Here is a 121,896-nt window from a genome sequence, read left to right on the forward strand (position 1 = left end):
AGTATATTGGAGACCGTGTATACTGGTATTGGAAGTAGGAAATTGAAAGGGAATACCACAATTGAGAGACACAGGGTAAAAAAAGACAAACAACTACAAAAGCAATACTTGCAAAACTGTTTGGTGTAAGTGAACTGAACACCTCCGTGGGGGGGGGGGGAAGGGAAAGGGGGAGGTGGGAGGGGGGTATGAGGGACAAGGTAACAAACTGTACAAGAAATGTATCCAGTACCTAATGTGTGAAACTGTAACCTTTCTGTACATCCGTTTGATAATAAAAATTTGAAAAAGAAAAAAAGAAACTGGAGGCTTTAATTATTATCCCTGATCTAGAGTTGTTATGCATCTGAATATTTTTGTGGGTAGAACACCAGGCCTTGACTTATTAGAAAACTTTCATTTCTATAGAATCTTATAAGATCCCCAAATGAGTTTATTTTGACCAACTAAAATATAATCAACGACCCATTTTTCTTTACTTTCAGCTCAACACATTCTTATGTAGATTTACTATTGTTAAAATGGAGTCTATATGAAAATATCAATGATATCTTTTACAAGCATAAAAACACAATCTTATTACTCATATGGAATTATGAAAGACACTGAAGAGCTTTGTTTCTGTCAGTCATGGGACTTGAACTCAAAGTGTAGGTGCTGTTCCTGAGGCTCTTTGTGCTGAAGACTAGTGCTCTCCCACTTGGGCCACAATACCACTTCCAGTTTTTGAGTAGTTAATTGGAGATAAAGAGTTTCATGGGGACTTTTTCTGTAATCCTCAGATCTCAGCCTCCTGAGTAGCTAGGATTACAGGTGTGAGCCACTGGCACCTAGTGAGTGTTTTTTTTTTTTTTTTAATCCAGAGCAGAAGGAACAAAACTAGAGGCATTCCAATGCCTGACTTCAAAACATACTACGCCATCAGTGGTCAGTATAATAATTACGGAAATAGTATGGAAATTCCACAGTTTACAAAAAAAAAAATAGAACTATCACCTGATGTAGCAATACCACTGGCAGGAGTATACTATAAAGAAAAGGAAGAATTAAGTGAAAAAGAGAGCTGCAGTCTCACGTTTATGGCAGAACTATTCACAACAGACAAAATATAAAATCATCCTAGGTATCTATTCATGCATGAATGAGTAAAAAGAATGTGAAGTATACAGGAGATATTATTCAGTCATAACAAAGATCGAAATTCTGTCATTGGCAGCAACATGGATGAACTGCAAACTGTCAATGTTAAGTGAAATAAGCCAGGCACACAAATGCAAACACCACATGCCCTCACTCAAATATGGAAGCCCAAGAGAACTTGACTTCATAAAAGCAAGGGATATAATGTGGGAAGGGTGGAGAGAGGATGAGTTTAGAGAGGATAGACAATGCTTACCTAAATATGGCCAGATGGCTCAATTCTTCTGTGGCACAGGAGAATTGCTCTAGTAAACAATAATTTTCTATATTTTAAAAGACAACTAGAAGACAGGTTTCTGAACGTCCCTAATGCAGAGACAGGGCATGTTAAGCATTAATTGACAAACAAGTAAATGAAAAGAAATCCTATAAAGGAGAAATATAAAAGAGAAGTGACAGTAGACTGGATATCTAAGGGTCTACAGTCCCAAGGAGGCTGCAGTAGAGGAAAACTGTGCTTGGTCAGGATGCATAAAATTGAAACCCAAGTAGGTCTGATTGAGCTGAGCCTTTCCTAGCATCAATTTAGCTGTGTGTGAGACTTTGGTGTTTTTTGTTGTTGTTGTTTTTTTACTATGCTTTGGTCAAAACCATGCATAAAAACAACCATGAGTACATGAGCTTGCTGACACATTGTTAAATGTCCATCCTACTCAAAATAACCTACAGATTCAACACAAATTCATATCTACCAAAATTCCAGTGCATTTTTCACAAAACCAGAAAACACAATCTTAAAATATGTATAGACCATGAAATGCTCTAAGATAGCCAAAATAGTCTTGAACATAAGGAGCAAAGCAACACAATGCCTGTCTCAAAGTAAATAAAGACATACTAAAGCAGCATGTGAAAAACTATGCATAAAAGCAAAACAACAGAACAGAACAGGGAGCTGGGGAATCAGTCCACATGGTTACAGCCAACTGATATTTGACAGAGGTGACAAGAATACAGGTGACAAGAATGGACAAGGTCTTCTGTAGAAGGTAATAGGAAAGCTGGAGATCCATAGACATGAGAGTGAAATTGGAGACTTATAGACCCCATGATCAAAAGTCTTATCCATATACATGGAAGACTGCAGTGTGGTACCTTTACTCCAGTGGTAGAGCACCTGCTACCAAGGCACTGAGTTTGAACCCTAAAAACACCAATACACACACACACACACACACACACACACACTAGCACACACGACTTGAAAGTGTAAAATAATCTTGAATGAGAACAAGGGGGGAAATCTTTAACCTGTGGAATAGGGGAAAACATTTCGTTTTTAAAAATACTATATACATATATATGTATGTATATATATATATATATATATATATACATATATATATATATTTTTTTTGCCAGTCCTGGGCCTTGGACTCAGGGCCTGAGCATTGTCCCTGGCTTCCTTTTGCTCAAGGCTACCATTCTGCCACTTGAGCCACAGCGTTACTTCTGGACATTTTCCATATATGTGGTACTGGGGAATTGAACCCAGTGCTTCATGTATACGAGGCAAGCTCTCTTGCCACTAGGCCATATTCCCAGCCCAGGGGAAAACATTTCTAAGTTATACTCCTTATTGATGGTGTACATGGCTCAACCACTGTCCATTCTCTTTATTTCCTGTCCTCTTACATTTAGTCCCCCTGTGTTCTCACAGCCAGTCCATTCTATCAATTAATATATTGGCCAAGAAAAAAGCTTGAATAATCAACAGATAATCTGCAGAATACTAGGCTGAAAGTTCTGACACTTGAAAAAATGAAACAACCTTATTCTGGCAATCTGAGCATCCTTATTCTAACAGTAAATGTGAAACACAGAAGCTTCTATTATTGATGATCTTCTTGTATCTCCTTCCTGTGGTTGTACCTACACTACCTCTGTGTCTTATCTGAGTATATTGGAAACTGTGTGTACTGGTATTAGAACTAAGATATTGAAAGGGAATAACAAAATCAAGAGAAACAGGGTAAAAAAGATAGACAACTACAAAAGCAATACTTGCAAAACTGTTTGGTGTAAATGAACTGAACAATTCATGGGGGCAAAGGGAAAGGGGGAGGGGGAGGGGTGAGGGGGGACTGAGAGACGAGGTAACAGTACAAGAAATGTCTCCAATGCCTAACGTATGAAACTGTAACCTCTCTGTACATCAGTTTGATAATAAAAACTTAAAAAAACAGAATATGAAATTAATAGTAAAACAACAACAGCAAAAAAGATACAAATGCTAAATAACATGAACATAAGAGTGCATATTGGTCCTGATATCAGCACCAGAGATCTCAGTACAAAGAATCTTTCTTAAAGAGAAATGGGGGACAAAAGTATTCTCAGATTCACCCCAGAAGGTTAAGAACATCTTTGTGAAAAGAATTAGTGCTCAGAACTGAGTGAGAAGTAAGCATGGAAAGTAGTGTATAGTCAATGTTTGGAAACACATAGGTCAAACTTTAGAAAATTTAGAAGAAAGAAAATATCCCAAGAGCCAGAAATGGCCTATAAAGATCAAAGCATCTCATGACAAGTTAAAGAGTGAATTTGATGGATTTCTCCATACTTTATGTATGATGGTCCTCACATTTACTCAATACCTTATTTATTTAGGTTTTTATTCTTCAAATTGAGGTTTTATGAAGTAGACTCAGTGTCATGATCAGTGAGATGCTGTGTCTAGGACACAGGTAAATAGAATTTTGTTTCAAACTTGGATTTTCACAAATTAGCATGCAGTACTTAGCCTAACTATTGAAACTGAGCTTTTTGTCTACTTCATGAAGTTGCTGTGATAATAAATGAGAAAACACAAAATTCTTAGCCTACTCTCCAATGTTATAAAAAGAAAGGTTGATCTTATGAATATTGAAAGGCCCTGATGCTAGAAATGTTCTTGTGATTGCCTAACCCATCTGTTCCTAAATCTTACCCAGAGTTAGAATTTTCTTGGAAGATTTACAGAAGTACAATCACCTGGACTTCACATTTCGATTTTCTGTATAAATTCTGAAGATGAGTCCATTTGGGGAATCACTGATGTAACCCAACCATATAATTATAGAATTGGAGAATGAAGGTTGTATGAAGGTTGTAAAATTAAATAGACAGTACTTAAAATAGCACAATGTAACATCAGAGAAAGGCTTAAATTCTGGCCGGTGAATCTCTCGGTTCAGTACCATTTCCACATCCCACAATAACCCAAGGACTGGGAAAAACCACAGAGGAAAGACCCTGTCAATTCCAGGATTTATTAGAAACTGTTAAGGTTTCACAATGGAACATTGACAGCTGGGGGAAAAATCATTTTAAGGAAAGAAGTATGTTCAATTTATTTTGTTTGACTTCTGATGGATTAAATAAAATGATGTATTTACTGGAGGCTCAGAACGCGGTAGAGGATCTGTGTCTGTCAGATGACTTTAGGTAAATCACTGAACGTCATTGAGCTTCAGTTTCAAAATCCACTTGATTTCAACACTTAAAACAAGAGTGCTATCTGATAGATTAACTTCAGGATGTTGTAAATTCCATGATGAGTCACAAATTACATAAATTAAACTATCTTAAATAGTAATATTTGATACAAAGGAAAGCAGACTCCTTGTGCAATTAATTCTATGAAGCACCTTTGGGTCTGAAAATCCTGTAAAACACGATGTATATAGGTTAATCTCCAATTGACTGTGACTACTGAACTGAATTTGTGGATTAAGTAAACTGAAAGCAGAGAAAAGTTCTCCTTCACAGCAAGAAGGTATTTACTTGCATGAGCTATTGAATGACAAGAGAAGTTCATTGCCTGACAGGCAACAGGGACAAAGTAGACAGTAGTGAGCTTCAGAACTACGTTGTTTGTTGTCTCTTTCAGCCTGCTTTGATTCTGCTCTTTGGCCTCACCAGCACATGGAATTTTAGAAGGACAGATGCCCAGCTAGAAGATTGTGAAGAGGGGGGTAACCTGTGTAGAACATACACCCCCTCTGCTCTCACCAGCTTGGTTGGGAGAAAAACAAACTTTCCAGTTCTTACCAATGACCTGAAGCCAGCAGTTGAACATTCATATAAGTAACAATAGAACAAGCCAGGCACCTGTGGCTCACGCTTATAATCCTAACTACTGAGGAGGCTGACAGCTGAGGATAACAGCTTCATAGCCAGCCCAAGCAGACAAATCCCTAGAGACTCTTTATCTCCAATTAACCAACAAAATGCTGGAAATAGGGGTGTGGCTCAAACAGTAGCACCAGCTTTGCACACAAAAAAGCCAAGTGAGAGCACAAAGCCCTGAGCTCAAGCACCAGTACCAGCACCAGAAAATAAAACTAAACACGAACAAGTTGCAATGACAGTCTAAGAAGAACATGGACAGCAAAGCTCTGAAATTTCAAGGCTGTTCTGCCTCCAGGATGGGGATTTATCTCCTAGCACCTCCAGACCTCTTTTGCTGCTGGAGAAGTCTCCCAATGGCATCTTTCATGTCCTTGTTTCTCAGGCTGTAGATGATGGGATTAAGAAAAGGAGCCAGGACAACAAAAGTGACAGCAATGGTTGTGTCCCAGAACACTGAATACGTCGCTGAGAATCGCAAATACATGATAGCCACACTGCCAAAAAACAGCAAGAATACAGCCAGGTGGGCCGCGCAGGTGGAGAAGGCCTTGCGCCGACCCGCGGAGGGCATCCTCAGAATCACCGTAATGATCCGCAGGTAGGACAGGGCGATGACCAGGAAGGAGGCCAGGATCTCCACGGCATGGATGGCATCCACTATGACCACCAGGGATGTGTCCGTGCAGGCCAAGCTCAGCACAGGGGTGAAGTCACAGAAGATCTGGTGGATCTGGTTGGAGCTGCAGAAAGGCAGAGTGGCAATCCATGCGATCTCAGGGAGCACAAGGAGGAAGCCACAGAGGCAGGATCCAGTTGTCAGCTGGATACAAAGTTTGGGAGTCATGATGGTGGGGTAACGGAGAGGATAGCAGATAGCAATGTACCTGTCGATGGCCATTGCTGTCAGGACACAGCCTTCTGTTATCCCCAGTGAGTGGAAGAAGTACATCTGCAGGAGGCAGCCAGCCAGAGAGATGGTCTTCTTCTCACTGATAAGGCTGGAGAGCATCTTGGGGATGGTGGTTGTGGTATACCAGATCTCCAGGAAGGAGAGGACACTAATGAAGAAATACATGGGCGTATGCAGGGCTACATCCAACTGGACCACAATGAATATCATTAGGTTCCCAGTTAGGATAAATGCATAGATGAGAAGCAAGGGAATGAAGAAGAGGAGACCACCTTCCTGAAGCTGTGGAAACATAGAGAAGAGGAACTCGGTCACCATTGTTTGATTCTCACTGGTCATCACCTGGATCATCTGCAGAGGGAAGAAAAGATGTAAGGAGTCTCCCAGAACTGGAATGGTCATTACACATTGAAAACTGCTCTGCTCCCTTCTAAAAGTGTGATCCAAATGAAGCCACTTAGAAATATTTCTCAATGACAGAAATACCTATCATTTGTGACCTTTGATTAAACATCTTCATTGGATGTGAACAAAAGATGGAGCAATCCAGAATTTGAAATGTTTGCTAGAAATTCTCTGGAAATGTTTGCTAGAATTTCAGTGACTTGGTTGATTGCAGAGTTCCTCTGTTTGTCCCTCAGCCCTTACCCTTCTGTGTTTTAGCTTTCAGTTTTTTGCCTTTATTTTCAAATATGCTCTATTGCTCCCCTTCAGAAAATGTAAGGACACTATCGGGCGTCTTTCCTCCAGTGATTCTCCATGCTGCTTTGCTCATCTTTCCAGCGCTGATCCACCTGAGGCTGTCAGGAGCACTGGGCTTCATCACCATGCCTGCCTTTTGTCTTGCTGTTTTTATATCAGCAGGTCTGTTTCTCATCAGATGATGAATATCCAGGGATAGAGACACATTCCTCCCCAGATGTTGTGCTTTCTCTGTAGCTTTCCCTCTTACCTATCCTGTTCTGTTAGGTTGCATGGAGGTTGCTCAAATCCAGTCTCTCTACTATCATCTCATACCTGATTAGTGGCTATTTCTAGACAAGCTCCCAACATCACAGCAACCTCTCCCACATGGAAGAGCCATAGAAAGTAAAACATTCTGAATAAACAGTGGTTTGCATTGTAACAATGCATATTTGGGCTAAAGGTATCTAAAAGCCAGCTTTAATGGCAATCAGGCCAGTATGTCTTTGTTTGGGAAAGATGGCAACAAAACTGTTGCAAGGCTAACTCTTGTGACTGACAGTGGTGGACCTTACCTCTCTCCTCCACTGTTTTAGCATTGTTTTCACTGTCATTCTTACCACAAAGATAAGGATATTACACAGATGAACAATCTAAACATGACCTTGCTCCCCTTTCATTTTTCAAAGCACTCAAACAATAAACTGAGAACTTTTCAAAATATAATCATCCCTACTTCAAATCAAAATTTTGAGACAAAATATTCTGCATACTCAGTGGCTCAGCCAAATAGTACCATTTCTATTTTTGCTTCTTTTATGACTTCCTTCTATTTTCTTGATCTCCTTCTATTGACATCCTGGGTACCAATGTCCTCTAAATGCCCCTATTGTAATAGAAATCTGTTGTTCCCCACTTTAATTTTAATTTTTTTATTTTTGCTTAAAAAATCAGGTGAATGTTGGGGTGGCAGGAAGGGGGAGGGGAGGGAGTCTGAAACAGCACAAGGAAGGATTCATCACTTCACCCCATTACATCATCAGCTCCCTGCCCTTCTCTGAGCATCCTCCTCTCCCTGCAAGGTCACTACGCACTGGCAGTCCTTCACCTACCCCAGTTCTATTATATGCCCTGATACCTCCCATTACCATCCACCCCTCCATTTTTCCTCCCCTTTTCCTATCCCCCTCCAGCCCAGCAGGGAAAGGAGGAAACTAGAAATCTTACTATCAAAATAATCAGTACCCATGGACCTCTAAGATGCTTTATATTTCTTTTTTTTTTTTTTTGGTAACATTTAGTACACCATTCCCTGCAAATAGTCACCTATCAGTATTGTCTCCCCCTAGTAGACGGAAAACTCCTTAAGAAGAATCACAGTTGAGGGAATGTAAGTTTATTCGATCACTCTGGAAAGAAGTATGGGGGTTCCTCAAAACACTAAACATAGAACTATCCTGTGACCCAGAAATTCTACTTCTGGGCCTTTATCCAAAAGATCACAAACAAACAAGTTATAGTAAAACCACCAGCACAACCATGTTCATTGTAGCACTATTCACTGTAGCCAAGATATGAATCAATGAGCGAAATGCTCCTCAACAAATGAATGGATCAAGAAAATGTGGCATACATACACAATGAAATTCTACTTATCCATAAGAAAGAATGATGTTATTCCATTTATAAGGAAATGTAAAGGCTTGGAAAAATATATTAAGTAAAGTAAGTCAGACCCAGAGAAACAAAGGCTGCATGTCTTCTCTCGTTTGTGATAGCTAGAATTATCCTGTAAGTCTACAAGAAAACACATTGGATGGCATTCAAGTGGTTACAAATGTATTAACTGTAATGTGGTAGACTCTAGCGAGAACTCAAATAGCATAATATCTGAGAAAGACAAAGTGAAAGCCCTGCAAGATCAGCACTAGGAGATGAGTACTAGAAGGAGGGGGTGAGTCCAAGAGGAGAAGGGTAGATGAATGAAGAGAAGGGAGAGAGAATGAAGTCAAGAATTCATTATATATACTACAAAATTAAGAAGTGAAGGGATAGTTGGGGGGTGAGAACATGGAAATAAGTGACACTGATCAAGACACATTGTATTCATATGCTGCTTTATAAAATGGCAATCCCTTTGTACAACTACTATTGTATAAAAATAATGTTTGATAAACATATTTTACTCTGTTTATTTCTGCCTGTTATAGAGATTGTTATGTGTGTTACAGTTAGAGAAACTGAGAACTAAGAGGAGAAATAACATTTCCAACTTCAATATTGCCAGGGCAAAGCAATAAACATGGTGGCCAGGTCTGTTGCCTTAGAAATCCACTGCCATTTAGTTTACTCATAGTGGTAAATTCAGGAAAATATTCACCCATCATCCTGTTTCCTATTCTGAGTAACTTAGGCCAATCCCTAGTGTAAGGTGAAATGCTGATATGGTTCTGTCAGATTCAATAATTAGCACAGGTTTAGGCAAGTCACAGCAGAGGATCACAGGAGCCCAATAGCTATACCCTTATGAACACATAAGATAATGCTAAGTGAAATGAACTCCATGTTATGGAAACGATTGTTATATCACAGTTGTAACTACTTTTAACGTGCCATATATAACTGTAGCCTCTATTATTGATGATCTTCTTTTATCACCTTCCTGTGGTTGTACCTAGACTTTCTCTGTATCTTATCTGAATATATTGGAAACCAGGTATACTGGTATTAGAACTAGGAAATTGGAAGCGAATACCAAAAACGAGAGACACAGGGTAAAAAAAGACAAACAACTACAAAAGCAATACTTGCAAAACTGTTTGGTGTAAATGAACTGAACAACTCATGGGGGGGGAAGGGGAAAGGGGAGGGGGGGAATGAGGGACAAGGTAACAAACAGTACAAGAAATGTATCCAATGCCTAATGTATGAAACTGTAACCTCTCTGTAATTCAGTTTGATAATAAAAAATACAAAAATAAAAAAGGGTTTTTTTATTGTTGTTGTTTTTTGCAGATTAGGACAAAGGACTGTAGAAGATGCCTCTTGTCCTGTGCATGGAGAGAGACACTTTGAAACGGAATTAAGAACAGAGCCTGCAATGGGATTGGCATATAAGAGTAGAGGTCTCTGACTAGAGCATTCATTTCTCTAGCCTGTTTGTATTATCTCTCCTCAGCCTAAAATGCCAGAGAATGGTCACACTGGGCATTCATTATAGAAAGCATGTTTGTATAGAATTAGAGAGATAGAGGGCTATGAGAAAACACTAAGCCTTGTGCCAAATAGCTAATAAAAGCCAAGCAGAGCAGTAGCTTTGTTTTTCTAAGCCTGGAGCTATTCTCCTGAGTAAGGCTTTCTGATGTGTTCTTGTTCACAGATTTATTCGTTGAACACACACGTTTATTAATCCTCTCCTATGTGCTCATCAGTGCCCAAGTTTCAAGGGAAATACAAAGGTCAACAAACATTATTTTTGCTGATGGAACACATAAAGGACATAAGCTTTCAGAATCACAGATAACTAGCAGTACCTAAGGAGCTCAGCTTACAAATAAGACACTTGCCTTAGAAGCTGGCCATGGACAAAGCAGTAGCTTGTTTGGTGATGCCCCTGGAAGCTGCAATTGTTTGAGCTTCAAATGGAATTTTAGTGCTTCTAAAAACCTTAGCCACAAATATCTTCATCTGTAAGCTGAATTCTATTATTGCTAACATAGTTTCCAGGTTTCGTGCCTCATTATTCCAATTCTTTACGCTGTAGAGCAAGAGCTGGGTTCTGAAGAATTATGAACATAAGGAAAGTCCTAGGCAGGAGTCAGAGGAGCAGAGCCGGGTTAAACTCACCCTGGATGGTGTTCTTTCAGTACAAACTAAAGCACTCACCCTTTCCACAACCAAGAAAACACTCCTCTGAACTTCAAAAGGCACAGGTCCCTTGTTGATGGCTATATAAATATCTCTGGAACATCTTCAGGGAATATCTAGGATGGAACAATTGTCTTTCTTGGGAGTTTATCTTCAGAAGATGCAGGATCTAAAAGAAAACAGTTCATCTCATCGGCTCTAAGGGGTAAATTAGGAGGAAAGTATCATACAGTAGTTGAGACATTTCCCCAGGGCCAAGTATCAAAAGCTTTCCTGTGCTTACAAAGCCATGTCTCTCATACAGGAGCATAAAGTGAAGCCCCATTTCCAGAAGAGCCAGAGTTAAGACTGGACATTGGACAGAATCACTATCCTCTGGCAAACACAGCTCTGAAAACCACTTCCTCTTCCCTTTGCCCCGCATCTCCTTATGATTCCCAAATACACCTTGTGAATACGCCTTGTGATACAAAATAAGCATAGTCTTAGAAAAACTTAAAGACGCATCTCACTCAATCCTGTAAAAGGCAGTTATTATGCTTAAAAATTAGCATGGTAAACTTAGTCATTTGCTTTCTGTGCACCACAACAAAGAAAGATTTAGTGTGAGGTATGCAATAGAGGAGTTCTTCCCATTGTAGTCATGAGGGTTTCTGCAAAAACTGTGGAGAACAGAAAAAATTCCAAATAATTTTATTAATGCATTAACGTGATATACTAATTAGTGATATATCAATCCATTTTATTCCTTTTCTTTTTTAGGTTGGAGACCAAGATTCACATTCTGCTATTGTTCCTGCTATTGTTGCTCATTGGCTAGTGCTCTACCAACTGAGCCACACCTCCAAGCCCTTAAATCATTTACAATAAAAAGGTAAATTGATTCCAAAAATTGGTTAGCTAAAGCTTAATTAATGTTTTCAACATATAGCAATAAAGCTATGCTCCAGCTCTATTTGGTTATTTTTTTTAACATAGTCTCATGCATTTTTTTTCCCAGTTCCAGTCTCAGATTGTGATCCCCCTGCCTCCTTTCTGCCTGGGATTACAGTGTACAACATCATGCATATTTTTAATAATGTGTAAGGTATTCTTTCTTCTTCTGTGTAGTTTTTTAGAGGGGGTTGTTTGTTTGTTTGCCAGTCCTGGGACTTGGGCCTGAGCACTGTCCTTGGCTACTTTTTGCTCAAGGCTAGCAGTCTGCCTCTTGACCCACATCACCACTTCCTGCTTTTTCTGTCTGTTTTTGTGGTGCTGAGGAATTGAACCTAGGGTTTTGTGTACTAAGCAAGCACTCTACCGCTAAGCCACATTCCCAGCCCTCTTTCTTTCTTATTATTTTTATTGTCATTTTAGGGGTGATCTAAATTAGGGGTTATCTAAAGTTAAATGAGTCAGTAATGAGTACAATTCTTTTCAAACCATGTCTCTTCTTCCCCCACTCTCTCGCAATTTTTCCCTCATGTCCTTACTCACAAGATGTATAGTTTATTTTCCACAAAGTGTCTAGTGAATAACACTGTTGTATTCGTTCACCCTTTGTCCACTTTCTCTATGCCCCCTTTACCCTTCCAAATAGAAACAAACAAAACAAAAGGAAAAGAAAACAAAACTAACAAAAAGAGACAAACAAGTAGGAACAAATTTGAGATTAAAAATAAGTTACTCTTTAGGAAGAAGAGAGAAAAGGCAGAGTAGTAGGGGTAAAGCAACAATGAGTGGGGAAGAGTATATGCTTTCTGATATACCTGAGCATACTCCCAAGCTGAGTGGACAAAAAAGTTGATGGGGGACAAAAGGATCCACAGATAGCAGGGTTACTGAAGAAGTGAGATCTCTGCATGCGACGAGTCATGGTAAACCAGAACACAAGGGGTGCATTTATGTCAAACAGATGGTAAGACTCTGAGTAAAACCAGAATTAAGGAGGTAAATGTACATGGCAACAAGACTACCTTTGAGTCCCTATCAAGTCTTAAACTTAGTTCATCTATCCATGAATTAATTATTGAAGGTCTTTCTTCTAAAAATCCCCTTAGTAAACTCGAGTCATTTAGAGTCATCATCCCCACCATGACTCTTACTTTTGCCATGACTATCTAGATCCTCTAACTTTTCTTATCACAATTTTGCTTTCAAAGATGATTTCTTCCTGTATCTCCTAACAGTCATTTGAAAGTTAACATTTCATATTTTTTAGTGTGTTTTCATTCTGTAAGAAAAGGAAAACCATCTTATATGTTATGTATTTGCTTTTCCTCTGTCCTTTCCAACTTGGAGGTAAACATTAGGTCAACTTTCAGCTTTAAAACAGATAGAGGAGGGCTGGGGATGTGGCTTAATGGTAGAATGCTTGCCTAGCATGCATGAAGCCCTGGGCTCCATTTCTCAGCACCACATAAACAGAAAACGCTGGAAGTGGTGCTGTGGCTCAAGTAGTAGAGTGCTAGCCTTGAGCAAAAAGAAGCCAGGGACAGTGCCCAGGCCCTGAGTCCAAGCCCCAGGAAGGGCACAAAGAAAAACAAAAAACATATAGAGGGAAAGAAAAGGTAGGACTCGACTTATACTTAAGACCCATTACATACAGAAAAATTCCTACCCAAGCTTTCCTCAAAAGCTGGCTTACATGTTCTCATCAATAGATCAATAATTCTTTCCTATAGAAGGAAAGGTTGTCTTTAAGTCCTTTCCTGAGCACAGCCCTATGGTGATAGCTATCTTGGTTCCCTGAAGCCCGTGAAATCTCATGAGAGTCCCTTACTCCATCCATTGTTCCTGTGGTCTCCTAGATCCTTCTGAAGAACTTCTATTGTCCTTTGTGGCCAACTTTTCCATGATATACTTCAGAGTTGTGCTGTACTCTGAAGTTGCTTCAATGACAAACAGGAAAGTGCTTTGCCCTTGAATCACATTTTTTTTTTTTGCCAGGTTCCTTCTATCCCTTATCCTTCCTCTGGCTCATTTGATATGACACTTTTTAATAGAAACACTTTTCTTTTCACCACTAGGAAAGAAAAGAAAAGTAAGAGTCTCCATTTAATTTCTAGCTTGACTTAAAAACCTAGTTTTCCTTACATGTAGAGAAGTGGAGAAAGGTGAGGAGAGGATAATGGCAACAAATGCCCTTAATTAGTCACTTGGGATGTGAGTTGCTTTCCCCTAGGAACTGGAGGAGAATGCATCAGAAAACAAATCTTTTTCCATTTGGGTATTCTCAGAGAAACTGAAGATTGCAGTTGTGATTATAACCTTTCCACTTAGGCTGCACAGTATCTAAGATGAAGACACCAGGGAACCAGGTCTCTGAAAGAGATAGGTATGGGATGAAAAGACCCTGCGAGACTGCTGAAGTTGTGAAAACACAAGAGGCAGTGGAAAGACCACAGCTCAGGGAATGAGACCTTTGGTGAGTCTTAAGGCTGTGTCTTAAGGCTAGAGAGAGTCATAAGAAATACTAGGAGAAATTATTACATGTCATCTTGGACACTAGCTCTATAATTTTTCTCACCTTTACTAATATCTGGGATAAATTTAAATCTAAGATGCTTGTGTTTTGTATAGTGGAGTCAAGAAGGGCTGCTAAGAATAAAGGAGTCCCTAAACCAGGGGCACTTACTGATTGAGACTCTGGGCTCTTCACTTCCTCAGAAAATGTTGAAATCTTGTTAGGTATTAGGTATAATTTTGTTGCTAAGTATCTCAAGGATACCATCCTATATGCATCTTCTTTCTCTCTGAGATAATAATAATAATCTGTCCAAGTTTTCCTTTTTCCAGGTTGCACCATTTATTCAATTCTGATGCATACAAATAATAGATTATAATGCTAATTGCTGGTTTTCCTATTTCCTAACAGTCTTTGAAAAAGGAAGACCAAACAGTGATGAATATTATATTCTGTCATACATAAAAGCAAATTCATTGGGAAAGATGGTGATGAAAGAGGTGACAGTGATCCAATTGCATTATATTCACAATCTGACTTGTGGAATTGAAACCTTTTTGTATACCTACATAGAGATATTTTTAAAGTATATTAGGAATAATGAACTCAAAAAATGCAAGGATGTCAAGATCATTTTTAAATTATCCCATGAATTCAAACTATGTTTAGAAGTTCAGATATGAATTGCAAGCTTTTAAACCTAATCCCGCATATAAACACTTTTTAGACAGAAAATCGACTTTTGTTGAAGAAATATTACTCCAGACCTGTATGAAAATGAACTTGAGTGAGACAAGTTTGAAAACAGTGAGTTCAACAAGAAATAATCACAGTATAAATCATTTTGTCTTGTGAATCTCTATTTTTAAAGTAAATGTTTTCTTTAAAAAATACAAATGAAGACTTTGTCTAATTCTTTTCCTATTTAAAAACAATTAACATTTTTCCATATACATAAAAACTAGAGAAGCCTTTGATTCCTTTGTTCCATATTGAATTCTCTTTTAATATGGCAGTTTGTATTCTAATAGTTTCAAATAATGACATCTGTTTGTTGTATCTACTATTAACTTACTCTTCTTGGTAAATATCAATAGATTTCTTCCCTTAGAGTCTCCATCTCCAGTAACTTCTCTGATAAGAAGTTTAATGAAAAACTCAGAATTCTGTTATGAAAACATTTATTAGCAAACAGACACAAAAATACAATTTAACCCGTTTTTGGAAGCTCATGGAAAGCCCAACTGCCTACTTTTTAGGCTTTTTGATTACTAGAATGAATAAAAGTTTCTATCAAAGAAAAAATGCATCAGAATCCCGGTAGATAGAAAAGCCAAGTTCCTAGTGAGATCAGATGATGTACCCTTCCATCAAGGAGGAATACAGGAATGAACAAGTTATCTATGGTTCTCGCCCATGCTTTCTTGTTTGTTTCATTATACCACTCTTCAAACAAGGGGTTAGCTATATTTCTAGATATATCTTAATCATGTGGTTTTTCATCAAAAATCATTTTGTATATTCCGATGCTTCTCAGCTACTATGATTTTCTACTTCATCTCTATGGTACATTTGATGATTTCCAAAGTACTTTGGGTTGCCCTCGACTGGGGGGGTGTTGAGCTGTTGCCATCTAGCAAGCTGAGATGAAGTGTACCCGTCGTCATTCTATATCACCCGTACAGTCTTCTCACCAGCAAAGAATTATCTTGTCTGAAATGTCAATACTATAGACTTGAGACAACCTGCTTTACACTAACTAATGAACTTTAAAGTATAGAGACAGATGAGGATGTTTGAAATTCTTGCCAAACCTACGCCTGGCTGTGGACTGCTGATTAAAGTCTTTCTAGAGGTCACCAAAATACTTCTAGAATGTGATTTTGAGATGGGGATAGTTGAACTATTCAGTAACCTCATTTACAGTTCAGATTAGATTAATGTGTGCTCACAAATGTTTCTCAAGGTTCCATGTGGCTGTGTTTTAAGTAAATTCTACTCAGTGTAATATCTCACTCATTCTGTTTACTGAATTGCCAATCAGGAGGGGACCTACGGGAAATTGGTCTTTGTGCTAAATTTTCTGAATTACAAAATTGGCCTCTGTGCTAAATTTTCTAAATTACATACTTGACAATGCCCTGGTGCTTAACCATAGAGGAGGTTCATTTTGTCATCATTTCATGTCTCCAATATCACATTTAAAAAATAAATATGTCTACTTATGTTGTTGCTAATTTACTATTACAATGAATATCTTTGTGCATTATTTTTATATATACAGTTTTTTTTCTTCGACTGCACAGTGAAAGACAGGTTCTACACAGTTTTAAAGCTCTCACTAAAAACTACCAAATTGCTCTTCTGGAGTATGTATAATAAGGTATCACAATCTGTTGCCTCATCTAACTGAACAGTCCTTAATAATATAACATATACTTTAACAAAAATCTTTTGCAAATTTGACAAGATAACACAATTCGCAAAGCAAGACCTTTCATTTTTTATAGAAATCAATCTAATTTTTGAGCTGTTCAGTTACTGAAAAAACATTTCTATTTGTTCATTGAATAGACTTAGAATTCTGATTGTATTTTATTCCATCAGCCAACAAGCAAGATTACTGAAAATATGGATCAGGAAAACCAGACAACAGTGACTGAATTTTATTTCTCTGATTTCCCTCAGTTTGAGAACAGCAGCCTCTTGCTCTTCATTCCTCTGCTCTTTGTTTACATGTTCATTGTCGTGGGAAATTCCCTGATCTTCTTTGCTGTCCAGCTGGACTCCCATCTTCATAACCCCATGTACAATTTCATCAGCATGTTCTCCTTTCTGGAGATTTGGTACACCACGGTGACCATTCCCAAAATGCTCTCCAACCTGGTCAGTGAACAGAAGACGATCTCTTTCATGGGCTGCCTACTGCAGATGTATTTTTTCCACTCACTTGGGGTCACAGAAGCCTTAGTCCTCACAGTGATGGCCATTGACCGATACATTGCCATCTGTAACCCCCTTCGCTATGCAGTCATCATGACCCCTTGGCGATGCATCCAGCTGTCCACCAGCTCTTGCATCTTCAGCTTCCTAGTGTTATTGCCAGAGATCGTGTGGATTTCTACTCTTCCCTTCTGTGGCCCCAACCAAATCCATCAACTCTTCTGTGACTTCAAACCTGTACTGCTCTTGGCCTGTACAGACACATCCATGATTCTAGCTGAAGATGTGATCCATGCTATCTCCATTCTGACCTCTATCTCTATTATCACCCGTTCCTATCTAAGAATCATCTCTGTGATCCTGAGGATTCCCTCCAGTTAAAGCCGTCAAAAGGCCTTCTCCACTTGTGCAGCACACATCACTATTTTCTTGCTATTTTTTGGCAATGTGGCCCTCATGTACCTACACTTCTCTGTCACTTTTCAGCCACTTCTGGACAAAGCCATTGCATTGATGTTTGCTGTCCTTGCTCCCTTTTTCAACCCAATAATCTATAGTTTGAGGAACAAAGACATGAAAGATGCCATTAAGAAGATGTTCTATTCTCCAAAGACATTCAATGTCTCTGGGAGCTAATGAGAGTTTGTTTGTATCCATTCCAAGACCTCTACAAGCTTCGAATCCTGACAAATCAGTTTCTAACAGTACTATGCATGCTTGTATTCAGGTTGTTGATGGGATATTCTTTCTTCCGAGATCAGACGAGATCAGGCATGTTCAGGGTGGTATGGCCGTAGACGGGATATTCTTTCTAACTATAAGAACTAATGTTTCTTCTAATAGAGGAAGTTTATATTACATTATTCACAAGATCACAAAGAAATATTTACTCTTCTTTGCAGTCCTAATTAATGTGGTACCACCTTTTCCTCACCAATCAAGCATCCTGGTCTAACCAATAATCACAGTACAATCTGTCCTTTAAATGTTTTCTTTATGTAACATTTCATATTATATTCACAATATCCTTTCATTGGCTATTTTTTCTCTAAAACAGATTAACCACACATGTATAGCTATTAAGTGATTTTTTTACATCAGACAGAAGCCCGATTTTCTAATGTTCAGTCCAGAGGCATTTACAATCCCTTTCCCAAAGTTTGTCTTCTAATATATTACAATGATCATGTCATCCGTACAGACACTGACTTTGTGATGCTCAAATCATGCTGTTGTTTTCAATTCTGTTTTGAGTTTACTTCTCCATTGTCTTGAAGATTTCAGAGCAAACATTTTTAGGATCCTGAAGATCAAATAGATGTAATACATAGTCTTGGATCCAAATATACACATATAACTTACACAAAGATATGCGGTTATATTTTAGTCTTTTAAAAGTAATGCTGGTGCTATTAAAATGTTCTGTTTCATCATGTAATGTCATTTTATATAATTTAAAAATGCCATGGCAATTTCACACCTCACTGTCTTTATTCTCATTATTTTTCTTCTTTGGAATGTTCCTCATTTCTTCTTCTCTGATTTGGAACTTATCCTTACTCATTAAAATTCTCACATGTATTTGTCATCTGGAATGAATGTGACTACCTCCCACCTACAAAATTAGACTAGTAGTTTTTTTTTTCAGAGGCTGAGTAAATTTCCTCCAAAAAGTGATTCTGCCAAGCTGTTTGGGAGAGAAAAACCAGAATAAAGGGTAATCTAGGCCCCCATTATATTTCATCAGGCAAGCATATAAGTCCTGGGATCCTCTTGGGATTGAAACCCATCTTTTAAACCCCATTTGAAACTGCAGGAGTTCCACATGCTCAGTCCAGCCATCTATTCCAATACACCAAATAAGGAGACATGGTAAAAGGCAGAGAAAGGAAATGTATTAAAACTATACTCTTAAATAGATAGGGGACTAAGAGCAGGGGCTAAAAGGTATGTATAATTAAAAGAATTTTTAGTCACAGATTGGACCTACTGAGTTGATCATTATTTCAGTCTTTCTTTTGGGAGGGGTCTCAGAGAAGTTGTTATTATTGTCATCACTAATAGGGATAGAGAAGTCATCATTGCCTGATGGATATTATATTCTAGGCATGAAAAATTCCCAACCTTTATGTAGCTGACACTTTAGAAAAGAGGAAAAGGTATTTTAAACACGTATTAAAAATAAGCACAAAAAAAGATTAATCGTATCAATCATTACATGAAACTAGGTGTTCTGTGAAAAGTAGAAAAGAAAATACAATATAATGTTATGAAACTATAATTTAAAATATATTTGTCAACTTCAACCTCATGTAAAATTCATATTTGAACCTGGCACTGATGCCTCATGCCTGTATTCCTAGCTACTTGGGAGACTGAGAGCTGAGGTTTGAGATTTGAAGCCAACCTGAGCAGGAATGTTGGTGGAATTCTTATCTCTAAATAATCACCAAAAATGCCAGAAGTGGAACTGTTGCCAAAGTAGTAGAGTTCAAACATTGAGCAAAAAAGCTCAGAAACAATGCCCAGGCCTGAGTTAAAAGCCTCAGATCCGACACCAAAAACATGCAAATAAACAAAGCGAGAATGAGAGAGAGAGAGAACCAAAGTCAAAGTCAGATTTGTGCAAAAAATGGATAGACATATGAAAGTATGGAGGAAAAATGATTCAAGCAGCTAGCAAAGGCCATTATTGTGGCCTGCTTAAGGAATCAAGTAGTTCTTGTGCCTCAAACAGAAGAGGAGAAAATGAGAACATGAGCTCAAGGGAATCAAAGGGAGATGTAGCATAGAACCATGAGGGCCTTGGTAAGATTTAGACTTGTCTGATGTATTCTGAGAATGGAGCCTTGGGAGAGTTTGGATCATTGGAGAGATATAATCTGGTTTAAAACTCATCAGAATCATACTGGCTTCTGTGTTGAGAAGTCGACAAAGGAAGTTCAAGGCAGGGATGGAGTCCTGATGGAGCTATTGCAAAAGTCTGGTAAGAGTTGTAGTCGATTTGGATCTAGTTGGGGACAACAGAGGTAACGAAATGTGATCCAGTTCTAGGCATAGTTTGACAACAGAATCCAACAAAATCACCTGATAGACTGAAAACAGTATAAAGGAAAAAGAGGGATCAAGGATGACCAACTGAAATGATAGACCTGGCATTAATGGAGACAGAGAACACTGTTAGGAGGAAGGATAGTAAAATTCAGTGTTTCACACTTCAGTTTAAGAAGATTGTTAAACATTATGTAAAATACTGAGCTGCTTCTTATATACATGAGTTAAATACTGAGGAGTCAAGGCTGGAACAAAGTATATGTATAAGCCAGAAGCATATAATCTATTAAAGCCGTGAGACTACCAGGGTCTGAGTTTGGGGACATGACACTATGGGGGATTCAGGGAAAATAAGAGGAATAAGAAAACATGACTCAGAGGAGTAAACAAGATACAAAAAAAAGCAAATGTCAAAAAAAATCTTTAAAAAGTATATCGATAAAGATCAACTTCATGTTAGATTTTTTTTATTTGTCCAGAAAGAATTGGAAATTGACCACTGGTCATTATAACTCTGAGAAGGAGAAGTTTGGCAGGAAGTGATGGTGGCAAAAGCCTCACTCAAGAAGTTAAGTAGGAGATTAAGAGAAACTGAAAATTTCAAGAATAAACATCTCTCTAATGGAATTTAAAAAATCAATTGGAGAAGATAAGTAAAGTAGTATGGATTAAGTAGAATCCCCCAAGTATTTTGTTGATTATGACTCAAAGGTTAAAAATCCTAAATTATAATTAAGAATACAGACACCTATGTTTATACATTCACGTTTCTATTTATCACAGGAAAACATTTTACAAGACAATTCTTTCTTCTTTTCTTTATATCTTCTTTAGGGAAACTCGGTAGGCTTTAAAACATTTAAACTACCCAATTTAGGTCCCCAATTCTGTTGAAAACAATTCTTTCTAGGAATGTCTATTTAGATAACCTCTGGATTCTGAGCTAAAATATCAAAGCCCACACTTCACTAAGAAAAAAAAAATCTCTTGGGGTTTAAAAAAAATGAGAAAAGTTAAAAAAAAAGTTTCCATTAATTAACCCATGGGGAAATAGAGTTGCTATTTTCCCTAGTTACCAAGGGAGAAAGACATTAGTAGAGCTCATTTCCCCAAGAAACCTGTCACAACTGATGTTAAGTCTTTCCAGCGGAACCCAGAGACTTAAATTGCATAAACCCAGGAAAGTGAAGGGACCTCATTGTCCTTGCTAAAGGTAAGAGAATTCATGCAGATCCAAGTGCAGTTTTACCATGAGTCAAGAAGGTGTATTGGCAACTTGTAAAGGAGCATTAGCTAGTATTCCCTTAACTGGAACTAGTCCCTGGGAGCATAGTTGAGCTTGCATGAATGGCCAAATGGAATTTGGTCTCAGGGGGAGGGGAAGTATTTGTAGGTTTAAAACTCAGTGATAATATTACACTTGTAATGGTATAGCAAATGGGATGGTGAATTCTTGTTTATTAATGTAATATTGCTTGTCTGTTCTTAACACCCTTGGAGTTGCTCAAATTAAATCCAGGAAGAGACACCACTTCACATACTGGTTTTTAAGTCCCAGCCAAATCAGTAAGCTCATTCATATAATATCCAGGTGATGAATCCATTAGTGACAATCACATCCTAAGATATGGGCCCAAACAAAAACAATCTTCGCACTAAAACTGATTTTACAGATGTCTCCCTTTTAATCTCTGGTAGTAGAACACTGGTTTTGCTAAAACACAGCTATCCTGATTTTTTAATGTTAGCTTCACCCAACCACTTTGGGGAAATAACAAAACTAACACCCAAAACATGCCAAGAACACATTATGACAATAACTGACTCTAGAGTTCTGAAATGTCTCAGTTCTAAGGAATGACTAGCGGCTGTCTCACAGTGGTCTGCAAATGGAGATGATGTAAGTCTTTTTAGCTTCCTAAGCTCTTCTTATATGCAGTTCAGGGACTCTACAGGGTTGACAGGGAGAGAGAGAGTGCAGTTTGAGTGGTGAGGGACAGAATAGCCTACTAGTGACACAGAGTCAAAAAGGAAGGGCACATCTTGACAGAACTTAGTAGGTGGGACTTTGTGATGCCATGACAAAAAATGGGTAATAGGCTTAAAGCAAAAGGGTACCAAGGCCATTATCAATGTCATTCTAAGCAAGTTATTACATATTCCTAAGGACTGAATACAGCTATGAATCCTAAAGGAAATGGTGTCCTATAAAATATTTGGGCCAACTTTTTAAAAAATGAGCAACTCCTTCCTTTAGGCTCCATGTGAAACTTTTTTTTTTACCTGCCTGGCTTCTTAGGGCTTCCTATGAATCTGCCCTGTCTGTCATGAGATGACCTCAATTCTGAAAGATCTCCAGGTCAGTTCCTTGACCAGAGCTGTACTACTCTTACAAGCCATGTAAAGTCCCCTGAAAGAAGTTAACAAACAGACATGCATGGATAACATAGTCAGGTTTCCAAAGCCGAAAGTAGCCTCCTTTCAAGGTGGTCAACAGTCTTGGGGTTTCCAGTTCAGTCCTAATGATTTAGTCCAGTCCTTTGTTATGATATAAATTTCATAAAAGTAGAGCATTTTCTTCACTGCTGAAATTAACAAATTCACATATGAGAGCTAAGTATGAAATAGGCATTAAACAAATACCTGTTTATTAACCCATGACATTTTTTCCTAGACTTTTTCATACAACTATCTATCTATCTATCTATCTATCTATCTATCTATCTATCTGTCTGTCTGTCTGTCTGTCATCTGTCTGTCTATCTATCTATCTATCTATAATTGCTATTGTAAAGGTGATACACAGAGGAGTTACAGTTACAATCAGATAATGAGTACATTTCTTTTGGAACAATGTCATCCCTTCCCTCATTCTCTCCTAGTTTTTCCCTCCCATCCCCGCCCACAAGTCATATAGTTCATTTTCAAGATAGTGTCAAGTAAGTACCACTGTTGCAATTGTTTAACCTTTCTCTCTTCATTTCTGTGTCCACCCCCATGCCCTCTTCTTGGAAATAATATACTCTTCTAAGTGTATCTTTCTTTGGTTTCACTATGTGAATGCTTAGACTGCTGTTTAATTAATCATGTCCAGGCATAATTATTGGTATTTTACTATCCATTGGGTTTACTTGTAGATTTATAGTAACATTCTAGTTATGACAAATGAGGGAAACCATGCAACCTATGTTTCTTTGGGTCTGGCTTACTTCACATAATATAATTTTTCCAAGTAATATAATTTTTTCCAAGTCTTTTTTTTGCCAGTCCCTGGTCTTGAACTCAGGGCCTGAGTACTGTCCCTGGCTTCTTTTTGTTCAAGGCTAGCACTCTACCATTTGAACCACAACACCACTTCTGGCTTTTTTTCTATATATGTGGTGCTGAGGAATCGAACCCAGGGCTTCATGTATGAGGCAAGCACTTTATCACTAGGTCATAGTCCAAGGCCCTCCAAGTCTTTCTAAGATACAATATCATTCTTTCTCATGGAAGAATAGAATTACATTTGGCATATATACTATGTTTTCTTGATCCATTCATTTGCTGAGGGGCATTTGGGTTGATTCCATATCTTGGCTATGGTTAATAATGCTGCAATGAACATGGGTTATGCTGATGGCTTTAGTGTAGCCTTGTTTGTGACCTATTGGATAAATGCCCAGGAGTGGAATTGCTGGGTCATATGGAAGCTCTATGTTTAGTCTTTTGAGGAACTTCTGTACTGCTTTCCAGAGTGGTTGAGGAAGTTTACAGTCTCACCAACAGTGTAGTAGCATTCCATTTTGGCTACATCCCTACCAGCATTGTTATTGCTAGTTTTATTGATAATGGCTATTCTAACGGGTGAGGTGGGATCTCAGTGTTGTTTTGATTTGCATTTCTTTTATGGCCAGAGATGGTGAACATTTCTTCGTGTGTCTATTAGCCGTTATTACTTCTTTGGAGAAGTCTCTCTTTAAATCTTTAGCCCATTTATTAATTGGGTCATTGTTTCTTTGAGAGCTGGCGGGGGGGTTAAATTTGAGCTGTAAGTATATTTTAAATATGAGGCCCTTTTCCATGCATAGCTGGTAAAAATTTCCCATTCTGTAGGCTCTATTTATCTTTCCAGCTATACCCTTTGCCATGCAGAAACTCTTCGGTTTGATGCAATCCCATTTATCCAGTCTTTCTTTGAGTTGTTGGGATTCTGGATCTTAGGATCACTTGTGTTTCTACTACCACTTTCCTGTAACACTGTCATGGTATCTGGCCTTACATTGAAGTCGTTGATCCACTTAGAATTGATTCTGGTGCAGGGTGATATATAGAGATCTAGCTTCATTCTTCTGTACATATATAGCCAATTCTGCCAACACTGTTTGTTGAGGAGACTGTCTTTCTTCCAACCTGTGTTTTTAGCAACTTTATCAAATATTAGGTTGCTATAGTTCTGTGGGTTCATTTCTAGGTCTTCTACTGTATTCCACTCATCCTCAGGCCTATTCTTGTGCAGTATCTAGATCTGTTTATTACTATGGCTTTGTGATACAGTTTGAAGTCTGATATTGATTTTCCTCTAATACTGCCTCTTACTAAGGATTATTTTTTGCTATTTGGAGTCATTTATTGTTCCATATGACTTTTTGGATTGTTTTCTCTATCTCTTTGAAAAATGTTGTTGGGATTTTGATGGATAGTGCATTGAATTTGTAGTTAGCTTTGGGCAGTATTGTCATTTTCATGTTAATTTTTCCAATCCAAAAGCATGGATGTTTTTCTATTTCTTTAAATCTGCTTCAATTTCTTTCCTCAGATTTTTAGGTTTCACAATAGAGGTTCTTCACTTCTTTGTTTAATTCCTATGTGTTTTTTGAGGCTATTACAAATGGACTTGCTTTCCTGATTTTAGTCATAATCTTTTCTTTGTTGGCATTTGTATGCCAACTGCTGCTACTGATTTTTATGGGTTGATTTTATACCCTGCTACTTTGCCAAAGTTTCAGATCAGCTCAAGAAACTTAGTTGAGGAATCTATAGGGTTCTTTAAACACATGGTCATGTCATCTATAAAGAGGTATAGTTTCTTCTTTGCCTATTTGAATCCCTTGTATGTGTTTCTCTTGCCTTATTGCTCTTGCTAAGAATTCCAATACTATTTGAAAGAGGAGTAGAGAAAGTGAACAACCTTGTCTCATTCCTGATTTTAGAGGAAATAGTTTTAGATTTTCACCATTAATTATAATGCTGGCTGTAGGTTTGTCATATACAGCCTTTATTCCTCAATATATTGAGGAATGTTATTGAGAAAACTTATTGATGCAACTTACTGAGAATTTTAGCATCAATGTTAATCAAAGAGATAAGTCTCTAGTTCTCTTTCATTGATGGGTCTCTACTGGTTTTAGGATGAGTATTATGTAAAGACTGTTTTTTATCTGATTCTCATACAAACCAATACATCTGATGCTTTTACCTTTTAGCTAAGAAGCGCATTATCTCTCCACCCATAATGGTCAACACTGCTGAGACAATGATGAGAAGTAATCACACTAGAGCAGTGACAGAGTTTCTCTTCTCCGGATTCCCCAGACTTGAAAATGGCAGCGTATTCTTCATTCCTTTGTTCTTCATTTACATTTTCGTTGTTGTTGGGAATCTCATTGTGTTTTTTGCAATCAGGATGGATACTCGTCTCCACAATCCCATGTATAATTTCATCAGCATTTTCTCATTTCTGGAGATCTGGTACACCACGGCCACAATTCCCAAGATGCTCTCCAACCTCATCAGTAAGCAAAGGACCATCTCTGTGATTGGCTGCCTCTTGCAGATGTACTTCTTCCACTCCCTAGGAAATTCAGAGGGGATTTTGCTGACCACCATGGCTATTGATAGGTATGTAGCTATCTGTAACCCTCTCAGGTACCCAACCATCATGACACCACATTTGTGTGCTCAGCTCTCTGCAGGTTCTTGCATCTTTGGCTTTCTTGTGTTGCTCCCAGAGATTGCATGGATTTCTACATTGCCCTTCTGTGGCCCCAATCAAATCCAGCAGATCTTCTGTGACTTGGAACCTGTACTGCGCTTGGCCTGTACAGACACATCCATGATTCTGGTTGAAGACGTGATCCATGCTGTAGCCATCATCTTCTCTGTCTTGATTATTTCCATCTCTTATATCAGAATCATCACTGTGATCTTGAGGATTCCTTCTGTTGAAGGCCGTCAGAAGGCTTTTTCAACTTGTGCAGCCCATCTTGGTGTCTTTCTGATGTTCTATGGCAGTGTGAGTCTCATGTACCTGCGTTTCTCGGCCTCTTTTCCACCAATTTTGGACACAGCCATTGCACTAATGTTTGCCGTTCTTGCTCCCTTTTTCAACCCCATCATCTATAGTTTGAGAAATAAGGACATGAAAACTGCAATTAAGAAACTTTTCTCCCCTCAAAATACATAACACATCATCAAGCTAATGCCATCTCATGAATACCTCTCATTGTGGATGCTTCTCTAGCATTCTATAACATATTTTCAGATAACCCATTCATTTTACAGTGATATTTTGACTCTTTATCCCAGTTCTTGTTTTCATGAGTGTATTTATTCTGCTTATGCATGTTTTAAAGGAAATATGTACTACCTGTCTAGTCTTATACATATGTACAAAATGTAGGAAGAATAGGATGGTTCCATCTGTAAAATATATTTCTGTGAAATTGTATTTTATTAGCTTTTCAGAAAAGTTATTATGTATTGGGTGTTACATAAACATTATACAGATTATAAAATATAGTAGTTCCCCAAACTAAAATGTATTTAGAAAAGATTAGATATAGATCACAGTGTTCCCATATGATAGCTTTGTGATCTTGTATGAGTTATCAATCAAATTTTCTGTATCTTTCTATAGTCTAAAAAGTTGGATAATTTAAAATAAGTTTAGCATGAAATGTATATGTAAATATAAATATTACATAGGCTACTCTTTTCTGGGCCTAGAAAATAACACAGAATAGGTCATTCTAATAATTTCTGTGGATAAGTTATTTAAATCATAAGTTCTGTGAATAATATAAAACAAGTTACATATAAATCTTAGCTGCTATTGTTTAACAAGAATCATCACCATTGTTATTGATTATTTAAATATTGTTTTAATAGTAATATATTGAAAACAAAATCACACAACTAATAATATGTGCACGTGATTATAATTTATAATGGGGTTTCTACTATTCTTTCTCTGAGGCCAAATAGAATTCATTTTATTTTGACTATTTGCCTAAATTCATGAAACCTAAATGAATTAAACTATTTGAGTAAAAGTAGTCATAAATACATTCAGGAGAGATAGATAGATGGATAGATTAGATAGATAGATCCCTTGTTTGAGCCACATTACGCTTTCTTTCATTGTTATAACCTTTGAGAAGTATTCTGTGCAGTGTTACAAAAAATAACCTCTAAACTTCAAATGTATACACCTGTATGTAACAGTGGTATAGATACTTACCTATCTAAATTTCCTCCATAAATTCAAGACCATATAAATTGCAAGATACCTTAAATAGTGAAAATTGTTAAGAGTATAACAATAAAGAGTAAGATATGTATTAGATTGCCTAAAGACATCCAGGATGGCATTTTTTAATGCCTCAGTATCATGCATCACACCCTTTTTAAGAACAGGAAATAATGTAATAAGGGTTCTGTTTGGCCATAGTGTCTAAGTATCATTTACATCTGATTACTGTGGAGTCCACCAGATACCAATGACATATGTTTAAAAATTAGCTGCAATAGGAAATCAGACAAACAAAATAGAAACAAGGCAATACAGAAGGCAAAACATTATTTGTCTTGGGCAGAAAAAGGTGTGCCTCAGTTGATCCCCAAAGCTGAAACTTCTTTAGTAGGAATGCTAATGAGACTAATGAAGGAAGTACTTATCTACCAGATGTTGCCAGAGGAAAAAAGAGAGAAGAACCTAGAAACTAACTGGATGGAGTTTTGCATGAGATGTGGGAGAAGTAGGCAAAGTTTGGCAAAGCTATCATCTACTTAGGAACTCAGGATATAGAAAATGTTGCCAAAACACATAGTAGTCCCAGCTAATGCCTTATTCTGAGAACACAGCACATGAGTAGAATTCATCTCACTATATACAGAAAAGCCTTGAAAAAGCACCATCCTGTCATGATAGAAATCCAGAATAAACTTAAAAATCAAAGGGAGAGGGAAAGAGGGAGGCGGGAGGGGGGATGAGGGAGGAGGTAACAAACAGTACAAGAAATGTACCCAAGGCCTAATGTATGAAACTGTGACCTCTCTGTACATCACTTTGACAATAAATAAGAAAAATAAAAATAAAAAATAAGGATCCTTTCTCAACATAATAATAGGTATGTGTGATAACCTATAGCACACATGGGGAAAAATGAAAACATTAATTTTATAATCAGAAATGTGACAAACATGTACAATCTCTGTATTATTTTTTATTATTATAATTTTAACATCTTTAAGTAAAGCATAGGTAAATAACTTGTAAATATAGGCAGTTTCTGAATAGGACCCAAGAGTTCAAGAAACAAATGAGATTACACTAAATTAAAGAGTCCCTGCACAGGAAAATGTACAGAAATAATTAACAGTACTGAAATACAACCCATAGACTAGGAGAATGTCTTTGCCAACTAGTCACTGGATATCAACATATTAAGTGAAATAGGTCAGACTCAGAAAGGCAAACACTGCTTTTATGTCATATATGGAATCTCAACCTAAAGGTTAAAAAGGACATAAATCTAAAGAGTTTATATAAAAATAAACAAGGAATGGCCCACAAAAGGTGAAGCAATGAAAGTGAGGGTGATGTAGGGGAAAATGAAAAACAATAAAATTACATTACTTGTGCATAGATGAAAATAGTATAATACAACCAACTATAATTGTCAAAAAGAGGGTGAAGAACAGAGATATATAGTAGTATTTGAGGAAAGAATGTGGTCAAAGTCTATTCCATATACATCTACAGTAATACCACAATGAAACTCCTTTGCATAATCAATATACACTAATAAAGTCTTTCTGTATCTGTATGTTCATGTTAGATGAGCAGGACTTCTTTAAATAAGCTTGTCAGATCAGGAACCACAGGGACAATACTGAAAATAAAGAAAGAAATTTACAGTATTTAGGAGGATGAACACAATGAGAAAAATTGGATATATTAAACTTTGGCCAGAAAATCTTTTTTTGTGATGTTATTTTATGTTTGTTTAGTTTTGTTGAGATTGGGCCTCATTATGCCGCCCGGACAGTCCTAAAATCATGACCTTTCTGCTTTTACTCCTGTGTGCTGGGTTACTGGGTGTTGATCTAGAATTCCAATGAGAGGAGAATGAATTAATTAGCCTCAGGAGAGATGAACATCCCTATCAGAGTGTAGGAGAAGAATCCCCCGTAGAGCCTACTTCCCCTTCCTGCTGTTGCGCAGGTTGCCTGTGGGGTGACTATAAATCCTCTTTTGGAGGGGCTGAAGGGAAATCAAGAATACAGAGTCCCACACACTGAGGAGTCTCTTTAGCAGAGGTGAGTGTAGATAACTAATGCTTCTATTATTATTCTTATCATTTGCAAAGATAATTTGTGAACATATATGAAACAAGATAGTACATTTATGAGCCCATCTTCTGACAGGTCATTTAGTGTATACTTGGTTAAGAAAATGAAGTGCTGTGAAATCTGTTTCTAACAGTCATGGATATGTGCGAGCCTTCTACATTTATTTATACCTCTACCCAGTTCTAAGCATTTCTTCCATGAGACTGTGAGAAATAAAAGACATCTATTCCCTTAAAAGAGGAGGTCTGAATCCACAAAAGGTAAAACAAGTAAGCTGAGAATAGAGTGTGATAAATAGTAGCCATATAGCAACTCAAGCATGATAGTACCAAATTTTTTAGTGTTATTATGTTCCTAACATTATTTTAAGCACTTAATCCATATCCATACATATGGTTAGAGCCAGTTGAGTGTCTGAAGGCAGACATGTTCCTCTAGAAGGATAGTGCAGATTTAAATTCTAACTTGGTACTTTTTTGGCTAAGGATTACCAAACAAATTCCTTAACCAGTCTCTCTAAATGTGCTCAACTATAAAATGATGATGGTAATTTTATCTCATTAGAGCATCATGTGCATTTCATGAGAAATATATGCTAGTACTTAGGATAGTGTCCAAAGCAGTGAAATAAAAATTCTAGGCTATATAATATTAAGTCTCAGCACTACTATTATTATGTAGTGTTCACTCATTCTCACAAACTTCATGAGCTCATATTAATGATTTCTCCACTTATAGACGATTTAAGGCTGAGTAATTTGATAAGCCACAGAGCATGGAGGTAGCAGAGAGGAAGCGAAAGCTGGCAGTTTTTCTTGACATCCAGACTTCTATCCAGTACTTTACCTTGCTTTTGTGTAAGGAGAGAAGGCAGAGGAGGAGAGCTATGCTAAACTAAAGTCAGCCGAAGTAGCACACCAAAAGCTCTGTAAACAGTGAGATTGCAGGAGAATATACAGTCAGGAATGCTGGGAGAGTCAAGTACATGGTTTTTGAACCTCTAGGGGAAAAACAAATTATAGAAAAACCATTCAGATGAAGTAGAGCTGTGATTCAAAGTAGTAGAGCACTAGCCTTGAGACAAAAAGCTCAGGGACAGCCCTGAGATCCTGACTTCAAGCTCCATGACCAACAACAACAAAAAAAGTTTAAATCAGTTACTAGTTGAAAATTTTGTAAGTGAATGACATCACTAATATATAGAATGTAGAAATATGAGAGGTAGCAATGTATGATAGGCTTTTTAGGTAGAGTTTAAGAGAAGGACATAAGTCAATATGAGGAAGAGTAGGCATTGGTGTATAAATAAAAATAAGTAAAACAAAAGTCAAAGCCAAAGGCATATCTCCTTCAGAAAGCCATCAGGATACCACACCATTTGAGAACAGAGATGTGGCAACATAGGAAAAGCCTTCAGGAGGAGTAATGAACCGTGTCCAGTATCAGGACTGAGAAGAACAGCTTCAAAGAACTATCAGTGGAATGTTAGGGGAGAGCAGACAGAACAAAGTATGAGGGGAGAATGAGAGAGATAGGGTGCCTTGATTTTACAGTTCCTCTGAGGAGTTTCCTCTAAGACCTATTCAATCTGCTGGGTGTGGTGGTACATACCTCTAATGTCATCACTAGAGAGGCCTACGCAAGAGGCTCTTCTGAACTCCAACAAGAGCTTGGCCTACCTCAAGTCCCAAGTCAGCCATGGCTGCACACACAGAACTAAAAAAAAAACAAACAAACAAAAAAACAACCACCAGCGCTGGGGCTGGGAATGTGGCTTAGCAGTAGAGTGCCTGTCTGGCATGCATGAAGCCCTGGGTTCGATTGCTCAGCACCACATAAACAGAAAAGGCTAGAAGTGGTGCTGTGGCTCAAGTGGTAGAGTGCTAGCCTTGAGCAAAAGAAGCTCAGGTACAGTGCCCAGGCCCTGACTTCAAGCCCCAGGACTGGCAAAAAAAAAAAAAAGCAGAAACAAACACAGTTCCACTCCCTTAATGCTTTGTTAAATCCTCTCCCGCGAGAAACTGAGACTGAGAAATTAAGTAATTCTCCAAAAGACATCTAGATAGTTGATAGGCTGATCCAGGATTTTAATGCCAACTCTGTTTATTTGCTGATTCCCTTGAACCCATGTATGCAAAGAGAATATGCAAGAAAGTCCAATTGGGCAGTGGACAAACAGAACATTTATTCTTCCATTTCTGTATTTATGCTTTTAGTTATAAATTCTATTATCATACTATAATTCTTACATAGTACAATTGTTTATAACTATTATTGTTTATTATTATACTTCTCATTATAGATAAAACAGCGTGTACAGCAGCAGGTAACTGGCGATTAAGCTAAAATAATGTAATTTTTGTACCCCGAAAACATCCGGAAATCTCTAATTGTACAGTTAGACTTCTGAGGAGTAAGGCAGGAAGAAAACTACCAAAGGATAATAAATATGTACAACATTTGGGGGGTGGGGGAACCTCCAAGCTTTCCCCTGTTATTTCAAGTTGTTTAAGTGTGCATATGATTTATTTTCTCCTCCACCTGCCATGAGCTGGAGGGAGGGAGTCCTCCTCTTCATCCACAGCTAGTTGTCCTGGGGACATGGAAAATGGCAGCCTGACAGCAGTGACTGAGTTTATCTTCACTGGGTTCCCGCAGCAGCAAGACGTGAGTCTCCTCTACTTCTTCCCTCTGCTCTTCATCTATATTTTCATCGTCATTGGGAATCTATTGATCTTCTTTGCCGTCAGGCTGGATACACATCTCCACACCCCCATGTATCATTTTATCAGTCTCTTTTCCTTTCTGGAGATCTGGTACACGACAGCCACCATTCCCAAGATGCTGTCCAACCTTGTCAATGAGAAGAAGTCCATCTCCATCACCGGCTGTCTCTTGCAGATGTATTTCTTCCATTCACTGGGGAACACAGAGGGGCTTTTGCTGACCATCATGGCTATTGACAGATACCTTGCCATCTGCAACCCCCTTCGCTATCAAATGATCATGACCCCCAAGCTATGTGCTCAGCTCTCTGCCGGCTCTTGCCTGGTGGGCTTCCTCGTCCTGCTTCCTGAGATCGTGATTATTTCCACGCTGCCCTTCTGTGGGTCCAACCAGATCCATCAGATATTCTGTGACTTGGTTCCTGTGCTCAACTTAGCCTGCACGGACACTTCCATGATTCTGATTGAGGACGTGACCCACGCTGTGGTTATTATCATTACATTTCTCATCATTGCTCTGTCCTACATGAAGATTGTCTCTGTGATCCTGAGAATTCCCTCTGCTGAGGGGAGGCAGAAGGCTTTTTCTACATGTGCTGGTCATCTCACAGTCTTCCTGATATTCTTTGGCAGTGTGTGCCTCATGTATCTGCGCTTCAATGCCACCTATCCCCCAGTTTTAGATACAGCCATTGCAGTGATGTTTAGCGTATGTGCCCCATTTTTCAACCCCATCATTTACAGTCTGAGAAACAAGGACATGAAAAATGCGATTAAAAGACTCTTCAGTGTCAGAACAGTGTTGAGCACAGCCAGAGGTTAATTCTGAGCCAGAGGTTCCCTCTCATTGTTAACATATTTCTCTCACAGGTTATAGCAGGATATTTCTCTATAACTAACCCTTTATCATCACATTGAGATTTCTGTCATCATGATTTTTTTACATTGAGAAAAATCTGTTATCTGCATATAAGTCTCATGATTGGCAAAAAGGAGGGAAAATGAAAAATCTAATAATACCCTCCATGTTATCATTAGGAAACCTGCTATGTGTATCATTAGAAACCATACTTTGTGCTTAAGTGACTATATTTTCCTTCCTCTGAAAGACAGTAAAGAAACATCACTCACCATTTTGGGGGTTATAACAGCAGAGCTTGTTCTTTAGGAGTAGCCTTGTGCTCTGAGGTCTTATATATATCATTCAGGCAACAGGTCATGGAAAGTATTTTTATTTAATTATGGATCAAAGATTATCTGATTAAGTATGCCCAGAAGTAGCTATCAAAGGAAAATCCAAAATAAAATTTAATTGCATTATGCCTACAGTTAACCCTTCATTATGATAATAAGCAAGCATACTTAGTAAGATTCTTAATATTGCCAGTTACAGTAAAAAATAACAACATAAAATAGTCTTTATGATATAGAATAGGCAATACCATTTAGTACACACTGATATAAACTTTAGTTATTGTTTGCCTTCCAGGGCTATACAGCTTCATTTATCGATTTGTAGTTACAAGTCTTCTGTATGTTAATTACTTTCAAAATTTATGATTCATTTAATTTTCTAAGTACATAAGTCTAAACTTTTTCCTGACCTTTCCATTTCTACTATCATGTCCATTGCCTTAATTTAATTTTCTACTGTAATTTATGTAAAACCATTACAGCTGTTTCTTTTTTCTTTTTTATTTTTTTTGGCCAGTCCTGGGCCTTGGACTCAGGGCCTGAGCACTGTCCCTGGCCTCTTCCTGCTCAAGGCCAGCACTCTGCCACCTGAGCCACAGCGCCCTTTCTGGCTGTTTTCCATATATGTGGTGCTGGGGAATCCAACCGAGAGCTTCATGTGTAGGAGGCAAGCACTCTTGCCACTAGGCTATATTCCCAGCCCCAATTACAGCTGTTTCTATAAAATACAAGTAAGTCAGGCATGGTGGCGCCTGTCTGTAATTCTAGCTACTTAGGAGACAAAAATGAGGAGGATCAAGAATCAAGGCCAAACCAGGCAAAAAGTTGTCAAGATCCCACCTCAACCAAGAAAAGACTGGGTACAGTGTCACACATATGTTATCCCAGCAATGTGGGAGTTATATAAGGAGGATCACAGTTCTATCCAGCCTGGGGGAAAACAAGTAAGATTATATTAAAAAAAAAACTAACATAAAAAGGACTGGATGTATATAGTTCAAGTAGTAGTAGACCAGCCTAGAAAAATGAAAGGCTCTGTTTTCAAATCCTTATATTTCTAAGGAAAAATCAAACCAACAACAAAAATAACCCCAAAGCCAATAGCCATTTCTAAGAAAATGAGCAGTATAAGAAAAGCAGGAAAAAAATACTGTTGAATAAAATTTCCTATTTGGGAAACACATTTTGAAGGGAAGAGAGCAATAATCAATAGAGCTCTAGAATAGTGCTGGCCTAGAAATCAGCTGGCCTAGATGTTTCCTTTCTAGTTTTCATTTAGTGGAGAACATGCTAAGTAAAGTTAGGATATCCTAGCTTCAGAAGTTCTACATTAGGATCCCACAACCAACAGATCAAAAGACACATTCCTGATTGCTTATAGACTATAGACTTTGACTCCATTCATCTTCAACATAAGTATTAGACCTCTAATCTTATGAGAAAAGCATGAGGATGAAATGAATAATAATAAACAAAGGTGGGAATAGGAGATCTTTGATATGACTATAAATTTAATTCCTGCCTAGCATTTTAAACTGTTTCTAACCTAAACTGAATCTGATAATTGCAAAAATCAACAAGAAACAAAACCATACCAAGCTTTGTCCTCATATTATAGTTGATCAAGAGTTGAGCTCCATAGCCTCATGGTGACCTCTTCAGGAAATCAGTATTTTTTTCCTATGGGCAATCATAAATCAAAACCAATATGCCAGCATTCCTAAGTTTTCAGCAAGCTGAGTTGGAATAGAGCGTGGACCTTTCCACAGAGAGATCATGTAATTCAACATTTGCTGCAATGCACAACTGTAGGACCTGTACAATAAACTAGTTGCAAATATTGTATCCAAACAGTTGAGAGAGACAGGCAGACAGAACAGCAGAAGAGAAAGGAGACCAAAGGAGACAGGAGAAAAGGGACAGGAGGAGACAAAGGTACAAAGAAAAAAAGGACAGGAAGGGGGGAATGGGGAAGAGAGGAGAAGAGCAAAATCCTGTTCTTTTGTTACTGGAAGATGTTAAGGTAGACATTCACAATTCTGTATAATTCAAACAGGATACTCCTTCTTCTGTAAGAATTACCAGCTTGAAGATCTATCTAATTAAAAGATATGGAGGTGGTATTATTACATATAAGAATAAATAATTAATACACGATGATCCTCAATATGTTTATTAATTCTCAAAAAAATACTCCAAAGGTGGGGAGAATGGGGCAATGTGTGCCTTTGGTTCTCTGAGACAGATGGACAAAATATTCATGTTCTTTCTTGGTGCTTCAATTTCGCAGTATTTATTAGAATACCAATCATAGGTAATTTGTCTTTGAGAATGCTAGACAATTCATTATACAAGCATTTTAGAAAGACCATAAGATAATATAAACTGGACATAAACCACAAATTCAAGCAGCCTTAAAATATTCAGAAAGGATGGAAGAAGCATTTTATGTGTAAAAGTTAATAAAAATCATCAAAGATACAATTGTGAAATCACTGAGTGATTACAATGTGAAATCTATCTTAAATTTTTATGGCAATACTGTGGTTTGAACTTAAGACTTCTTGCTTCATAGTCAAGTACTCGACCAGTTAAGTTTCACAACCACCCCCCCAACCCTTTTTTCATTATTTGTGTTTCAAATAATATACCTTTTGCAAAACCGGCCTTGGACCTCTATCTTCCAATGCATGCTTCCTGTATAACTGAGACCACAAATGTGAATCACCACTCCCAGATTCTTCTTTGAGATAAGTCTCACTAATGTTGCGTAGGTTGGCCTTAAATTGTGATCCTCCTAGTTCTGCCTCCCAAATAGCTGAGGCTATAGGCAGAAACCACCACATCAGGTAGCATATATAATTTTAAAAGGAGCACCGAGTTGAATTTCAAGTAGAAATAATAAAATCCAGAAGACACTGGAAAAGCTGTTTAAAGTGCTAAAAGAAATAACTCATAACACAAAGTTGTATATGCCATCAACTAATTTCATGTGTGTGCGTGCGCGTGTGTGCATGAACACACGTGTGTGTGTGTGTGTGTGTGTGTGTATGTGTGCATGCCTTTACTGGGGCTTGAACTTAAGGTCTAGGCATTATCCCTTAGCTTTTCCCCTCAAGGCTGGTGCTCTACCACTTAAGCCACAGCTCCACTTCCATCTTTGTTTCTTTTGTTGTTGAGTTTTTCTCTGTGTGTGACTCTGCCTCACTCTCTGTCTGTCTGTCTGTCTGTCTGCCTGCCTGCCTGCCTGCCTGCTTCTCTCTCTCTTTTTTTCTCTCTCTCTCCCTTCTTCCCTCCCCTTCCCCCTCTGTCCTTAATGAGAAATAGAATCTCACAGACTTTCCTGCCTTAGTTGACTCTGAATCACAATCCTTAAATCTCAGTAACCTCTTCTGTGGCTAGGATTACAGGTGTGAGCCACTTGTACCTGCCTCAACATATTTCTATTTTTAAAAAAGTATTTTGAGGCAAGTTAAAAAAGTTAAAAGTATAGGAACTGTTTTAGTCTCGTTTTCCAACACTATGACAAATATCTGACAGAAGTACTTCAGAAGGAACAATTTAAGGAGGAGGGATTTATTTTGGTGTGCAGTTCCCAGTTTTTAATCCCTGATCACTTGGCCTCATTCTGTGCACCTGTGGTGAAGGAGAGCTTCATATCGGAGAAGGTATAGAAGGTTATAGCTGTTTACCTTAGGAAAGCCTGGCCTGGCACAGAGAGCAAGTGTGGCTTTGTTACCCAGCTTCTTCCTTTTGTTTTTAGGTTTCAGTCATCTGGACCCTAAGCCTGTAAGAGCAACAAACTGTTGCCTACATTCAGGATAAGTCTCTCCCTCTTGTCTCTAAAAATTCTCTCACAGGTATTCCCAGAGATATGTTACTAATGTTCTCGATATCATTCAATCTAATCAAGTTAGTAATAAAAATCAACCACCACAAGTTCACCCTTTTTTCAGTCTGACAATCAAATACATTTCCTGGTTAGTCCCCAGATAAATGACAAAGTCATGATTCTACATAACGTGGTAAATAGCTATGCTGCATACAACTGAAACCTCTTAATTCCTTCCCCAGCATCCCAACAGTTCCAGTGTTACTCTCCAAAATCCAAGCTCAAAGTCTCTTCTGAGACTGAAGGAAAACTCTTAGCAACAAATCCTTGTAAAATGAGAAAAAAAATCTGAGTATTCCCAAAACACAATGGTGGGATAAAGTTCATCTTCCCACCCCACTAGAGAAGAACGAGGGTATAGAAAGGAGGGATGAGACCCAAGCAAGCCTGAAACCTGCCATGACAGACAATAAATCTGATAGATCCATTGTCTACCATCTGGGGCACATGATGGCAGGATGGAGTTACAAAAGGCTTGGGAAATCCCTCTCTAGCAGCCTTTCTTTCTTTTCTTTTTTTTTTTTTTTGGCCAGTCCTGGGCCTTGGACTCAGGGCCTGAGCACTGTCCCTGGCTTCTTTTTGTTCAAGGCTAGCACTCTGCCACTTGAGCCACAGCACCACTTCTGGCAGTTTTCCATATATGTAGTGCTGGGGAATCGAACCCAGGGCCTCATGTATATGAAGCAGGCACTCTTGCCACTAGGCCATATCCCCAGCCCTCTAGCAGCCTTTCTAATTGTAGCCCTCATGATCTTCTCTCTGTTGGGCTGGCTCTGCTCATTGCTTACGGCTTTCCTCTGCAGACATGGAACTTTGGTTCCACATTCCTGGCTTCTTCCCCCCTTCCTGGGGTATCCATTGTAGTTTTGGATTCACATTCACAGCTTCACACCTTACCCACTCAAGGGCTGCTCCCAGGGATTTGAGTCCTCATACACATTGCTTGAGATTCTAGGCTTTGCTTTGAAATCTGGGCAGTAGCTTCCATGCATTCAGCTTGCTTTTAAAACCACCATCAATCACATGGGCCATGTTAATACATGCTACATGTATTACAGTGCTGCCAACTCAAGTAGTAGCTGCACCTCCTTAGACAGACATTCCCATAGTCTTTGACTGTCTAGAGGTGCAACCATGAATGAATATTCCTCAGTGGAACTAGACCTATGGTAGTGGGCTGACTCAGTGGCACACTCTTCTTAAGAGAACATCTTTTAAATAAATTTATACTTTTTCAGCCTTGGTCCTGCAATGGAAGAGCTCACACTGGTTCCTGAAGTGTCCACAAAACAAAGCATTTTCCCTGTTGTCCCAATGCCAATTACTTCACTTCTGTTTTTTGTTTTCTTTCTTTCTTTCTTTTTTTTTTTTTGCCAGTCCTGGGGCTTGGACTCAGGGCCTGAGCACTGCCCCTGGCTTCTTTTTGCTCAAGGCTAGCACTCTACCACTTGAGCCACAGCGCCACTTCTGGCTTTTTCTATATATGTGGTACTGGGGAATCAAACCCAGGGCTTTATGTATACAAAGCAAGCACTTTACCACTAGGCCATATTCCCAGCCCCTTCATTTCTTTTTAAGTGATTCTTGTAAAATATAACACTCTCCTTGTCTATAATTTTCAGCATACTATTTTCTGGTCAAAAATTTTCTGGTTAAGATTTTTCCAGATCTTTTCATTCATCTATCATTTTTAAACTCACCCTCCCACAAGTCTTACAGCAACCTGTGGACAAGTCCTTTGACAAAATGGCCTCCAATCCAATTCTCATGCAAGTCCTCAAGAGCACAGTCTTCACTGTCAGCTCTACAAGAACAAATAATGATATGTGACAAAAAAAAAAATCTTCTTACACAAAATCACCCCAATTAGTTGAAAAGTTAATAGGGTGGAGATCACAGGAACCATTACAGAAGTTTAAGAAGGAGATGTTGAAAGTAACATAAAACTATCAACCTTTGTTTGAAAAAAATCAACCTTTCAATACTTTGTGGTGAAAAATGAGACATTTCAAGCGTTTCAGCAGAATCATTAGTCATGATTTGGACAGAGCTCTTGTAAATGTTTTCAGAGACAAGACTTGACATTTTCCATTTTCCTCTCAAACTACGAAGATATTCAAAGTAGCAAACTTTTTTTTTTTTTTTTTGCCAGTCCTGAGGCTTGGACTCAGGGCCTGAGCCCTGTCCCTGGCTTCTTTTTGCTCAAGGCTAGCACTCTGCCACTTGAGCCACAGCGCCACTTCTGGCCACTTTCTGTATATGTGGTGCTGGGTAATCAAACCCAGGGCTTCATGTATAGGAGGCAAGCACTCTAGCCACTAGGCCATATCCTCAGCCCCAAAGTAGCAAACTTTACTGAAAATAATTTCATGCTATTTTCATCATTTTATTTAAAATATTGATATTGTCAGAATATTACCTTCCATGTCTTCCATTTTTTTCTTTTTATTTAAAAAAGTGATGGAGTACCATTTTTCTGTATGGTGATCTCCTAACACCACAACTAGGAAATGGCTAGGAACTTTGGAATATGTTTCCATATAATTCCATATCACAGAGACATGTAAATTTAAGTGGAGAATAGGATACCTTTCAACTTGAAAGCAAAATTATCTTCAAGAGTCTTGGAGTCAAAAAAGACAAACGGCTCCAAAAGCAATACTTGCAAAACCATGTGGTGTAAACCAACTGAACAACTCATGTGGGGAGAGGCAAAGGGGGAGGGGGAGGGAGGAATGAGGGAGAAGGTAACAAACAGTACAAGAAATGTACCCAAGGCCTAACATATGAAACTGTAACCTCTCTGTACATCACTTTGACAATAAATAAGAAAAAAAAGAAAGAAAGAATAAATGAGAATCTTGAAAAAATAAACCTATACATTCTGTGTACTCATAAAGATAAGCAAAAGAATTATATTTAACCACTTTTTCTTCCCAGTAATTAATGTACACAATTTGACTCACTCAGAATAATATAATGCTTATAAGTCAATTAAGTAAAGGTTGAGAGTGGTATAGAAAGCATTTTGATGAGAGTGGCATGTAATTATTAATTCACTTTATGTTTGGGGAGAAATTTCCTGCATATCATTTGTCTCCCTTGAAAGTTTCTGACCTCTTTGCTCAAAGAAGTTAAATAGTAGCAAATTAGGAGAAAACGTTTAAAATGGGTGAAGATCAATACTATTAGCTAAAGTATTATTCCTAAATTTCAAAATTAAACAAGTAGGTACATCATTCAAAAGACCAGTTATGTTCTTCAAGTTAAGCTGAGTGACTCAGGAGCACGCAGAATGCAAGCCTAACTCCCCGTTGTCATTGTTCTATGGGTTTCTGCTCCTTTTCTGTTACCAACATCCCTGAGTCTTCTGTATTTCCATTCATTAAAAAAATCAATTCGGGCTGGGAATATGGCCTAGTGGTAAAGTGCTCACCTCGTATACATGAAGCCCTGGGTTCGATTCCTCAGCACCACATATATAGAAAAAGCAGAAAGTGGCACTGTGGCTCAAGTGGTGGAGTGCTAGCCTTGAGCAAAAAGAAACCAGGAACAGTGCTCAGGCCCTGAGTTCTAGCCCCAGGACTGGCAAAAAAAAATTTTTTTAATAATTAATTCAACTGTAAGTGCCAGAGAAAGAGAAATAAAAACAAACAAGCAATACTAATGTTATTCTGTTGCCTTGAGGTCCCTAGATATTTCATTTGGACAGGATTGGAGTTTTGGAGGATTGGGGTTTCTCTAATTATTCATCTGAGGTGTTTTTCCTAATTGGATGGTTGTCTTTCTACTTGAATCATTTGTGTAGAATTCCCAAGAGAGTCTATGTTACTATTCTAGCAATCTACTCATGTTTAGGAAAATATATGACTAAATATAAAATAAAGAACAAGAGGAGGAGGAGAAGAGTGAACAACTGTACAGGGAGATCACAACCTATCTGTTGATGAAGGAAATTCAGTTAAATCAGAGGAATCCAGGTAGAAGCATAACAGAAGAGCAGCTCTATATATCTGACATCCAAGAAGGGAAAGAATCTTCACTCATGTTCATGCCATCTCTGGATCCCAACAGCTGCCAGGTCAGCGAGCTGCAGAAAGCTATCTGGAGAAAGAACAGTACACTTTCATCATAACCCAATAGACAGTCACAATAGATCTGTAGATAGTCTAAGTATTATTTGGGAAGATTTTGAGACTCTAGGAAAGATTGTTTCTAAGGCATGGTTAGAACAAAATTTCAAGGCTTTGATTACTAAATTTGCCCAGAAATAAATCAGACATGAATAAGACTAAGCTCCAAGGACTGCTTGAAAACCACAAATGATCATTTGGACCAATTTCTGAAATGATTAGAAATACATGTTCCATTTGGATGACTATGGAAAAGGCTTTCAATGAGCAAAGATAGCTTTCCTTTGAGTTCAGATTTTCCTTCTTCTTCTTTCTTTGGTGTAAAGGTATCTCTAGAGATTAAACAAAGTTATCAATGTGTTCAGAAATCTACTTCTACAACTAGTGCCTTGCTTACTTCTTAGAACCTTGTTTCTGGGTACATAAGACGGTCGGAGATGTGAAGAATTATATATCAGGTATGTACGTGAAAAATGAAGAAAACTTGAAGTATCTTTAAAAGAATGAACCTGTAATGCACAGGTGTAGAAAAGTAGCCTACAGCCTCACACCCCCACACTAACAACCACATATGTGCATGTGTATCATAAGGAATAGAAATGGATAAGTAGAAATATAATATTGTCTTTTGAAAACTAAGACAGACATGTATACAGTTCTTGTTTAGGAAATGGGAAGCAAAGTAGAAGGGAAATAAGAAGAGGATATTTGGGGAAGGAGAGATTCCTCCTAGAAGTGTTTAGAAGCCAGAAAATGTAAGTTACATGTATGGAATAATAACACTTCTGTTTAACTAGATAGGTAAGTAGCATGTTGCCATAGAAACAGGAGATAAGTAGCTTAGTTTTCTACATAATGTGGCCAAATGAAATCAGTCCAGTATTAAAAGATGATGCGTCCTATGGCTTATAAGTAAATAGGTCAGAGGGGACTTGACATAGCCAATTAACAGAAGATAGTGGAAATAGCAAAATGATATAAAGAAAAAAATGATTCATTTGCTTTGGAAACTGAGAAGACAATAAACATAAAAAAGAGCACGTGGCATTAGGTTCAGATATCTAACATAAATAAATAAGCAAAATCCTTTTTATAGTACACACAAAGCAAGATGATGATTGCAAATAAATAAAAAGATTCACTGATTAGAAAAGAGTAACCTCAGATAATTTTAGTGTGTGTGTATGTGTGTTTGTGTGTGTGTGTGTGTGTGTGTGTGTGTGTGTGTTTTCTAAAGAGACAGTCTGGAGTAAGATAATGGAAAGAAAGTAAAATTTTAAAAACAAATGTAGGAGGAGAAAACTGATGGATTTGTAGGATTGACTTTACGGTAGGCAGCAGAGGATTGTGTAGAAACAAATAATTTTCAAGCAGAGACTTTGGAGCATGTATTACCACCTTACCAGTATTATGACTAAAGATCCAATTAGGATAAAGAGTGTAGATAAAAGATATTGTTGATGCAGCAAGAAAATTAAGTTCAAACAACCTGGATGATGCATTTGATTTGGGAATTGAAGAGGCAGTAGATATAAAAAGGAGCAAATTGGTATTATATAGGTGAATAAAAATCAGAAAGTCAGTAAAAACTCATTGAGTGCAGAAGGTACCATAACATGGTACCTGAGATTAGGTATCTTAAACAATAAAAATTTACTCCTTCATTATCCTGGTGACTGGAAGCCTGAAATAAAAGTATTGACAGGGCACTTTCTCCTGGGTCCTTTCTCCCTGGCTTACAGATAACCATCTTCTCCCTGAGTTCCTCTATGGCCATACTTCTGAAGCTGGCTATATCCAAACTTCTTCTCACAAGAACACCAGTCATATTACAGTAGTAAGACTTACCTTGATGCCCAATTTCAACTTAATAATCTCTTCAAAGACTTTGCATTATGCTTATTCAGGTCATAGTAAGTGGAAATGGGAGGTTTAGATCCAAATAAAGCTTGTAAATATGGGAATCCTGAAGAAAATGTGGGACTCAAGGAAGACATCCAAAATAAGGATGAATAAAAGGTCAATAGAAGTTGATAATTTTGAATAAATGGAATCTGGAATGAGCCTTCTGTGTAGAAGGAAATATAGAATGAGAAGCAAAACATGAAAACAAAATTTGAGTTATCTTCATACTTGGAAGGTAGAAAATGGAACAGGCAATGATAGAAAGAGAATTTTGAGATTTGAGGAAGAATGGTATTTTGAGATAAACAGTAATGCAAGTTGAGGGTAAGTAATTCACTCAAAGAAATTTAGGGTGAAATTAGGAGAATCCATATGTGTAACCCATTAGAAAAAGATACTGAGTAAAGGAAAATCTAAAAGAGATGCATTTTCCTTCAACATAAGAAGACACAATTATAATTGGTAGCAGAAGAGATCAATAAAATGAGTCAAATAATTGTGAAATGGTCACAGATGAATAGGACAATGTCTGTAGTATTTATATTGTATTTATATTTAATGTATGTAGTATTTATATTGTATTTCATTGAAGTCTTTATCTCTACACTGTCACTAGGCCACACCATACAATTCTACTATTGTAGCTCTTCTTTATAGATTAACATATTGCTTCCACAAATTATTTCATTTGATCAAATGTTTCTGAAATTCTACCTTGAAAGTGGGAAAAATCTAAAAGAATGTAAAATGGTCCACTTTTTAAAAAAAAGATAAAATAGCATTAAAATATTTGATACTTCTGTTCTGAACCAGTGTTAAGAATCATATGAAGACACGATAAGTTGTTTAGAGGGAGGAAAGAAAGAGGAAAATGGTCCAAATTTATCAGGAATGACTTTTCCTTTATTGTGAAAATTGTTCATCAAATCATATGCCAAGAATCAGATGAACTTGTAGCTTCAAGGAAAAGTTTCGAAACAACTGTGAGCTATTGTTTTGGGGATATACAATACCTGAATATGAGAAAGAGTGTGACTTTGTTTTTCTCTCATTTCTTTGTCATACTCTGTTATCTAAACACAATGGTTTCATAATGTGACCCTCTGACTTGCAGGATCAATATTGCTTGAAAATATTGGTTTATCTTAGGGTCTATCTCAGACATGTTGAGTTAGGAGCCCTCAGAAAGTTTAACAAGCCCTCCTACTGATTCTGACTCATGCCCCTATTTGAAAATCTCTGGTTCAAATCATTAGTTGTGTTTTCCAACTATTTTTTTTTTCATGTACCAGACTTTAGTTCTACATCAACATGGGATACAGAAAATCTCATTTCTCGTTTCTCTTCCTCTACATCCCCAGTTCAGGGGCTTAACAAAATGCTGCCTTTTGGTAAGTGTATTTTGGCTCAGACCTAGAGTAGATGCTTTCTAGAAAGCCTCTCTTCCTACCTGGAAATGGAGTACCGCAATCAGACTTCTGCTCAAGAGTTTATCTTCTCAGCTTTCCCTAATTCTTGGGGAAAATCTGTCGGCTGCTTCATTCCACTGCTCTTCATCTATTCTTTCATTGTTGTTGGAAACCTGGTTATCATCACCGTGGTCCAGCTGAATTCCCACCTCCACACGCCCATGTACTTGTTCATCAGTGCCCTTTCATTCCTGGAGATTTGGTATACCACAGCCACCATCCCGACGATGCTTGCCAGCCTGCTTAGTGAAAGACGAAGCATTTCCTTAAACGGTTGTCTCCTGCAGATGTTCGTCTTCCATTCCACGGGCATCAGTGAAGTTTGTCTCTTGACCGCTATGGCCTTCGACCGCTACCTAGCCATCTGCAGCCCTCTTCGTTACCCCACTATCATGACCCCTAAGCTGTGTGCCCAATTGACTTTAGGTTGCTGCGTGTGTGGCTGTATCACACCCCTCCCTGAGATCGCCTGGATCGCCACGCTGCCTTTCTGTGGCTCCAATCACCTGGAGCACATCTTCTGTGACTTCCTCCCTTTGCTGCGCCTGGCGTGCACAGACACCCATACCATCATCATGATCCAGGTGGTGGATATTGTCCACGCCGCAGAGATTATTACCGCCGTGATGCTCATTTTCCTGTCGTACGCTGGCATTGTGGCTGTGATTCTTCGGATTCGTTCCGCGGAAGGCCGCCGCAAAGCCTTTTCCACCTGTGTCTCCCACCTCACCGTCTTTCTGTTGTTCTTCGGCAATGTGGCACTCATGTACCTCCGCTTCTCCGCCACCTATTCTTTGTTCTGGGATACAGCGATTGCCCTGGGCTTTGCGGTTCTGTCTCCCTTCTTCAATCCCATCATCTATAGTCTGAGAAATAAAGAGATAAAAGAAGCTATAAGGAAACACATAGGTCAAGTGAAGATGTTTTTTTCATAAGGCCAAGGACATCAAGTGGGTTCTCAGCTCTCAAAAATCTGTCTTTTCCCTCCTGCCTTTCACGGAAATGTTACTAGTACCTGAATTTGGTAGCTTGTCTTTCATCTTTACTTAATTCAACATAGTTTGGGATCTAATTGTATTTAATCAAAGTTTATGTCACTCTAATGATTGGAGGTCAGTTCATTTTTTTTTTAATGGTCTGGGGAAACACTTCAATTTTTGACACACCATTTGTTTGAGGTGTGGGGATGTAGCTCCGTTGGTAGAGTGCTCACTGAGCATATGCGTGGAATTAAAAACAAGCCCCATCACTTCAAAAAATAAAAACCAAGCCAACCACATAAGAACAACAAAACAGCAAAAGAGCAACAGCAAAAACAAATTATTTGTGAGATGACAAATAAAAATTAACTTCAGAACACTAAGTTGACCCCATGTTGTCACCAAGGTACATAGTTGAAGAATAATCCTCATTTCTATATTGAATATTCAAGTATTGATCAATATGCAATCTAAGCTACTAGTCTGGTAACTGAACTTTGTTCATAAATGAAAAACTTTTCTTCTTTATTGTCAACACATGTATTACACATATTATGTAATAAATATGACAAGAATTTGTGGGCTTAATAAACAACATCACCAAGCCAAATTTTGTTTGTTTTTTGTTTTTTTTTTTTTTTTTTGGTCAATTCGTGGACTCTGGCAAAAATCAATTTGTTTTTCAAGATCCCTCCTCCCTTTCTTTCAGGATTCTGGGATTTTCTTTATCTTATTAGGTTGAGGACTCTTCCATTGGCTGGCTTTCTTTATATTTGCTTCATAAAGAGATTTTTTTTCCCCTCAGATCCCACTCTCAGTTGGGATAGGATAAAGCTTATTACTATGAAAATGTTGATGGAATTTTTTAAACCCCTCCTTACTCTCCAACACAAATCTTCTTGCTGTCATTCTAATTTCACCACTTCTTTGTGTGACATGGATAATTAGAAAGTGAAGTGTTGTATTTGCACCAATCATAGCACAGCTTATAGTTCTATCAACCACAAGTCCCACATGCACCTCCCACTGGTTTCTTGAGGTACTGAAGTTGCATTCCTTCCTATCTTGAATGAGAATGGCTCTGGGGTCACCTAAGAAGTTAATAATAACATGGTATAGTCAATAAATAGAGGGTTAAAGAATACAGTAGTATACTCACTAGACACTGTTTAAAATAAACTATATAACTTGTGGGTGGGGATGTGAGGAAAAAACTGGGAGAGAGAAGGAAGGAGTGACATTGTCCAAAAAGAAACATACTTATGAACCAGTGACACCTCTGTACATCACCTTTATAAATAACACTAAAAATATTTTTTTTAAAATGATCTCCCTTAGAAGGTAGTATATGGACAATGACTGACACAAGTACAGGAAAAGAAGTTCTTGGTATTCGGGTATTTCAAGGAAGTATGGTTTAGGGAGAAAGAATTGAAAGGCTCTGAATTAGGATGGTTCCACATGACCCACAGACAGAATGATGGGTGATTATGGTGAAATGCAATAGGGAGTAAGGAAAATCAGGGCCGGCCAGATCACATAAGAGTGAAGATCATAGTAACAACTTCTGGATTTCACTTGCAGTGAAATGTGAGGCAATTGGAGGGTTTACAGTACACATGTGATATCATCTAATTTGCTTTGGAATAGGATCTTTCTCACTGTTATACTGGCGATAGACCAAAAGGGCCTAAAGAAAGAAAAAGAAGACAAGATTTAAAGCTACTTCAAAAATCCAATTAAGGATTGATGACTTGGACTATAGCGGCAGCACAAATGTGATAAGAAGTAATTGAATTCTGGGTAACTTTTAAAGATATAGCCAAGGGAATTTGGTTAAGGGTTGGATATAGGGTGTGAGAGAGAGGAAACAAAATTGGTTGTAAGGAACCTTGCTTAAATAACCAGGAGAATGAGGATTCCTTTAAACAGTGATAAAGTATTTATCTCATTTACAAGCTGATTTATGTTCTACCTTGTTCCCCAAACTATTGGAGGTCAAGTAGTCTAATACTTCTCAAATGCCAATTATATATTGATCTCCATGTACATTATTTGCTCACTTCACATAGGATATGCCCACCAAAAAGAACTCAACTGATCAAACTCCTCTCCAGGCAAAAGAAAAATGCCAATTCTTTCTCTGTTTTCAGAAATCAGGTAAAATCTGCCATGGTTACAAATCCAGCCTGCTTACGTTCCTGTCTGTCTGCAGCAGTCAGCTTGCCTGAGTCTTTTGCTCTACTTGGATAGGCCATAATATACAAAAAAGGAAAAAGAAAACTTAATTGCCAAGAGGATACCAAGGAGGGAAAAGTAACCCAAGAAGCATGATTTATGGAGATGTATTCATCTCCTCAGACTTCTTTAGAAAAAAAAAACACAGACTAGGTGACTTAAAGAACAAAATTTCATTCTCATGGTTCTAGATCTTGAAGAACTCAAGATCAAAATGGCAATCTGATATAGCCCCTTCATTTATTATTTTAACATCAAAGACAGTCACCCAAAATACAATTCTGCCCTGACACCTTCTCTAAACTATCAAAACAGAAATAAACCTACTTCTATAACATATTACTTAGGCCTCTAATTCACATGATTTTATTCTCTTCTATCACAGTTTTACATGAGATCTGTGTCTCTTTAATTTTTTTGGGATACTTTAAAGCACATATATTATTTTGTGTTACCCATCCACATATTTGGCAATAGTTTACTGAAAGAGTTAATGGATTGTTAGAGATACACTTTATTTCCAAAAGTTCTATGAGGGGGGAAAAATATCCAGCTATTTTATCATTCAACAGTGAAAGATGGGGCAAATATCAAGATTTGTGGATTTTCTTAAAGTAATGAAATTAAATAAGTAAACAGAAAAAAATAAAGGGGAGAGAAAAAGAGAATGAAAGTAAGAAAAGGAAAAATTCTGCTTTTTTATTAGGTAATTGCAAACTGGAATATTATGAAATTTCAACCACAGCCAGGCTAGTGGCTCACACTTGTAATTCTAGCTACTCAGGAGTCTGAGATCTGAGGATACTTGTTCAAAGCTAGCCCAGGCAGGGAAGACTATAAGACTCTTGAATCTTCAATGAACTACAAAAAGTTAGATGTGAAGTTGTGGCTCAAGTGGTAAAGCAATAGCCTTAAACAAAACTTAAGAACAACTGAGGGGAACCCTAGGTTCAAGCCTCAGGACCAGTACACAAAAAATAAAATAATTAATTAATTTCATTTCACTTCATTTCAGCTAGATTTAAGGTGCAAATAACCTCAAAGGATTTGAAGTCCTAAGAATTAAAGTAGATAATCAACTACAAAAAAAACCTGTTTCCTCTTTTACATAGTTTATCTACTGACATAACCCATTTACTAGTTGATAATCAGAGAAATAAAAAAAATGTAAAATTTAAAACTCTTAGCTGGTACTGGACATGTTACATATGATTATACAGCACTCTAGAGGCTAAAACAGAAAGATAATTTTTTAGGCAAACTGGGGCTACACAGAAACTTCAAAGCTGGTCTGTCCTAAATTCTGACACAAAAATAAACACACGCACATGCACGCACACACACACACACACACACATAGTAAGTAAAAACAATACATTATTGGTGACATATATTCCATGAGGAAAAAATAGTACTACATTAAAATTAAATTCATCTCAGTTGGAAACTGAACAGAAAAAGTCAGACTCCAAATAAAACACAATGAATAAAGTTTGCATTTTTGTCTCAATTATCTTGGAGCTTCTGAGCCTAGGAGGAGATCAACAAGGTCTAAGGTCTAAGCGGGGCTGAGGCCAGCTGCTGGGTGCTGATTACATTACTGTGTGAAGGACCGGCCTGCCCAGAACTGATAACCATGGCCAAGTAAAACAGCCCTTCACATCCCCCTCCCTTAGTCAAAGTATAGCAAAGTCTTCTCTTTCAAAATGAGTTCTTCTTATTTTAAAATTGTCCAATTGTGAACCCCAACACAAGTCAGAACAGTAAATAACACTATTTTTAAATCCAAAGGTCTTTTTTCAGTTAACTGAGACTAATCGGTCACCTCAAATCCTCTAAAGTCCTTTGCCTATATTTAAAAATGCACACACTTAGCCAGGCACTGGTGGCTCATGCATGTAATCCTACCTATAACAGAAGGCTGAGATCTGATGATCGCGGTTGGGAGCCAGCCCTGGCAGAAAAGTGTGTGTGAGACCCTTATCTCCAATTAATCACTCAAGAAAATGAGCAGTGGAGCTGTGATAGCGTGGTAGCCTTGAGCAAAAAAATGCTCAAGACAGCACCCAGGCCCTGAGATCAAGCCTCAGAACTAGCAACCAAAACCAGACAAACAATGTACACAGTACTCAAATGCAACTCTCTAATCAAAAAGCCTTGCATTCTTTATCTGAGTCTTTTCTAATCAGACGCTTCCTGTGATCCGGACCAAAGAGATTTCTTGGGAAACGGCAGAAGTACAAAGAGAGTCAGAGATTGAGGGTGCTAAGCTAGAAAGGAAACGATTGTTTTCATCCTGTTTTTCAAGTTATCCCAAGGACATGCTTTGGCACTTGTACCATTAATGATAAAGAATATTCAGAAATTGATGACCTGTATTTCAAAAGATTAGGAATACCAGGTAGGACTATATTTAAAGTTAGCAACTTCCAGAATAACAGCTAGAGAGCTGTATGAGTAACCCTTATAATGAATCTCTAGTGGCTATAATGACTGAAAAAAAAATGTAATTCATCTGTTTTATTTTATCAAGCCTCTTCCCTAATTGTCTCCTTGCTTTAGCATTACTTTCTTCCTCCAAACATGATTCTTATCTACTTTTTAACATATAATAAACAGTAAAGTTGCAGGATATAAAATAAACCCTCAAAAATCAACGGCCTTTCTCTATGCTAACGACCCAAAGACCGAGGCTGAAATCAGGAAAGCAACTCCTTTTGCAATAGCCCCCAAAAACATAAAATACCTAGGAATAACCTTAACCAAAGAAGTGAAAGACCTCTTTGATGAGAACTTTAAAAGCTTGAAAAATGAAATTACGTCAGAACTAGGGAAATGGAAAAACCTCCCATGCTCCTGGATTGGGAGGATTAATATAATCAAAATGGCAATATTGCCAAAAGCTATCTACAAACTCAATGCAATACCCATTAATATCCCAACACCATTTTTTAATGAAATAGAGGAAGCAATCCAGAAATTCATATGGAACAATAAAAGACCTAGAATAGCAAAAACAATCCTAAGCAGAAAGAACAGTGCTGGAGGAATTACAATACCCAACTTCAAGCTGTATTATAAAGCTATAGTAATAAAAACAGCTTGGTATTGGCACCGGAACAGACCTGAAGACCAATGGAACAGAATTGAAGACCCGGAAATGAACCCACAGAACTACGCCTACTTAATCTTTGATAAAGGAGCTAAAACAATAGTTTGGAAGAAAGATAGCCTCTTTAACAAATGGTGCTGGCAAAACTGGCTCAACACCTGCAACAAACTAAAACTAGATCCTTATATATCACCCTGCACAAAAATCAATTCCAAATGGATTAAAGACCTCGAAATCAAAACAGACACCCTGAAAACACTAAAGGAGTAGGAGAAACACTTGGGCTCCTTGGCACAGGATGGAACTTCCTTAACAATGACCCAGAAAGGCTACAAATCAAAGAAAGGTTGGACAAATGGGACTGCATCAAACTGCAGAGCTTCTGCATGGCAAAGGACATAGCTCGCAAGATAAACAGAAAGCCCACAGACTGGGAGAAGATCTTTACCGGCCATTCAACGGACAAAGGCCTCATCTCTAAAATATATGCAGAACTAAAAAAATTACCTTCTTCCAAAACAAAACCACAAAGAACCAATAGCCCCCTCATCAAGTGGGCTAAAGACTTACAAAGAGACTTCTCTGATGAGGAAATGAGAATGGCCAAGGGACATATGAAAAAGTGCTCTACATCACTGGCCATAAAATAAATGCAAATCAAAACAACATTGAAATTCCATCTCACCCCAGTAAAAATGTCATATATCAAAAAAACTAACAATAACAATTGTTGGAGGGGATATGGCCAAAAGGGAACCGTACTTCATTGTTGGTGGGAATGTAAACTGGTTCAGCCACTCTGGCAAGCAGTATGGAGATTCCTCAGAAGGCTAAATATAGAACTCCCCTATGACCCAGCAGCCCCACTTTTGGGTATCTATCCAAAAGAAAGCAAACAAAATCACAGTAAAGCCACCACACAACAATGTTCATCGCAGTGCAATTTGTCATAGCGAGAATCTGGAACCAACCCAGATGCCCCTCAGTAGACAAATGGATCAGGAAAATGTGGTACATACACACAATGGAATTTTATGCCTCTATCAGAAAGAATGACATTGTCCCATTTGTAAGGAAATGGAAGGACTTGGAAAAAATTATACTAAGTGAAGTGAGCCAGACCCGAAGAAACATGGACTCTATGGTCTCCCTTATTGGGAATAATTAGTACAGGTTTAGGCAAGTCATAGCAGAGCATCACAAGAGCCCACATAAGATGCTAAGTGAAATGAACTCCATGTTATGGAAACGATTGTTATATCACAGTTGTAACTACTTTCAACGTCCCATCTGTATCTGTAGCTTCTATTATTGATGATGTTCTTGTATCACCTTCCTGTGGTTGTACCTACACTATCTCTGTGATCTTATCTGAGTATATTGGAAACCGTGTATACTGGTATTAGAACTAGGAAATTGAAAGGGAATACCAAAATTGAGAGACACAGGGTAAAAAAAGACAAACAACTACAAAAGCAATACTTGCAAAACTGTTTGGTGTAAGTATACTGAACACCTCGGGTGGGGGAAAGGGAAAGGGGGAGGAGGAAGGGGGGCATGAGGGACAAGGTAACAAACAGTACAAGAAATGTATCCAATGGCTAATGTATGAAACTGTAACCTCTCTGTACATCAGTTTGATAATAAAAATTTGGAAAAAAAATATAATAAACATACTTAACCTGGAATTTATATTAAAATTTTTAAATGTACATGCTGTATTATGATCATTAATGCATGCTGTATTATGATCATTAATGCAGCATTGTATAAAGGCATAAAATGCAAAGTATATTTCAAGAACTTAATTATTTGCATAACTGAAACTTTGTACCCTCTCCACTAACCTCTTCTACCCTCCACTTCTATGACTCAACTATTTTATACACTTTATGTTAGTGGTATACATATTCTGTGATTAGCTTATTTTACTTAGTATAACTTCCCTATGGTTTATAATATTGTCTGAAATGTCATGACTTCCTTCTCTTTAAACATTGAATAATATCTGAATGTCTTTATATATCTCATTTTTTATCTGTTCTACTACTGGTTATTTTGACTATTTCCATATCTCTCAGAAATGTTGTCACAGTCTCTCTCTCTCTCTGTGTCTTTTTCTCTCGCTCCCCTAATGATTAGTGATGTTGATCACTTATTCATATACCTGTTGGACACTCCTATGTCTTCTCTAGAGCAACATCAATAGAAGCCCCATTCTCATTTCTCTTTTCAGTGCAGGGGTTATAGCAGGGTTGTGTCCATGCTATACCAGTAAGCCTTTATTTGTTTTGTGGTTAGATTTTTATTGTTTATTATTATTTATGAAGCAAGAGAAATTCATTATATCCTTTTGATATTAACCCTTTCTCAAGTATATGTAAATCCATTTTATTCTGTTGTATCGGTTGTCCTTACATTTTGTCAATGTATCGGTTGCCCTTACATTTTGTCAATCACTTCCTTTACTAGACAGAAGATTTATGGGTTGATCTAGTATCACTTATTTATTTTTGCTTGTGTTTCCATATGGAAGAAGTCATTGCTAAGATCAATTTCATGAGCTTCCTCCAAGTTTTCCTCCAGAGGTTTTATATGCATTCATTACATCTAATAAAATTGGGCACTAAAAGTGAATATATAAGTTTGTCAAGGATTTCAATTGTAGCTCATGTTCTCTGTCTGGAAGCAAGAGAAGGAGGGGAAATTATCTTCACCCAAGAGACAAGAATCAATGTCTGCTGAATATCTTCTACAGATATCAACAAGATCAAGTTATATTCATTCCTAATGTTTACAAGATTCTGTAAGCTATTGTCTCCATTTTATATGAGAAATTTGCCTAAAATAGTCTCCTCAATAGCTTTTAGTTATTCCATTAGAGCTAACCCCATGTCAATGTAATCACTGTGCCATTCTGCTTCTCTTTGATTTTAAGCAATCTTTTCTTAGTCTAACAACATTTCCACTTCAGTTCCCTATAGTTCAAGGATCATGTCATAAAACATGTAATAACCTTGTGATCACACACATATATGTGTATATATGTGTGTATATATGTGTATATGTGTGTATACATGTATATATGTGTATGTGTATCTATCTATAGATATATGCTGTGTGTGTGTGTGTGTGTGTGTGTGTGTGTGTATTTGGCCAGCCAGCAGGACTGACTACCATGAAATAAAATGGTTTCTTCAACACACAGTTTGGGTCAAAACATTGAAATTGGACACTTATCTCAATTCATACTCACTCATCAATTCATATCAGACTAAAGGCTTAGATGTAAGAGATGTGTAGAACTGCCAGATGCAAATACGGGGGAAGTTTCATGATACTGGCCTTAGAAATGGCCTCTGGGACATAGGAACAAAAAAGTATAAGCAAGAAAATCAAAGAAAATGAAGCTGGATGTGGATATTCCTCCTGCTTTGAAAAAGGGTATAAAAGCTTTCTACTCTTTTCTTATTTTTTTGCTTCACTTAAATAAGAGCATAAAAGAATTATGAAAATGAATTTGTTTCCTTTTACTCCATTAAAATAGATTATAAAATAGCATTTTTTATTTTTCCTACACATTACATGTTAGTCCCATTTTTAAATGTTCTGAGATGATATTGAATAGTTGGTCAGATAAACTACCTTTATTATTTCATTAAATGCAAAATAAACATACCTTACCATTTTTGTTCCTTCTGTTTACATGCTCAAGGGTACGTCTATATCATATCTTTGAAGCCTCAAATATTAGGCCAAAAATAAAATATTCTTCTTATTTTAGGAAATACTCTACAGCAAAAGTAGGGACAATTCATTAAAGGCTCTTAAATAGCCACATTTGGGTATTGAGGGAGATTTAGTTATCTTTCCTGGAAACAGATGAAGACAAGAACCTGAACGTGCCAAGTTCTTCCACTTCCATGTTGCAAAGAGGCTTAAACACAAGGGACACAGGATTCTTTCCTGGTTTGTTAATCCCCAGACATCACAAAATCTAAAGTTAATCAAAGATCTAAGGCACAATTTTAACATGGCCATTTGCCTTGTGTGGATAGTTGGTTTATTCCTACTCTCTCACCTGCAAATTTTGTTTTCATTTGGTTTTGGGAAGTCCTGCTGAGAAACTGAAAGCCTTCCTGGTCCCCCATACACTCTCCCAAGCTGCTGAGTCACCTGTCTGTGAGTGTCAGCTCTGCCTCAGCTGAGCAGCTGGGTATGCCTTCTAAAGATAATGTGAATTGTCTGCGATTGGCGGGATATTGAGACTTCTTTTTGGGGGTCTGGCTACATTCACATTTCTGGCATCTCCGTTGAACTAGACTAGACATCTCTCTGTCTGTCTTTTCCCCAGATACATTTTTGTCTAGACCATTAGGAAAGATGGAGCATCTTGCTAAGGAAACCGTGAGTACAGAATTCTATTGTTTTCAATGCAGTTCATCCTGAAGAATATTAGGAAAGCTGTCCCCTTTGAACATCCTGCATTATCTTTAACAAGCTCATTAGAACTGTTCTTATTTGATTTTGAAACAGTAGTGAGTTTTAATTTTAACTATTCTTTTCTGAATGTTTCACTTGAAACAAGAACTTAGGATTTATCTATCTCTACAACCACCAAGACTCAGTCAGGTCACATAGAGTGAAACTTAATAACTTGAGGCAAAATAATACTTCAGTAATATTTCAATCTCCCTGGAATGTTTTAAATTTATAGTCACAGTAGTGATGCCATTGACAGGAAATCAATTGTGTTTAGGAAAAACAGAGAAACTACACTTTAAATTCCCTATTGAATGTTCTGGATAAAATAAGGCTAGAAAACAGTACTCATGAATAAAGTAGACCAAATGGATATTTCATTGGTTCTTATCACATATAGCCTAGATGCTTCTAAAGGAGAGAATGCTTTCATGTTACACAACAGTAATACTAGATATTATATTCAAAAACCAATTACTGAAAAATAAGCAACTTGAACTTTATAGTAAGTAGATAGATCTGCAGAGTTTTTTTAAGAAACCAAATAAAAAGAAAATAAACCATCAATCAATAAACTACATTTTTACATGAGCTACATAATATATGGACTATATTTTTAAATATCAAGAAAATAAAACTTAAGTTTTTATGTTATGTAATTCATTCATTCTAGTTGTTGAATTAAGTTAGAATAACCAGCACATGCCAGTGCCCATTTAAGCACTAAAAAGGAAAAAAATGGGTTTAGAATCAATAAAATTACTTTTTTTGTACTGGCACTGGAGCTTGAACTCGGGTTCTTGAGCTCTATGTCAAGGTTGGTGCTCTATCATATAAGCCACACCTCCACTTCTGGATTGTTACTAGCTAATTGGAGATAGTAGCCCTTGATACATTATTTTAATCTATTTGAAATTCTGTGGTTAGTTTGGTCATCAGTACAACTCTACACTATTAATAGAATGAACACTAAATATAGTGACATACATCTATGTGAGCAGTTGGAGTGGCTTATAGGGTGATAAGAGTTGTTGCTCTAAACAGTAGTTATATACAGTTAAAGTTACACAAATTCACTTCAGCCCTTCTAACAATAGGCATTTATAGGCCTAAATAAATCTAAGCATAGATTTGTCATGAGAGTAAATGCTTTGGAACACATAAGAGTGCAGTGAACTAAAGATTTAAGAACTAGCCATAAATAAAAGCTTTCTTTCATTTTTTTCTTTATAAAATTTCACTTGACACATAGCAATTTTACATATGCATGGAGCACTGTGTGATACTTCCAAACACATAGCAGCTTTTTAACTTGCAGGCTATGGAAAGCAGTGGGCCAAAGGTTTTGGAAACAGCAGAAGAAATCCAGCAGAGGCGTGAGGAGGTGTTGAATCGGTACCAGAGGTTCAAACAACGTGTTGCTGAGAGGGGTCAGAAGCTTGAGGAGTCCTATCACTACCAAGTTTTCAGGCGAGATGCAGATGACCTGGAAAAGTGGATCATGGAAAAACTTGAGATTGCAAAGGATAAGAGCTATGAGCCAACAAATATACAGGTCACCTTTCCACAGACTTCTCTAGAGCAGTTCCAAAGAACTCTAGGGTGGGAAACAGGGGGTTTTGTTTGCTTCATGTTAAAGTTAAAAGATGGATGTGAGTAAAATCTGATACCATTTAGAAACAAGTGAAACAAAGTTGAGCCAGTGGGGTGGGAAGTTTAAGAATTAAATTGAAATAAATGGAAGGGGGCATGAATCTATATGTGCTAAGTTCTTCCAGTTCTATGTATCTCCTCCTAAAATGTCAAAGGGATGAGAGTAAGAAAAGAAAACTGGGAGTCTGTTAGTTGTTGAAAGCTCAGAACTGTTTCTTTTAATGAGCTTACATTCACCATTCACATTCTTATAACGTAAAGGTACAACAGGTTGATGGTAAGGGAATGATGTAATACAATGAATAGAAAGAACAATAATTACACCTCTAAATGGCCAAGTCTCTAACTTCTGACTCTCTAAGATGCTACTTGCGAAGAAAACTCATTCCAAATAGAATTCTCTGGTAGCTTAACAGACAAGATAGTGACTGAATAATTCAAGAAATCTCTGATATACCAAGTGCTTTCAATGTTTTGTTATAGTAAGTTTGGAATTATAGAGGTAGAGAATCTTCAGTGTTTCTACTGTCTTCATAACCAAAAGGTTTTCTAGGTATCCCCAAATTTCTATTCATGGCTCTTGTCCCAGAGGTTTTGGGTTTTTTTGTGGGAGGTTTGCCTTTTTTTCTTTGTTTATTCTCAGCAAGGCAAAATTTACTTCTGCAGAAGGGTACTCCATCCAAAAATCTGGCAAGTGAGTGCACAGAGCAGAGAGGTTGCTCCCCTAGGCCCAGAAACTTTTAGAGCTATCCGTTGACTGAGTATTACAGCATCTGACATAGACATGGCCACTGGGAAGGAGAAAGAGCACACCTGAATGTTGAACAAGGAGCTCCTGGAACAAGATCACAGTGACCTACAAAACATCCGTTTACACATGGTGAAAGTTGTTATGAAAACTATCATCTTCCTCATTGTGAACTGTTTTGAGTAGAACTCAGCTCTCTTTGTCTTTTCTAAAGAAGTGTTACATACATTTAGTCTTAGGGGAGACTGCAGAGCCTACAGAGTGTTTACTGATAATTTCCCAAAGATTATGGAGACAGGACTATTCCTATTTTCTTCTCTTGGCCTCCTCTTTGGACTCCTTGATATCTGTGTTTAGTAACTCTACCTTTAGCGACCATTTCTTTGAAGATATAAGTGTTCCATCTATGCTCATAGGTTATCATTTAATCCAGGTTGGGAAGCAAGTCATTCTGACTAGTACTAAAAGAAGGAATAAGAAGACCACACCATAATTTAGGGAATCTGTTTCATTTCTAAATTTCAGGCAAAATATCAGAAACATGAATCCTTCATAGCAGAGGTGCAAGCAAAATCAAAAGTCCTTCCTGAACTGGAAGAAATTAGAGAAATCCGGTTTACTGAAGATCATTTTGCCCATGAGGACACTAAGGTAAATCAAAAGGGTCTCAATGAGAAGTTTCCAGTTGTTGATTATATTCATAATATTTAATTGAATATACCAAATATCAATGTTGGTGGATTCGAGCAAGAACTCTTGCCTTTTGCGTTCTGCTGGTATTGAGGTAGAAGAAATAAAAATGGGAAATCCTTATGTTCCATAACTTGGGGGATTGTACCATGATATGGAAGGTATAATTTGATGAGATTACATTTCTCTTTTTTTGCACTGTGAGATAATTTGCCTCAAGACCATGTTGTTTCAACTTCTTCCACATTTCTCAGAAGAAATGGATTTTCCAGCAGTTTCCCTCATTCTTTCTTCTGGCTTCAGTATCTTTTTTTCTTTAAACTTTCCAAAAATTATTGTTCACCCATTTCAATCTTCTCTGAAATCTTTCCTCTTTTACCTCTGAGGGCTTTCTTCATGTATCATATCCTGTTTTACCTTTCCAAACTCACCTTTCCCCTCACTTCAAAATAGCCCTGAATTATCTTATCTTCAAAAACTCAACCTTGAGCACACAGAATGTAAAAAATCATAATTATTTCAATGAAAATTTACAACTCTGTTACTTGTTCTTAATGTATTGACTACTTTCTGACTTAACCCATGTGCTGTTACTCTTACAGATGTTTCTATTGATAGTCAATTCAAGTTCCGTTTGGTATAAGTCAACTTTTTTTGCTATTGAAGAGTTTGTCTGTTGCCAAAACATGTTTGCGCTACATATTAAAATTTGGGACAGATTTTTCTATGCAACATCAAAGTTCTAGCCCATTTGACTGCTAGCAAAATATGACCAGGGAAAATAAAAATTAACCAGAAAAGGATCTTAGTAGAAAGAAGAATTCAGAACAAGAAATTTTTATATTCATTTACATAAAATAAAAGTCATTTTGTATTACTAACTTCTCTGTGTAATCCTCTACTAAAAGTATTTGAGGAAATTGTTAAAACATCTTTCACATGTCAAAAACACTAGGGCTGTATTGGACAGCATCATGACAGGGCAGAAGGAAATATGGTTCATATGTTACCATGAGCAATGAGTAGTTGAAAATGTAAAATTCTTGAAGATGGCATCCGCCTATCAAAAATCTTTCCGTTCGCTCAGTTCAAATGCATACGCTTACATCCTTCCCCTTGCCCGTCTTATAGCTTGTCCTTGTTCTATTCTCTAAAATCCCAAAGCATTTCAAGAAAATTTCCTCTCACAGATGATATTTGACTTAGTAGCTATTTTCATACATATTCTGTTGTTTTGTGTCTTTCTTGAGCGATTAATACAAGCATGAATGGGAGGAAAGAATGGGAGGAAAGAGTCTGGATCTACTTCATAGCCTCTGCCTAAACAGTTCTGCTCCTTCTCTCCGAAAGACCCATCTGGATGAACTGCGCCGCCTGTGGGACCTCCTGCTCGAGCTGACCCAGGAGAAGAGTGACTTGCTGCTGCGCGCCCTGAAGTTCCATCAGTACTCACAGGAGTGTGACGACATCTTAGAGTGGATCAGAGACAAGGTATACACAAGTGCAGTTGTTAGATTCAATGTACATTAAGAAAAAATTGAACTATGTAACTTGAGGGTAGAGATGGGGGAAATGATGAAAGGAGTAACATTGACCAAGAAGCACTGTACTCATAACCTGACTTGTGAAGTACTCATCTCTTTGTACAACTACTTAATAATAATATATATGATTATATATCAAATCTTTGAACCCTCTGAGCTCTCTGGGTCAGGTATTCTAGAGTAATTTTCTGCAGATTATTCTGCAAATAAGAAAGTCCAGTCCTAGTCCTTTAGGAAGAAATAGGACATTGGGCAAATATTTAGGGGTGTTCAAGCGATTAACATGGTAGGGAACAAACATAAACCCATGGGTCTGAATACAAAGAAAAAATCAACACAAAAATAGCATGCCTTTAAATATGATCTAGGTTCATCTCCCCTCAATGTCTTATGCTCTTTGATTCCCTCTCCTACTTTCTGATCATACTCTCAATCTTGACTGGAAATATTTCCAACTCTTTTTCTAGTCACTTACCTCTCAGTGCCTATTACTACTATGTTGAATTTTATATTTTCTTAACTGTCTAAACACACTTTTCTAAAGACAAGATTTGCTTGAGCGATTGGACCATGTAATGCTTTTGTAGATAATCATACACAAAGATAATAGAATCAGGATATATTGACTCATCACCTTTTGGAACATAAAAAGGATGCTTCTAGAGGCTTTGGCCTCTAATCCTCTAATCTCGCTGAGTACCATCCTGCTTCTGGCTTTTCCCAGAAGGCCTCTCCCAGACTCCACCAATATTTCCTTCTGAATTGTCCCAATGCAAATATTTATTAATGACTTGGAAAACTTTTCTGCATTGACAGGAGGCTATAGTGACACTAGTAGAGCTGGGTGAAGACTGGGAGCGCACAGAAGTTCTGCATAAGAAGTTTGAAGAGTTCCAGGAGGAACTGGCAGCTCGAAAAGGGAAAGTGGACAGAGTGAACCAGTACGCCAATGAGTGTGCTGAGGTGAGGTGGGAGCAATAGAATCATGACAGGGGAAAGATCCTGAGCTTCATGAAGAACTTCCAGCAATTAGTAGGTGGGCTATGAAAAACAAAAACAAAAATGGGACATTGTGAGAAAACAGAGTTCATGTTCCTGAAGTAACAGGTGTAAGTAGCTCCCTCTGCCTTCTGGATCCACCCACTCCTGGAAGTCTATGGAAATGGGAATGTGTGTGTGTGTGTGTGTGTGTGTGTGTGTGTGTGTGCATGTGTGCACGCACGTGTGTGTGAGGGGGAAGAGAAAGATGAGGGGAGAGACACAAAGTTAGAAACAGATAGAGGAAGAGGAAGAGAAAAAGAGGAAGAAGAAGAGGAGGGAGGGCTGGGGATATAGCCTAGTGGCAAGAGTGCCTGCCTCGGATACACGAGGCCCTAGGTTCGATTCCCCAGCACCACATATACAGAAAATGGCCAGAAGTGGCGCTGTGGCTCAAGTGGCAGAGTGCTAGCCTTGAGCGGGAAGAAGCCAGAGACAGTGCTCAGGCCCTGAGTCCAAGGCCCAGGACTGGCCAAAAAAAAAAAAAAAAAGAAGAGGAGGGATTAAATAAAGTAACTCATGCACCATGCAGTATATTTGTGTTTACGATGGGTACTCTTCATGTAAAGAAGTGAGAACAAATTAGCATAAAGTAATGCTGAGATATCACTATGTATCTCTCTACCTATCTGTATCTATCTATCTATATAACAGAGAGATATAATATCCATTGTACATGGTTTTCATGATTTTTTTAGAGGTTGCAAAAAGAAAAGGTGGCATATTGACCATCATTAACTCAAGTACACAAGTGAGTAGACAAACCTGTGTCAGAATAAATAACCCAATACTATGTGAGAAATAAAACTGGAATGGTGCATGTGTGTGTGTGTGTGTGTGTGTGTAAAATCAGGCTTATATATAACGTATTTTGTAATGTATATACCTACATGCATATATAGTTCATGTACATGAAACAATAAACTTGTACTTTTCCATTTATAGATCCATTTATGATTGCAGCTCTGTATTGAAAATTGTTAATAACCCTGTGTTTGAAAAACAAAGAATTCAGGGTGAACTGCTATTAGAAAAGGAAACAAATGTTTTCTAATTTATTTTACAGCCCATATTTCCAACAGTTCCTACCTTTCCTCCTTTTGCAACTTTTTTTTCTTGTTGGAAAGGCCTCATTTGTCTATATCTTTCTAACTATCATAAAACTTAAAATAACAAATGTATTTTTGTTTATAATTCAGTGAGTCAGATATTTGAGCCCCCCAAATGGGCCACTGTCCTGTACTCCCTGGTATTTTTATGTGGCTGCAGTTAGTAGATGATTTAATTAGGGTTGCCTCAACTCCATGTTTGGAGCCTTGCCAGAGATAATGGTATTTCTCCACATGGTCTCCTGTCTTTCAGTAGGCCTGCTTCTTTGCATATCAGGCAGAAGATGAGGCTGGAAGCTGCAGGACCTTGTGGAGCAGAGATGCTGGAACTCACAGAAAATTAACCCTGTCACCTACTGCTAACCCAGTCAAAAGCTGACCTGGAGTCAAAGCATGAGGAAACAGATCCAATTTCTAGGAGGGAGAAATAGAAAACATGACCCTTGTTTCCAATTTACCACAATGAGATACACCCCTTTTAGAGTGGGGCCTCCACAACTATATAGAAATGACCAGACACTCGGGGTGGAGAATGAAGATATTTCTGCCTGAGGAATCTTGGAAATGAGAATAGGAATGAAAAGAACTGGGGAGAGAAGTGAGGAGTAAAGGTAGTTGGACATATGAGAGCTCTTCATCATTCTGAAGCATCAAAATAGGCCGAGGCTGCTACCTAAGAATTTATAAACATCATTGCTTCCGGTAGCTTGTGAAACACCTGAACATTTCTACAAACCATATGTGTATGGTCTACATATATTTAGAGAAAGCGGGAAATGCTTTCCTTTGAATTGTGAAAGGTAATGGGATCACACACACACAAAAAAATTCAGAACCACCACAGCACTAGCCTTTAAGAAAATTAAGTTGTACTTCAGAAAGGGAAGTTTATTTCCCTTGCTTTTAAGTTTCAAGGGGATTTGTCAGGCATTGGCATGGCAAAGCTCTGCCACAATGCTGTGGTGTGTGTGTGTGTGTGTGTGTGTGTGTGTGTGTGTGTGTGTGTGTGTCCAAGTGTGTCAAGTCCACTGCTGTTGGCCAGAATATAACCTCTGGGAGATTGATTTTTCTAAAATTTGGGAGCATGCATGAAATGACAACTAGGGAGCCAGCTATAATAAAGGTTGGTGTCTGGCTACTATGGTCATCTCCACCTCCAACAAGGCATATGCAGTGTGAAATTACATGTTTTAATGATTTTTTTAATGTAACTGCATCCTTGCATACCTCTGGTGTTGGTTTTCTTCACAGGAGAGCCATCCTAAACTGCCCTTGATAAAGTCAAAGCAGGACGAGGTGAATGCTGCCTGGGATCGTCTCTGTAACCTGGCTCTCCAGAGGCAGCAAACGCTCTCCAGTGCTGCAGACCTCCAAAGATTCAAGAGGTATGGATAGTCTTTAAAAATAAAAAGTAAACAGAAATAGAATCATCTTTCTTTCCTTTTTATTTCATCTATATTTTTCTAAATCTCGAGCTTTGAACTCAGGTCCTTGAGTAAGCACCCTTCTGCCTCTGCCTTCCAAGTAGCTGGGATTATAGGCACGTATCACCATGCTTGCTTCTTTCTATCAACCCTGTCTACTCTTCTTAGAAAGTAGTGGTTAATACTTCAAACCAATGAGCATCAGGTCCTTGCCTTTAAGACAGCAAGGAAATTTAAGAAAATTGAGACCTATTCTATAGCAATGATATAGAAGTTGAAGCCCAAGTTAATTTTAAAAAATCACACTAGTGTATTAGAATCTCTTCAGCAACAAGGACAATGAATAAGAATTTGATGCGGTAAAGAGTGGGAGAAATGCTATTTATGAATAGCTGACTCTGATAGGAGAAGTAACCCTGGAAGCTCAACTGTCAGGAGGTCCTTAACATCTCAGTGGACACAACCCACAAACAAGAAGCTTTTAATTTTTGCTGGTGTGCGGGAGACATAGAGTAATTGCTACATGGGTGAACTAGGCTAGTCTTTGCTGTATGTTCTGTTGCTCTGCTTGCCCTGCAGTGTCTGCCATTTTGTTTGGTGATGACTTATGTTAATGCCTACCTGACAGGGATGTGACTGAAGCCATTCAGTGGATCAAGGAGAAGGAGCCTGTACTCACCTCTGAGGACTATGGCAAAGATCTTGTTAGCTCAGAGTCACTGTTTCACAGTCACAAGAGACTTGAGAGGAACCTTGCAGTCATGCAGGACAAGGTAAGCCACTGTTGGAAGAATTGTTTTGCTCCTGAAGTTAGAAAAGTCACATGTTAGTTATCAGTGGAAGAAAAATTTTGTGGCATTTGGCAATACTTCTATAGTCTACTTCGTACTTGCCTACCAATCCTGAATAGTCCTTATTTTATTCAAATTGCTTTATCCATGTATCTATGCTATATGCTTCATATTCTCATTGTGTAATATATTATACAATTTAAAAATAAAAATGTTGCTTTGAGAATAGTTCTCTAAAATACCCTGTGGCCAAAGGGTTTCATTTCAGCACATTTTTTGTTTCTGTTATAGTTGAATCCTGTTTGTTTCTATCCTTCATTCAGTAGATTAGGGAAGCATTTTCTTCTTCTTTTATGATCAGCTGTGAGACACATAAAACTGAATCTGCCTTCAGGTTTCTTTCCCACATCTGGAAAACTCTGTTTCCTATATCTATAGGAGCAAACACAGGCATGCTAGAACTTAGAGCAAACCTCTATCCTTGAACTTTTCCCATCTTCTATTTCTCCCTGCCCCCAACTCTTGCCCCAATTTACTCCCATTATTACTGGTTATCAACAATAGTTTGCACTTATAGAATATTTACTGTTATCTAATAATAACCCTATCCCCTCTGACCAGTTTCTACAAGCTGTCAATATTTCGCTTTTTAAATTCTTCCTCGTTGTTTTTACTTTTGAATAATAAAATCCCAGGCCTTGATGAATATTGGTAACAAAATGCCAAACCCTCTTCAATATCTGATTATAGTTGAACACAACTAATGGCAACTAATGGCAACACATAGACAGTGACCCAGAGTTGCCTTTTAGCAAAAGTGATTGTGCTTTTCGGGAATTGTGCTTTATGGTTTGGTGTTCCTGGAATTGTCTTGACCTTTGGGGTAGAAATGTCTTCTTGAGTCCCTCTATAATATTCAGAGGAAAACCACTATAAGGTGGTTATGAACAGATCTGTATCTAAGTCTGGCAGTAGTTTCTAAATTGGGCACCAATGGCTCATGCCTACAATCCTACCTCCTCAGGGACTGAGATCTGAGGACAGTGGTTTGAAACCAGCTTGAGTGCACACATCTGAGATGCTTTTGTTTCCAATTAACCAGCAAAAAAAAAAAAAATCCAGAAGTGGAGCTGTGGATCAGGTGACAGAGTATCAGCCTTGAGTGAAAAAAAAAAAATCTAAGGGCAAGTGCTGGGCCCTGAGTTCAAGGCTTACTACTGCCATTTAAAAAAAGTTTCTACCTCAAGATTAGTATTAAATGATGAATGAGCAAATGCATGTAAAAAGTGAGATATACAACATTCTCAATAAATTATAAGTATAGTATATTAATACATGTATTAATGAAAATTGTCAATATTAATTCATCAGTATTAATTATTATATTAATATATTAGTGAAAATTTGTCAACTATTATTATTCATATGATTGTTGCTTCATTATACCTCGCCCATAAAATTTCACCAGGAGTCAAGGCGCATGGATTTTCCACTAGGTTTCTTTCTTATTCCAAAGGTAAAGGAGCTGTGTGCCAAAGCAGACAAGCTGATGACTTCCCACCCTGCAGATGCTCCTCAGGTCCAGCAGATGAAGGAGGAACTCATCTCCAACTGGGACCACATTCGGGCTTTGGCTACAGCCAGATATGCAAAACTTCAGGCTTCTTATGGGTAGGGAATCCCTCTTGCCTACTGCTCTACCTGCCTCCCCCAAAGCAGAAAAGGGTGAAGGGGCTATAATAATAGGGGAGTCAATTCTCCTGTCTGCTCAGCAGAAGCAAATTAAGTCTTACCTTAACAAGGAAAAATCCCTTATGGCCTGGTATACTCATACCCAGCTACACTTCATCTTTCCATCATTATAGGCTATTATAAAGTAGACACATCTCATTAGAATAGCTCTAGCTAAGGAGCTAAGTTTTCCATCTGAAGAGCCTCAAAATGGCTCTAGAAGCATTTGAAAGCTTACAAGAAGCCAGGTGCCTGTGGCTTGGGCCTAGCTACCCAGGAGTTTGAGATCTGAGGACTACGGTTTGAAGTCAACCTGGGCAGAAAAATCCTCGTGAGGTCTTTATCTCTAGTTAACCACTCCAAAAACAAAAAAAAAACAGAAGTGACACTGTAGCTCAAGTGGTACAGCACGCTAGCCTTGAACACAAAGTGGCTCAGAGATAGCATGCAGGCCTTGAGTTCAAGCCCCACAACCAACAATTACGAAAAGCCTTCAAGAAACTGTCATAATCAAGCATTATTTTAGTAGTTGATTCTTATGATTAGTATTATAATCACCAGAAGACCATGTGTTATACATTCAAATGACAAACATTTAATTTTTTTTCAATAGGAAACTGGTTTTGCCATTTTCATCTTTTTAAGAATAGAGCTAAATGTAAGCTAAGGTACATAAAGAATTCCTAATTTGAGTACTTCCTGCCATGAAGTGATTTGTTATTTATATAACATATTCTTATCTATCCAGTGCATTGTGGGATTTCTCCTCTATTTCAAGTACCTCTGGAGAAGGTGTGACTTCAAGGTGTTGAACTCAGGGCATTCGTACATCAAATCACACAATGACACACTAACCACAGGATAAACAAGGTGGTGTGGAGGTTTTATAATTTACACCACACACACACACACACACACACACACACACACACACACACACACTCCCATTGTAATACCAGAGGAAGAAGAGGAGTAATAAGTGATATTAGCAGAAGACCATCTCACATGTCATAGACCAGCCCCAACCCTAACTCATTGTTCAAAGTCCCTTCAAATCTGGTTTCTCTTTCCTGCCCTTTGTCTCACCTGTCCTATAGGTACCATCGATTCTTGTCTGACTATGATGAGCTCTCGGGCTGGATGAATGAGAAGACTGCGCTCATCAATGCTGATGAGTTGCCAACAGATGTGGCCAGTGGGGAGGCCCTACTAGCCCGGCATCAGCAGCATAAGGTAGAGAGCAAAGGCCTCCCCTGTAGGGAGGGAGGTTTGGTTCCGTGTCTATAAGAGGGGGGATGGTTCAGTGCCAAGAAAGACAAAAGGTTTCCTGCTCTGTTTGAGACAATTTGTCTTGCGGCCACAGCATGAGATTGACTCTTACGATGACCGATTTCAATCTGCCGATGCGACTGGTCAAGATTTGCTGGACGGCAATCATGAAGCCTCTGATGAAATTCGAGAAAAGGTAATTCATTGAGTAGATTCATTCTTAGAAACAAAGACTTTTTTTCTGTAGTTAAAGAGTGTATATTTTTTCTCTTACATTGGTCATTTTTCCCTCATGTTCTGATGGTTATTATTTTTAATAGAAGCCAATTCATGATCTGCTACTTGATGCGCTATACACTTGAACTTCATCAGATATCTACCCATTTTTAGACCCTACAGTTTTCTCTGGAGTACATTGTATAATGTAACAGCTGGATTTTGTCCTAATCGTATCACTTGTTCATGGTTTTATACTCTTTCCAAATCCTGATACTCCTTCCTTACTCTTTAAGTCTCTGTTTAGCCCAATACCTTTACTCCCTGACTTTTCTGATCCAAATGGATCTTTTTCTTCTTTTTTATGCATATAAAGAATGCCTCTCTTTCATGGTGTCTCATTCCACTTTTCTAATACTACAGATATTCATTTAGATGTGGGAACCTTAAGACAAATGCTCCTTTCCTATTTGTTTTTATACTTCTCAGTCATCCCCAAATGTGTATTTATTAGCTACTCAGAAAAATACAGATAAATTTAATGGGTTAAATTTCATTTAATATATTCTCTCTTCCTTTCCCAAGATGACAGCCCTTGCCAATGACTGGGCTGCCCTGCTGGAACTGTGGGACCGGCGTCAGCATCAGTACCAGCAGTGCTTGGATTTTCACCTCTTCTCCCGAGACAGTGAGCAAGTGGACAGTTGGATGAGTAGACAAGAGGTAACATGAGGTGTGATGGGTTGAATATTAAACACCCCCCCCAAAAGTCCCATGTTTGGGGTTGCAAGATGGTCACACCAATTTAGGAGGCTCTGGAAACTTTTTAGCTGGAAGAAGTAGGTCTGGGGGCATGTCCTTCGAGGGTGTCTTGTTCCTTCCCGTCTCTTTTCATTCTTCTGACCTGGAAGAAGAATGCCATTGTAATGTTGTTTACAAGCACCTGCTCTAAATAATCATGCAACCGCTGAACATGATGAAAGTGTGAGCCTGAATCAATCATTTCTCCCATTTATTCTCCCCCTGGGTATTTTGATCACAACAATAAGAAGTAATTCAGGAGGGGTCCAGCCAGTCTTCAGAAATCACCTCCCCTGCTTTTCATTTACCACCATGGCTTTTATCAACAACCCTCACAAGCAAACTTTGTCTAGAAATTGGAGAATGATAAAGGACAGAAACTAATGAAAGAGCATGCTCTACAAGCCACCCACAGTCCACTCATGGGCAAGGACATAGAGAAATATTTAAGTACCAGCCATTTGTGGTGGCACACCTATAATCCTGGCACTCAGGAGGCTAAGGCAGGAAGATTGCAAGTTCAAGGCCAGCGTCAACTACATAGCAAAATTCTTTCTCCAGGAAATGTGTACTTAAATACTAGTACAGAAACTTTGACCTCAACTAATGGGTCAAATGGATAAGGGATCATGGGGAAAATGTGGTGAGTCAGACAAGGAAAAGACAAAGCATCAGAGGAGACTTCCTGGAGGAAGTGAGTGATTCTCTCCAGGCAGTTTTAAAACCTTAAATAATGCCTACACTGGTTGAGATAATTGTTTGTCAACAGACCCAGAGAGAGAGATGAAAATTTTCTGTGATAGCAATGGGAGAAAGGTCCAAAGCTCATACTGCTTGAAGTTTTTCTGCGTATTCTATTAGTTTGTGTTAATTCCCACCTTGCTCTCCAAACTTCTCTGCCTCTTTCCTTAGTCCTTTCAGAAGGAAGTTTTCTCTTCCATGAGGGCACTGGGATGTATTTGTTTGTTCTACAGGCCTTCCTGGACAATGAAGATCTAGGAAATTCACTGGGCAGTGTAGAAGCCCTTCTCCAGAAGCACGATGACTTTGAAGAAGCCTTTACTGCCCAGGAAGAGAAGATCATAGTAAGAAATGGAGACTGCTCAGGCATTTTCTTCTTGCTTGCTTACATCATTCCATCCAGGATGCTTTCCTAGATAGAATCGCTCCTGTGGCAGTCGCACGTCACATGGAGATTAGCCTTAATAAACTTCCATCCCTTTGGTATTGCTGATAATATTTACTTATATGTTTTTCCTCAAGTTCTTTGGTTTGATTTCACAGACATGTAAGGTATTTAGATCATAGGAAAGCCAAAACATTACAAAGACTTACCTTCTGATAAAAAGTGGGACATATCCAGAAAACTTTATCCTACTTACTTTTATAAACATGGTCACTATACAGAGCAAATTTAATACAAATTGAATTTAGAAAAATTTTCAAAATGATAGGCTATTATTTTCTTCTGATGAAGTATCTGTCTTATTTTTAAATAAAAACTAATGGATCCATATTCAATATGAAGTCATCACTTAAAAGTTTGAAATCTATTATTTTAATTTTTTCCTTCATGGTAATATTTCAACATAGTTTTACTTCACTTGTCATACTTGGAATATCTAAATAATATATACTCTTTTCCTTTATTATGTAGTTTTCTTTTTATGTCTTCATCCTTATGTTTCTCATCCAATATTATTACAATTTTTCTATGACCCTAAGTTCACATAACTGCATATGAATTCATATACTTATACTATGTGGTATAATAAATAATATTTATGTATAAACATATGTATATTTTAAAGATATGAAAAAGATGCCATAGACACAGTATCTTGAGTGTCTTTGTCTGTCTCCTGAAATAGGGCTTACTTTAAACATATACACACATGCCAACACATACACACACTGTACACTGCCTCTACCACGGCATTAAAAATCCAACAGTCAAATTCCAAATATTTCCCATTACAATACTTAATATGGTCCTTTATTAGTTCATATTCTTATTCTGTTGATTCTAGTAGCTCACAGTGTAAAATAACTCACTTTGTATTCATCATTTATTTTAGAATATTTTCCAGCTCTAATTAATTCTATACTCTAGCAATTTGGCAGATTTATGAATGAGTGTGGCTAAACACTCACCTCTACACTTTCTGACTCCTCTCTCCCAAATATCTGGAGACAGAAATGTAGCTGTAGATGTGTATGTATATGGTAGACAAAGGGGTGGAAAGAGAGACTGAAGAACTAGCAACAGAGTGACAGTGATGGACCATTGACATGGTTTTCTCATTAACAGTGCTTGGTTTGTCTAGAAAATTTCAGAATTGATTAAATATTCATCTTCATTTATTTAGTATAACCTGGACTGAAGGAATTCTGTACAACAGATGAGGCAATTAGAATGCCTAAGGTATTATGTTTTGAATACAGTTTTTTACAGAAATTGGGAATAGGACCTAGGCCGGCTGACTCTCAGACTTTTCACTTTCCCATTTGGCTATGATTCATCTATAAAGAGCTACTCAAACTGTGGCTACTTACTCAGAGGTCACTAAGGCAAAATATTTTTTTCTCTTATTTTCTTATAGACTTTGGATGAGACTGCAACAAAACTTATTGACAATGACCATTATGATGCTGAGAACATTGCTGCTATCCGTGATGGGGTATGTCCATGTTGCTTGTGCACTGGGATAAGGAAAAGCATTGTGTGCCTGGTATCCAGGATGGGCAATGGATGTTATGAATGGCTGACAATGAGTTTGCATATATATTTGTTTTTTGCAGTTGTTGGCCCGGAGGGATGCCTTACGTGACAGAGCTGCCACTCGACGCAAATTATTGGTGGATTCATTGCTTCTACAACAACTGTATCAAGACTCAGATGACCTAAAAACCTGGATCAACAAGAAGAAAAAATTGGCAGATGATGAAGAATACAAAGTAGGCAAAATTCTCAGATCCTGAATATATTTAGCATCAGTTTAGCATCAGCAAGTACAGCTTGGAGATATACTGAGACCTTCTAATCCATACATATAAAATGAAGATATAGGGCTAAGAAAAAGAAAATCATTCGCCAAGGATGTATACTTTATTAGAAACCAGGAATCCAAATTGTGCTGTTTTATTTTTATTTACTTATTTATTTTTTGCCAGTCCTGGGGCTTGAACTCAGGGCCTGAGCACTGTGCCTGGCTTCATTTTGCTCAAGGCTAGCACTCTACCTCTTGAGCCATAGCACCACTTCTGACTTTTCTGTGGTGCTGAGGAATCAAACCCAGGGCTTCATGCATGCTAGGCAAGAACTCTACCACTAGGCCATATTTCCAGCCCTAGATTATGCTATTTTTATACCAGCTGTGACTCTCCTCTTTCCTCTGGAACATATAGTTATAGTGGTCCTCAACAGAATAGGATAAGGAAAAGAATATTCCATACATGTCTGATTCTTTCCTCTTTATCACTGTTTCTACTTTCATATGTATCCTTATCTGTTTTATTTTTTAGATAAAGATCTTACTCTCTTCCCCAAGTTGGCCTCAAATTCACAATCCTTGTTTTTCAGGTTCCCAAGTATCTGTGATTATAAACATGTGTCACCTGTTTTCCTATACAGTTTTATCATAGGAAACTATTCCTTATCTCACTAGAATTATAATCTCAAAAGTAATCTAAGAGTTAGGCACAACATAGACTTGCTTCAGTTTTTCTGGAAAGGGGAAATCTAGTGTTATATCTCAGGAAAGTAGTATTCAGTTAATTATAATGTATTCAGTTATTTAGAATGGGTTTACCATATAGTTTAGGAGCATAAGCTCCAGAGAAAGCAAACCTGGGTTTAAATTCTTACCCGCTGCTTCATTAATTTAACTCCACAGTCATCTCTAAACCTTTAACTTCTATTCCTTAAGGTTGTACCAAGGATGCTGTATAACATAAACTATTAAACATGTTTCCTCTTTATAAACCTTCACATTTACACTCAACACTAGAATTAGTCTCTTGCTTTTTAGGTTCATATCTACTGAAAGTATATACCTCTTCAGTGAGTAAATACATTCTCTTGCTTTTTTATTATAACTACAAACATCTTACTTGTACACTTAACTATGTGTTGCATGAGTTTTAACTCTGTAGAAGAGTTATGGTTTGTTTATACACAATAAATAGACCTTCTCTGTATGGGGTGAATGGAGGATGGCTTATATACTATGGGAAGAATGGAAAATAATTTAGACCTATTATGACAGCTCTGACTGATTGTTAGTGTTGGTATGAGGGTCACATTGAAGATATTCAGGCTCAGTAGAAATACATGCTGGATGAACCATTCTGCTATGTATAATAGTGCGAGTGAATGAATGGTCACATGAGTTTCCCAAGCCGTAGACAAGGACTCTTCTTCCTTGTAATCTTTTCTCTGTATAGATAGGTTTCTATGAAGGTAGCCTCTTGTCCTCAAATTTTTCTGCCTTTCATTCTTAGAGTAGTGATATATTTTTCCATCTTATTTCAGGATGTACAGAACTTGAAGAGTCGTGTTCAAAAGCAGCAAGACTTTGAAGAGGAACTGGCAGCTAATGAGATCATGCTCAACAACCTTGAGAAAACTGGCCAGGAGATGGTTGAAAGCGACCACTATGCCTCTGATGCTGTGGCAGCTCGTGTGAAAGAGGTTGCCAGCCTCTGGAAGGAGCTGCTGGAAGCCACAGCTCAGAAAGGTCAGAAGCAGAGGTTTTGGTGAAAGGCTAATTGGTTCAGCACTCATAAACCTACCACTTCCATTGTTGGTATCATGAACGTTCTTGGTGACCTCTAAGAAATGGAAAGCTGCCCCTTTGCTTTCCTCTGTCTTCTTTTCTTTGGTCAGTGTTTTGGATTCCAAAGTAGATATCCATTTATATTAACAAAATCTGATCTTTTCTTAATGTATATAGGTTTTTAAAGTAATATTTCCTTTGTCTTGTTCAATTTTCTCCCACGTTTTTCTTTTCTTCAATAAATATTAATGAGCCATGTATTGGCTTGTACATAAACCTAATGCACACAAATTAGGGTTTACACATGTTGCTTCTATAAACTAGACAGAATATGGTGATATATGTGAATTTAGACATATAAAATTGACATTATTCGAAGTATATCGTCTAAAAATTGTAATTTCAGCCATCTAAAACTTCAAGAAAGATAAAAAGAGTAAAGTGAGGAGGATAAGAAAGTGTAATAGTGGAATGAATACAACCAAAGTATATTACATTCATATATGAAAATTCACAATAGACTGTCTCACACTGTATAGTTAATATATGCTGATAAAGTGAACATAAATTGATATCACCAAATTTGACAGGAAAATATTAACAACAAATGTGATGTTTTTGCTATGTCTTATTTTTATACTGTTGTTCCTTTTTGAATTGACTTAAAACATTTACTCTCTGCCATTGCTTTTTTAAAAATCCCCACATGTATGCTTGACTAGTAACTTATTCATATTTTATCTTGCCTTTTACTTTGGCAAATTAATCAGTTGTCAATATCTTTATCACAATAATGAATACCTTCATTTTTCTTTATTATTATCATCATCATCTTTAAAAAATTGTACAAAGGACTTGCCATTTAACAAAGCAGTTTCTGCATATAATACATCTTGATCAGTGTCATCCTTTTCAACATTCTCATCCATTCCTCCCCTGACTTCCACTTCCCACACTCTTCTTAATTAACCCCTTTTGAGTACCTGCTTCCTGGTATTTTAGTTTGCTGAAGTTTGATTTTGGCTTTCCAAGGAAATGCACTATTTGAGAGAGCCCTTGGATCTGCCTATTTCAGCTAATACATTTGTATACCCTTGCATATCACCCAATGTATTTAGTTATGAGTTTCTAAGCTAAACATAGCTTCTACATATAAGGGAAAACATGTATATTTTGTCTTTCTGGCCCTTGCTTACTTCGCTTAACTTAATTTTTTCCAAGTCTTACCACTTCAGTTGTCCTTCACTATTTCTTAGGAATGTCATCTATAAACATGACTCTACCCTACTTACAAAGGAGATAAGTCATACTAGCATGGTGACAATAAGATGTCATGGCTACTTGTTGCAATCATGAGACACAGTAATTGCCTTGCAGACATAATTGCAGCATTGTTGTTTCAATAATACTGAATTAAGAATTTTCCCATGCATAATGTGAATAACCCACTTTCTGAAAGAAAAATGATGGGAAATGGACTTTGATGGAAGGACAAGCACTAAGAGAGGTGATGACAAGTTCAAAGAAACCAAAATGCTACATTGAACCAACCCCAGATTTAATGTTTCTCTTTGAAAAATGTGTCATTTCAGTTTGGATCTCGTTGTAAAGTCTCAATAGAGAATAACAAGTGACCCATGAAAGTACCTAAGGTAGTTAAAAATATGACAGAGCAGAGGTATAGTTCACTAAGAATATATCTATTATTTATCCTTATTTTGAGAACTCTACAATATTTAGAACTAAATTCCATCAGAATTCTACGATTTTAAGATGACTTTGTATAGTGGTACCTGAGACAGTTATCTTGCTTTCTTCTCTTGGGAAAATAAAACTACTATATTTCTCCTTAATTCAAAGGAGAACTATTATAGTGTCAACAGTAACAGTGATAGTTATTAATCCCTTATATCCAATGTTTTTCCCAGGGTCCCAGTTGTATGAAGCTAACCAGCAGCTGCAATTTGAAAACAATGCTGAAGACCTGAAGCGTTGGCTGGAGGAAGTTGAATGGCAAGTTGCCTCTGAGGATTATGGGAAAGGGCTGGCTGATGTTCAGAATCTACTCAGGAAACATGGCCTCCTGGAATCAGCAGTGGATGCCCGTCAGGTTTGTTTTTAAGTGTAGGAGATGGTACTTTTCTCTGTGCATGCCCATATTAAGTAAAGAGAGTGAGAGTGCAAAGAAGGAAAGGAAAAATTTCAAAAAATTTTAGTCAACTGCCCCTTCCCAATATCTTCTCCAATTCAGCCATTCTCCTGAGTGCCTTTCATTAGAACCTCATCACTGAGATAAGACTTTATTTTATTTTTAAATTAGCACCCATGAGTAACATGAAGGAGACATGGCTCAAGTAGTTTAAACCCTACTACTTCTGAACATTAAAGTTTAAACACAGCCTTTTAAACTCTTCTAAATATAAGACTGTTCTCTCAATCTAGAAACTGTAGGTTTTGTAGACAGCCTTGATACTTTTCTAGTTATATGGTTTATGGTAGGTCATTTCTCCTATTTTTGCAGGATATAATCACCTGTAAAGTGGTGTTTGGGGTAAAATTGTCTTTTTCCATGTGGATATTCTGTGATTTAAAGTTAAATACAAAATGGAATATTCAAAGTCAATTCTACCTATTTTTTAATTAAGAAAATTAAAATCCATAGCTATAAAATGGCTTTCCAAAGACAATGAATTTCCACAGACAAAATTAACAACTGGATTGGTATACACTCTACTAGACTGTTATTTAAAATAAATTTATCTGGTTAAGTATTAGTAGCATGGATACTACAAGTGTGGAGAGTGTTTGGTAGAAATTCATTTCCTGCTGACTTAATTTCTTACTCCAGGGATAATCTTTTTACTTTTTAATGATTCTGCTGCTCCTTGAAAGGTCCTACTCTTAAAAAACACATCTTTATTGTCTGCTATTGTGTTCCTCTGACTTATATATGAAAGACAAAATAATATACCTAAAGCATAAAAAGAATTCAGTTGTTTTCTTAGTTTTAAGGATGCTCAGTAACACTTTAAATAAAGTGAAAGGCTAGAAGGAAGGAAAGATGTCTTTGAATCTACATAAAGGAGTTGAACATGGGGTCGAGTTTTAAGGAAAACAAAGGAGATTCTTGTTGAAATGTTTGTTGGTTGTTCAAAAACAAGTTTAAATTCCAAGAGGATAAGCAGCATACATGAATTTTTTTTTTTTTTTTGCCAGTCCTGGGCCTTGGACTCTGGGCCTGAGCACTGTCCCTGGCTTCTTTTTGCTCAAGGCTAGCACTCTGCCACTTGAGCCACAGTGCCATTTCTGGCCATTTTCTATATATGTGGTACTGGGGAATCGAACCCAGGGCCTCATGTATATGTACCATAAGTATACCAAACTTGACTAATAAAGATGAAATTCATCTCATATCTACTTTGATATATATACATATATATGGAGAGAGAGATGTGCAACTAGAATTTTATTTCTCAGAAGATCTTTCCCAACCCTGTTTTTATATCTCTTTCCAAATAGGGACAGGTATGTATGGCCAAGGATACCATTCTGTCTTTTGTTCCAGGGTTCTAGCATTTGTTTTCACAATACCACATTTTATCTTCTAGGCGTTGTTACTATAATTCAATGAACTTAACTTCCAGAAGATTTCCTTCTCATTAGTAAATATAGCTCATTTCCAAGAGAGGGAAAGAATTGAAGAACTGCACAAATAGAAAAGGCCTCCCATTTCCCCCCCGTGGGTCGCCAGTTTATCAACACCCACCACGGAAGGACTATAGCTCTGATTTGTTTGATTTTCTTGGAGCATTATTGTCCTTTCTGAATGTGGTTTAAAAATTACTTTTCAGGGGCTGGGGATATAGCCTAGTGGGCAAGAGTGCCTGCCTCGGATACACGAGGCCCTAGGTTCGATTCCCCAGCACCACATATACAGAAAACGGCCAGAAGCGGCGCTGGGGCTCAAGTGGCAGAGTGCTAGCCTTGAGCGGGAAGAAGCCAGGGACAGTGCTCAGGCCCTGAGTCCAAGGCCCAGGACTGGCAAAAAAAAAAAAAAAATTACTTTTCAGTAAAAGAGCTGGTGGCATAATGAACTCTCCCATTCTCGGTCACTGATTTAGTTAGAGGTCTTAACACTGTAAACCCAGGAGCTGATTCTCCCATTGCTCTCACCTCCCTATTAAATTATAGGATTTTTCTGACACATATTTTATTTCTTCCTCAGGATCAGGTAGACACGCTCACAGACATGGCGGCACATTTTGAAGAAATAGGACATCCTGATTCCGGGGACATTCGTGCAAGGCAGCAGTCCTTGGTGTCTCGATTTGAAGCTCTCAAGGAGCCACTGGCCACCCGGAAGAAGAAGCTCATTGACCTCCTCCGTCTGCAGCAGATCTGCAGAGACACGGAAGATGAAGAGGCCTGGATCCAAGAGACCGAGCCCTCTGCAGCTTCCACCTACCTTGGTTAGTACAGCCTAAGAAGAACGAACAAGGGAGGAGAGCACAAATGTCTGCAGATTGTTTGTGAGACCTGGGATACAGTGGTGGGAGGATAGGAAGTTTTCTCTCAGCTTTTCCTTCTCAGTGACATATGAAAACTTGAGAAGATCTAGTCCTCAGCTTTTTACTGCCTGTTCAAAACCTTAAGCTACTGTGAAGGTTCTCGGCTGAGCAGTCAGTCATAGTTAATGTTTGTGGTACCAAGTACTTTTGTTGGGTTATTGATGGCTGCTTTGTATAACTATAAGCACTGTCACAAAGATGAAAGTGTGAAGTAGCCATTATACAAATGTCTTACTCATTGGAAGCTATTAGATCACGAAGATGAACTCCAGGATAATTACATTAAAACTCAGGTAAAAACAGAAAAATATGGTACAACATTGTCCTTATGGTTTGGGGATATCTACAAGAGACTAGACAATGGTTAAGAACTGAGGTGGGACTGGGAATGTGGCTAAGTGGTAGAGTGCTTGCCTAGCATGCATGAAGCCCTAGGTTCGATTCTTCAGTACCACATACACAGAAAAAGCCTGAGGTTGTGCTGTGTCTCAAGTGGTAGAGCACTAGCCTTGAGCTCAGAGAGGCTCAGGGATGGTGCCCAGGCCCTGAGTTCAAGCCCCAACAGTGGAAAAGAAAGAAAAACAACAGAGGAGTTACTCTGGGAAATCTTTGTCCAGGAGAAAAGTCTGAGGTTTGTTGGGAAGCATAGAGTTTCTGGGGAAGTTTTTTGAATGGGAAATTCAAGGAAAGAAAGTTTGGAGATAGGAGAGGTAACGCATGGTTAAGGAGACAGGCAGGGAGGTTGAGCAGATGGCAAGGATGGGGGATATTAGAAGATGGACAAAATTCACAGTCGTTGTATTTTATTGTGTGAAGTTAATGAGGTACTTTTGTCTTTGAGACAGGGTGTTGCTGTGTAGTCCAAGCTTGCCTAAAACTCACTGTGCTGCCCATGTTGGCGTCAAACTTATGATTCTTTTGCCTGAGCCTGAGAGTTCCTAAGTGGAGGTGGACCTAGAGTGGTGGGATTACAGACTTGGGTCACCATGTCTAGTTCATGAAGGAGATTTTACAAACTATTCCTTGTACATTAGGATAATTCATATCCTTGACATTCTTTCTCTCCATAGGTAAAGACTTGGTTGCAGCCAAAAATCTCCTGAACAGGCACGAAGTCATCCTGGCAGATATTGCTAGCCATGAGCCACGCATCCAAGTGATAACAGAGAGAGGAAACAAAATGGTGGAGGAAGGTATGTGTGATGCAGACTGAGCTGGCCAGAATTTCTGGACTAGACCTCTGGGAAGAAATTTGTATGATCTTGGTGGCTTCTGAAGACTCAAATGTAACTGGCCCATTTTTCTACTTAATGTAGAAATTCCCTTTGGATAAATGGGCATAGGACTTGGATTAGGTCAATATTTATGAGACATGCTTTTGCTAAATCTAAGTATAAACCACACAAGGATATTCTGTTTTCATGTCTAGAGTTCTTAGACAGTAGACCCATTTACAACCACATATAAACCTTGAGTCCCCATTACCACCCCTTTCTGTTTAATCTGAGCATCCTACGATATTTCCAGGGAACTTGAAAAAAATGTGACATTGCCCAAATATATCACTCTCCTTGTGCCTCTGTTTCTCTAGTCCAGGTTCTCAAAGGACTGGAGTATGGTAGGCATTAATGCTTACTAAGACTGTAACTATCCACAGAACACTTCGCTGCAGAAGATATAGCCTCTAGGGTTGAGAATTTGAACAAGAATATGGAGTCTCTCTGTGCTCGAGCTACTAGGCGGCAGAATGATCTTCAAGCCAATGTGCAGTTCCAGCAGTACCTGGCTGATTTGCATGAAGCAGAAGCATGGATTAAAGAGAAGGAGCCCATCGTAGACAACACTAACTATGGGGCTGATGAGGAAGCAGCTGGGGTAAGGTGGAGGTGGGATGAACATTGTCTAGTGAATACTTTTACCAGTGCCACTCAATTATTAATTTAGGTTTGTTGAGGTTGTAAAACAGCTTCAGGTTAGGCTAGATTATTTGAAGTTTCCACAGCTGATTACTTTGGCCTTCTTCTGCTGGAATCCCATCACAATTAACAACAGTGATCCCAAAATATGTGCCAATTTTTTCTAATCCCATAGAAACCCACAGATTCTGTAGGAAAATATCTAAATGCAATCTTAGGCTTTCATAAGCTTAAGATGTACATATTTTAATGTCAGTACAAGTGAGAGTACATGCTCTCATTTGATATTTTTGACATTTGTTTTTGTTCATGGCTGATGCTCTACTACTAGAACCATGCCTCTCTTCTACTTCTGGCTTTTTTCGGGTTATTTGGAGATAAGAGTCCATAGATTTGTTTACCCTGGCTAGCTCCCAACCACGATTCTCATATCTCAGGCTCCTGAACAGCTATCATTGTCAATGCTCAGCTCTTGCTTTCTTTACTGAAATAAAATTAGACAAATATGTTGCGGCCAGAAATATCCTCAATGATAATAAGGACCCTGCAAATATATCTATTTCACATTAGGCATTAAGCATAAATCGACATGTACATTTAAAATTGTGCGAAGTGACATTCTATAAAATGTTGCATTATTAGGAGAGAGGGCAAGCAGTACTGTCTTTCAGCTATGATATGTTGACTAACCTATGGGTGTCGATTTTAATTCATTTTTATTTTACAAAATATATTGAAGTTGTTCTCCACTTGTTATCTTACTTGATTGACTCTTTCAAATTTAGAATTCAATGAACTTTGATATAAAACAGATCTTCACAGCCTTTAAGACAATCGCTGTAAGCCAAAATAATGAGTAGTGGAAGCCTCTCCTAGTATGATTAGTGTGCCTCTTAGATTTTCTCTGCTGATTTTCTCATCAATAAATCCAGGCTCTTCTTAAGAAACACGAGGCCTTCTTAGTGGATCTCAATGCATTTGGAAACAGTATGCAAGCTCTACGGGACCAGGCCGAAGCCTGCCAGGTAAGGACTTTGTGATGACAAAAATCTCATTCCTCACGCAGAGGCAAAAGAATTCTCTTTGCCACAGATTTCTTTCCTTTTTTCTTTCTCATCTTTACAACCCATGAAACAATTGCAAAGAAACACTATGTTCTATCTTCTGTAGAACTGAAACATCCATAAATATTTAGTTCAAATAGGTTTTCAATAAATGTCATCATATGTACATCAATATTTATTTTGGCTTTCTCCCTTCCTCCTTTTCTTCGCTCTCATCTTTCCTTTATTTGTATCTGTCATTCTTATCTTCCTTTTGAATTCTATTATTTTTATACTTAACTCTTGTTTAAACACAACATTTATTAAATATCTTCCATATGCACCTATGCATAAGAATAATTCTTATTAGTGGGAAAATTGCATTATTTTAGGGAGCTAGAAATAAATGTTACATGAGGTATGTATAAACATAGAAAGGAGTCCCAAAAGGAAGGAATATTCTGTCCTCTTGAGTAAGATTACTAGAAGACAGAGAAAATTTCTTACCTGAGGTGAACCATTTTTTATATATATTTTTTATTATCAAACTGAATTACAGAGAGGTTACAGTTTCATATATTGGGCATTGGATACATTTCTTGTACTGTTTGTTACCTCGTCCCTCATTCCCCCCTCCCTCTCCCCCTTTCCCCTCCACCCCCCCATGAGTTGTTCAGTTCATTTACTCCAAACAGTTTTGCAAGTATTGCTTTTGTAGTTGTTTGTCTTTTTTTACCCTGTGTCTCTCGATTTTGGTATGAAGTGAACCATTTTATGTGAGTTGTTGTTTTAAATGAATATTTCCGGGGGCTGGGGATATGGCCTAGTGGCAAGAGAGCGTGCCTCGTATACATGAGGCCCTGGGTTCGATTCCCCAGCACCACATATACAGAAAACGGCCAGAAGTGGCGCTGTGGCTCAAGTGGCAGAGTGCTAGCCTTGAGCAAAAGGAAGCCAGGGACAGTGCTCAGGCCCTGAGTCCAAGGCCCAGGACTGGCCAAAAAAAAAAAAAAAAAGAATATTTCCCTGTACAGAGATAAGAAGACAAGGAATGTTTTGGTTGATAAACCATGAGAGTAGATGAACCACGTAAATCAATCAAGTGTGTTTGGGAATGAGAAGTGCAATCAGCTGAGAATATGAGGACAATTAGGGCAGAAGGTGAAATGAAATTGTGGGAAGTAGTGAGTTTGTAATCAAGTAAATGATGTCACAGAGCTCCTGTGTATAAGGGAAGAAGACAGGGGGAATAAAGCATTCATCTTACACTCAAGAAATTCTTTTTTACTGAAAGACTCCATAGGATTTTACACATTCAGACTCAGCATGGAAAGTCAGCACACATTCCCAGAGCCCCTTCTGTGTGCCTTTGACAGACACTCCATAGTGGGACCTTAGTCAGTAACAGATAGACTTATATAACACATGTTAAGAGGAAATGTGGTATGTTGAGGAACATTAAACCAAAGGACCTGAAAGTCAAAGTCTATCAAATCCAACCTGAATACTGAGCAGGTTATTGCTTAGAAAGAAGAATTATATTCTTCACATTATGTCAGAGACACAATATTTACCAAAAGAAATGCAGGAAGCTCTACCTTGAAGAAGTTTCTTCCCAGAGATAAATTTTTAATAATACATTTATGCTACCTGTTTTTAAAAATTGTGTGTTCTTTCCTGTGCTGTGAGTCACCCATCTCTAAAATAGAAGAGCCACATGTCTTTATCATTAAAGACTTAAAGGCCAGGTTGGGATAGATGGTGGGAGGTAGGAAAGAAGAGGTGACAAGATCAAGATGCATTGTACTCATAAACTGACATGTTGAATTGAAACACCTTTGTACTACTACTTAAAGATGAAAAAATCAAAATAAGGGAGGGAAAAAAAGGACTAAGTAGTCTTCATAGTGTCATTCTCGCTGTAGCTGATGATAGAATCTTACTGTCATATTGATTGGCATTACTTTTATGGCCAGGGATGTTGAACAATTCTTAATTGTATTTATTGGCCATTTTTATGTCTTCTTTTAAGCATTATCCTATCAGTTCATTTGCTCGTTTATTAACTGGGCTGTTAATCCTTTTGGAGTTTTAGTTTTTTTTAACTCCTTGCATACTCCATTCATTAATCCCTTATCAGATTCATGTGTTAAGTATCACAGTGAAAAACCTTTGTATAGTTAGTAGTCACTAAAAAAAAAAAGTAATAACAAAGGTTCAAGTAGGTATGAGGAATGATCAGTAGACACCCAGAAGGCGATAATGATGACAAATTATGGGCCTTTCAGTGTGTTGACCAATTTTCTGGAATGTTTATGTATGTCATCTTTTTAGGCCTTCTTAGAGAAGCATATCAGTCCATTCAGTTTTACAATGCTGGCTTAGAGCATTTACTGTTTCTGGCAAGCTGTGTCCTTACTTATTGACTTGTGTTCATATTGCCCACCAAGCTAGTCCCCTGGTTCCTGTTACAGTAGAGCAGTAACTCTAAAGGTTATCCATTTTCATCTGTGGGAGTCACAGAAGACATTCCAGCCAGAGATGGCTCTTCGCTGTGAGGCCTCAGGCAACGCCCACCACTGGTAGGCACCAGAGGGACAGGATTTGTGTGTAATCAACACATTCTACCCTTGACCCACAGCAACAGCAGGCTGCACCAGTGGAGGACGCTGCCGAAGAAGTGAGGGTTGTGGCGTTGTATGACTTCGAGGCCCGCAGCCGCCGGGAAGTCACCATGAAGAAGAATGACGTTTTAACTCTGCTCAGCTCCATCAACAAGGTGACTTCTTCATCCTTACTTCCATCAACAAAGTGGCTTTTCCACAGCCTGACTCTGTCTCTCCTGACTCTGTCAGATGTACATGCTTTTCCTACCCCAACCCTTTACCTGCCACATTTCATTAAGTAGTATCTTTTCTCAAAACTAATTTTACCATTAAGGAAGCACGGAATCAAGAAAGCTAAGTGATATGTAGGGTATAATACAAAGTCTGAGTTCTAATTCTGTGATAGGTTCACAGGACTCAGCTGTCCTTGTCTTCTCATCTATTTGCTTTGTCCTGCTTCAGTGCAGGTATCCCTAGGGATAGAGTAGCAAGGTTTGGGGTTAGGAAGAGTCGAGGAAAGACAAGTATTTTTGTGAGGCGTACAGTGGCTCTTGTCTATAGTCCCAGCTACTTAGAAGTCTGAGACATTTGAAGCCAGATTGGGCAATATTGATAGACAAAAAAAAAAAGATGTTTTATCAGCTTGGTGATTTTTTTTATGTTTTCTGCCCACAAAAAAGAGACAGTGATAGAATACTGCCTAGCATTTTTAATATGCTTATTTTGTAAGAAGTTGAGAAACTATATTCTAACACTTAATTAATTTCCAAAAGTTCTTGATGAGGAAAGAAGAGAGTGGGCCTATTGTTATTCTGAGTAATGAATGTTTCCAAGAAGCAAGGTATTTCATTAACAAACTCAGTGCCAGTTTTTCTTACCTAGACCTCTGTATTACATGACAATGACTCTCTGACAACATTAACTCCAGAATGGTTAGTGAAACAGCACTTTTTAAAAATGCATATTTTTTAAAGAAGCAGTTACAAGAGTGAATTTCAGGTTCAACTGTTTTTAATATCTCTGGATGTGGAACAAGCAGAAGAAATATATGTTTAGTATTGTCACATGCAGAAGGATTTTCCAGCTGGATTTGAGTCTGACATCAGCTGGGGACTGATGGCTTGCACCTGTAATCCTAGATACTCAGGAGACTGAGATCTGAGGATCACGGTTTGAAGCCAGACTGGGCAGGAATGTCTGTGAACCTCTTTTCTCCAATTAACTACCTAAAAACTAGAATTAGAGCTGTGGCTCAAAGTGGCAAATGCTAACCGTGAGTACAAAAGCTCAGGAACAGTTGCTAGGCCCTGAATTCAAGCCCTATGACCTACAAAAAAGGAAGAAAAAAAGTCTGACATCAAACACCAGATTAATTGATTTCTGGGACTTCCCTTTAAGATTCTTAAAACTCCTCACTGGCCATTTTTGTGAGGTGTGGAAATTATCTGTCACCTGGTAGTGAGGGTGGGAGTCGCTACTCTCAGCCTCCAACCTATGTGTAAAGATGTCATTGTGAGAGCTGAAGCCTGCATTCCTTGTAGCTTTTCCAAGAATCAAGGAAGGAGTGAGCATTTGCTCTTTGTTTCAGGACTGGTGGAAAGTTGAAGCTGATGATCATCAGGGTTTTGTCCCAGCTGTCTATGTCAGGAAACTAGCCCATGATGAGCTGCGCAGTCTCCCACAGCGGCGTCTAGAAGAGCCGGGCAATATTGCCCAACGCCAGGAGCAGATCGAGGACCTGTAAGTTCTGGAGGCTGGAGAATTTATCAGTGCTGAGGGCACTGCTCATGGCTCTGGGTCTGCGAGTTTATGAACATTTACAGATTTTCAGAGCTTAGTAAACTTAAGATGCTTCAAACACTTGCACTTTTGTATTAAAATTTAATAAAAAGGAAGCCCAGAACCATATTAGGTCATTTGCTTACAGTCAGGCCCTTAACAGAACCTTCTCTTTGCTCCCTGGTCAGCATTCCTTCACAATTATTAAAGCATCTACTGACATCCATAGTAAATAATGTTTATTTCATAACCAATTTTCTGTTGATATACAAAAATGATTGGATTGATAAAGGGTGCTTCCAGCCATACTGAAGTATCAACATCTCTATTGTTTTTTTTAATATTTTATTAGCGTTAAGTAGTTGTACAAAAGAGTTGCCATTCAACAAGGCAGCTTATGAATACCATGAGTCAATCAATGTCACCTCTTTCAACATTCTCACCCACCCAACCCACCCCTTCCCTCACTTTTCTTAGTTTAAAAGTAATCCTGTGTCTCTGCTCTTAATGTTGTTTTTCCATCTTAATTCCCCCCTTTTGTTATTGATCTTATTTTGATTTTTTCTTTGTCTTTTCCTTTCTGTCCTTTTCAACCTCTGCTTCTTTTACCCCACTCTATTCTCTTGTGTTTTTCTCCTTCCTCTTTTATTCTATTCCTCCCATTTTCTTCACTCATTCATCTAGATACCACTCCCTGTTGGATCGGGCTGAAGAGCGCAGACGTCGCCTGTTACAACGTTACAATGAATTTTTGCTGGCCTATGAGGCAGGAGACATGCTGGATTGGATCCAAGAGAAAAAGGCGGAAAACACCGGAGTGGAACTAGATGATGTTTGGGAGCTGCAGAAAAAGTTTGATGAGTTCCAGAGGGTATGGAAAAATAATAATCTTCTCCAGACTCCTTTTTGCACATTGTCACCATTTCTGTGTCTCTTCCTGTAAGACTCTAATTAACATTGTACTTGTTAAATGTCTTTCCCAAAGCTACCAAGAGCACCACTCAGTAATGGATATCAGTGCTGCTGGGTATTGTAGCTGTTCATACCAGTAAAGCAAGCTCAGGGAAAAGTGGCTAGCCTAACTTTCTACTCTTTGATACTCCAAAATCCCCTTGGGAGTGCTGGTCTCCAAGAATTCTCCTATGTTTCCTGTGTTTCTAGGGCCTGGGATCAAGATGGGCTGGGGTGGGAATCTGCATGGAATTGAATTGTGGGATGGAAGCTGGAATGGGAAGAGTAGTGACAGTTTCTAAGTACCTAACTACTGAAAACCCCTTTATCACTACTTCACTTGGATTTATCCACCATCTTAACAAGTACTGAGTATAAGACTTCCTCCTTTTCCTTTGCTTATGGTATTCTCCATGTGGAAAATACACCATATATTTATATACATATATATGTATGTGTGTATATTATATACATATATGTATGTGTGTGTGGAGAGAGAGAGAGCATTCTAGAGCTGGTCCTCAAACATCCTTTAATATAGGGAAATAAATTAGCCAATGAAATTCTGTAAAAGTAGAGGAATTTGGAGCAACAGAAAATAATACTATGTAGCACAGATATCATTTGCTGTGGTAGTATGAATTAGCCCAGGGGAGATTTTAAGAAAATGGTTAGACCTCACACTCCATATAAATAGTAGTTCTCTTGGTAAGTTTTGAATTCAGCTACCGGGTGTCAGGGTCTTGAGAACACTCAGATGGGAGGAGAGTAGCTGTGTGCTTGCAAGTGAGATTGGCAACATTTCAACTGTGCTTAGCAAGTGGCAATCAGGACTGACTAGTGAATGCGGAAGACTTCTGGGGAGGCTTCACATTGCAACTGGGCAAATTTTGTCCTTCAGGATTTGAAGACCAATGAGCCCCGATTAAGGGATATCAACAAAGTAGCTGATGATCTGCTCTACGAAAAACTTCTTACCCCAGAAGGAGCTCACATCCGGCAGGTAACAAAGGCTCCCTTTCACTTTTCCTCATCACCAAGCTGGGCTTCAGTGTATTTGGATTCCTACTCTGCAGATTAGCTGTGACATGCACAAGGTCATACCAGCTATGGACCTAGCTGCAGGAAACACTAAACCCAGCAGTCCAAACAGTCCAGCCACCTTTATTTTCTAATCAGTGTCATTAAAGCAGGTTCAGCTTATTCTCTGAGTCCTCACAAGAGTGTTTTGGAGAGAGGAGAATCAAAGGATTGGGACTTCAAATTCAGGTTTAGTTTAAAGAGAAAGTATTAGGATGTAAAGACTATAAAATCGATCTGGAGGAATGGTTGGGCTTAAATCCTGACTCTGCTCTTGGCTGTCTGTGGGTCTTTGCATTCCCAAAGTAGAACAGGGTCATTTCTACATTTCCTCTTCATTTTCTATGATGTGTTTCATCCTGTTGAACATAAAGCTCTTATTTTTTAGTCCTACCAGAAAAAGTATTTTGAATTGAAAATGTGGAATATATGCACTTAAACTGACCTGAAATCATTAAATTACAACACATACTCACCTCCCTTTCACTTCCACACACTTAAATCCAGTATTCGGATATGTGAATGCAAAGATAGAATGGATAAAGGAATTAGGGTAGTGGGAAAGAAGATAATAAGGAAAGTTTACTGCAAGAGATGTGCTTAGAGAAACATAAGAAGGAGAAAAATTTAAGAATTCCCTCCTTAGCTGCAGAGATTGGAGAGAGGGAATAACTCATCTGATTTGTGTCTGGAGCTATGATTCTACAAAAGACCGAGTGAATGTTAACAGAAAGCAATTTTTTTCTCATAAGCCAGAGAGGATAAGTTCCCCTCTGCTTTCTGTGGCAATTTTCCCTGGATAAAAGCAAAAGGGAATCTGCATGAAAATAATGTACCTATCCCCTGTGGAAAAGAATACTTGAAGAGACCACTAACTCTATTCAACTCAAAATGCAGAAAGGTATTGTTTGCTCTAGAGAAAAAAGCCAGCTTGGAAGAACCAACATAATATTTTCACTTATTTTTTCAGAGCTTCCCATGTACCTTTGGTAACAGTGAGCACTGATTCCACCTGGAACATCAAAAGTCAAAAATCCCTTTTTCTCTGCACTGCCATGCAAGTGAACCACACTTGGGCTATTCAAGGGAAAAGTAGAACTATGAAACTTGTGAAGGAGATAACATGAAAATAATCACTTAAACCCCAACTGATCTTGGATGCCATTGGTTAAACTAAGCTGGCTCTCTGGCTAAAGTCTGATGTGTCTGCTTTCTTTTAGGAGTTGAATACCCGCTGGGATTCCTTGCAGAGACTAGCAGATGAACAGCAGCAGATGCTGAGCAGTGCCCATGCTGTCCAGATGTTTCATAGGTAAAAATTTTAACTCTAAAAAGCACTGCTACTCAGAACTGACACGCTGAATCCACAGACCTCTCTGCTCTAGTAGGACAATAGCCGCCAGTAGCACCCTCCTTGCTGAGATGAAGACAGTTTGCTAATAGGAGATGAAGCCCTTCTGCAATAGATCCCTCTTGGATAGGCCAAGACAACACAGCCAACTTCACTTTTCTAATGTCCGGGTTCGGTTGGGCCCTGGCACATCATTAGTGGTTTATATATGCTTCCATGGCAGCAAATCAAACCTGCAGTAGAAACGATAGGTTTAAGTCATTATATTCCTGAACTTGAAGTAAACAGTGAAGGACAGGGGACATCTCATTGACTTTGACTATTCCTCCAACATTTTTTCATGTGTGATTCTCAAACCCTTACTTACCCAGGAAACACTTATAAAAGCATATAAACAAACAAACACCTTCCTATGTATAAATGTATTTTTTATGATGAAGGGAAGAGAAAACAGAGACTTGGATGGGCCTTGTTGTTCAAACTAGCTTATGATATATATAAACAATTGAGCTCTTAGCTAGACCACCTAGTTCAAATCTAGGACCAACCATTTGGTAATATCACCTTGAGAAATATTTATTTTTGTTAATTCCTAGTTTTCAGATGATATGTATTGGAAATGGCCATGGCACCTATGCCACTAGGCGTTGTAAAGGTTTAAGGAGCCTAAAGCCCAGCCCATCTAAAGGATGATGGTAGTGGTGGTGGTGGTAATGGTGATGGGGTTGGTTCTGGTGGTGACTTTCTTGAAGACACAGCTTGTCTGCCTCTGGCAAACATCACTACTCCTAAAGTCTCCACTCCCTTGTGTACCAGAGAAGCGGATGACACAAAGGAGCAAATTGAGAAGAAGTGCCAAGCTCTCAATGCTGCTGACCCTGGCTCAGACCTGCTCAGTGTCCAGGCCCTTCAGCGACAACACGATAGCTTTGAGAGAGACCTCACACCTCTGGGGGAAAAGGTGAGACAATGCTTCCAAGATTTCTCACACCTTCCTCGTCATTTATGCCTGTACCAGTGTCTCCTTCCCTGGTTCTCTTTCCAAGGCTCTTAATTTTATTTGCTTCTTATTTAGGAATTTTTAAAACTATATTTTTTTTTTTGGCCAGTCCTGGGCCTTGGACTCAGGGCCTGAGCACTGTCCCTGGCTTCTTCCCGCTCAAGGCTAGCACTCTGCCACTTGAGCCACAGCGCCACTTCTGGCCGTTTTCTGTATATGTGGTGCTGGGGAATCGAACCTAGGGTCTCGTGTATCCGAGGCAGGCACTCTTGCCACTAGGCTATATCCCCAGCCCTAAAACTATATTTTTTGTCATTTATTTTTTGGTACTGGTAATCAAACTCAGAATGTTGCACTTGCTAGGCAAGCCCTTTGTCACTGAGCTACCCCAGCCCAAAATTTGTTCAGTTTCATTCATTTATTTTGTGCCAGCACTGGGGCTTGATCTCAGGTCCTAGGCACTATCCTTGAGCTTTGCTTTGCTCAAGACTAGCAATCTACTACTTGAGGCACAGCTCCACTTCTTATTTGCCTCTTGATTTGGGGCCATACTTGTTCTTGTACATTGCCCTAAGGCAATACTACTAAAAGTTCATACTCATTTCGATACAAACATGGAGAAAAATACATTGAATTTCCTCTTTCCAAGTGAGTATTCTATATCTCCTTTCTACTTTAATGGGTGTCATGTGATCAGAACTTGTGGCTAATAGTTAGAGGCTAGTGACTCAAAAGAAACAGCAAATATTCAAATGCCGGATGGTCAGGCCTATATTCAATAATTATGCAATTTCCTCAGGAATTTTGTATTTATGTTTTATCCTACCTCAAAGCCCAAAATCAAAGCCTGGGACTTTCTAGATACATTGGAGGTAGCATAACTTTGTATTGTCACTCAGAGACAAAGGAAAATCTTTACATGAAGAATCAGGATGGATACTTGGTTTTCCTAGCTGGTGTTGCCACTAAGCAGCAAAGTCACTTAACTGCTACTCCCCCATGAGTTCTTATTAATTACTTCTTTATTTTTGTGTCTATTCTGGGACTTGAACTCAGGGCCTAGACATTATCTCTTAGCTTTTGCACTCAAACCTGGTACTCTACCACTTGAGTCACACCTCCACTTCTGACTTTTTGATGATGAATCAGAGATAGAAATCTCTTGGCTTTGTCTGCCTAGGCTGACCTTGAACTGTAATCCTCAGATCTCAGGCTCCTGAGTAGCTAAGATGACAGATGTGAGCACCTGGCGTGACTTCTCCTTGTAAAATGAAGAGTAAAGTCCATTTTGACTACCTCAAGTACATTATCCTATGAAGTAGAAAGCTGATACTATTTTGTGTGTGTTTGGACTGATCAGGAGATGAATACTAGGACTCAGGCCTGTTCTTCCACTAAGATTCAGGTGATTACCAGGTCTCCTTTACCTCCTCCAGGTCACTATGCTGGGAGAGACAGCAGAGCGACTCTGCGAATCCCACCCTGATGCCACCGAGGACCTGCAGAGGCAGCGAGCACAGCTAAACCAGGCCTGGGATGATTTGCAAGGACTTACAAAGGACCGTAAGGAGAGCCTGAATGAGGCCCAGAAATTCTACCTGTTCCTCAGCAAAGCCAGGTAAAGTTCAAAAGGTTGACTTCTGCCAGGCAGGACGTCAGCTTCCCTATCTGGGAGCAGTGGGGATGCAGGGGCTGTTCACTGCTGAGTGTGTAAACCACCACTGCGTTCCACGCCCACATGTCAGGTTCAGTACCCGAAGCCATAAAATATTCAACTTTTAAGGAATGTAAAGCCACGTTTCCCAATTAAGTAAGTTTCTGTAAAGGATATATTCTATTTACAGTGCTATGCCTGAAATGGTAGGGTTCAGAGGTTTTCCTTCCACTGGAGAGAGGCAGAGACCACAAATAACCACCATGAAACAGCACACACACACACACACACACACACACACACACACACACACACACATACACCAGTGATAGCTCAGAGGTAGACAGAATAAATAATGCATTGTAGAGACAAAGGAGCGTTTTACTCCTTTCAAATCAAGCTTTTAACAGAAGGGAAAGCTGTTTATACAGCTGTAACTGTGCAAGCAAAGACACAAGGATGAGTAAAGCAAAGAAGGCCCATGAAATAGGAACAACTGGAGGGTTTATTTGCTAGGACGGTAAGGAGAATTAACAAGAGGTAGATGTGGTAAAATGTTAGAATCAACTCCTAGAAAGTAGTCAGCATCATGATACAGTCTAGACATTATTACAACCCCCAAATCTACCTTGCAAATGTACATGTTGTGGAACAATTCTGCCCCCATTAAATCCATCTAGTTGGAAGAACAATTGGGATTAAAACACAGAAAGGAGTAACTCGGAACACAGTGCTTTTGAAGAAAATTTTACAAACTAGCCAAACGATTTTCCTCCAATTTAGTATCCTGTGTGTGTGAGAGAGTCTGCTTGTGTGCATGTGTGAAAAACTGCTGTTTAAAAATTACAATATGGGGCTGGGGATATAGCCTAGTGGCAAGAGTGCCTGCCTCGGATACACGAGGCCCTAGGTTCGATTCCCCAGCACCACATATGCAGAAAACGGCCAGAAGTGGCGCTGTGGCTCAGGTGGCAGAGTGCTAGCCTTGAGCGGGAAGAAGCCAGGGACAGTGCTCAGGCCCTGAGTCCAAGGCCCAGGACTGGCCAAAAAAAAAAAAAAAATTACAATATGGTAGAATTTCATAAATGAAAAGAAACCTTCAATTGCCAAAAAATGACAATATAAAGAGTAGCCACACCTATTCCTGAAAATCATATATATTCATATATATCATTAATGTTACAGGTCAAATGGCACCTCCTCAACATGAAACTTATTCCTTAATATTCCAGAAGTATAATAATGCTCCCAGATTCTGTGAAACATAAGACTATTTTACATCTTTATGATACTTCTGCTTTCAGAGTTAAAAGGAGCTATTAGTGTCTAACTTCAGCTTGTTTCCTTTTTCTAAGAGCGTCTTGAATAAATTTTGGTTATAAAAACAGTCTCTGTAACCAGAGCTAAGAATTTCTATTTATTAAAAAAGATTAAGAACATTCTTTTATTTTTTGCCAGTTTGAGGGCTTGAACTCAGGGCCTTAGCACTTTTTGCTCAAGGCTAGCACTCTACCACTTGAGCCACAACGCCACTTCTAGTTTTTTCTATTATGTAGTGCTGAGGAATCAAACTCAGGGCTTTATGTATATGAGGCAAGCACTCTACCACTAGGCCATAATCCCAGCCTCAAGGACATTCTTTATGAAATATGTAATTTAACCATCATACATAGTGTTTAAGTTAAGGCATGGTTGGTATTTACCCTCTAGGAGAGTACATCTCAGTTTATCTTGTCTAATTTCTGGACTACCAAGAGTGGAAAATGGGCCTTGACAGACTACCTGCAGTAGGTTGTAAAGTTTGCTTGATAATCCCATTATTTCCCTAGTGACCTAGAGAACTGGATCAAAGGCATTGGTGTCATAGTATCATCCCCTGAGTTGGCTGAGGACTTAACTAGCACAGAGATCTTGCTGGAGCGACATCAGGTATGGCTACCAACCCCACAAACACTTGTCATGTGACCTGATCACTAGCCCTCATTTAAAATTGGTCACCAGGATTGTTCTCACCAGGCTCTTTCTCCCCTTTCCCATAGGAAAACCGTGTAGACATGGAGGCAGAGGCTCCCACCTTCCAGGCCTTAGAAGACTTTGGCACAGAACTTATAAAGAATGGGCACCGCAATAGCCCTGAGATTGCAAATAAGCTTCAAGCTGTTAGACTCAAAAGAGAAGATTTGGAGAAGGATTGGGAACAACGCAAGAAGATGCTATACCAATGTCTGGACTTGCAGGTATGGCAAATTCTCAACAGTTACATATGTTCCTTGTAGCCATTTTATGTTTATTATAGCGATTCAACACACTGCACTTTTGAGGCAACCACTCTTGCCACTAGGCTATTTTCCCAGCCCTCAACACACTGCATTTTCTATTATAAACATAAGGGGAGCTGGGAATGTGGCTTAGCAGTAGAGTGCTTGCCTAGCATGCATGAAACCCTGGATTCGATTCCTCAGTACCACATAAACAGAAAAAGCCGAAAGTGGCACTGTGGTTCAAGTGGTAGAGTACTAGCCTTGAGCACAAAGAGGCTCAGGGACAGCATCTAGGTCCTGAGTTCAAGCCCAGGACCATAAAAAAAATAAGGGTATCTCTTATCTTCTACTGTTCTCTCTGTTGTAGACTGGGCATTACTGTTTACTCTTATCCCTGTTGGAGAAACAAGATGGTACTCCTGGACACAAAGGGGTGTTATTAAAAATTATTGATTGTTTAAGACATGGATTGATTTTCATCGAGAACCTGTCATGTGCAAGCCCTGGTGCCACAAAAATTAGTAAAATAGTGTTCTCTTTTTTAGTGTAGATCATTCTAATACAAGGGATGGTTGTTAATAAAACAAAATATGTCGATATGTCAGAGCTGAAGAGGAAGGGATAGTTTCAGCTTTTAAGGAAAAAATGTAGGATTATCCCAGGATACTTCTATGGGTAATGTTCAAAAGCCTTGAAATGACCATTCAGTATCTACCAGGTGTGGGATATTGGAAATAACACCCTTCAACTTGGCAGAGCTATTTTTTTAAGTGTGTGCTTAGGGAAGAGAACAAGCTCCAGTGTAGCTCAGATTCTCTCTCGAGTGTTTCCTGGGTGAACGTGCACAGCCCTCAAGGATGCTTGGTATTGACACCATGGAAGAGAGAGAACCTAATTCTCTTGGTCCAACTGGACCAAACGTGGTGCACCTCTACATTTTACCCCCACAGTTGTTCCGGGGAAATTGTGAACAGATTGAGAGCTGGATGGTGGCACGTGAGAGTTCCCTGAGGTCGGATGATGAGGACTCCTTAAGCAGTCTGGCAGCCCTGATGAAGAAACGTGATGATTTGGACAAAGCAATCACTGCTCAGGTGATAAGATAATATGAAAGTTCTAGCCATAGCTGTTAGTAATCATGATACAAATCCTGGATTGCTAGTTTCTAAGTGTTTTGGTTCACATTTACATTCTCACCGATGTAGGGGTCAAGGAGGGTAGCTTGACACTGTCTCACCCAAATCAGCTTTGACCATTGAATTCATCTTTCAAAACCCCAAAATTTAGGACTATAACTGTCTATATTTCAATACCTCATCTGATACAGGTTTCATCCATGATAATAACCACCAGAATCATCTGTTCTTTAGGGACTCAATGCTATATCAGCACTTCATCTCAATATGATCACTATTTCTCCACCTGTTGAGTGAAAATATACTTGCCCATCAGGCATGTACTCTCTGGTCCTGGATCTGGCCCCTGAAATCACAAAGGGTATCTCTGTTCTACTCTAGGGATTACACCAATCAGGTGTACACTAGTCAGGTGTACAATCAGGATTATATTAATCAGGGATTACACCAATGGCTTGCCTTCCAAGCATGTGGGATCTTTTCTTTTCCTTTATCCAGGAAGGGAAGATCACTGATCTAGAACATTTTGCTGATCGACTTGTAGCTGATGACCACTATGCCAAAGAAGAAATTGTTACTCGGCTCCAACATGTGCTCAACAGGTCAGACCTGCTACTTCAGGAAAATATAGCAGTGTCTCTTTGCTAGCATCACAATGGGGTGATACTCTGAGTCCTGTCCCTTTTCCATGCCTTTAGCTAACCTGACAACTTGGGAAATGTTCTGATCTAAACTTGTATACAGAGTGAAAGAGAGGGCAGCTACTTTACAAATTACCTCAGTTAGCCACTGCATTTTATATCTGAAAGGAAAAGGGATAGGTTGGAGAACGAGAAGAATTCATATTTATTGCCTCAGAGTAGAGGGCAAGGTTGGAAAGCAGCAAGTGATCTGGCCCCCTTCCATCCAGATGGAATGCTCTCAAAGAACAACTGATTGCTGAGCAGACAAAGCTTGGAGACCAAGCTGATCTGAAACAATTCCACCATGATCTTGAGGAGCTAGAAGAATGGATCAGTGAGATGTTACCCACAGCCTGTGATGAATCATACAAAGATACCACCAACATTCAGGCAAGTTCAAAATAGAAATCTTAGAAAAAAAATTTCTCATCCCTACATTGTGGATTGGATTGTTGATTGGTCATTCCCCTGTACTGAACTCTATCTCATGTATTATTTTAACCTTCTCATACTTTTTCCTATATGAGGAGGTAATTTATAGCAGACCTCAATATCTGCATTATATAGCTGCAAAGAGATTGTCATTAAGGAAAAAACACTAATGCTCAAGATAGAGTTCCATGTTGTGCTGCAGATGCTTTTTCCTAAAATACTGCCCAACTTCTGCTTAAAGATAGGGCATCATCTTTCAACAAATCTAAATTTTTCATCTTATCACTTAATCATGTCACATTGCCCTTTGGGGTTTCAGATAGTTACCATAGCTTTTACCTTTCTGGTGGCATACTGCTTGCTTTAGGAGAGACATATTTTCATAAAATTAAAGGCAGCCAGATACAGCAGAACTTATGATTTAAATTCAACTGACAATAATATGGAACTGACAGAGTATCCTCTGCATCAACTAGCTAAATGATGAGTGTGTGGAATTAAAGTTTTATCTTCCAAACATTTGCTTATTTCTTGTGTGTTTTCTTTCTTTTGGCTGTGCCAAGTAAGATCTAGTGGTGATCAATCACACTCAGTTTTAACTTTTGCTTTACCTCTAGAGAAAATACCTGAAACACCAGACCTTTGAAAATGAAGTCACTGGTCGAGCTGAACAAGTAACAGGAGTCATCAACCTAGGACATTCCCTAATTGAATGGAAGGCATGCGATGGCGATGAGGAGATGGTGAAGGTAAAGGTTCTGCTCAGGATGCATGCATTTGGTGGTTACAAAGTCCCCTGAAGAGAAAAACCTTTGACTAATCCAAGGTTCCCTGTGTGGCATGTGTTCTGTGGTCCATACACTTCCTTCTGTTGCACAAAGGAAAACGAAAGCAGTGCTGCTCAGGTCACATCACCCCATCCCACTCAGTGCCCACAACTCCAAGAAAGCCTTCAACTTAACTTCTAAGTCTCATCATCCCTATGTTTACATTTTCTGGTATTTCTTCCAAAAGTCTTTTGACATGTGTAAGCATTTCAGGATACTATTTTCCCCCAAACTTTTCCTTCCATCCAACAGCTTCTATCATTCTCTCAGATGGAACTAGTGTCAGCAAATTTTGAATAAACACTACATCCAATTCCCTGTATATGATCCTCTCCATGTACCACAGGACTAAGGGTCCCAACCATCCTAATGAGCTCTCATTTGCTTTGAGTTAGAAACAATTGGATGAGCTTCAGGAACACTGGGACTACCTCCTTGAGAGAACAACTGACAAAGGACAGAAGCTCAATGAGGCCAGTCGTCAGCAGAGATTCAACACTAGCATCCGGGACTTTGAGTTCTGGCTCTCAGAGGTAATTGCACCTGGAAATGGCTGGAGCCCGGGAATTGAGTGAATCCTTGTTAAGTGAGGAATTTATATATGAATATATGTGAATGATTTGCTTGAGCCTTTGGGGAAATTTTGGGGACATGGGTACCAAGTCACATCCTCCTTAAACACAGTTTGAATCTATCAGCTTCACTGTCTACCTACCTGTTCCAGGCAGAGGGACTGCTAGCCATGAAAGATCAGGCCAGGGACTTGGCTTCTGCAGGGAACCTGCTCAAGAAGCACCAACTCCTGGAGGCAGAGATGGTGGCTCGAGAGGTAAGTAGTGCTGGAGTCCAGCTCTTCTGGAAGGAATGGAAATGGTTTTCCTATTCCCTCCTGTCTGTCTTAGAAGACCATTTGAGAACTCAGCCTTGTAAAGTTGGCCTTGATATTCTCAACCAGTACTCATTTTAGCCTCGCTAAATTCAAGGGATTCAAAGCCAATGTGACAGTCACTACCAATTACCAATAAGGCATAAGATCTAGTCAGGTGCCAGTTGCTCATACCTTTAATCCTGTTTAGTGACTGAGATCTGAAGATCTGGGTTCAAAGCCTGTCCAGGCAGAAAAGTCCATGTGACCCATGTCTTCAGCTAACCACCAAAAACCTGGAAGCAGAGGTGAAGCTCACATGGCAGAGTACCAGTCTTGAGCAAAAAGCACTTTGGCCCTGAGTTCAAGCCCTAGTACTGCTCTCCTACCCAAAAGATAAACTCTAAATTCCAGAAAATGGATCCTAAAAATTATCTTGTATGTATTTTTACTGACATATATAAATAAATTTCCTATTTTCCCAAACTACATACTTTATATATTCTTTGAGAGGAAATGTAAGTTTATATTACAAAATTAGAAACCAAAATAAAATCAGATGGGAGCACAGAACTCATTTGAATATACATACAGTATAGAAATCCTATGGAGGACTCTAGTTGCTACTTAATAGCAAAAATTTGTTCTGGGGCAGTGACAAAAATGTTGGTTGGTGTTCATTTCATTCTTGAGAATTATATATCAGCTCTTTTATTTGGTAATCGAGACCCACATTGAAAAGGCAAGAAATCAAATGTTTACTGAAGTCTACAGGATTTTGGTGGGATTTCCTAGCTGGTAGTGAGAAAACTATGTTAAAACAGGAAAAAGACAAAGAAGAGCTGTGCTCCATGGCCAGCCTAGGAATGTTCCAAATAAAGTAGAATGTTTTGACCAATCAAGCATTGTCATCAAATTCAGCACTGTGAAGGGAGATTATCCTATATGGAGACATGTAATTACCCATCAAGACCTTCTCTTTTAGGTGGGGAGAGAGGGCAAACATAAGCAAACACGATGGAAGGAAGAACAGGATAGAGAACAAACCCACAGTTGGAGTGATATAGTCATGTTATCCATATTGCTCACTCATCTGATCCATACCCAACCTGACTCACACACGTATGTTTAAAACTCATCATTCTGTATAATGTCCAAAAAAAAATATCACCATCTTCACAATCTATGACCTAGTCTTGAGCTAGAACAAGTAGCAATTAAAGTCTGGGGTCTATATAAGACTTTGCTATTCATGAGCACACTGGGGTTTTCTAGGACCCACTCAAAGACCTGAACAATCTGGCTAAGGAGTTGGTCTCCAGTGGGACTTTCAACGTTGACCAGATAGAGGAGAAAATGGATAGTGTCAATGAGCGCTTCAAGAATGTCCAGAGCCTGGCAGCTGCACACCATGAAAAACTGAAGGAGACCTATGCCTTGTTCCAGTTCTTTCAGGACCTGGACGATGAGGAATCCTGGATAGAGTACGTATCCCTCAGCACAATACATTAAAAAATCCAAGAGAGTGTGTGATGTACCAGGCATGTTCATATTTATGCTGATATGAAATTCATAACTGTTTCTGGAATTTGGCATTACTTTTTAATTATATTGGTTTTCTTTCTCCCAAATTCCCTTACTGGGTATAGGCAGAGAAAGAGAAGTGTGGAGGGAGTGGGGAGCAATTCACGTATGTACCATAAATGTTTGTCTAAATAGGCTATGGAGTGATAACACAGAGACAGCTGAGTATTTGCGGCTTACTCAGGGGATGATAGCATTGTCATTATTCTTCCGTATCTAGTTCATACATTACACTAAATGAACACTGAAAATGTGGCTCAGTATCTGCTGTGGTTTTATGGCTAATGCCATTTTTGCTATTTTTTTCTACTTCCTATTTAACCTGCCTCATCAGATTTCTTTTCTGCAAATCTACTGATTCTTATGAGTGATGAAAATGTAAGGGAAACTTACTGTAATGGGCAATAAATAGGACATTTAAAAACTTTTTTTAGAAGCCATAAAATAAATAGCACAATCCTGTCTATGCACTCTCTCTGCTTCATGGTATTCAAATATTTCACACTTGGAGACATCCCAACTTTCATGACACCTGTAACATCAACTTGTTATACATTCCAGCTGAATTAAATTATTGATATTAATGAACAAAAATAATTTTAAAAGCCATGGGAGACATGTAATTTCTCACTTTTTGAAAGGAGAGAAATAATGTTGTTTCTTGAGCAGAAAGGACAAAACGTGCAGATAATCAGGAATTAACGGGGGATTGTTACAGTCAGGCACATGGAAGACATCCACATATTACTGGAATTTATACTGGCATGAGCAGAAGTATTGCTGGAAGAGTCTGCCATCACTTGTATTTTTTTGTATTAGCACCAATGTGTTTCAGAATTCACCCCCTCAGGTCCCTAAACTCTGAATTTTTCACTTGCTTCCGCTGTCTCAGGGAGAAGTTGTTACGAGTGAGCTCCCAGGACTATGGAAGGGATTTGCAGAGTGTTCAGAACTTACTGAGAAGGCACAGACGCTTAGAGGGGGAGCTGGTAGCACATGAACCTGCTGTCCAGGTAAGATTGAATATCACACCGAAGAGATATTAATATCCACCTAATAGCCATCCCTTATGCTGTAGTAGATAAGTTGATGTTACAAAATGTGAAAGTAATATGCCTCAGTCACCAGGAGCTAATTCTACAGTTCATGAGGATTTATCTTCTTGGAAGTGGCACTGTGTCTTAATGTGGTAGAATACTAGCATTGAGCAAAAGAGCTAAGGGAAAGCATCCGGGCCCTGAGTTCAAGCACCACAACTTACCAAAAAGAAAAAGAATTCATTTTAATTCTCTCATCCACATTATTTTCTCCTCTATATAGGAGATTCTGAACAAGAAGCCATTCTTTTTCTGGAAGGAGCACCTCCAACAATTCTGGGCAGTCATTTGTAGTTGGGATGCAGGCATCTGGGAAAACTGTACTTGAGTCTTAGCAGAGGAAGACAGCTCTGAGTCTGACCAGGATGCAGAGGCCCCTTGTGACCATGAGTAATCTAGAAGGCAGATCAGAGGGAGGAGTAACCCCTGAGATATTTGCCAACAACCTGGAAAAGTGTATTAGCATTGTAGTTCTCACCTCGGTGTCCATAGTGTTGATAAATGATCTGGACATGAGAAAGGATTAGAAATTGTCAGCCCCTGGCTGAATGGGGAGATGATTTGGGGATAATACAACATGGAGCGGGGCATGTTCTTCAGAATGTACTAGACATGGCAGAGAAACTGGGAGACAAGGCTGCTGTGGAGCAAGAGGAGATCCAGAAGCGGCTGGCTCAGTTTGTTCAACACTGGGAGACGCTCAAAGAGTTGGCCAAGGAGAGGTGAGTTGGGAATAGAAAGCTCACTTACCTTCCTGGTCCTCAGGGGTTAGCCTGGCACAGGGAGGCCAGGATGCTGAAATCTCATCTCAGTCTGACTGTTCTCCATGATGACCCATCTCTCCCAGAAGTCCTGGCTCAAAAACCACATCTTCTGTGAAGCTTTCTGCCATTTATCCTAAACTGATGATCATTGCTTCTGTTCTGAAAATGCCTTTCCTCCACAGCTGCCTTTTGCCCTTATTTTCTATAGGTGGCATCCTTCATACTCTCTGTTTCACTTTATCTCACCAGTTTTAATATTACACCCTGACCTTAGTAGAGAAAATGGGGGATATTTTTCTCCCTTGCAGCCACACAACCAAAATGAGCTATATAACTGCATAGCAAATGCCTGTTGGCAGTAAGAAGACATTTTTTCCCTTAGTTAATAAAAGGAAACATCTAGCTTTGTGGTTTATTTATTATGCAAGAAAAGAAGACAGTGCTTAATTAACATCGACCTAACTGTGAAAGCATTGTCTTTTGTCTGCTTGGGGTTTCCTTTCTTCAGCATACCTTCCTAGATGGTAGATGATGTCCCAAAGTGAATTTCTAGGGAAGTTGTTGCCTCCATTCCACAGGTAGATGCACAGCACTAATGAGCAGACATGTATTAGATTGTGTTCTGACCTTGTTCCATCCTGGCTGCCTTGTGAGAATCAGGAAGTCTGCTTTGGTTGGGTTTGTGCCACATTCTGGGGGCTTCACTGCTTACCTGTGTCTTCCTAACCCTACCCCACTAACCGCCTACTTTAGAGGGCTGAGACTGGAAGAGTCTCTGCAGTTCCTGCAATTCATGGAGAATGCTGAGGAAGAGGAGGTATGGCTCACTGAAAAGGAAGTGATGGTTACCCGAGGGGATTCTGGAGACACACTGGCTGCTACCCAGGTAAGGAACTGTCAGAAATGAATACTTTTCTCCCACTCAGTTTTACTGGGATCTATCCTTCAATAGGCAAAGCTTTCACATGTAAAATTAGAACTTCTCTCCCAGGAGAAGAAGACGGTAAAAATATGGACAATTTTCCAATTATAAATATGGAAACTCAAAGGTCCAAAGCTATAAGTAACTTGGACAAGGCTATAGAACTAGTCAGGCATGAAGACAGTACTCAAATCAATTTTTAATTGGTACTTAAAAAAACTTTCATCTCCTTCTTAACTCCTGTCCTTAAAATCTGTACTTGATTTAAATGCTTTTTTTTTTTTTTTTTGCCAGTCCTGGGCCTTGAACTCAGGGCTTGAGCACTGTCTCTGGCTTCCTTTTGCTCAAGGCTAGCACTCTGCCACTTGAGCCACAGCGCCACTTCTGGCCGTTATATATATATATATATGGTGCCGGAGAATTAAACTCAGGGCTTCATGTATACAAGGCAAGCTCTCTTTCCACTAGGCCATTTTCCCAGCCCCTGTACTTGATTTAAAATGATCTTTTTTATTGATTTTTTATTATCTTTAAGTAGTTGTACAAAAGGAGTTGCCATTGAACAAAGCAGTTTATGAAATACAATATATCTTGATCAATGTAATGTCTTTCAACATTCTTATCCATCCCTCCCCTCCCCACCGCTTTCCTTGCTCTTCTTAATTTTGTAGGATATCCATTGGATTCCTGACTGCATTCTCCCCACCATTTCCTCTTCTTGCACCTACTCTTCTCCCCTTGGGCCCTTCCTCATGTTTTATTTTTTGAAACTTTACCTTGGCATTTCTAAGGAATTACACTATTTGAGATCTCCTTTGAACCTACCATATTTCAGTTAATACATTTGAATATACTTGTGTACCACCCAGTGTATTTACATATAAGTTTAGAAGCCAAATCCAGTTTCCACATGTAAGGGGAAACATGTATCTTTAGTCTCTCTGGACCTGACTTACTTCACTTAGTATAACTTTTCCAGGTCTTCTTATTTCTTTACAAATGGTACAATGTTGTCTTTTCTAATGGAAGAGTAAATTTTCATTGTGTGATTCCATATCTTGGCTATAGTGAATAGTACTGCAAAACACATGGCTGTGCTAGTGGCTTTACTGTATCCTGGTTTGTAGAATTTTCTTAGTACTTAACATTTTTATGATAGATGCAATGTTCCATGGAATTATATTAATTCTAAATATGGGGGTATTCTTTTCTGTCACCTCGATCAACACCCTCATTGAAAAACTTTTTTAAAAAATACTTGAGATATCACGACAATTTAGAAACAGTGTCACACAGTATTCCTGTGACATTTTTCCAGGAAGAGTGCCCTCTTTGATAAGCAAAGTGTTTTGAGAAGTCAATTTAGCAGCATTGTTCCAGAGGATATAGAAAGTAAATGTAAACTCAGTCCATAAATTTTGCTGAACTGACCTTGGTGCATAGCATCACAACTTGCCTTAATGTGAGTACATACAGATTTTCCAGGCCAGTTATTCTATTTTCACTGATTTATCTATGCAGAACTTGCTGAATAAATATGAAGCTTTGGATAGTGATTTTGCTGTCCATGAGAGCCGAGTGCAGAATGTGTATGCACAAGCAGAAGACATCCTGAGTAAGGTGAGATCATCCAGGGATTCTAAGTCACTTATATAATCATGATAAGAACTAGCAAATCCATATTTCTCACTCTGGACACTCCTCGTATACAGGCTCATCTCCTTCTTTTTCCAACATTGCTGTTGCAGGAGGAAACTCAGAACAAGGACAAGATCTCTGCCAAGATTGAGGCTTTGCGTGAAAAGACTCCTTCTCTGGCCAAGGCAATGGCTGCTTGGAAGTTGCAGTTAGAAGATGACTATGCCTTCCAGCAGTTTAACTGGAAGGCTGATGTGGTAGAATCCTGGATAGGTATGAAGTATAAGAGCCAGATTCCCTGGGTCTAAGAAATCCTAATAAATTCCATTTGTAGATTGGTCTCTGGGGCCATTTCCTCTTACCATGATAAAAAGAGATGGTACCTTTGCAACCTGCTCTTATTCTTTCTTGAAAAAAATTGTACTCCCACAAGCACATAGGAAACTAAGTGTCACAGTTCCACAGAACAGAGGGTTTTGGAACAAGAATGGATAATATTGAGTATGATATTCAGGAAGGTGACTATATCACAAAACATTCTAGGACATAAACTATAAAATGTGTTGACTTACAACTTTTGTCCAATATGCAAGTTTCCACTTTTTATGAAAAGCCCAAAATTCTTCCAGATTTATTTTGCTAGAATTTAGAAATGCAGTCCTTTTCCCACCACTGCTCCCATAGTCAATGGGTTGCTTACCTAAAGAATCAAGAGATTTTCTTGCTCTTTATTTCAAATAACCATTTCCTCCTCACAAAGGTACATAGAAAACGCAGTCTTTCTCTTCTCAATGGCTTATTATTATTTTTTGCCAATCCTGGAGTTTGAACTCAGGGCCTGAGCACTGTCCCTGGTTCCTTTTGCTCAAGGCAAGCACTCTACCACTTAAGCCATAGCACCACTTCTGGCTTTTTCTGTTTATGTGGTGCTGAGGAATCGAACCCAGGGCTTCATGCATGCCAGGTAAGCACTCTATCACTAAGCCACATTCCCAGCCCCTCACTGGTTTTCTTTACTGTTTAGGTGAGAAGGAAATGAGCATGAAGGCCAAGGACAATGGTGCAGATCTCACTGCTTTCCTCACTCTCCTGGCAAAGCAGGTGAGAGCAGATGGATGGACGCAGGTTGATGACCTCGACCTGCCTCACACAGAAGCTTAGTCCTTCCTGAGTATTTTGCTCAGATCGAGAAACGGGATTATCACAAAATGTTAGGTCCAAATACTGTACCATATTCCAATATTACCCTGACATTAACTTCCAGCCTAATTTAAAATCTAATTCTAAAACATGCGTTCACTTGCCAGGTGCTGGTAGCTCACGCCTGTAATCCTAGCTACTCAGGAGGCTGAGATTTGAGGATTGTGGTTTGAAGCCAGCTTGGGCAGGAAAAGTCTGTCAAACTCTTATCTCCAATTAACCACCAGAAAAAAAAAAAAAAAAAAAAAAAAAAAAAAAAACACCAAACCTGGAAGTAGAGCTGTGGCCTTGAGCAAAAAAAGCTCAAGGACAGAACCCTGGCCCTGTTTCAAGACCCACAACCAAATATACATATAATTTGCATATATACATGTGCATACAATATTTGCATATATTTGCATGTATATATGCATTTATTGGAACAAAGTCCTAATTCCAACCCCAAATAGTCACATCATTTAAGTTACATTTCTTTGTTTTAGCTCTTTATTTTTATCTTGTCCATAATTAAAAGCTGGCTGTCCTCAAGTATGCCTGGCCATTGGCCTATTACACTTCTCCCATTTGTAACCTGTCTATGGATCTACTCAGGACACACTGGATGCTAGTCTTCAGAGCTTCCAGCAAGAGCGACTTTCAGAGATCACTGAGCTGAAGGACCAACTAGTGGCTGCACAGCATCAGCAGAGCCCAGCCATAGAGGAGCGCCACGCTGCCCTCCTGCGGCGCTGGGAGCAGCTGCTAGAAGCCTCTGCAGACCACAGACAGAAGCTGCTTGAGAAGCAGCTGCCTCTACAGAAGGTAAAACAAGAAAAAGTGATGACACATGATACATCTCTATCATCTAGATATTGGTTGCAGAATTTAGAAATAGTAAAAAACCTGTTTATAGAATCTATAGATGTTTTAAGCCGGTAAAAATGATGAAGAAAGTCTCTGGGAATGTGGTTTAATGGTAGAGTGCTTGCCTAGCATGCATGAAACCCTGGGTTCGATTCCTCAGCACCACATAAACAGAAAAAGCCAGAAGTGGCGCTGTGGCTCAAGTGGTAGAGTGCTTGCCTTGAGCAAAAAGAAGCCAGGAACAGTGCTCAGGCCCTGAGTTCAAGCCCCAAGGTTGGCAAAAAAAAGAAAAAAGAAAAAAATGATCAAGAAGACATCTAACTTCTGGAAATACTGGTTTTTGAACTCAGGGTCTTTTGCTTACTAGGCATATATTCTATTACTTGATATTTTTTGTTTGTTTTTGTTGTTTGGGTTTGGGTTTTTTTTCTTTTTTTTTTTGCTTTAGGTTTTCTTTTTTATAGGATCTCATATTTTTACTTAGGGCCAATCACAGACTACAATTGTACCTTCTATGCTTCTCACATAGCTGAGATGTCAGGTGTGTGTTATTATGCCCTGCTTATTGGTTGCAATAAGGTCTTGCTAACTTTTTGTTCAGGCTAGGCTCAAATGACAATCCTCCCAATCTCTGCCTCTGAAGTATCTGAGATTACAGATATGAAGCACCACACACAATCAAGAAGATCATCTTATTGAGCAATAAAGAGTTCCTTTTTTAGATTGGTAGTTAGTCATTAGGCAATTTTTAATATATATTAATTGTACAAAGTGATGGGTTTCATTATAAGAGATACTTTAATACTCATGTTTATTGAAGCATTGTTCACAACTGACAAGTCATGGAGACAGCCTAGACACCCACTCATGGATGATTAAGATGGAAGATTTTTAATATTAGCAGTTACACAACTGCTTTGAGGTGGAAGGTGGGTCCATATCATGGAAAAGGCAAGTAGGACAAGAGAGTAGAATGCTTTTCTTCACAGTAGAACTCAACGAAACTGGCAAGCAAAGATCAAGGCTGGCCTTGTTCTTTGCCCTAAGCCCCCCAAATGGAGCACAGGAAAAGTAGCTATAACATGCATTCTCAACTGTCCTAACCACTCTTAAGTGAGAACACTCCAGGAGTCACGTAACATCGCTGAACTGGTGGCACTCTCCTATGAGATAAGACGATATTGCCTGCACCCTTTCCTGCCTGAGCTACTACTATTTAAAGGAGAAGATGGGCCCAAACATGAGCATAGACTAGTAAGTTCTGTATAGATAGGAGTGATTTAAAGATTCTTCCAGCACTGGCTGTTAAACTACCTGCAATGGTGACCATAAAAATTATAATAAATTATTAATGCCAGTGGTTAGTAAAATGACTGAATATCCCTAGATCAAAAGGAACATTGGGCTTGGCAAGATGTTAAGGCAAAGAGTTAGAGATACATAGAAACAAATACACAACTCAGAGACTCTGGATTGCTAGTTTGTTTCTACTATACTGAAGGGCCTATAGAAATAAATCTCAAATGAACACCTAAAGCAATTAGACTGTTAATTTTACACATATATGTGATTGCCCTGTGCCTGTTGGTTTTCATTCTGTATTGGTACAGCCTATCATTCATTTTGATCCTCAACCTTATCTTTTGCTGAGATGTTTTACCAGGAAAGATGGGGAATATCTTTTGCTTTCCCTGCAGGCTGAGGAGCTGTTCATGGAATTTGCACACAAGGCTTCGGCTTTCAACAACTGGTGTGAGAATGCAGAAGAGGACCTGTCGGAGCCTGTGCACTGTGTCTCCCTCAATGAGATTCGCCAGCTGCAGAAGGACCACGAGGCCTTCTTGGCCTCTTTGGCTGGGGCTCAAGAAGACTTCAACTATTTGCTAGAGCTAGACCAGAAGATTAAGGCCTTAGATGTGCCCTCTAGCCCTTATACCTGGTTAACAGTGGAGGTGCTAGAAAGGATCTGGAAGCACCTGCCTGATGCCATTGAGGTAACGTGGGAAAGCATTAAGATGTCTTCTGTCTGTAGTGAGCATGACCACATCATATATTATTGTAATTGAGGGACTTTTAAGAAATAAAGGAAGACTATCAGTATCAAGTCCTGGACCAAGACTGAGAAAAATCAGAGATCCTGTGTATCTACGGTACCATTGAGATACGTTATGCGCCATCATTTAGATAATCTTATACTTTGGGGTTGGAGAAATGATTCAGGGAAGTGAATGGAAGCCCCAGTAGATGGTGGAAGCAGTAATGAGTCCTGACAAGTTCCTGTGTTTTACATAAGCACACTGACACCCATGGGAGATGGGTAAGATTTGAGAGAGGGCAGTGCAGCTGAGTCTCCAAATTGTTTCCCTTATGGCAAGTAAAGGCCTGCGATGTGAACTCTCCTATCTGTGGTTTGGGCTTTTAGGAACGGGAGCAGGAGCTGCAAAAGGAAGAGGCAAGGCAGGTGAAGAACTTCGAGATGTGCCAGGAGTTTGAGCAGAATGCCAGTGCCTTCCTTCAGTGGGTCCAGGAGACCAGGTGGGCTCTGTTCCTTCCAAACCCATGTACCTGGGCTGCACATGCTATCTGCCACCCGGATGGCATAGGGAGTGTCATAAGGGAATGAAGAGATTCTTACCTGATGTGTTCTATGTCCAACTCACAACATTTTAACTGCTCTTTGTATTCCATTTAAATCTATTTCTGGGTCAGTCCTGGCCAAAAAAAAAGAAAAAATCAAGAGAGGGGAATTGCTGTCCATCAAGGACCCTTTCTTCATACTCTTGATTTACCTTCAGTTTCCTATCATTGCAGCTCAGAACAATAACAACCCACGTGTATACAAACCACTTTATTTTTCAAACTACTTCCATATCCATTACCTTATTTATTTCACCTTCAGAGTGACCTTAAAGAGTACCCGGCATAGATCTCATACCTCTGCACCTCTACCCCCAAGAGTGAAAGGAAGTTCAAGTAGACGAATTGATTTGTTTCAAGGTCACATATGTATTTATCCATACAATCTATATAATACAAAGCCTAAATATGAAGCTGCCATGTTGCCCAACCACCCAAGCTGTCATGAGAATCAAGTAGGATAATCTAGGCTAATTATGTTAATAAATGTAAAATGTTTTGTACATGAGAATAAAATCTGTCATGCCTTCTGGGTAATGACCTAGAACAGAAGAGAGAGTGAGGGTAGAATGTATTAGATGAATGCTCAAAGTTAGTAGACTGTGTCCATTACATGGCTTGTGCTTTGAGAGCTAAAGTGTGGCCATTCCTACATACTTATTGGTAAAGCTAAATGAAATAATGGACAAAATGAGACCCTGTGTGAGGTCTAGAAAACATCTGACAGAAATCAGAGGAAGCATCTGGTTGTCTTGCCTCTGGGTTTTGTCCTTTTATTAGACCCTGGCAGTGTCTGCTCAGTACTGAGCACATCCCCTGACATGAGTGTTCTCTGCTGAAGCAAAGAGCTCTGTGGAACACTGAGCTTCTCAGAGTGGGAGGCACCTTGGAAACAGTGTGTGCACAGGTTTATATTTTATGACTACAAAGACTTTAGAAGGTTCTGTAAAACTGAAGAAATAAGATTGTTAAAGTGATCCATGTTAATATATTGCTTCTCTTTTCTTTCTTCTGATTCCTGCTCCGTGTTCTCCACCATATCCAGGGCCTATTTTCTGGATGGGTCAGTATTTTATCTTACCATGTTTTCTTCTTCACGTTATTATGCAAGAACTAGATAAAGAGGCATCTCTAATGGGACATCATTACCCCCATTGCAATCTGATAGTACCTAAACTAAAATGTGGGGTGAGAAACAGTTTATTATATTTTTACTCCAGAAGGTGGCACCCTGCCTGCATTGGAGTCAACCCTCTGTATCTAGGTTGACAGGCACCTGTGAATTAGTATAGCTTGAAAACACTCAGTGCAACTGATTCTCTGACCTCTGTTCTCATCATTCACATCCCCACCCAAACAGGGAAAAGAAAATAATCAGAAAGAAAAATGTGTCTGTGCTGAACACACACAGACATTTTTTGTGTCTTCATTCCCTAAACATTATTAAGGGCTAACAATTATTTTGCATGATGTTTACATTGTATTTGGCATTATCAACAACCTAGAGATTAAAGTACATGGGAGAAGATGTGGGTTATATGTAAATCCTGAGCTACTTTATAATACGTGAGCATCCACCATTTTGGTAACCACATGGATCCTCAAGCCAGTTTCCCAAGGATTCCAAGGAATAACTACGTATGAGAACAGACCTAGGAAAGACAAGGTAAAAGCCTTCCTCTAGGTAGAGAAAAACTAGGGTAGGCCTTACTTCCTTTCTCATTAATCTGGAAAGACTGCCAGAGATGGAAGGATTTGATTACAAAGATTTGGCTTTACAAATCTTTTGGAAACAAGCCAAGTAACTTGAGAGACATAGAAGCAAAGAAGATTGATAATAAAAATTTGAGAAAGAAAAAAAAAAAGAAGCAAAGAAGAGTAGGTGTTTTGAGTTGCTGTATTTGTATGAAATATTGACCTCTGACGGTATGAATAATGTTTCCTCTTGATCTTTAACTAGATCTTTGCTCAAAGAAACAGGAACTCTAGAGTCCCAACTGGAAGCAAATAAAGTAAGTAACATTTGTTCAGTAGTTGAAAGATATTGCTAGAATTATCCAGAGTGAAAGGAAAAGCACTTAAAAGAAAAATTCTGCTGACATTTCTAGGCAAATATCATCTAACATCATGAAACTAAGGCTGTAGCCCAACTATGCTCTCAATTTGTATCCTCACCATAAGCCACTGCTTTGTGGGTATAGATCTCAGCCTACTTAATTCTCTGAATCTCAATATATCCACCTACACAGCAGAGTTAATATCTACATTCCAAGATGGTATAATGATTAAGTAACAGAACAGAAATAAAATTCCCTAGCCTACAGCCTGGACACTAGCAAATGTTTGCAGTAATTAATGTGATCAAGTGATATTATCTGATCTAGATCATCTCCTTGGCAACTGAATGAAGCAGGGACTAGAACAGCATTTTTCAGTCTTGTTTTCATTGCCTCCTCTCAGAAAAAAAAAATGTTTAGTTAAATTTAATTTTCTCCTGACAAGGGAAGAGTAAGATGGCTAATAGAATTTGAGAGCCCAAGTATTATAATATGGTTTTCTCCTCACACATTTCTTCATCATCAGAATTACTTTGCGCCTACTCTTCTAAGGGAACAATATTACTTCATTAGAATGCATAGGAAAGATGTAGAGACTCAGCCCACAATATGCCTACACACATCTGTCCACGCTGATGAAGGAGGTCCGGAACCGGACACTGCAGAACTGATATGAACCGAAGTCTCAGCCAATAACATAGACAGTTTATAGTGTGATCACTGGGAGCTGATGATGCCTGAGTCCTGGAAATTCTACTCTTCTTTGTTTGCAGTAGGTAATTGTTCACACTTAGCTACACGTTTGAAGAGTACCAGAATGACAGCGCACATCGTGCCTAAACATCTCAGTACCTTATAAATGATTGCAGAAGTGAACCAGCTGTCTCAAGTTGCTAACTCTACATAGAGGGCAAAAATGCATCCTCAAAATAATTGAAAAGGAGCAATTGAAGAGAAACTCAAGCTCCCCCAGCCTCTTCTCCCCCATCTCTAGGTTTGTAGCTGAGGACACTGACTAACTGACTGACTCTCTTCTGTTTCCCGCCCCAGAGGAAGCAGAAGGAGATCCAAGCAATGAAGCGCCATCTGACCAAGATTGAGGACCTAGGAGACAACATGGAGGAGGCTCTGATTCTTGACATCAAATACAGCACCATTGGATTGGCCCAGCAGTGGGACCAGCTCTACCAGCTGGGGATGCGAATGCAACATAATCTGGAGCAACAAATCCAGGCCAAGTACTGAGGCTATATAGCCAGGGCAGGGAGGGGTGAAGATGGTACCGGGTATTAAGAACTTAACAATGGCTAGAGTTTAGGGTACTCTACTTAAAAGAAAGAAAAAAAAACACAGCTGCTTCAGAGAGCACACTCACCTGCAAATCCAGTGTTTTTTCTCTTCATGGCCTCACAGATGAACTTTTTTTAAATATAGAGTTTATCAGAGAATAAGAGACATGCTTCTCTCCCCAAGAGAATATTCATTATCTGCCCAAATAACATCCAATTCTCAGAGTTCCTTCACCTGCTGGGATATTCATAAATTATTCCATTTTATAAAAATTCCATTCAAGAATATAATATAAAAAATGAAAGGAATATCCAGAGTACAGACTAATAGGGCAGAAGAACAGAAATTAATTTTCCTAATCAATTAATTATATCAAGGGACCATTAAGTCTCAATAGTTTCCTGGCAGTGTGGGGTTTGGTTTGCCTAAAGGGCCTTGTTATTAATAATTCAGTCTTTATAAGTCATGTACGTTCTTGTTTTTTATGATATTGGGGTATGAACTCTAGGCCTCATGCTTGTCAGGCAAGCATTTGACTGCTGAGCCATTCTTTCAGCCTGGGAGTCACGCATTTTCTGCTGGAACCTTTTATCTCTGCTACTATAGCTGAAAAGCAGCATAGATGATTTCACACATGAATGAGCATAGCTAGGTTCCAGTAAAACTTTATTTGTGGACGTTAAATTTAAATTTAATGTAATGTTCATGTTTCATAAAATATCCTTTTGATGAGTCAATCATGTAAAAACCCACCATTCTTGGCTTGTGGACTGTATGAAAACAGATGGCAGGCCGACTCTGGTTCACAGAACATATTTTGCCAGCCTCTGAGATTGATGAATCTGACAGTATATTTTCCATTACAATTCACTTTCATATGGCATGTCTCTTGCTGTTTTCTGTTTTATTTGGTGGGTTAATTTCTGTTGTCTTTTTTTCTTTCAGAGATACCATAGGTGTGAGTGAGGAGACACTAAAGGAGTTTAGCACCACTTATAAGTGAGTATAACTTCAGAGTTGACTGACTCTTTGTATGCTAGTCCATTTATCTTAAGTTCACAAATGACTTAACAGTTTTTCTCTGTGTGGCTGCCATGGAATCTTAAAATGAAGATCTAGATATGTAAGTGCTTTCAGCCATTGATTTAAATATACTGTCTGTGAGACTCCAAGACGTGAAAAACACAGCTCATTTATGCTCTAGGTTTTATGTTTTCTTTCTATTCATCATGATAAAAATAATGTATAGAGATACCAACAGACAGGCTTAGTTCTCTGAAAACTATGACATGTTAATAACTCTCCAGTTCCTTCAATAAGATCTATTCTTTTCTTCTGTAATTTGGTGCTCTTTGGAGCTTCATAAAATGTTTTCACTCTTTAGACACTTTGATGAGAATTTGACAGGGCGCTTGACTCACAAAGATTTCCGATCCTGCCTGAGAGGACTCAACTACTATTTGCCCATGGTAGAGGAAGATGAACCTGAGCCCAGGTTTCAAAAGTTCCTGGATGCTGTGGACCCAAGCAGGTAAGTGGGAGACCACGAGGTCACCAGCCAGTCATCGGGGCTTGGAGGGAATCCATCAGCAAGTATAATGGATGCATGCAATTCATTCATTTGAAAAAGAATTAGGAAGCTTGTGGCATTCGTTCAAAGTTAGCTCAGAAGTAAATAATACTCACTGTAACTCAAACTCCAGCCCTGCAACTTGCCCAATTCATGACATATGGCTGATCTATGTGAGTTTCAGCTGGCTCTAAGCATAGCACTTAGGAGTCCTTTCATGTGTGAGAGATTTGGGGGGAAATATGCATGACTCAAAGGACAACACCTGAGTACGGAATTGTGTGGACTTGTCAAGGAGTGGCAGAGTTATGCACAAATGAAGTCACTATGACAGACTCATTCTTTCTGATCATTAAACATAAAAGAAAACCAGAAATTATTTAGGTACCTGAGGACTGGTAATGATGGGACATTCTGGAACTTTCTAAACAGAATCAAGCTGAATGGCACATGTAGAAACAATCTGGAGTTTAAGAAAGAGTGTTTGTCTAAGGGAATGAGGAGGGGGTTCAGAATAGCAACAGTACTATACATCTTATTTGAAGAAGGACTATGGAAGTTCATGTTTCCCTCTATCTCTGCAACGCTGTTCAGGACAGGTTATCTTTGGAAGCCACATCTCACCTCTCTCTCTCTCTCTCTCTCTCTCTCTGTCTCTCTGACTCTCATTCTTTCATGCTCTTGCTCTCGCTCTGCTCTCTCCCCTTGTCCCTCTCCCTCTCTCTCCCTCCCTCCCTCCCTCTTCTTTCCTCCTTCCCTCTCCTCTTTCCTGTCTCTCCTCTCTTTCTCCTCTCTCTCTCCCATCTCTCCTTTTTCCTCTCTCTCCCTTTCCTCCCCCTTTATCTCCTCTTCCCCCACCCACAGGAAGGGATATATCTCCTTGGAGGACTATACATCATTCTTGATTGACAAGGAATCCGAGAATATCAAGACCAGTGATGACATAGAGAGTGCTTTCCAAGCTTTGGCAGAGGGCAAGGCCTATATCACCAAAGAAGACTTGAAGCAGGTCAGATTCCCATTGCTTCTGCTACTACTATTATATGCTCAACATAATCCAGATTTTGGCCATCTTTGTGTTGATTACCTGCTTTGAAGGCCTCTGATAACCTGGCCACTTGTTCCCTTAGGCCTCCTCTTTCACAGAATGCCACCTGTTTGGGTCACTTCATCCTGTTTTGAACCAGTTCATAAACAGAGTGGATCTCTGCCTGTCAGAGTTCATTCAAAACCTGCAATTCAGTTTTAAGGCTGCTGCTTTCCACTTTCATCTAATGAGATAAGTCTAAGGAATGGGAAACAGAATCATCAGAGTGAATGAGCTCTAAATTGGTCTTATTTACAGGAAAGCATGCATTTTTTTAAGGACATGATAGAAACAGGGCTTTTTTTCTTCTCTCAAAGGCTCTCCACCTCTCACATTTCCAGCACATCAGAAACTTCAGAGATGTAGCTACTTGAATCTCGATGGCTATATGTTTCTTTTTTTCTTTTCTTTGCAGGCCCTCACCCCGGAACAGGTGTCATTCTGTACCGTCCATATGCAGCAATACATGGACCCACGAGGTCGAAGTCATCCTGCCGGCTATGACTATGTGGGCTTCACCAATTCCTTCTTTGGCAACTGATAAGCAGATCCTCGTAGATCATAGAAATGCTTGGTATCATGGGCAGTTGGGGTTTGAAGAGGACAGGCAAGGGTGGAGGGTGAAAAGACTCTGTGTGTGTGTGTGTGTGTGTGTGTGTGTGTGTTACACTAATTACAGGGTCTAAAAACTTATCAAGCCTGGGGGCTTGGAATATGGCCTAGTGGTAGAGTGCTTGCCTTGTATACATGAAGCCCTGGGTTCGATTCCTCAGCACCACATATATAGTAAAGGCTAGAAATGGCACTGTGGCTCAAGTGGTAGAGTGCTAGCCCTGAACAAAAAGAAGCTAGGGACAGTGCTCAGGCCCTGAGTTCAAGCCCCAGCACTGGAAAATAAATAAATAAATAAAAATTGGGGGGAAAAAATCTTATCAAGCCTGGAGGGATGAGGGGCTAACAAGAGTTGTAGAAGAAAAACTCCTCTCCTGGACACTGTTAGAAAGTGCCAAGGTCTTTATATTCTATTCATTGTATTCTGCATACCTTTATTGTTTTGATGTTCTCTCATTATAGGATGAAGCATTTCTTTTTAAATGGAAGAGATTAAATTGTTTCTGCCCCAATTGGGCTTCTGCATTTCTAAGAACTATACTATTATCTAAATCTGGGCAGATAATTAGACTGTGATGAAGAGCCATAATAAAGCACAAATAAAATCTAAGATGATTTACAATACTTTTTAGCTTCAGAATGTGCTTGAATTTTTATAGTTTAAAAGTAGTGTGTTTGCTACTAGGAATCTATGGGGTTTTTTCATTTGTGAGACAATGCTAAATACCTGTTTGCTTCTTAACTTGCTCCCTTTCCATTCTGTGTCTTTAGAGTTGATGTCATTACTCTCAGAATGACAAAATTGCAGCATAGCAGGGTTCCTTCATCTTGTCCTCCTGCATCCTGAGTTGCCTATTAATTTCAGTGTGATGAAAATAATATCTGTGTCTTTGTTTCCATGTCCTGTTACAGTAAGGCTCAGTAGAATTGTTTTTAAAATGATGAGTTAAGGAAATAGAACTACCTATCCAGGAATCTTCAAGACAAATCTGGTATTACTAGGTTCAAATGCCAGCATTTGGATCTGATTTATAAAAGTTATTGGTGTAATTTGCTGGTGAGAATTCATGGGGCTTTTTTTTTGGTTTTGTTCTGTTTGTTTTGCCTTGTATAAAACTCTAGTATCCTGCACACATAGCCTTTATCTCCCAGTGAATATTGCCCCCGGACAACAACTTAAGCCTCAATTCTTTCATCTTGTGGAAATTAATCCTTCCTTAGAAAGGATTTTTCGGGGAAAAACCTTGTCACATGAGTCACCTGAAAACATTTATTTCGAACTACAGTTATCTTTGCCCATAATAGCATATAATTATTTTACTGGTTTTTATAAAAGCAACCAAATACATACGACAATCAAGAAAAAAACTTTAAAAGTGAATGACAAATTTTGAAATATATTTGATTACAAGTAACTAGAAATTTTACAGTTGAAAACAGTATAGTCATACAGGCCATGGAGAATCAGAATCATCTAATATCACAATTACCAAGTATGGAGGTTCTAAAACTTTGCAATTTGAAAATATCAAAGAAAAGGGAGGATGGTTGCAGTCCTTGCTCCAAGCTTGAAATCAGATTATGAGGAATGTGACCAGTAAAATGTGTTCTTTATGGCAAGGGACAATTATGAAAGAGATTGAATAATACTGCCAGAAACTGCAATGATTATCTGAAAAGCAATAAGAAGAATGCCATAAGAAGTCTTAATTATCAGAGCACTATCAGAGCTTCATATAGCACAGATGCAGATCTAATCTACTACACTCAAGCAAAAAGAAAACAAGTAACGTTGGAGCAGATTACATTAAAATAAGACCTATAAATAGTTTAGTGTCATAACAACTAGAATTTGAATCAAATATCCTTCTTTTTAAAAAATGTAAAGCCAATGTAAAGAGGGGTTACAGTTATATAAGTAAGGTAATGAGTACATTTCTTTTTGAACAGTGTTACCCCTCCCCCTCATTTTCTCCATGTCCCCCCTAAATCCCCTCCCCCCAGTTGTAAAGTTCATTTCCAACATAGTGTCTAGTGAATATCACTGTTGCTCAAATATCCTTGTTAATCTCAGAGGTAATTTCCTTCCAATAAATACTCATCTTGTTTTGACCTTCTGGCTACTTAATTTATGTGGTAGTCCTTATCTTAACTTTTCTAATTGTGTTCTTTATACTTTCCACACTAACATCTGTACCTGAGCCCCAGCACATGGCTGCATCCTTGATTTTTTTCTTTCTTTAATCCTGCTGCTTGGTTGGCTTTTAAAGTTATTTCACTCCTAATATAACATTCCTCTTTAACTTTTGTGAATCCCTCTGGTACCTTCCATCTCATACTCTTGTTTCCATATCCAACATGCCTATATACAACTGGACCTACTTCCCAGAATTTTATCCTCCATAGTCACTGGGATGTAAGTCCAGTCAGATACAATGCCAGAGTGACGGCATGTGATACTTATTGATACCTCTGCTTCATGAAATAATAGATGCTGGATATTGCTAGAGTTAACTAGCCAAAAGATTTGGCATCCTAAGGTGATGTTTTCTAGAAGCTCCAAATAAAAGAAGCATTGTGCACTTAATGTGTAACCCACTTTTTTCTAAAGGTGTTGCAATAATCTTCATCAAAAAAGCTCTATCAAAGATAAATTATCATCATTCCATTTTGCAATGGGGTCATAAAATGATTTTTAGAAACAAAACTTTCCTAGGTCACATATATTTTCTTTTTTGCCAATACCAGGTCTTGAACTCAGGGCCTGGACACTGTCCCTGAGCTTCTTTTGCTCAAGACTAGCATTCTACCGCTTGAGTCACAGCACCACTTATGGGTTTTTCTGTTTACCATGGTACTGAGGAATTGAAGCCCAAGCTTCATGCATGCTAGGCAAGCACTCTACCACTAAGCCATATACCCAGCCTTATATTTTCTTTTGAAGTGATAAGACTACACTTAAAACTCAGCAAATTTTGTTCCCACTGGACAGTGACTGCTTTGGAGAGAAGCTGCAACAGGACTTGAAAAGTGCAGCACGTGGGAGTGGAAAGCAAGACTCACAACCTCTGTGTGTGCATGTGTGTGTGTCTGTGTCTGTGTGTTTAGAAGAGTTTGCCCTTTAAAACCTTTAAAACACACAGTCACACCCTTACTTAACATATAAAATTTGAATCATTTGGTAAGATTTTGTAGATTCATTTCTATTATCTCCATCCCCAATCAATAATGTCAAGATCTAAAGGAATAAAACCTAGGAATATTTATCTTGGAAAAAAAAGTCCCCAAGTGGTTTTTGTACCCTTCCTTACTTAAAGCCACTGCATTTGGTAGTTAGTGGATCTTTGAACATTACTTAATAATTCTTGCAACAGCCTTACTCTACCATTGGTGAGGGTGTATTTATGTCCTGTTATGCTGAGTGGGCTGATTAGGCCATGGAAATGAACTTGCTGGAACAGCCCCAGTGCAATGGGGCTTACAGCCTAAGATACATGACCCTTCTCCCATTAGCCCAGACCTGTTCTGCCATCTGAGTTCAATCTGCTGACTTTCCTCTAGCTTGTTCTCTTCTCTGTGAATCTCTTCTTTCCAAATTTAATTTCCATCAACTATAACTATAAGATATGCTAACTATAAGATATGCTTCTTCAGAAAGATAGGAGGAACCCATGGCCAACTTCATTAAGAAAAATAAAGGCAAAGAGAATAAGAATTTTTAAAAAATTCTGAGAGAGGCTTAAAGAGTTAGTCTGCTTGTGTATAAGAAATGGAACAAAAGTTTATGACTGCTATGAGTCCCAAATTCCAGCTCCAGGTCTCCATTTCTAGCCTGAAAGGGGTATTTCTATCTGGCAGAAAAGAAATAGTCATGTATAACTCTTTTTTTGGGGGGAGGGGTAGAGGAGAGGGGGGTCACCCAGCATTCTGTTCATGAACCTCCATGTGCTGTTTTCCAAGTCAGAAGAAAGCCCAGGGCGTTCCTCATTGAGCCACCATTATCTACTGTGGCCTTGAATATGGGAAAAGTAGCAAGCTTATCCCTACCTCCCCAGGATGTCATCAGAATAGGAAGGATTGACTTCCTCCTTATCCCCCAAGTCAAGCAAAGTACCAGGTGCATGCTCACATGCTTGTCCTCAGGCAGGTCATTCTGACCTTGGCTTAGCTAAAAGCCCCCTCACCCCAAGTGGAGCATTCTACTCTGGGCCTGGCCAAAGATACCACCCTTGGACCCAAAGAAACCAGAGCCCATTTTTTTAATCTTCTGCTTCCTTGTTAAGACCTATATAAGCCCACCATTTCCAGCTCCTCTGTAATACTCATCATACTCTGAAACTGCACTATATTCTATTACCATCCCCCCTGTTTATTCTGTTCTCTTCTGTGACTTTTCCTCTGTCACCACAGCCAGGATTCCATCCATCCTGTATGGGCAAGTTCAAGTACTACCTTTGGCATAAAGTGTTCTCTGAGTCTCACCCTAGAGTAACCCTTTCTAAACTGAAAGCCAGCATCACTTTCGATAGCACATTATTAGTCATAGCAGCTGACATTTAGTGAAAGGTCAGTATGAACCAAGTATTGCACTAAATTGTTTATATGAATGATGCTTTTTCTCCAAGAACACAAAACTAAGAGGCTAAAAACATTTCATGGATGAAGGCTTTGAAGCTGACAAAGGTTAAGCAACTTATCTGGGGTTGCTCAGCTTGTTAGTGCAAGAACTTGCATTTGAACTCCTATCTGAGAGCTGTGGGAAATTGCTACACTTTTACTCACCCATAACAGTGCCTGGCACCATATAGGAAACATTGTAGGTAGAAAATGGAATAGGCAGAATAGATTCTAAAAAATAACACCCATACGAGGTAATGACACTGGAGTTCTTGACACCAGACAGCACTAGCAATTATCAAGGAAGATAGGAAAATTGGATTTTCTCAAGTAGAGTCCACCCAGCTTAGATTTAAATGGGGAAACTAAAATAAGAAAGTGCTAGAGAGTGTAAGGTCTAAATTATGTAAATGATAAAATACACCCAGTGGGAGAGAAAGAGAAACTGTATTTCCATTTTTCAAGGTAACAAGCTAATCTGTCAAACTTCTATTTACTGAATTTCAGATCTGTAAAGCACATTAAAACTCAAAGGATCTAAATATTTTGGAATTTTCTAAGTGTCCCTGCTACTCCCACCTGTTCTTCCTTGAATGCTCCAAACGTCCTCATTCTGTTCAGATACGATGGAAAATTAACCATGATCTTCACACACTAAGAAAATTCTTACTTCTAAGTGGGCTGCGGTCACTAAGGGTGACATCAGTGAAGATAAATGTAAAAATTCAGGTTTGGGGGCCCACAGTTATCAAAACAGGAGCTCCTGCCTCCATATCCCCAAGCAGCCTGCGAGGAAGGGCACAGAGCAGGCTGGGGTACCTCCCGGGGGGCGTGGCCAGGGCAGTTGGGCCTGACACCTGGAGTACCCGGCCCACTGGACTGGCTCCGGTTTGTGACACAGAGAAGAATGATGCTTTGGACTTGCATTCATCCTTTTCCCAGTAAATTCCCCCGGAAAGCATTTCTCAGAGCTGTCTGCACAGCCCGATTCCTTAAACTGTAAACAATGGGGTTGAGCAGCGGGGTTGCCACCGTGTAGGTGACAGCAATAAGCTGATCCCGCTCGAGAGAGTAGCTGGCTTTGGGCCTTAGGTACATGAAGGAAGCACAGCCATAGTGGATAATGACGACGGTGAGATGGGAGGCGCAGGTGGAGAAAGCCTTTTTCCTCCCCTCTGCGGAGGGCATCCTGAGGATGGCCACCAGGATGTAGGCGTAGGAGATGGTGATGAAGAAGAAGGAGACCAACAGGACCACCAGGCTGAGGATGAGGATCCCCAGCTCACTCAGTCCTGTGTCGCCACAGGCGAGGCTCAACACTGGCGGGGTGTCACAAAAAAAGTGCTGGATCTCATGGGAGCTGCAAAACGAGAGGCGGAAAATGACCAGCGTCATCCCCAGTCCAAAAAGGTAGCCACTCATGAAGGAGACACCAACTAGCTGGGCACAGAGGATGGGATTCATGCGGCTGGCATAGTGCAGCGGCGCACAGATGGCCACGTACCTGTCAAAGCCCATGACAGACAAAAGGAAGCAATTGGTACAAGCCCACGAAGCTGAGAAAAACATCTGGGTAGCACATCCCACATATGAAATAGCCTGGTCGCCCACAGCCAGGCCGGACAGCATCCTAGGAATGATACCCAACGTGTAGCAAGTCTCCGAGAAGGAGAGGAAAGAGAGGAAGAGGTACATGGGAGTGTGTAAATGGCTATCAAGCCTGATCACAATGATGATGAAGACATTGCTGGTCAGGGTGATGAGATACAGAGAAAGGAACAAGACAAATAGCAGAATTTGCAGTTGCCCGAAGCTGGAGAAGCCCAGAAAGACAAAGCCCCGCCACCAGGTCACATTGGGCTGCACCATTCTGAGTGGTTTTCCTGATTCCTTCCACCATGCCAGGTGATGGCTAGCTTCTTTAAGAGGCGGATGAGATGGGTTCTCTTTTTCTTTGTGCCTGTTTTAACTTGAAAAGGAAAGGTTTAATTCAGGCTGCAGAAAAAGCCTGATATTAGGCAAATATGTATAGATAGGATCCATTCTTACAGATATGTGCATAAGTAGACAAA

General features: G+C 38.8%; 6 protein-coding genes and 1 pseudogene across 6 annotated transcripts; 5 read left to right on the plus strand and 2 right to left on the minus strand.

Moving 5' to 3' along the window:
• Positions 1–5,617: 5,617 nt before the first annotated feature.
• On the minus strand, positions 5,618–6,638 carry LOC125359554 (olfactory receptor 6K6). Its single transcript, XM_048357341.1, has one exon. It carries the CDS (start codon positions 6,623–6,625, stop codon positions 5,618–5,620), a length of 1,008 nt encoding a protein of 335 aa, XP_048213298.1. The 5' UTR covers positions 6,626–6,638.
• A 10,212-nt stretch (positions 6,639–16,850) lies between these two features.
• LOC125359679 lies at positions 16,851–17,798 on the plus strand (annotated as a pseudogene).
• A 7,933-nt stretch (positions 17,799–25,731) lies between these two features.
• Positions 25,732–26,677, plus strand: LOC125359596 (olfactory receptor 6K3-like). Its single transcript, XM_048357396.1, has one exon. It carries the CDS (start codon positions 25,732–25,734, stop codon positions 26,659–26,661), a length of 930 nt encoding a protein of 309 aa, XP_048213353.1. The 3' UTR covers positions 26,662–26,677.
• Positions 26,678–32,432: 5,755 nt separating this feature from the next.
• On the plus strand, positions 32,433–33,380 carry LOC125359668 (olfactory receptor 6K3-like). The gene has a single exon (XM_048357509.1). The coding sequence runs from the start codon at positions 32,433–32,435 to the stop codon at positions 33,378–33,380; it is 948 nt and encodes a 315-aa protein (XP_048213466.1).
• An 11,757-nt stretch (positions 33,381–45,137) lies between these two features.
• Positions 45,138–46,085, plus strand: LOC125359678 (olfactory receptor 6K2-like). Its single transcript, XM_048357520.1, has one exon. The coding sequence runs from the start codon at positions 45,138–45,140 to the stop codon at positions 46,083–46,085; it is 948 nt and encodes a 315-aa protein (XP_048213477.1).
• Positions 46,086–55,726: 9,641 nt separating this feature from the next.
• Positions 55,727–115,145, plus strand: Spta1 (spectrin alpha, erythrocytic 1). Its single transcript, XM_048357250.1, has 52 exons — positions 55,727–55,887; positions 57,281–57,517; positions 58,889–59,014; positions 60,404–60,544; positions 61,414–61,560; positions 63,996–64,129; positions 64,797–64,941; positions 66,476–66,630; positions 67,788–67,923; positions 68,054–68,155; positions 68,761–68,898; positions 69,951–70,061; positions 71,580–71,657; positions 71,779–71,934; positions 73,511–73,715; positions 75,683–75,864; positions 77,980–78,223; positions 79,393–79,515; positions 79,980–80,197; positions 81,171–81,263; positions 83,923–84,060; positions 85,476–85,627; positions 86,351–86,537; positions 87,519–87,620; positions 88,918–89,009; positions 89,865–90,009; positions 91,485–91,666; positions 93,532–93,631; positions 93,742–93,939; positions 94,914–95,057; positions 95,598–95,701; positions 96,010–96,172; positions 96,832–96,963; positions 97,437–97,574; positions 97,766–97,870; positions 99,182–99,390; positions 100,383–100,503; positions 101,188–101,309; positions 102,105–102,237; positions 103,795–103,893; positions 104,022–104,184; positions 104,936–105,012; positions 105,703–105,912; positions 107,652–107,948; positions 108,377–108,489; positions 109,637–109,654; positions 110,552–110,603; positions 111,699–111,886; positions 112,884–112,937; positions 113,323–113,469; positions 114,373–114,517; positions 115,011–115,145. The coding sequence occupies exons 1-52, from the start codon at positions 55,864–55,866 to the stop codon at positions 115,134–115,136; spliced, it is 7,251 nt and encodes a 2,416-aa protein (XP_048213207.1). The 5' UTR covers positions 55,727–55,863; the 3' UTR covers positions 115,137–115,145.
• Positions 115,146–120,751: 5,606 nt separating this feature from the next.
• LOC125359487 (olfactory receptor 10Z1) lies at positions 120,752–121,693 on the minus strand. The gene has a single exon (XM_048357252.1). It carries the CDS (start codon positions 121,691–121,693, stop codon positions 120,752–120,754), a length of 942 nt encoding a protein of 313 aa, XP_048213209.1.
• Positions 121,694–121,896: the final 203 nt, after the last annotated feature.

The sequence above is a fragment of the Perognathus longimembris genome, chromosome 11 (assembly GCF_023159225.1).
Source record: "Perognathus longimembris pacificus isolate PPM17 chromosome 11, ASM2315922v1, whole genome shotgun sequence".
In the NCBI taxonomy this organism is placed as follows: Eukaryota; Metazoa; Chordata; class Mammalia; order Rodentia; family Heteromyidae; genus Perognathus; species Perognathus longimembris.

Bases quoted from the DNA above. Each gene is read 5' to 3' on its own strand.
- LOC125359554 (XM_048357341.1), bottom strand. From the start codon at position 6,625: ATGACCATTCCAGTTCTGGGAGACTCCTTACATCTTTTCTTCCCTCTG.
- Spta1 (XM_048357250.1), top strand. From the start codon at position 55,864: ATGGAGCATCTTGCTAAGGAAACC. The intron at 81,264-83,922 runs GTAAGGACTTTG...CTTGACCCACAG, and splicing joins ACCAGGCCGAAGCCTGCCAG to CAACAGCAGGCTGCACCAGT. The intron at 103,894-104,021 runs GTGAGATCATCC...TTGCTGTTGCAG, and splicing joins CAGAAGACATCCTGAGTAAG to GAGGAAACTCAGAACAAGGA.
- LOC125359596 (XM_048357396.1), top strand. From the start codon at position 25,732: ATGATGAGAAGTAATCACACTAGAGCAGTGACAGAGTTTCTCTTCTCC.
- LOC125359487 (XM_048357252.1), bottom strand. From the start codon at position 121,693: ATGGTGCAGCCCAATGTGACCTGGTGGCGGGGCTTTGTCTTTCTGGGC.
- LOC125359678 (XM_048357520.1), top strand. From the start codon at position 45,138: ATGGAGTACCGCAATCAGACTTCTGCTCAAGAGTTTATCTTCTCAGCT.
- LOC125359668 (XM_048357509.1), top strand. From the start codon at position 32,433: ATGGAAAATGGCAGCCTGACAGCAGTGACTGAGTTTATCTTCACTGGG.